The 126862-nt window shown below is 39.7% G+C and overlaps 2 protein-coding genes and 3 non-coding genes across 5 annotated transcripts; all 5 read left to right on the top strand.

Annotated features, from left to right (window-relative positions):
- The first annotated feature begins 962 nt into the window (after positions 1–962).
- On the top strand, positions 963–82938 carry SPG7 (SPG7 matrix AAA peptidase subunit, paraplegin). The gene is made up of 17 exons (XM_072636588.1): positions 963–1192; positions 7502–7604; positions 10122–10211; positions 31483–31724; positions 41108–41247; positions 43897–43999; positions 44706–44831; positions 45690–45852; positions 46319–46492; positions 57676–57800; positions 59100–59202; positions 61591–61701; positions 69940–70055; positions 72585–72741; positions 73866–74032; positions 76899–76976; positions 81969–82938. Exons 1-17 carry the CDS (start codon positions 1013–1015, stop codon positions 82182–82184), a joined length of 2394 nt encoding a protein of 797 aa, XP_072492689.1. The 5' UTR covers positions 963–1012; the 3' UTR covers positions 82185–82938.
- A 12274-nt stretch (positions 82939–95212) lies between these two features.
- Positions 95213–101134, top strand: RPL13 (ribosomal protein L13). Its single transcript, XM_072636604.1, has 6 exons — positions 95213–95356; positions 97487–97604; positions 98172–98313; positions 98544–98717; positions 100189–100245; positions 100938–101134. The coding sequence occupies exons 2-6, from the start codon at positions 97501–97503 to the stop codon at positions 101094–101096; spliced, it is 636 nt and encodes a 211-aa protein (XP_072492705.1). The 5' UTR covers positions 95213–95356; positions 97487–97500; the 3' UTR covers positions 101097–101134.
- On the top strand, positions 97933–98019 carry LOC140521850 (small nucleolar RNA MBII-202). The gene has a single exon (XR_011973130.1). It is a non-coding gene; the product is annotated as a small nucleolar RNA MBII-202 (small nucleolar RNA).
- On the top strand, positions 98389–98476 carry LOC140521852 (small nucleolar RNA MBII-202). The gene has a single exon (XR_011973132.1). It is a non-coding gene; the product is annotated as a small nucleolar RNA MBII-202 (small nucleolar RNA).
- On the top strand, positions 99282–99369 carry LOC140521851 (small nucleolar RNA MBII-202). Its single transcript, XR_011973131.1, has one exon. It is a non-coding gene; the product is annotated as a small nucleolar RNA MBII-202 (small nucleolar RNA).
- Positions 101135–126862: the final 25728 nt, after the last annotated feature.

A 126862-nucleotide genomic window follows, 5' to 3' on the forward strand; every position in this document is an offset into this window, starting at 1 on the left:
GAAAGTACTATGGAATCTGAAAGTAGATCAAAGCATACTATTTTCATTTTTTTTTTTTTGTGATTTTTCCCCTTTTGTTCTGTTTCTTCTTTCACATGATTAATGTGGAAATCTATTTACACGACTGCACATGTACAACCTATATCAGATTTCGTGCCATCTTGGGTAGGGAAGATGAGAGAGAAAAAAAATTTGAAAGTCAAAAATCTTATTGAAAAATGAATGTTGAAAACTTAAATAAAGAAGCAAAACCAATACATTCCTGTGGCTCCCTATTATCTCAAGAATCAAATGTAGGATCCTGGTAGGCTTTTTAATCCCTTCATAACCTGACCTCCTCCTACCTTTCCAGTCTTGTTACATACCTCCCCTCTCCCCCCATGCTCCCTTCACTGCACAGTTCAGTGACTCTGACCTCCGGGCTATTCCTACAACAGGGCATCTCCAGCCTCCAGACATTTTCTCTGGCTGTGCCCCCCGCCTTCATCTCCTGCTTGCTTGCTCCAAGTTCCATCTTTTACTGGGAATCTTTCCTGATTCTCCCTTAACGTCCTCCTTCTGCAATGACCTCCAATTTTTGCAGTTTGTACCTCCGTGTGTCTATCGTCGTTTCCCCATCTCTCGGCGAGCTCCTTAAGGGCAGGGACGGTTGCCCCCTTCTCTTTGCAAGCCCAGCACCTGGCACATAGTAGGTGCTTTGTAAATGCTGCTGGATTCGACTTGGCTTTTATTCTGGGGACAAATGCACAGTGTACTTGGAAGTGGGGACAACCCTTGGGAACGATCAGTGCAGGTCAGGATAGAGCTGGTGGGGGTGAAGGCAGGAGGGGGTCTGGACGGCCCCAGGGGTGGGGGTGGGGTGGAGGACGAAGGGTGACAGGTGGCGCATGCGCACGAGCTCCCTGTGCGTCTGCTCCCCGGATTCTCCGCAAACATCGCCCAGACCCCTTCGCGCCTGCCTCGTTCTGGTCAGAGAGGCGTCCTGTGCGCAGGCGCCGCTCTCGGAGGGATCATGGCGGCGGCGCTGCTGCTGCTCCTTTCGCTCCGCCGCCGGCCGGGCCGATGGCGGCTCCAGGCCGCGGGATCCACCTGGAGGCTCGGGCCGGTGGCCGCCGCTGTCGCCGGGCTCGGGGAGAGGCAGTTGTGCTGCGCCCCGAGGGGTCCTGCGGGGCCCGGCGGCCGAGTCCTGCAGGTAACTTCCTGGGCCTGGCCCGTGAGCTCCGCCCGCGGGGGGAGGGGAGGTGGTGGAGGAGCGGGCCCCGCCCCCAGCCCCGGCCTCTCCCCCGATCCTAGCCGGCCCTCCCGAGCTGGGACCTCCGTCCCACCCCCTCAAACTAGCCTCGGTCTTCCCTGAGTTTGGGCCCTGTCTCCAGGCTCCACAAACACGGCCTGGTCCGGCGCTTCCTAGGCGCCGGGCCCTGCCCTCAGGGAGCTCCCATTTTAGTGGGGGAGACGGCGCGCCCCAGGCCGGGTACGATACCGACGTAGGCCGAGTGCGGGAGGGCGGGAGAGGCCTCCCGCAGGGGCGGGGCCGGGAGGCCCGAGGAGGGCAGGGCCTTCCGGGAGTCCAGCTCACCCATTTTACTTTTGGGGAAACTGAGACCCAGAGAGTAGCACGTGGTCCAGCTTCACGCCCAGGGCTCTTTTCCCTTCCACTTTCTCCCTGTGCGGTCTGAGGCCTATGGACCCTTTATTTCCACCCTTAACGTTGATGAAAGCCTCAGAGGCTTTCGGAGGTTTCATTTGTTCATCCCATTTACGAACGCGCTCTGGTTCTGATTGTCATCATTCCAGTGAAATGTTTTCATCACTGTCTGTTGGACCGTGGCTCACCTGTCATATTCTCCATTCATCACTCCCATCAGTAGCATCCCGGGTCACTGAATAGGAGGGTGCATTTATCTCTGTTTGCATCAGAAACAGGAAAGACTTGTTCTGGTTGGCCCTAGAGTGCAGAAATAGAATGTGTAGAAGTTGAAAAAAAGGTTTAACCTGTTCATAAGGAGAAGTCTCTTGAGTAAATAGAATGGTCCAAAAGTGAGATGAATTGTCTTAAGAAGCAAAAATAATAATACGGTTCATCTCTGCTTAGCCTTTTTTTTTTATCGTCATGGACCCTTTTGGCAGTGTGATGAAGTCTATAACTCCTTTCCAGAATAATGATTTTAAATGCATAAAATAAAATATGTGTATATACATATATATGTATATAGAATTACAAAGGGGAAGGGAACAAACATTTGTGATGTGCTTACTATTTATCAATGACTTATTAAAGCACTTTACAGATATCTCATTTACTCTTCACAGCCACCCTCGAACATAGCTGCTTTTATTATCCCTGCTTTACAGTTGAGAAAACTGAGGTAGTCAGCAGTTAAGTGACTTGCACATGGTCACATAGCTAGTAAGGCAGGCAGGATTTGAACTGGACTCCAGGCCCAGCTCTCTATCCACTGCACCACCTTAGCTGTCTTTTCCCAATTATGTGGAAATACAGTTATCAATATTTTTAAAAATGCATGACCCTCAGACTAAAAATTCCTGCTTTAGTGCTTTAAAGTTTGTGAAATACTTTTTTCCCCCAAATGTATTTGTTTGTTTTCAGTTTTCAACAATCACTTCTATAAGTTCCAAATTTTCTCCCCCTCCCTGCTGCCTCCTTCCCCAATATGGCATGCAGTCTTATTTATATGTAAATTATTAAATTATATTATAAAATATAAAATATAGAGCCCACTCTTAGATGAGCTCTACATATACATTCCTGTTAAACACATTTTCACATTAGTCATGTTACATAGAAGAATTAAAATGAGTGGGAGAAACCATGAGAAAAACAAAATATAGCAAAACAGAAAATAGTCTGCTTCATTCTGTGTTCCGACTCCATAGTTCTTTCTCTGGATGTGAATGGCATTTTGCATCATGAGTCCTTTGGAATGGTTTTAGGTCCTTGCATGACTGTGAAGGGCTAAGTCTATCAAAAACAGTCCTCGAACGCTGTGACTGTTACTGTGTACAATGTTCTGCTGGTTCTGTTCATTTCACTTAGTGTCAGTTCCTGTAAGTCTTTCCAGATTTTACTGATGAAATACGTTTTGTGCATGATTTCATTTGAGCCTGTTCCTGGCCCTGGAAGGTAGATGGTGAATACTCTGCCTAGGTCTTAGCTTGGAGACTGAATAATGACTTTGGGGATGTTGTAGAGAGAATTCCTGTTTAGGTACAGGTTTGATCTGGATGAAGTTCAGAAAGTCATGAAACCCCCTTATGGTCCTCACTTTATTGTTCTATAAATTGAGGGGGTTGGACTAAATGACCTTTTGTGGTTGTTCAGTCCGTTCTGTCATGTCTGACTCTTACGATCTCATTTGGAGTTTTCTTGCCAAAGGTACTGGAGGTTTCCCATTTCCTTCCCCAGCCCATTTGAGAGAGGAAGAAATCAAGGCAGAGAGGGTTAAGTGATTTGCCACAGCTAGTAAGTTTCTGAGACCAGATTTGATTCAGGAAGATGAGTCTTCATCTTGCTGTGCTCCGGGCACAGCACTCTATCCACTGCCCCACCTCGGTGCTCCACTAAATGACCTAAAGATCTTCTCAGATCTTCTCTCACTCTAATTACTTGAAACATTTCATTTATGGCTGTGAGGCTATGAAATATTAACTGAATTCCCACTGTGTATGTGTTGCATGTGCTGTATAAGCTGCATCCCCTTTCCCTGATTGGTCTCTTCTTCCCAATACCTCACAGGAAGTGCTCAGGCCAGCCTAAGCCAGCCAAATCTTTTCGAGGCTCTATTCCTAGTTCTTCCATTCCTTTTCAGCTCCCTTTTATGTGTTGTCTTCCACCGTTAGAACTGGAAGTCCCATGAGGTCACAGACTGTCTTTCTTCCTGCTTGTATTTGTATTCTCAGAGCTTTTACAATGCTTGGCACACAGTAAGTGTTTAATAAATGATCCTCGACCAACTAGTTAGAGGCTGTGCCTAGGAGGAGCTCAGCCACTGAATGCTCTCTGGGGACCATTTGTCCTCATCTCCCCATGAAGTTTTTAATCTGCCACCTTTCTCTTATCCTCTCCCTTCCTCTACTTTTATATCTTTCATTGTGACTGGAATCAGATCACTTTTGTCATTGAAAAGGGTGACCACAACTCCTTTTCCTGGCACCTAGATGGTACAGTACAAGGAATGCCGAGCCTAGGGTTAGGAAGTTCTAAGTTCAAATGTAGCTTCAGACACGTTACTTCTGTGTGTCTCTGGGCAAGTCATTTAACCTCTGTTTCAGTTTACTCAGCTGTAAAAAGTGGGTAATAATAGCACTTACCTTACAGGTTGTAGTGAGGCTCAAAGGAGATAATATTTGTAAAGTGCTTAGCACAATGTCTAACACATAGTAGGTACTTAATAAATCCTTCCTTCCCACTCTTCTGTTAGTTTAGTTTTCCTCATTGAAATGTAAAGTTTGGTCTCTCTCTTTTTAAAGGTTTTTCTTGATGTCTTTTTTCACATCACTGTAATTTTCCCCAGTATCCTTTACTCTCCTCTACCCAAAGATCCATCCCATATAACAAAGCAATTTTTTTAAGATTAAAAAAAAAGAAAAATCAGCCTAACTGATCAACAAATAGAAAATGTCTGAAAATTTGAGCAATGTGCAATACTTGTGGATCTCTGTCCTCAAAAAAGGTGTGACTGGAAGTTTTATTTCTTCTTTGAAGTTATGCTTATTCTTTATTTTGCAAAATTCACTTGTTTTTTCTTAATTCTTTCCATTTGTATTGCTGTAGTCTCTGTGTATACTGTTTTCTTGACTCTGCTTAGTTCACTCTGTATCAGTTCATAGAGATCTTTCCAGGCTTCTCTGTAGGGGCAGGTAGGTGGCCCAGTGAATAGAGTACTGGGCCTGGAGTCAGGAGGACCTGAGCTCAAATCACACTTACCAGCTGTGTGACTCTGGGTAAATCACTTAACCCTCTTTAGCTTAGTTTCCTCATCTGTAAAATGCGCTGGAGATGGGAATGGCAAACAACGTCAGTATCTTCCAAGAAAACCCTAAATGGGGTCAGGAAGAGTTGGATAAGACTGAAAAAATGACACAGTAAATAACAAGGCTTCTCTGTAGTCATCATCCACATCCTTTCTTACAGCATGATAATATTCTATTATATTCATGTGCTACAATTGGTTTAGCAGTTCCCCATTTGATGGACAGTGACTTGGTTTTCAGTTCTTTGTTACCAAAAGTACTGCTGTAGACATTTGATGTATTGGGGGACTTTCTTATTAGTGGTCTCCTGAAGATATACACCCACTGATGGAATCTTTGAGTCAAAGTATATGGACATTTTCATCACTTTCCAGAAGAGCTGTCCTTTCCAGAATTGTCCTGATTTGTAACAGCTACACTACAATGCAATAGAGTATTTCCCTTGCCACAGCACCACCTATATTTGTAAAATATGTGGTGTTACCTCTAAGTTTTTTTTTTATTTGCTCTTATTATTAGTGATTTGGAACATTATGATGTGGTTGTTAATCCTTTTGCATTTCTTTTGAGAACTGTTTGTTTATATACTTTGACCATTTATCCTTTGGGAAATGCCTGAGACTTGTCTCTTAATTAGATCCTAGAGACTTTCACCCTTTTTTTTTTAAGACTCTGAAGGGTCTGTCTAGCTTTGTATTTGACTTCGCAGTCCTTGGCACATTTTTTTTTTTTTTGGCACAGAACCCTTAATAAATGTTTTTCATTCATAGGTTTTTTTTTAAAATTATTGATATCTTTTGTTTTTATATTGCCTAAATTTTCTGTGTTCATCCTTCTCCTCCCAGAGGGCCATCCAATGTAATAGATATTTTTTAAATAAAAAAAATTTAGCAAAACTGATTAATACATTTTTAAAAATTCAGTAAAAATGATTAGCATATAAAAACAAAACAAAACATGGCAGTACATACAGTGTTTTACACCTGTGGACTTCCCCCATCTTAGCAAAAGAGAAGGGAAGCTTTCTTTTTCTTCCTTTTCTTCAGGATCAACCTTGTTTTTATAATTTTGCTACATTCATTTTTGATTGTTTTGTGGTGGTTGGTCTTGCCATTAATATTGTTGTGGTTGTGCTTATTATTTTCTTGACTCTGTTTACTTCTCTTTTCATTAGTTCTTGCAGGTCTTTCTATACTCCTCTTTTTTTTTGTCATGTTCATTGTTTCTCCTTGTTATGTAGTTGTGTCCTCTTTATGAGCCCGTGGACCATGTGTGTGTGTATGCGTGTGTGTGTGTATATATCTGTATATGAAGCATTTTAAGACTGTAACACTTTGTTTGGGAAAAGAGAGAGAGAGAGAGAGAGAGAGAGAGTGTGTGTGTGTGTGTGTGTGTGTGTGTGTGTGTGTGTGTGCGTGTGTGTGTGTGTGTGTTGTCTCCTCCAGTAGAATGTAGACTTTTTGAGGACAGGGCCTGTTTCATTTTTTTATCTCCTATTCCTAGGATAGTGCTAGGCACAAAGGATGAACACAACAGTAGCACTTAATATGTGGTCACTAATTGATTCTTTGTGTCTACATACTGAAGATTTTTTCCAGACTTGCTCAAATCACTTTTATGCTGCTTAGTTTCACATATGGCTCACCCCTAGGTTTTTGGAGGTTTTTTTTGAGTTTTCTGTAGTTGACCTCATGTCATATATCTACAGCTCTTTTAAAATAGGTAGACTTTCTGTAGGCAGGAAGTAGGAATTCTTAGGTGGTAGGAGGAAACAGGCTTAGCTAGGTGTCAAAGTGGATAGAGTGCAAAGTCTCAGGAAAAGCTGAGTTCAAATGTGACCTCAGACACATACTAGCTAGGTGACCCTGGGCAAGTCACTTAACCTTGTTTGCTTTAGTTTCTTCATTTGTAAAATGGAAGTAATGATTCTTGCCTGCCTGTTTACCACATAACATCATTGTGATGATTAAGTGAGATGCCATTGAAAGTGTTTTGTAAACTAAAGCTTTATGTAACTGATTATTTCTTAATTGTAATATAGAAGTGATGCTGTTACTCTAGAAAAGCTTGTCACATCCACAAGCCAGTTTTTATGTCCTTGATCATTTCACTGGGGAAGGGTTAAGCATTAAAGAGCAATTAGTATATCAGTTTGTATTTAATGAACAGACACTGCTAACCAAGAGAACAAATAAATATGGGATAATATTTCTTTGGCACAACCAGGTAGTGCAGAGAATAGAATGGTGGGCTTGGAGTCAGAAAGACTCATTTTCCCGAGTTCAAAAATGACCTCAAATACTTCTAGCTGTATTACCCTAGGCAAGTCTCTTAACTCTGTTGGTCCCAGTTTTCTCATCTGTAAAATGAAGGAGAAATGGCAAACCACTCCGAATCTCTTCCAAGAAAACCCTAAATGGGGTCACACAGAGTCAGACACAACCGAAATGACTGGACAGTGACAACAACACTGTATTACTTTGATCCCTGATACTGTTTTTTCTTTCAGAGTTTACTGTTGAGGACATTGTCCCCTACCTTTCAAGGAATCAGAGGATTGTTGTTGAAACAACATCTAATTCAGAATCCAGTCATACTCTGGAAACTTTTAGGTATGAACCTTTTGTGTGAACCTTTTGACATGCAGCTGCCATTATAGCAGTAGCAGCAGCACGCCATATGTTCTCTGTTCTATGAGGGCGGTGTTAAACTGAGGCTTTAACCCAGAGGCAACCAGCCAGTTCAAGTATCTGAGCTGTTTCAAATCGTTTTCCTAGCTCTTAAGTCCTTTCTGACTTGTACAGTGTTTGCCTTTCAACATATGTATGAGGGAGCCAAAGCAAGGCATAATGGTCCCACCTTTTCCCCTAAAGAGCTTTGTAACCTTGTGTAAGTTATTTGACCTTGGGTCTCAGTTTTCACAGCTATAAAATGGAAGGCTTTAAGAGCACTTACAGCTCTAAAATGCCATTATTCTAAATTAGAAATAGCTGATAATGTTACCAGTTTGATATTGGCAAAAAAGTTTAACTATCTCTTCATTTGGTGATAAGAGTCATTGTGACATGGTGGATACAGAGTTGGCCTCCAAATCAGGAAGACCAGGGTTCAGGTCCATCCTTTGACACATGCTAGCCATGTGGCCCTAGGCAAGTGTCAGCCTCCACTGATACAGATTCTTCCCCTGGGAGTTGCCTATGCCAGTGAAATCACCAGTCTATTTCTTAAATGTGACTGGATAGTACAGTGGATAGAGCTTTGTGCCTGGAGTCAGGAAGCCCTGAATTCAAATCCAGTGTTAGACACTTCCTTGCTATATGATCCTGGGCAAGTCATTTAATCTCTCTGCCTCAGTTTTCCTAACTGTAAAAATGGGGGTAATACGTATTTCCTAGGATTTTCATGAGAATTAAGTGAGATATTTGTAAAGTTCTTAATACAGTGTCTGGCATATAGTAAGTGCTTAATAAATGCTTATTTCTTTCCTTTTGTCCTATCCCTCGTCATTTGGCCACCAAGAATAATTTTGACTTCTGCTCTAGGATTGTCTTATTCTTTGCATTCCTAGTGCTTAACAAAGTAGTAATGTTTGTTGAATTTCTTCCATCAGTGAAATTCATATTTTATTAGAATATGCTAGAATGAATTAAGGAAGGACAACATATTTAAGGTTTGAATGATATTTTTCTTTTTTTCTTGATGAGGAGTTGCTTGTATTTCTATGTAATATTTTTCATGTGGCAAGAAGTGATAGTGTACTACTTGAAAAATAAATAAATATTGAGTTTTAAAACTTTTTATTGTAAATTTCAACTAAAATAAACCTTCAGATGTATAAACAAGAATAAAAAGATTGTTCCCAAAGCTGTATGAATTTGTTTTTCCATGTTGTGTTTGGCCTTCTGTCAGCTGTTGAAGGAAGTGGCTCTGGTGCAGATCTGCAATGTTGCTGTGAATGTTTTAAATTCAGAATGGAACTGAAAATAAACTACAAAGAATTTAGTGCTTAAAATAGAGCGGTATTGCCCTTTAGTGAGTCACTTTACTACTTGGCTGACCTCCTACCTAATGCTTTCTTTTAGTCCTTGGTTAAAGAACCTTTAGCATAGATACTGTATACCTCTTGTTCTGCTTGTTTTTATTGTGGAAAAGCAGAAAAAGATTGAAAAATGTAGAATCCTAATTACCAGCAAGCAGCCTGCTATCCATATGTGATAATGGAGAGTGTGTTTGCATGCCAATTGATTTTGAGTCAGTAGCTTGCACATGTGAATTCTGTGTGGCTTCTCCTTTTAAAATGTACTTATGAGTGAGAAACAGAGGAAAGTGGCAAAGATCTTCATGACTTCAAAATAATCTTTTTAGTACATGACAGTGACTCTCCAACAAGGTTCATTTGTAGTTCTATCAGCATTCCTTTAAAGAAAGTGACAGTTGAGGCCACTGCATTGAAATGTGTGTATTTATAAAAATTTGCTAAGGGCTGTTCTTTTGTCCAAAGGTCTTGGACAAATAGGCCTTTAGCGTAGAAGGTGCTATCTTTCTGGCATATCCTAATGATAGTGACAAGAACGTTACTGGACATTAGCTCATTCAAAAAAGCTACTTGTTTGTGAATTCCTAAGAGATAGGATGTCAGGGTAGATAGAGCAGCAAAATTGGAGCCCAAAAGCCCTGAGTTAAAAGTCCTTCCTCTGAAATATATTGGTTATGTATTTATTGCTGAGTCTATTAACCTCTCAGTTAGGTTCCCTTGCGAATCTCTAGGACTGAAAGTTACAAATGAGTTTCCAATATACATTTCCACCTTAAATAGCAGATCTGGACAAAAGGAAATTATTTTCCACATTAATGATCCATTTAAAGAGCTTTAATCATCTCCTGCAACAATTTCCCAACACATTTCCATGATCACTGAATATGGATTGCTCTACCTTGGTTGTTTTAAACAGAGTCATGGGGAAAATTATTTTTAAATCATTCATCACATAAGTCACACTTGTTCATTTTATCCAGTGAATGGGTAAAATTTTTCATATTCTCTATTTTGCTTCATTTCATCACATAGTGAGCTTTTTTTCTTTGTAGTTTCATACCTTGACACTAAATACTGCATATATTCCTTGTAGGTGGTACTTCTTATTTTAGTACCTCCAGGATGAAGCAAAAGAATAAGGAAAAAGAAAAATCCACAGGGAAAATACCAGAAGATGATGAAGGTAGGTCTGAGATTTTGAAATAATTATTACATATGGTGTTCAGAAATTACTTGACTTTTCTTAGTACAGATGCACCAGTTGTGTGTAAAGCCAGCCTTACAAAGAGTGGGGCTCATGAGATGTCACATTTCTGTGTATTGTTTAGGTTTTGATTGGCATTTCAATCCATTTGGTCTTTTCCAACTTCATGTTAATCTTTAATTTATGGAATACTACATTTTTTATGAACTATGTTTATAAAATTTATTTCATTTCTTTTTTAATAGTAAATAAATATCTCTGACTCTATCCTTCTTATAAAGTTACTTCATTTATCTATTTTTCAGATCCCTTTTGTTTCCTCAGTGGACACATAGCTTTATGTATTGGATGTAATTATAGTTTTGGCTCTACACGCACCTAGATGTCCTCCCACATTTGGCATCTGTCTCCATCCTTCTTCCAGTGTTTGGAGTGGTGGGGTGGTGGGGAGAAGTGAATGAGGATGATTTAGCCACAAGTGCCCAGTTTGGCATTGGTCTGATGACTACTGATGCCTTCACCCTGGGAGTTATTCCAAGAGGCTGAGGTAATGGAGAGAGAACAGTAGGTAAAGGTACTCTCTCTTTGGACCACTAAAAACAGTGGGATGGATTTCATTCAAGGCTGATTTTAGCTGCCACCTCTTGTGGAGCCTTCCTTGTCCCATGTTCCAGTGGTTATTGCTCTCTCCTTGTTCAAATTACTTTCTATTTTCTTATCTGTGTCACATGTTTTTCCTTTTCTCTCTATCCATGTTCCCTTTGGCGCACTCCCTCTTCCCTCCACACCCCCATGTACCTTGAGGTCAGGAATTATTTATATTTTTGTTTATATCTGTCTAATCCTACCATGTAATTTGCACAGTGCCTCACATATAGTTTTTTGAATTAAACTGAAAAAATTCAAGCACTACCTGCATTCTGTAGCTGCAAGAGGAACTCAAGAGATATATCCTTGACTTACCCTCCAACTTGGTACCTTTTTGGAAAGGCCATGTCAATTAGCATGCTTTAATCGACTTTTTCTGAGGTCTCCAAATAAGAGAAAAAGCCAGTTTGAAACATTACTTGTCATGCACCTATGTGATAGGAATATTTGTGTCAATGTGTCTGTTAGGAATCATAAGTGTTCATGAAGTTCAGGTATTTGAACCTGTTTAGAGTAGATATTCTGCTGTGCCAAGAGTCAGAGCTATTTGGAATCTCCAGGAGTCTAGAGCATTCAGTGGTCTTGGAAGAAGTAACTGTTTAAGCTCAGTTGTCTCTACCTCTGGGATCATTTCCCAAAGCTCAGAAATCTTCAGAGCTGATATTGTTATTGTGGTGTGGGTTAGCAGCCCCTCCTCACTATCTTCTCTCTGCCATACCCTTATCACCTTGAGTCATCAGTGACAGACCTCGAGAACTCTGAAATTTCCATTCCCCAATTCTCCTAACACCCAAGAAAGAATGGGTTAGGTACAAAAGTGAATGATTAGTTTATTTGATTAAAATATTTCATTCCATAATCTAATGAAAGTCTTTAGAACTTAGGTACAACGAGAGAAACAAAAGCAGGCTGGTTTCATTGATTAATATATTGCCTCTATCTTAAATATGGAGTTTAAACTATGGAGACATACTCCAGTGCTTCTTGTATCTAGATCTCAGCTGCTTATGTCTAGATAAAGCATAGCTTGCTGAGGCTTGTAATGTTCTTAAATAACATCTTCATATTAAATTTAAGAAGCTATTTAGATACAAGCTAAAAGAAACATTTATTAAGAATTTAGTCTGTGCGAAGCACTGGGGATACTTACATAAGTAAGCAAGAAAGTTCCTGCTCTCAGTGAGTTTCCTTTCGCATGTGCTAAGTAAGAGGATACCTAAAGCAAGACAGGGCAAGGGCATTTCTCTGGTGGAATGATGTGGAGATAGCAGTGGCCTCGCCTCCTCCATACTGTAAGTATTAACTACTATTAGAAAAAATATTTCTAAAAGGTAGTTCACTGTTCTCTTTAAAAACTACTGAATCACAATGTGTAAACAGGTTTCAGCAGCTTTTTTCTGTGTGGTCTGGAGTAGAGTTTGACCTAAATATTTCTCTTTACTATCTCTCTGACTTTGGTGGTTTTGGCAGTGGTTACAGGTCCTCCAGCTAGTTGACTTTTTTGTGTAATTTGATTTTGTGAGTTGTACTTTCCTGGAGCAGAGTTGGAAATTCCAGGTTTTAAGTTCGACTTCTAAGCCTCTGTTGTAGCTAGCAAAACCCATAATTGCTTTTTTTAAGATTCCCAGTTTTTATTCTGAATTTAACAGACATAATAAAATTGACATTTCCATATATAGAATATAAAAATATTGTGTATGAAAATGTAGACCTCTATAGTTACTTGCTTTTTCTTTTACAGATAGTATGATAAATGCAACATGTAACTTTCAGAGCTGTGCTGATTATCTATGAATTTTTCTGGCCTTCCTTCTGCTTTCTTGTGCTCATTTTAGAAAAGTTTCGTGATTCTCTTTTTCTCTCTTCTGTTCCTCTCTGCCTCTGCCTGTCCCTCCTTCCCTTCCCTTCTCCTTCCTTGTCTTCCTTTTTCTCCTGATTGTCTTTAGTTTACTCTTCATCATTCCAGGTTTCTGTGAAACTGTCTTTGTCATTTCTTGTGGCAGAATACTTTTACTATTTTTGCTTTTAAGTATTTTTGTACTTTTAGAACCTTTTCCTCTTTTTTTGAACTCTTTGGGATATAGACCTTCTAGTAATATCATTGAGGCAAAGGTTAGAGATGGTTTAGTAACTTTTTTTAGGAACAATTCTAAATTGCTATCTACCAACAGCACATTAGTGAGCCTCTTTTCCCACATCCCTGCCTCATTTAACATTTTCGTTTTTTGTCATCTTTTGCCAATGTTCTTTTAATTTGCATTTCTTCCAGTTATTAATGATTTGGACAATTTCAAAATATGATTGTTGATAGCTTGAATTTCTGCTGCCTATTCATATCCGTTAACCATTTATCTGTTGGGGAATGGCTTTTGTTCTTATAAATTTTAATCAGTTCCTTATATATCTTGGATATGAGACCTTTATCGTAGAAACTTGCTACAAAGACTTTTTTTCTCTAGCTGTTTTTCACTAATTTAAGCTGCATTGGTTTGTATGAAACTTTTTCAGTTTTGTCCACTCTGTTCCTTTTTTCGTCATCAAATAAATCCATCTTTAAGATATTTAAGTTGCTTAAGATAATTGCTTTCTTGCTCTCTAGTTTGTTTATGATGTGACTTTTAATATCCAAATTATGTATCCATTTATGCTGTTATATACCTGATTTCTGTCTAATTTTTTTCCTAGCAATTTTTGTCAAATAGTGAATATTTTACTTAGTAGCTGGGGTCTTTGGGTTTACTGAACATTATACTACTATATTTATTTGCTTCTGATCTTGTTTACCTAATCGGTTCCTCAGATAAATTTCCCTTTTGATCAGTATCAAATAATGTGATATTTACTGCTTTGTAATATTGTTTGAGATCTAGTATTAGTAACTCATCCTTCCCTCCCATTTCTTTCCATGATTTCACTTGAGATTCTTTACCTTTTGTTTCTTAGATAAAATTTGTTATTACTTTTTCTACCTCTAAAATAATCCCATGGTAGCTTGAATGGTAGGGCACTGAATGGCTAAATTAATTTAAGTAGTACTGATTGTCATTTTTATTACATTGTCTCATCCTGTCCATGAGCAATTAATATTTCTCTAATTACACAAGTCTGTATTTATATAAAAAGTGCTTTGTAATTATATTGATATAGTTCTATGTATGTTTTGCTAAATAGACTCCCAAATAATTTTTGAAATCTTGAGTTATATTGAATGAAATATCTCTTTCTTTCTGCTGGATTTTATTGATAAAATGCAGAAATACTGATGGGTTATAGGGATCTGTTTTATATCCTGAAATCTTGCTGAAGTCATTTCAATTAATTTTTTTAATGGCCTCTTTTGGGTTATTTAGATGGACTATATCAAGCACAAAAAGCAAAAGTTTCCTTTTTGCCTATGCTTATTTCTCTGATTCCTTTTTTTTGTCTTTTTGCTATAGGTAGCATTTCTAGCACCACATTAAATAAGTTATATGACAATCAACATTTCTCTGTTATGTACACTGTTTACTTTTAGTTTTAGATTGATACTACTTATATTAAGGAAAGATCCATTTATTCCTATGTGTTTTAGCGTTTTTAACAAAAATGATTTGTTTGACTTTGTCAAAAACTTTTTCAGAATCTTTATAATCATGTCTTGAAATTATTTTGTTATTAGTATAATAATAGTAATATGTCTATTATACCTATTATTTTCCTTATGTTGAACCAACTCTGTATTTCTAGTGTAAGTCCAACACAGTCATAGTGCATAATCTTTTAGAGATGTTGTTATAACATCTTTGCTAATATTTTAAATATTTTGCATACTTGTTCATTAGGGAATTAGTCTATAGCGTACTTTCTCTGCTTTCTCTCCCTGGTTTAAGTGTAAAGACCATAATTATATTATAGAAAGAGTTTGTTCCCTTCTTTTCCTCTTTTTCCTTAAAGTTTGTATAATAATGAAATTAGTTGTTATTTGAATGTTTGATAGAATTCACTTGAAAATCTGTCTGGTCCTAGAATTTTTGCATTGGGAAGTTTATTTAGAACTTGTTTCATCTCTTTTTCTGAGATAGTGGTGTTTAAAATCCTTTTTCTTGCTCTGCTAGGTATTTTATATTTTTGTAAATATTCATCTACTTCAATCAGTATCTGTTTACTGAGCACTCACTATGTACCATGCACTGTACTTCATCTCAGTTATCAGTTTTGGTGGCATATTATTGGGTAAACTGAGCCAAAGTAATAAAAATGACAATTCTACCTAAATTAATCTCTTTATTCAGTACCGTACCAATCAGACTATCAAAAAATTATTTTATAGAGCTAGAAAAAATAACAACAATTCATCTGAAAGAACAAAAGCTTAAGGATATCAAAGGAATTGAAAGAAGATGATCTAGCTGTATGAGATCTCAAACTGCATTATAAATTGGTAATTATCAAAACAATCTGATATCAGCTAAGAAATAGAGTGATGGATCAGTGGAATAAATTAGGTACAAATTACATTATATATAGTAAATGACCATAGTAATCTAGCATATGATAAACCCAAAGATCCAAGCTTTTGGAACAAAACCTCATTATTTGACAAAAACTTTTGGGAAAAATGGAAAACAATATGGCAAAAACTAGGTATAGACCAACATCTCAGACCATAATACTAAGTTAAGGTCAGAATGAGTACGTGATTTATACATAAAAGGTGACACCATAATCAAATTAAGACCATAAAATAGTTTTATATGCCAGATTTGTGAATAAAGGAAGAATTTAGGACCCAAGAAGACATAGAGAGCATTACAAATTGTAAAAGAGATAATTTTGATTAAGTAAAATTAAAAAGTTTTTCCAACAAGTATCTGTGGTAAAGGCCTCATTTCTTAAATATATAGAGAACTGAGGCAAATTTATAAAAAGAAGTCATTCTCTAATTGATAAATGGTCATATGAAAAAATGCTCTAGATCACTATTGATTAGAGAAATGCAAATTAGAACAACTCTGAGGTACTACCTCACACTTATTAGAGTGGGTAATATGATAAAAAAGGAAAATGTTGGATGTTGGAGGGGATGTGGGAAAACTGAGACACTAATGCGTTGTTGATGGAGTTGTGAACTGACCCAGCCGTTTTGGAGAGCAATTTGGAACTGTGCCTAAAAAGCAATAAAAATGTATATACCCTTTGATCCAGCGATATCGCTGTTAGGTCTATATCCCAAAGATATTCAAAAAAAGAGAAAAGGATCTATTTCTGTAAAAGAATTTATAGCAGCTCTTTTTGTGGTGGCTGAGAATTGAAATAGAGGGAATGCCCATCAATTTGGGGAATAGCTAAACAAGCTCTGGTATATGATGTAATGGAATATTATTATTATTATGCTGTAAGAAATGACAAGAAGGATGATTTCAGAAAAACCTGGAAAGACTTACATGAACTGATGCAAAGTGAAGTGAGCAGAACCAGGAGAATACTGTACAGAGTAACAGCAATATGTGAGATGATGAGTTGTGAATGACTTAGTTATTCTCAGCAATACAGTGATCCAAGACAATACCAAAGAACTAATGATGAAGCATACTATCTGCCTCCAGAAAAAGAGCTGATGTTGATTGAATGCAGACTGAAGCATGCTATTTTCATTTTCTTTTTTTTTTATTCAAGTCTTCTTGTACAAAATGACTAATATGGAAGTGTTTTTACATAATTGCACATGTATAACTTGTACCTGCTTATCACCTCAGAGGGATGAGGGGAGGAAGGGAGACATAGAATGTGGAACTCAAAACTTTAAATTTTTGTTGTTATTGTTGAGGCAGTCAGAGTTAAGTGACTTGCCCAGGGTCATACAGCTAGTAAGTATCAAGTGTTTGAGGTTGGATTTGAACTCAGGTTCTGCTGACTCTAGGGCCAGTGCTATATTCACTGTACCATCTAGCTGCCTCTATAAACAAAAATGTTTTAAAAAAATAAAGTTCTTTTCATATATGTGTACAATATTAAAATCCATATTAATTCCAGCTTCTTAGATGTTAATTTTTGTGGCTTTATATGTAGAAGTTTAAGAATCAGTTCTTTAATTCCAAGAATTTTAGTTCTCACAATTTCATGGAAATGATCTTGTGAATTATTTCCTTGTCAAGTTTTTTGCAAAGTGATTTTTGGCTATAGCAGTCCAGGAAGATCATATATTAAACTTTTATCAATTAGCAAGCATTTATTTATTTATTTAGAGTCTACAAAAAACCAGCTCATATATACTTTGCATTTTCTTACACTTTTTCAGTCTTTTGATTTTATTTTGATGTTCCTCGTCGTCTTATGGATTCATTGCTTTCTGTTTGGCCCAGTCTAATTTTCAAGCAGCTCAATTCTTTGTTTCAAACTAATTTTCAAGCAGCTCTATTGAGCTAAACCCTATTGGGATTTACTACCATCTCTTTTAAGCTATTAATTCTCTTTGCCTTTTTTTCCTTCCCAATTGTTGGCTTTAACATTACTTTTAAATCTTTCATTTCATTTTTTTTCAAGTACTTTTGGCAGTCTTTATGGCCAGGAGATCTGAGATCTCCTTAGGCTTCTTTTTGAGTTGCTTTACTCGTTTGAGTTTATAATTTGTCATATTTCTTTATTTTGTTTAGCATTTTCTTTTGTTTGCCTGTATCTCCAGCCTGAGGTTTTGGATTTTGGCATTGTTCTTGAGTCGGGCTTAGCTCCTTCTTGTATTCTGTTCAGGAAGAACCTACTTGGTCCTAGAAGTGACTAAAATCAGGACTCACCCTTATGTAGGAATTCCTGAATTTGAACTCTTATCTCCTGGTGGCTCAACTTAGACATTGGCCTTGCCTCCTTCTTTGACTTTGTCCTTGGATAGTTCTAAACTTGGAATTTTCTTTTCCTTCCTGTGAACCTGATCAGCTCCAACAAGATGTTATTGATTGTGCTGATAGCAGGTTTTGGGTTCGGAACTGGTTGGAGAAACCTATATAAGCTATTTTGCTTTGGTTTGCTTTATCATTGTTCTTTCTGGCGCACTTGTGGAACTTTACCTATGTGTTTGTTGGGGATCTGTGTGCTCGTCTAGGTCCTAAAGTGCCACCATCTTCCCAGAATTCCCCATAATTAGTTTTACAGATGGTTTTGTTTAGATGAATGACAGGTCCCTGGTCTGATATTCTGCTCTCACATATGTTTAGTAACATATACTAAAAAGTAATAAGGCAAAAGAATGAAGGAGGCATTTGCAAATCTGTAATTAAAGTAGGAAGGAAAATTTATTTTTGCCTGAAATAAAATTTTTGAGCCTAAGGGGCGGAGGGTAAGATTTGGGTAAGTGGAAAAGAGTGATCAGAGGAATAACTCTGGGATAGTTAAAATTTTATCTGTCAACATCTTCTGTTTTTACATCATCTTATTTCCAAATTTACACCATCTTCATTTCTCTGCCTGCCTGGTAAGCCATCCCTTTCAGTAAAACATTTTGAAAGAAATGAAAAAAAGCAATTCAGCAAAACTAACCAGCACATTAATCATGTCTGACATTATATGCACTCTCACACACACACAGTCCTCCACATTTGCAAAAGAAAGGGAAAAGAGGTATATTTCCTCAACTCCTTTCTATGTCTTAGATTGGTCATGATAATAATACAGTGTTTATTTTATTTTTATTTTTTCCAGTTGCGTTATTTTGGTCACTGTGTATATTGTTTTCTTGGTTCAGTCTACTTTACTCTTCATCAGTTTGTATAAGTCTTCCTATGTTCTCTGAATTTCTTTATATTTTTGCTTTTTGGGATGCGGTGACATTTCATTACTCTAATGTACCACAGTTTGTTTAGCCATTCCCCAATCACTGGGCATCTACTTTGTTTCCGGTTCTTTACTATGACAAAACAGTACTGCTGTCAATATTTTGGTGTTTATGAGGCCTGTTTTTTCCTTCCATTTGTGACCTCTTTATATGCCTTATTGAGTTCCTTGGTACAAGGTGTATTGACATTTTGGTCACTTTGGTATAACTTGAAATTAATTTCTGGAATAGTTGGACCAATGTACAACTTCATTAATAGTATATTAACGTGCTTATAGTACATTATAGCACCAATATAGACCATTTTCATAATTTTTAATTTTGACCAGTTCTTTGGTTATGTGGTGAAAGTTGAGAATTGTTTTGATTTGCATTTCTCTTTCCATTAATATTTTGTACCCTCGATCTCATGTATTTTGTGATTCAGTGACATTGGATCATTCCTGGACACTGGATACTTGATGTTCTTCCCATAAGTCATTCCATCTCTAGACTCTGGTATTTTTACTGGCTTTCCTCATGCCTAGAATTCTTTCCCTTCTCTCTATCTCCTGGCTTCCTAGGATTATTACAAGTCCCAGCTAAAATGCCATCTTCTACAAGAAACCTTTCCTTTTCTTTCTTCATTATCTGTGACTTATCTTGGTAGAGTTGGTTTTATTGTGGTTCCAAAACAATAAGAAATATGATTTGAACTTGCATGAAATACTTTATGCCAGCAGCTTAATTTTAATATAGCTATGTCTTTTTGAATTAAATCTGTCTTTTGTTCAAAAAACAATTTTGTGAGACTTTACTTGCCTTCATTGCATGTAAATATTTGTTTTAAAAAACTCATCTTCAGGATTCAGTTTATGTACCAATAACCTTTGCAAAGACATTCTACAAAGAATTTAGTGCAGGTCCTCATTACCTCATGCTTAGACTGTTGCATTAGCTTGTTGTTTATTTCCCTGCCTCACATTTCTCCCCTCTCTAGTTCATCCTCCAGTCAGCTGCCAAATTCACCTTCTTTGAAGTACAGATCTGACCATGTCATTCCTCCATTCAGTAAACTCAAGTGACTCCATGATCAAATGTGAAAAACTCTGGTGTTGAGAGCCCTCACAACTTGGCCCCTTCCTCCTTCCCAGTTATCTCTTACTGCCTACCTCCCCCAAAGACTGTGCAGTCTGGGGTCCTGGGCCTCCAGACTATTTCTCCCATACTGCACTTTGTCTCTTCAGACTCAGTCCCTCATGCTTGGAATTCTTTCTCTGCTCATCTCCATCTCTTGGCTTCCTTCAGGCCACAGATAAAATTTGGTATTCTGTGAGAATCCTTTCTTGACCCCCCCCTGCCTTTAATTCTAGTGTCTTCTCTTTATTATGTCCAATTGATCTCTCCATTGTTGTTTTTCGTGTTGTCTTCCCCATTATATTGGGAGCTCTGTTAGAGCAGGGACTATTTTTGGTATCCTTAGTGCTTAGCATTGTGCTTTGTACCTAGTAGATGGTTAACAAACATGTGTTGACTGACAATCCATTCAATTTAATAAACATTTATTAATAACCTACTAAGTGCCAGGAATTTTAATGTTTAGTAACTTCAGCACATCATTGGGAAAAGAGTAAAACAGCGGAAACTGATTCATGAAAAGAAGAAACCTCATGTCTTTATGCAGCATTACACAATTATGTAGAAGCCTCCTGCTCTGTATACATACATACCCACATATATGTATACATTTATATATATGTATATATATATATCTAATGTATCATAAACACTTTATTAAATAAGAGAGAAGGACTTGGGAATGGAAATCAACATATGATACCACAAGAGATGAAATTGTTACATCTTACTAGATAGCAAATAATTTATTACTGATAGAGTTATTTCTAAATCAGTGGTCAATATATGGTCGGATTGTGCTTATTAGAAAAAAGATAAAGAATGACCCCTGTTCCTTTTCTATCACTTGGGTGCTTTCTCTCACTCTCTTCCTTCATCTCTGCCTCACATGATTAAGTAACCTCACTCCTTACCAAGGCCAATCCCTCTACTTGTTCAAACAATCTTATTCCTTCCCATCTCCTCCAACAGATTATCCCTTGTTGTCATCCCTACTCCTTTATTTTCAGTCTCTCCCTCTTTACTGACTCATTTCTTACTGCCTACAAACATGCCCGTTTCTCTACCATCTTGAAAAAAAATCCTCGCTTGCTCTTTCTGTCCCCATTATTACACTGTCATACTAAATCTCTTCTTCCCTTTGTAACTAAGTTCCTCAAAAAGACATTTACAGTAGGAACCTCCATGTATTCTCCTCTCACTCTATTCTTAATCCTTTATAATCCAACTTTTGACTTTATCATTCCATCAAAACTTCTCTTTCCAAAGTTACTAACAGTCTCTTTGTTGCCAAATCCAAAAGCTTTTTCACAATCCTCATTCTTCTTGATCTTTCTGCAGTCTTTGATACTTTTAATTACTCTCCACTCTTTTCTCCTTGATACTCTTTTCTCTAGATTTTCAGGATAACTCTTCTCTCCTGGTTCCTCTCTTACCTGTATTCCTTTGCACCTCTGCCAGATCACACCCTCTAATTATAAGTGTCCCTTAGGATTTTGTCCTGGGCCTTATTCTCTTCCCTCGTTAAACTGTTTCACTTGGGGAATCTCATCACTTCCCATGGATTTAATTACCGTCTCTATGCTGATGATTCTCAAATTTACCTATCCTGTCCTAATCTTTCTGGAGACGTCCAGTCTTGTATCTTCAACTACCTTTCAGATATTCTGTATGTTGAGTAAGCATCTTAATTTCTTTTTGTATCCCTAGTACTTAACATAGTGCATGGCACATAGAAGGTGCTTGCTATATGCTCTTTTTGAGTGATTGATAGGTTACAGTCAAAATAGTTCCTATAGTACCTATTTAAACAAGCTTTTCCTGCAAAAATATTGATCATGAATAACAGATATGGTTACAATCACCATTTCCTCTTGAATTTTATCTGATGTAAAGCAATTGCTTCAAGAAAGACAAAAGAACCTAGATACTGCTTGTGCCAACTAACATTTACCAGAGAGAGGTTAGAAAAAATAATGCTAGTTTAGTATATAAGCTCATTTGTAAAATGTTGTAGAGTAAAAGGTTGGATATGAATGGCGTCAGTTCTTAAAACAACGAAAAACAGAGGAGGGAAAGCCAAGTTTGCAGAAAGATTAATATAGGACCAACTAAACTAGATCATTGTAAAAGCAGTTCAGGCTAAAATTGTGAGAAGAATAATAAACAGATGAAAAAATGGAAAAGATTTGTAAAAATTTCCATAACAAAGTTTTCTCCATCAGTGACAATGCTGCCATCACATTTGGGTTATGAAATTACAGTCTCAGTGGGTAAAAATGGAACAAAAGAAGACAAAAACAGAAAGAGGAGCTAAACTGGACCATTGTTTACTAAGTAGGGTCCCTCTCCCATTTCCACATGGATGAGGTTAATTTTTTTTCTTTAAAGGGTGATAAAACTGTCACCTGGAATTGATTGCCCTAGGAGCCTAGGACCTTAGCTTTGTCATATTATTGTGGTTTCATGGTCACCCAGAGGCATAAAAAGGCCAGTCATGTGGAGTCAGAGCCCTTCAGATCTGACAGATGTCCCAAGCATGTGTTACTAGACCTTTCCCTGACCATTCTCTTTCCATATGGAAGGGAGTTGTGGCCATGGGTGGGGAGAGGAGGAAAAGTGCAAGAGATGCTATGGAGTCAGACTCAGGAAGAGGGGATATGTTGCAGGATAAAGCAGTATGGTTCCAATGACAGTTGTGGTGACTGCAAGGATGGTGATGTCCTTGACTGAAATTAGACAGTCAGGAAGGCAAATAGATTTGGGGATAAGAGAATGAGTTCTGTTTTGGAAATGGGTTGAGATGTCCAGCAGGTGAGTGATGGAACTTCAAAGATGGAGCTTCTGGAGATGGAGATTCCAGAATTGCTTTCCGTGGATCCAAGACAGTTCTGAGGGACACATGAACAATGCTGTCCATTTTCAGAGAAAGAGCTCATGGAATCTGAATGCTGATTGAAGGATACTTTTTCTTTACTTTTTTTTTTTCTTCGTTTGTTTTTTGTCTGTTTTCTTTCACATGACTAACATGGAAATATGTTTTGCACGATTGCACACATATAGCCTATATCAAATTGCTTGCTTTCTCAGTGGTGGGTGGGGAAGGAAGGACAGGAGGGAAAGATTTTGGAACTAACATTTTTTTTTAAAAGGAATGTTAAAAATTGTTTTTACATGTAATTGGGGGAAAATAAAATATTAAAAAAAGTTAAAGAAGTGATCATGGAGTCATGAGAGTGGATGAGAGCAGCACAAGTGAATGTAGCATAAGGAAAAGCCCTGCCAGGATTAAGCAGTGGCAGAGAGCAATGAGAGTTGTTCTTGCATTGATATGATGCCTTAAGGTATCTGTAAAGCACTTATCAAACCTTGAAGCCCTGTATGTTTTAGGTAAAGAAAAACTTTCTAAATATAGGGCAAAAAAAGATCACCATGGATCTGAATTCAAGATCATTCTTGAATCAAGCTCTCTCTTTCTTCCCTACATTCATTTGGCTAAATTTTCTGTTTTTCCTTTGAAATTCATCTTACATTCACTGCTTACTATATTTCTGTTGTTTCTTTGGATCAGACCTGTAGTGTCATTGTTTTAGGTTACTGCCAGTGAGGAAACTTTGCTCTGCCAATGCTGGTCAGCACCTCCTCTGTAGTTTAAAGCCTTTGAAGGCTGCCTGCTATACCAAGAACATAATTGAATTGCCCAGGGTCACACAGCCAGGATGTGGAAGGCAGAGAACTTCAGCCAGGGTTTGACTCGGGTTCTGCTCTCTGTCCATTGCCATATACTTTCTTTATCGTTCTCATCATAGTAAAGTTTAGCTTCCCTCATCCACTTTTAAAGCTATCCATATTCTGGCCCCTTACATAAAAATTCCCCATTTATGTTTGTTGAGCACTTTACAAAGTGCTTTCCTAAACAGCGCTTCCCTAAACACCTATTCACTCATATTCTGTTTGGGCCAATTTTAGACAGGACTTTTCACTGGCCAGTGTTTGGCTCTGCCTCTATGCCTTTACTTCGGTTGTTTCCATTGCGAGGAATTGGCATCTCTTTCGCTGTACATTAAAGGTTCTTTGTCTTTTTCATGTCATAAGCCACTTTGGCAGTCTGATGAATCATATGGATCCCTTTTTATGATAAAGCTTTATTTAAAAGTACACAGAATATGTAGGATTTCAAAGAAAAGCAATCATATCGCTATTTCTACCTATGTATTTGTAAACAAGTTCATGAACTCCAGGTTAATAAAGAACCCTTGCTCTATAGAGTCCCCAAACCTATGCATCTTTTAAGGCCTACATCAAGTCATTCTTTCTGTTTAAATTTTCCCCGACTTTTTCTAGCTTCTTTGATCCCCTTTCCTTTAGATTCCTGTTGAACTTACATAGTCTGTACCATGGTGTTTAGTTTTTCATTACAGATTGTCTTTCGTTGTTCACTATTATTGAGTATTGGGTCAGCTACGTGGTGCAGTGGATAGAGCACCAGTGCAGGAGTCAGGAGGACCTGAGTTCAAATCTCACCGCAGACACTTGACACTCACTAGCTGTGTGACCTTGGGCAAGTCACTTAACCCCAATTGCCTCCTCCTGGGACATCTCCAGTCATCCTGATGAAAATCTGGTCACTGGAGTCAGATGGCTCTGGAGGAGAAGTGAGGCTGGTGACCTGCACAGCTCTCCCTCACTCAAAACAAAGTCAAGTGCAAGTCATGTCATTATTTCTCTGATGACATAGTCTTTGGCAACGAAGGACGAACGCGCGCGCACACACACGCACACACACCTACCCCGTTATTGAGTATATAATTTCTTTCCAATTAGGCTTCCTCAGGGCAATGTGTCAGACAGACTTCTCTATTCTCTATTCCCCTATCACACCTAGCACAGTTTTGAGTACATAGTAGATGGGTGGTGATGGGTAAAGAAAAATAGTACCTCAGTTATGATAATATTCTCCAATAAGTGATAGAAAGTAAGGGGATACTAAGCTGTGTTAATATGATGAATTGTCATATTTTAGAATGTCTAGTTCATGTTGATAGGACAGGACTTGGGTTTTATTGGAGAGATCCCAGGAGAGATGTGAGAGAGTCAGTACTCTTATACATACAAAACAAAGCTATATTACTTGTATTTGTAGCTAAACCATGTCTTTCTAAAAGTTAGGCTTAAACTGGAAAGCAGATGGAATTTTTAGACGGTGCTTTGTGCTTGAAGAGCAGAGAATTTTATTTTATTTTATTTTATTATTTTTTTTTGAAAAGTTAAAAATTCCTTAATTTTTTATTCCTGGTACCACTACCACAATTTACAGGGCAATATACCTGATGTAATGAAAAGAAAAAGAAAAGACAAAGCTACAACAGATAAAAGACCTCAGGAATGTACATCTAATTGACACTACATTGCATTAATCAATAGCTGCACTTTTTGCCAACTGTGGCTATCACAGTCCTGAACAAGAAGGGTTCCCTGTTTAAGCTGCAGTAACTTTTCTGACTATGGATCATCGTTCCTTCTGTGGCAGATTTTTACAGTTCCTCTAATGCATTTGGGACGACTGTTTCAAAGTAACCTGCAGCTTTCCTGACAACTCCTCGCTCGCTCTCCTGCTAAGAACTGTAGCCCTCTTCTGTTGAGTTTTTAGAACCTTAGACCAGAGAATTTTAGCAAGATAGTTGGATCAGGTACCTTTTCTGCATAGGGTATTAAAGGCAGACTAATGAGAAATAATTGTGTTGTTATCTTTGGCCCACGTTTCTATTCATAAATTTGATCTCTGGTCCAAATAAATAAAATGTTCAGCAACATGAATTAAATTGTTTCTGATGCTTTGTTCTTATATATTGAGAATCATAATAACTATCTGGAGAAAAAGAATCTCCGTTTTTATCTTTACCAAGAATTACTTTATCAACTCTTGGAAACTTTTTTTAAAGCATCCATCTCTCTAACAATGGATTCTCTGTGTCTTGAAAACAGTCTCTTGAATTAGAAAATTAAATTGAATTTAAGTATCAGAGATGATTTCTAATGCTGAATCTATAGAAAGTATTTATTTACATGAAGTTGTAACTTAGAAGAATTTGAAATGAAGTTCAAAAATATCCTTCTATTTTCCAACTGCAGTTGTGCTCATTTGGTTTTCTCCCCGAAGCTGAAACAAAAATTATAACCATTATTTAAAGGGACGTTACTTTATCCTGTCACTCCTGTTATAGGCTCCTCCTTTCTGCCCCTTGCCTGGTCTGTTACTTTCAGGCATCACCTCCACTAACCCGTGAGGGAGGACTACCTCTTTGCCTTCCCCCTGCCTGTGGTTTTCAGGGACAGTTCATCAGGCTGTGAATATCCTTCCTGGTCTGGGCCTAAGCTCTTTTTATTTTGGGTGTGTTTTGTCTCTTTTTGTATGCTGGTCTACTTGTTTCTGTGTGAGGAAGCTGTATGTGCCTACTCTTGTGTATGAGTGTAATTTAGTATGTCCAGAGAAACACTGGGAGATGGGAGATATAGACAAAGAGAAGAAAGAGCAGGACTATCTTGAGTTATTAAGTGTTAAAAGGCCTCAGGTTATAAAGAGAGGTGGGATTTGTTCTGACTAAACCTTGGGAAAGTTCTTGGATGTAATTCTCAGAGCTCAGTCAAACTCATGATGGTTGTGGAAACCCATTTCTGCAGCAGATTCTACAGCTAGACTTTGTCTTTTTCCCTTATGAGAATATACTGCCTCTGGCCTCACCCCTGGGAGTGGACAGGTTTTTTTTTTTCCTTGTTAGTCCCCATCTCACCCTCCTCTTTGTTTGCTCTTTTGCTTGACTTTCCTTTCCTTCAGAAAGGCACTGCTTGGTCTGTGAAGCTTTCCCTGAGCCAGCCTTCTTTGGACAGCTCCTAGCATTTTTTTTCATCTTTTTTGGGCATCTATCATTTTAACTTAGAGTCATTTGTGTACCTGATTTATCCCCCTCCCAGATCTTAATCTCCATCTAGATCTGACTTTGTTTTTATATAATTTGATAGAGTGCCTTTTACCTGGTGAGTGCTGCATTTTTGTTTAGTCCATGGAGTTGTTCCCTGTCATGGATCATGCCTACCAGAGGTCTGATCCTCTCCAACCCCTCTTTTGCTCCTGTCCAAATCATACCATTCTTTGAGGCCTTGCTCAATCTAATCTACTATGTGAAGTCTTATTTAATAATTTTAGCCCACACTGATCTTGTCTTTTAGAACTTCAAAATCTCAGAGTTGCAGAGCATTTTGGAATCTTCTCTATGTAATAACTCAAGTGAATATCTAATAATGGGAAACCCATTACTTAAAAAAAAAATTTAATTGATTTTTGCATTCTTGTATCACCAAAATTCTCCCCTTTATCTCTCCCACTACCAGCCCCCAATTTCCCAGGGAGCCATCCCATATAACAAGAAATTTTTCTATTACTTTTTGAAGTAGCCTATTTTACTTTGGTACAACTCTTATCATTAGGGATTTTTCCTAATGTTGCTGTTTTTTGTTGTTGTTGTTTCATTGTTTCAGTTGTATCTGACTCTCTGTGACCCCATTTGGGGTTTTCTTGTCAAAGGTACTGGAGTGGTTTGCCATTTCCTTCTCCAGCTCATTATCACAAAGCTAGTAAGTGTCCGAGACCAGATTTGAACTTAGGAAGATGAGTCTTTCTGACTTCAGGGGCTCTATTCACTGTGCCACCTAGCTGACCCAATTTTTCCCTATATGTAACCTAAGTCTGATTCTTTAACTTTTACCCATTATTGTTAGTTACACCCTTGAAGGCTGAGCAGAACTAGTCTAATCTCTTCTCTGCATGATGGCTCTTCAAATACTTGAGTAAAGCTGTCATGTCCCATCTGTGTTTTCTTCTGTCCATGCTAAATTAGCCCTCATCTTTATAGTCATGAGATGTCATCTATACAGATCACTATGAGCTGGAGGAGTCAAGGAGTATTCAGTGGAGGCAGTGGGACTAGTGATGAGAGTTCTGTGCACTTGTGTAGCACTTAGAATGAGTGCAGAATATGTTAGTGCTTAGTTTATAGGCTGTTACTCATTGTTTCATGTATAAAAAAATTTCCCGACTAGATTGTCAGTACTTTCTCAAATCATCATCCCCTTTTCTGGTAACCTATTCTCCCTTCCCAATCTCAGTGAATTGGTAATTAAGTTCAATTTTACCCTCTTCTTTATTCTCAGATTTCTTTTTCCTCCAGTCTTCTTTGCTCCTCATGCCTTGTCAACCTCCCAACTCTATATTATTTCCATCATCTATCTCCTTTTATTCTACTAAGTTCTGCTAAATAGAGTTTGATGAAGTCACAAAACTATTCTGATTGATTTTACTACTACGTTATCTAATCTTAGCTGGACCCTTATTGTTGCAAGGCAATTGTTCTATTCTTCTTTAGTCTGTTCTCTGTCCCACTCACCACAGAAGCTGTTCTCCACTTTCTTTTCTCTTCTCAGGCCTCCCATAGCCAGTCCTCATCTACCTTTTACTTGACTGAAAAAATGGAGGCCATTTGCCTCAAGCTTCCTCTTTTCCTTTTTACAACTCTTAATCACCCGAAATTCTCCCTCAGTATCTCTTCTTTCATCTCCATCTTTGATGGAGATGACTCTTGTCATGGCCAAACCCACTGCATGCACCCTTGATCCCATTCTCTTCCCTTGGATTGTTCCGCTATATTATACCTTAACTCTATCTTCAGTCTCACCTCCCCTAATGCTTCCTTCCTTGCTATCTACAAACATCTCTGTTTACCATATCCTTAAAAGTATTTGAGTAGAGTCTACTATCCTTGCTATTCGTCATCATATCTCTCCTCTTCCACCAAACGACTGGAAAGTCATCTGTATTCAGTACCTCCCCTAGATTCCCAACTAAATTGTCACTACCCTAGTTTTTCTTCTCTCACTTTCCTCTAAACTAGAGGTGTCAAACTGGAGTCCTCTTGCCCAAAGGGATTGCAGGAACCTAGTTAAAAGGTAATTGGGAAACGTTTAACAAAATAAATAAAAATGCCATACAACATAGTTAATGTTAATTTGTGGCTTTCTAAGCCAATAGTGGCCAGCAGGGATATTTTTCTTTTGTTTACAGCACTTCTTTAAACCTTCTGCTTTCTCACTTCCAGTCTCAATCAAGTGAAATGACTTTCTCCAGAGTTATCTTTTAATTGCCAGATCAGCTGGCCAGCGGCATTTAACACTATTGAGCATCTTCCCTTGCATAACCTCTTTTTGTTTCCTGTAACTGCTCTCAGTGCACTTCTCTGACTCATCAGACACCACAGACTTAGTTATTATCTTAATGCCCCCCAAACCACTGGCCCTACTTTAAGGACCACCCCTCCATCCCCACCAAGATCAAGTGCCACTGATGGGACAGGCAAACCAGCCTAACTGAAGAAGAGATGAGAGGCAGCTTGTGCCCTCACTTCCTTTCATACTCTGATGGAGATATGGAAATAGCTTAGGATTTTGAGCCCGCAAACTCTGGAAATATGTTTCAACTCTTCCCCTCTCCCCTCCCCCAGTCATTCTTTACTTGGCTCGGTTCCAGGTTGACTCTTGCAGCTAGCATTGCGGTTGATCTTTGTGGAGCAGTTGCCTGCTACCACTACCAACCTCTGATTTAACTGTAGCTCCCTGGCAGCTGAGCCCAAGACCTCTGGGAATAGCCACACCCCTCAAATCATCCTGGACACCATTGCCAAAATACAGGGAATCAGAATCAGCCTTTGTGGGGATGGAATCTGGCAGCTTCTTGTACTGGCACTGTGAGCAACCACAGCTACTGAAGACCTGGAAAACAAGGCTCTTGCCTCCAAAGGTCTTGGCACTGTCAAATGGTTTAACATCAGAAAAACTAATAAGTTTTTTTTTTTCAGTGGAATTTACATTGAGGAAGATTCATTACTATGTGCTTTGCACTGCACTCTAAGGACCAAAGAACCTTTCAGTCTAACTTGCCTCTGAAACCTCCATTGGGTTGTCTCCCTCTGCTGGGAGGTGAGCTCCCTGAGATCAGGGACCCTCTTATGTTTATATTTGTATCCCCACTTAGCACAATGCTGTGCATCTAGGAAGCACTTACTATAAATGTTCATTCATGATTCCCAGATCTACATCTCCAGGCCTTGTCTTAAAGAGAGCTCCTCATATCCCACACTGCCTTTTAGACCTTTTGAACTCAATATCCCATAGGTATCTTAAACTCAGTTTATCTACAACAGAACTCATGTTTTCCCCCAAACCTTCCTTTCTTCAGATTTTCTAATTACTGTCAAGGGTATTGCCATCCTTCCTGTCACGCATGTTTCTAATCTTCTTATCTTCTAGTGCTCACCCCATATATTCATTTAGTTGCCAGATTTGGTCATTTTTACCACCACAACATTTCTCATGTACATCTCCTCTCTACTCAAAGGCACTACCCTAGTTCAGGCTTTTGTCACCTCTGTCTGGATCCTTGCTAAAGTTTTCTAATTGTTTTGTCAGTCAGTTAACATTTCTTAAGCATTTACTATGTGCCAGGCACTGGTCTAATACAAAAAGGTGGCAAAAGACAGTCTCGCTGTCAAGGAGCTCATAATTTAGTAGATCTCCCTGCCTCCAGTCTTTCCTCTCCAATTCATTCTCCACATAGCTGCCATTTTCCTAAATCTGGACGTGTTACACCTTTTTTTCCCCACCCTCCTCTACCCCACCAAGTTAACTTCAGGAACAAATTCAAAATCCTCTTTTTGGTATTTTAAGCCCTTCCCAATTTGGCCCCTTTCATTCTAGTCTTTTAATACACAATTGTCCTTCATGCATTCTGTGGTCCAGCTACACTGGCCTCTTGGTGCTTCTTACACTGACTGCACCTCCTTTTTCTTTGCTGTTACACTGGCTGTCTCCCTTGCTTAGAATACTCTCCCTTGCTTCTTCCTCTTCAAATCCCCAGCTCCCTGCAAGACTCAGCCCAGATGCCACCTACTGCATGAAACCTTTCCAGGTCCTCCTAGTCACTAGAGCCTTCCCTTGTCTTCTCAGAAGATGTCTGGCATATACTATTTATGTATACGCTGTCTTTCCCATTAGAACGCAAGTTCCTTGAAGGCAAGTACTATTTTTGCTCTTTGTACCCCCAACGCTTACTTAGCACACCAGATCATAACATTGTAAGCTTTTAATAAATGCTTACTGTTTATAAGCTTATAATTGAGGGCTTTTCTAGCTCAATCCCCTCATTTTACAGATGAGGAAAATAAAGCCCAGAGAAAGGAATTACTTCCCCCAAGGTTCCACACCTGTTACTAAGTAGCAGATCTGGCACCTGAAACCAGCTTCTAACTCCTAGTTTAGTACTCTTGATGTTTATGTAACGACTGCATTTGGGACAGTGGACAGGGATTCTTTTATAGACTGTCTAATGTGATCTTAGACACCAGCAGGAACAAGTCATGTGATTGGCATTTGCCTCAGGGAAACTGGTTGGAAAACTGGCAAAAAAGCAAAAGTCTCATACAACACATACAGCCTTCCTTGGGTTGGACATTTTTGAGAAAAGAATACACAAAAAGGAATTTATTTTAATTACTTTCTAAATATTAACATGATCTTATCTTGTGTTTCTTATGTATTTGTTTTAAATCTTTTCTATTGGTTTCCCCCTTCATTAAGAGGAAAAGAAACGGAAAGAACGGGAAGATCAGATGTATCGTGAACGTTTACGGACCTTATTTGTCATTGCTGTTATCATGAGCCTGCTGAACTCTCTAAACATTAGTGTGGCTAGCATTTCCTGGAGCGACTTTGTGAATGAGATGCTGGCAAAGGGGGAAGTGCAGCGGGTCCAGGTGGTGCCAGAGAGCGATGTAGTGGAAATCTATCTGCACCCAGGAGCTGTTGTATTTGGCCGACCTGTAAGTAAATCCACCAACTTACAAATGAATTATAGGTGAATCTCACCTTTCACCTTATTCAGGATTTTAGTGTGAATCAGATTTTTGTTTTATCATATGGGAGCTGGTATTTAAAGAAACCTTAAAAGTATATCCTTTTGTAATGTAGATCCCAGCAGCCTAAGTTGTTTATTTTGTAAAATGCCATTTGGGAGTTTCCTTAAAAGAGGCGTGATTGTATTTTAAAATAATTGTGAATCCTGATCATTTGAGAAGTGTTTAGTGCCTAGAGAATCAGGGAAACTTGATTTAGGGTTTGACATATACTGCCTTTGACATGTACTAATAACTTTGTGACTGTTTGTGAGTCACTTAGCATGTTAGTACCCTGAGCCACAAGATTGTAAGTTACTGAGGAGCTGCAGATCTATATTGGTGAAGGGTGTTTTCCACACCCATTTCCCACATAGGTGCTCAGCATTGTATTGCCCTGAGCTATGATACAAGAGGTAGTGAAGGGTGTGGCTTTCAAGGATCCTAAAATGAAACATATGAAATAATACAAGCGATCTATTTAAGTCCTAATTTATATTGTGCAGATCCTGAATGTGGTTGGGGAACACTGGGAAATTTAATTGTCTGTCGGAGAAGGCTTTCTTTAAGAGAGAGACCTTGAGTTGAACCTTGAAGGGTGAGTAGGTTTTATGTAGTTGGGGAAAGGAAAGAACACTCCAAGCAATGGGAACTGTGTAATAAACCTATGAAGGTAGGTTTATTTTTGAGATAGAGAGGAGCCCAGTGTGAATCGGCAATAAGATTGGATAGGTAGAGTACACCTAGCCTTCTCAGGACTTTGACAGCCAAACCAATGCGTTTAAATTTCGTATTGCCAACATAAGGGGCCTTGGAAGGTTTTCAAGCAGGAAAGTGACCTGATGAAAATAGTATTTAAAGGAAGTGAATTAACCAAAAATTGGCAGAATGAATTGGAGGGTCAAACACTTGGGAGGTCAAATGTAGGAGGTCACTTATAGTAATCCACATATGCTGAGGATTTGGAGTAGGGAGCTGTGTAAATATGTAGGAAGAGTTAAATACAATATGTTTCATAAGATAAATGAGCAAGTCTTGACTGTTCGTGGTGAAGGATGAGTTAAAGATAACCAAGCTTGGGTGACTAGATGCATGTTGATGTCATTGTCAGGGATAAGAGTAGAGAAGAGGAGTTAATTTTAAGACACATTTAGGAAATGTATGGTATAGACAGATTCAGAACTAGTTCATTTGAGAGAACAGGACTACTGCTGAGTATAAATCAGGGAATTTTCAACATAAACATTGATTAACTATCTACTGTGTGTCAACTGTGAATAAACATAAAGGGAGAAGAGCAGAGGGTAAAGGAACCTGATTCTTGGGAATTGAATTAAGATAGTAGCTAGAAAAGGCAGTAGGGTCAAGTGTGAATTTTTCCAGGGTATGGGAGGCCTGTGTGTACGTTTGACTAGAAGAAAGAACCAGTGGAGAGACAGACTGAACATATAAAAGGTGATGGAAATATAGGAGCCAGCAATGTGGCTTAGTAGGCAGTTAGATGGGTTGGTTTTAGAGAGCAAGAGAGATACCTGAAGATATCTAAATCATAAGATAAAAATAGTAATAGCTCATATTTATCATTACTATATCATTGCCAAGCATATTGTGTTAATATCAGATCAAAGCTTCCAACATACATATTATAAAGATCAGTAGCCCCTGGATTTTCAGATATGCCACGGAATGAGGGTGGATCTTCTAATCATCTCCCCCTTGTTTCTTCCTTTCCTGTTTTGTACATGAACTTAAGTTTGGATACTCTAAAACATGTTAGTTTGGGTTTAAATCCTGATCTACCACTTACCATCTATTTGTCCTTAAAGTAGTTTCTTAGGAACATAGATTTAGAGCTGGAAGGGACCTTATAGGTCACATATTCCAGCCCATCTTGTCTTATTCATGAAGATACCGAATCCTAGAGAGGTTAAGTGACTATTGGCTGAAGGTCAGATTAAGTGTTAAGTGTCAAATCCAGGATTCGAACTAAGGTCCACTGTCTCTAAATCTAGTGGTCTTTCCATTGCCTCCCTGAATTTACTTCTGTGAATTTCTGTTTCCTCCTGTGTAAAATGAGGTAGTTGGAATAGATTACTTCTGAAGGCCTTTCCAGTTCTAAATTTACGTTGCTTTATGAATAACCTTTGAAGAATATGGGCCTTCTGCTACATTATTCCCTCTTTTCCTAGGCAAGCCAACAATAGTTACAGAATGACCTGAGTGTCATAGTGTATCTCAATAAATGGATTTTGCTTAGTTGAATTACTGAATTTTAAAAGTTGCTGTGGCCAAAGAATTCATTATCAGTCTTCTGACAATGGATCTTTCTGTTATTAGTTAGGCATATCCTTAGAAAACAGACTTGATCTATTGCAGGGACCATACTTAAAACATTTCCATCCTAACAGAACCTGCTATAACTTGTGCTTCACTACTGTAGTCCTTGAGAACCCAGGGTCACTTCCAAGCATTGATGAGTCACTGTTGGAGGAAGCATTCAGATCAATGAGATCACAGAGCCATTTGAGTATTTGAGAACTATCTCTTCAGGGCATGCTTCAGAATTGACACCTACCTTCATTCCCATTCCCCAAAGGTATTTTTCTCTGCGCATTCATTTAGCATTAGACAAAAATAGAGATACCACCATTTTGCTGTCTTATTTCCTGACTCCCTGTTTGCAGAGCTTGAATTTTTTAAATTAAAAAAAGTATTCTTTATCCTTGAATGGTTTTGGCTGTGGACTTTTAAGGTTTTTGTTCCATATCAACAGATAATGAATGCCTGGGTCATCTCTGGCTTGTCATTGTTGTTCCTGAATTGTGACTCTCAGCACTGAACACAGTAAAGTAGATATAGTCTGATGAGGGTAGTGTACAGAAGGACTCAAATCACCTGGTTCTGGAGACTTTTTCTCTCAAGATGTTGCTGAAGATTCTGTTTGCTTTTTTGGCTGCCACATCATTCTGTGAATGCTCGTTGAGCTTTCAGTCCAGGAGCATTAAGCTGATGATAAGTGCTGCAGGAATTTAGAGGAAGGAGAGATGACTTGAGTGGTTAGGGAGCTCTTGCCCTGTGAATGGAATTGTTTGAATGACAGTCTTTGCTTTGGGTCCTTGACAGAATTATAGCACGGAAATTATTTCTGGATAAATCAGTGATGCTGTTTTATACCAAGAAGCTTTAACATTGCTATAATGGTGGGAATATCTCTTTATCTCTGTGTCTTGGATCATTCTTTGGGTCTCACTAAAATTATGTAGTAGTAATATTTATAGGGTATAGCACTTAGCACTGTGCTATTTATGTGTCATTAAATATGTAATGATTTATTGATTTGTTTGATTGCAGTATCTGCCTGCCTGCTTATCTGTCTATCTCCACTAAATGAAGAGACATTGCTGCCAGAGTGACAGCTATTGACTGATGTTTTTCAGAGTCGAAAAAGAAGTCTCATTGCACAGTGAAGAGAAAGATTCCTTTTTTAAAAATTTAAATAGTATTTTATTCTTTCCAATTACATGTAAAGACAGTTTTCAGCATTCACTTTTATAGGATTTTGATTTCCAGATTTTTTCTCCCTCTTTCCCTCCTTCTCCTCCTCCCCATGACAACAAATAATCTGATCTGGGTTATACATGTACAGTCATTTTAAAACATATTTCTATATTAGTCATGTTGTGAAAGAAGAATCAGAATTAGAGGGAAAAACTATGAGAAGGAAAAAGCAAAAAACAAAAAAAGTGAAAATGTATGCTTCAATTTGCATTCAGATTCCATAGTTCTTTCTCTGGATGTGGATAGAATTTCCATCATGAGTCTTTTGGGATTGTCTTGGATAATTGTATTGCTGAGAAGAGCGGTCTATAATAGCTGATCATCACACAGTGTTGCTGTTACTGTATACTATGTTGTTCTGATTCTGCTCCCCTCACTCACCATCAGTTCATCCAAGTCTTTCCAGCTTTTTCTGAAATCATCCTGCTCATCATTTCTTATAGTGCAGTAGTATTCCGTTACATTCATATACCACAACTTGTTCAGCCATTCCCCAATAGATGGGCACAACCTTCATTTCCAGTTCTTTGCCCCCACAGAAAGGGCTGATATAAATATTTTTGTACAAGTAGGCCCCTTTTCCTTTTTTATTATCACTTTGGGATATAGGCCTAGTAATGATACTGCTGGGTCAAAGGGTATGCACAGTTTCTTTGTCTTTTGGACATAGTTCCAAATTGCTCTCCAGAATGGTAGGTTCATTTCACAACTCTACCGACAATGCATTAGTGTCTCAGTTTTCCTACAGAAGATGAAGATTATTAAAGTGTGTGCAGAATCATGATATTGCAAGCAGATAATTTGATTCAAAAAAGTGCATGATTGATTAGGGAATTGTCACTGGTATCAGTTGAAATATCTTGAAAATGGTTTATGTCTCCTTGTTAAGGTTTCATTTGCCTTGGATTGTTAAAGGTGTATTTTTTTTTTCACGATAAGAGTAGTTCTTGTTTGACTTACTGCCATTCTGATACATGTAAATAAAAATGAATGATTCCCTTTGATTTTGATCAAATAGATAACTTTGTGGACTCATTTGAGAATTGTTGGCCTGGTATTAACCCACCCTCAAACAGCTAATCCATTTCAAATTATATGGATTTTGTTTGTTTGTTTTGGGGATTTTTTTCGAGGCAATAGGAGTTAAGTGACTTGCCCATTGTCACACAGCTAGTGTCAACTGTCTGAGGCAGGATTTGAACTCAGGTCCTCATGCCTGCAGACCCTTTATTCTATCTACTGCACCACCTAGCGCCTCTCAAATTATATATTAATTAAGATATTCACTTACTGAGATGAGGGTAGTGGTAGAGGAGAATTAATCACTCCTGGATGCTTTTGGGAAGCCTCTGATTAGCCAAAATAATAATTTTGTAATAAGAAATATCCTTCTTTTCTCTCTCTCAGCAGAGTTGACTGAATTTTTATGAAAATTAGATTGCAGTATGAATCTGTGTAAAGAACACACATTGGAAGCATGAACTTTAAATGACCTCTGGGTGGAAAAATCCTAGAATGTTATTGCCTGTACTGTTGTTAATATCATTCTGTGGAAATCAAGATAGATTTTGTCATGTAGTTCTCAGATTTTGTGGGCCTTCCTATTGATCTTTTTTGTACTTCCCCTAAATCGAACAAAGGGGTAAGTTATATGCTTACGTTTTGATGTCTAAGTTTTTAACATTATAGTAACAACCCACACTACAGCAGGGTGGTTGCTTTTTTTTTTCTTTTTGAGACTAGAACTTCCTGTCTTACTAGGCTTTAAGTATGGTAGCCACTAACTTGGTCAGTCCCAATATTGATCACCAAGTTAGCTTTAACTTACTCCACTTTTCTGACCTGAACCTCCTTAGGCAGCCTGGTGTCCCTCTTCTCCCAGGCACCTTTGTGCTGGACTTTATGGATAGCTGATGAGCTTTAGCCCTACTGTAGCTCAGAACTACTAAACTGGAGAGATCCACTAACCTTAGCCTTCCTTGATGGCTAGCGATTATCAGGGGATGGGGGACATACTAGATATAGTTGTTCATTTTGATATGGTATAAGTAAAACACAATTTAAAAATTCATACATATATTTTCCCTAAATGTGAATATGCATACGTATGTACGCATGCATGCATGTATGTATAGCCACAATTAAGGGATATGTGACAAGTACTGAAATTTTCCTTAATTGACTTTCATTCAAGCCCTCATCACCATTCAGATTACTGGAGTAAACTGATTTTTCTCTCTGCCTCCAATTTTTCTGTTTTCCAGTCCTCCTTTTATACTACTGCACTATGGATATTTCCGAAGCACAGATATGACCAGATCATTTAGGTAGATGCTCAAGGAGCTCCAGTGGCTCCCTCTTGGGTGTAGGATGAAATAAAAATTCCTGCCTAACATTTAAAGCCATTTATAATCTGGCTTCAGCCATCCTTTCTAGGCTGATTATTGCTCCCCCCCATTAATTATTCCCCTCAAGCACTTTCTCATCCCTCCCTAACTGTCTTACACATTTGCTCCTTGTACCTTACATTCCTTCTCCTGTTTCCATCCTTTTCACCGATTGCTCCCATGTTCAAAGTGCTCTTCTTTCCATCTTGAGATCTCTGCCTCCCTTGAATTCAAGTTCAATTGCCACCTTCAAAACAGGCCTTTCCTGTGGTGGCCAAGAATTGGAAATTGAGATGTCTATGAATTAGGAAATGACTGAACAAGTTATGAAATATTATTGTGCTATAAGAAATAAGGAGCAGGATGATTTCAGAAAAACCTGAAAGACATACATGAACTGATGCAGAGTGAAGTGAGCAGAACCAAGAGAACATTGTAATATTATATTGAACAATTGTGAATTAGCTTTTATCAGCAATATGTGATGATCTAAGATTATCCCAAAGGACTCACAATGAAACATGCTATTTGCTTCCAAAGAATTGGTGGCATCAGAATACAGACTGAAGCATACTATTTTTCACTTTCTTTTTTTGGGGGGGATTTGAGTTTTTTTCCATAAAATGACTAATATGGAAATATGTTTTACATGGTTGCACAAGTATAATCTATATCAGATTGCTTACTGTCTCAGAGAGGGGGGAGGGAAGGTAGGAAAGGATAGAATTTGGAACTCAAAAATTAAAACAAAACTTGAATATTAAAAGTTTTTTATATGTAATTGGGGAAAAGACTGTAGAAAGGTAAAAACACCCACATAACACAACACAAAACAGGCCTTTCCTAACCCTCAGTCATTAGTTTTTCCTCTACAACATTGTCTTTTATTTATTTTTCATTTATTGTTATGTGTACTTGTCTTCTTCAGGGACTTTTTCATTTTTGAGCATCTAACTGGCATATAGGCAGTACTGTAGCTCCTGGCATGTTGGTGTTCAATAAATGCTTGTTGAATTAATGAATGAATGATTATATCATAGTTGATGGGCACAGAAATGAGGTTAAGGTCCCCTAGAGGTGAGAATATGCAGAACATTCAGAACTTGGTGGTTTATATTGGATTCCTATGTATTTTTATTGGCTTGTCTTGATTTTATAAATAGTTTAAAAGTGAGGAAAGCAGGTGAACAATTTTGCAGGTGAACATGCTGCACCATCATCGTAGCTGTATCATGTCAACTAATTGTGTCTGTTTTGGGCCCTTGTCATTTTCCTCTCTATATCTCCTCTCTACTTCTGATCTTATCAGCTTCCATAGGGCCATATATCATCTTTATGCAGATTACTTGCAGTTATATTTATCTAGCTTTAGTCTCCTAGATTTACATATTCAAATCTTCACTGAGCACCATTCTGGCATCACCAACGTTTCAAATTGGGACTTTTCTGGCTCCCTGCATTTGCTAGTACCATTTTCTCAGAGGTTACTCCATATTTTTCTTGTATTTTGTGATATACATAGGTTTCCCAAATTCAAATATCCCAAACAGAATTCATTATCAAGCTCTCCGCTACTCAGCTTCTGCATTATTGTCTAGGGTGGCACTAATATTCTAGTCACACAGGTTCATAATCTTGGTGTCATCAGTGACTCCTTTCTCTTGCTCATCCCATGTATCCCATAAATCGCAATTGGTTGCTATATTTTTATTGCTGCCTTTATAATATCTTCGTGTGCCTCCCCTTCTTTCTGCTCACACAACTACCATTCTATTTCAGTCTTGCATCCCTTTTCTTCTGGATTGTTACACTAGCCTTCCAGTTAGTGTTCCATCCCAAGTTCACACTTTCCTAAAACATAGGTTCAGTTATGTCACAATGACTTCCAGTAGCTCCCTAATGCCTCCATAGTAAAATATAAAGTTCTTTCTCTGGAACCACACAATCCTGCCCTTTCCTGCCTTTCTAATCTTTTTTATATTCTGCCCATGCACCCTGCGATACAACTTCAGTGACCTACTTGCTGTTCTTTGAACATGTTCCATCTTCCCTTGCAATACCTGTCTGTTCATAATTCCTGGAAGGCTCTTCCTCTTACCCTGCAAACCTTAGAATTTCTGATTCCTTTAAGGCTACTCATGTGCCATGTGCTCTGCTAGGGCTGTCCTAGTCCCCATCACTTGATAGTACCATTTTCTCTGAGGTTACTCCATATTTTTCTTGTATTCTGTCACACGCACACGCACATGCACACACGTACGCACACGTCGTCTTCCCATTAAGATGTTAGCTCTTTGAAGGCAGGAACTATTTTTGCTTTTCCTTTGCATTCCTAATACATAGCACAACACCTGGCACATAGTAAACATTTAATAAATTATTTTTGATTGACTAAGTGAGGTACAATATAAGATTGGATGTGATAGGGAGAAAGTGTCCTAGGTAAATTTTCCTTGGGAGCGAACATATAGATGTCTACAAATAATTGAATAGTAAAAATTTTATGAAGAGTGAAAAAAGAATAGAATTTAGAATGATGGAAATAATACAATAGAACCTCCATTGATGGGAATCCTAAGGGGAATGGAGATATTTTGGTTAATTAGATTTTGAAGGCCAAACAGAAATTCCTTTTTCACAGTCACAGGTGGAATTCATAGTACTAGAAGGAACAGAATTTCCAGTCACAGAACTGGAAGTAACTTTAAAACCTTCTAGAAACAAAGGCCCAGTTAGATGAATTCACCCAAAGTCACAAAGGTAGCAAATGACAGAATTGATGTGGGAACTTAAGTTGGACTCCCAAGTCCAGTACTCATTCTGCTTTGCCATGTTACTTCTCTTATTGTTGCAGTTTTTTCTGAAATGTGTTAGTTTACTTAATACCTCAATAATTAGAGTTTTTATTCAAGCTCGAGACCTCATTTTGCTGTGTAAAGTTGTGGATGATACAGAAAATAGGTAGTGTTTGTATTAATCTCAGGATATGAAGTTAAAAAAAAAAACTTCTCCTTAATTTAGTTTATTTTCCTTTAATCTGCCTTTCTCCTTACAGGGGAATCTATATGTTGGGTTAGTGAGAGGGGGAAGGAGGATATCCATCTGATAGAGCTTTTTTGCCAGTTGGATTTTTGTTGTAGTTGATTCAAGGAATCAGTGAATCTTTTGAGACTGAAATAATAAAAAGATCTGTGACACTCCAGATAAGCTTGATGGTATTGGCATATTGTTCCTTGACTATTCAGGTGATGGAATAAACACTGTGAATAGATTTATATGATTCTTGACAGTCCACTGCTTTGTTGTCAAGTCTCTTGGGTTTGGGGTTCGTTCACATCACTGGCCTTCTCTGCTTTGTGTCCCCAGCGGTTCACCTTGATGTATCGGATGCAGGTTGCAAATATTGACAAGTTTGAAGAGAAGCTGCGAGCGGCTGAAGATGAACTGAACATTGAAGGCAGAGACAGGATTCCAGTGTCCTACAAACGGACAGGCTTCTTTGGAAAGTATGATTGTGGCCTCAGTGTTTCTCATGACTCCTCTAAGTAGGTCAGGTTCATTTCTACCAAGTCATGATAATGTGAGGGAGCAAAAAACCCCCAAAGAGCTTTGAAACTAACTAAAAGTGGTGATCTCAAAGGTATTTATTTAACAGTGTAGTTCCTTGTGGGAACAGTAATTAAATGTACTCAAGAAATACTTAGAATTTAGAAAGGAGGGAATCTATAACTTGGCTTGAAATATTTCAGTATTTTCCAGTTTTTAATGACTTCTTTATTTATCCATTAAATTTGTGAAGTTGCCAGTTTCCAACTAAGTGGAGAATGAAAAGTGTGGAAATGAAGGTCAAATGAAAACTGTATTGTGTTGTCAGCAGAAGAGCTATAGATGGTGAGTTGGGTGGAGTTGTTAGTCTTGCAACCTGAGGATTTCAGTCATAGAGGTAGATGGAATTGGAGGAAGTAAATTTAGTCAAGTGAATGTAGACTTTGCTCATCAAAACAGTAATAGGATTTTAGGGTCATAGATTTAGAGGTACAAGGGATATATCATCCAGCTCTTTTATTGTACAGATGAGGAAACTGAGGTTTAGAGGGTCCAAAAGATTTGCCCAGAATCACATGTGTACTAAGTAACAGATTTGGGATTTGATCTCTGGTTCTCTGACTTGTAGCTCAGACATAGAGTAGATTTGATGTTGATTTACAGCCCTGTGAGATCAATTTAATGATAGGATACAGCGTCAGGGGACTTGAATCTTCTTGTCCCTTTTATATAACTCTTAACTTGAAAGCTAGTAGTCTTTCATTGAAAACAAAATACCAAAGGTTTGGTAAAAGTTTTGGTTTTACCATAGGAATATTCTGGGCAAAAAGAAAGAACAAGGAGAAAATGAACTTGTAGGGTATGAGTGGCTAGGTATCAGTGCTTGTTATGGGCCATGCACCAGGAACACAAGGAGAAAAATCAAAGAGGCCTTCCTCTCAAAGAAGAAGGGAGAAGGAAACAAACATTTCTTAGTTGTTTACCAATTGCAGGCTAAGTGTTGGGGATACAAATGCAAGCACAAAGACAGTTCTGCCCTCAAGAAGGGTACTTTTTATTAGAGAAAGAAAACAAAAAAAGGAGCTGAAAAGGTAGAGGATATGGAGAGCAGGGCTTTAAGTCAGGAATAGGGCCAAAAGGGATGAAATGAGTGGAGACAATACATGTAGGAGAGTTCAGCTGATGGAAAGAGCTGATGGTTTTTAGGGTACAGTCTCAGAACCAGTGGCAGGGCTAAAGAGTCTTCAGTATATACTGTTGGGAAAGAGAGATCCTGATGGGGTGGGTGGGGTTTGGGCTGAAGAACATCCCTTGTTGGTTCATCGGTATGTAAAAGGTCTATCAGATTTTCCCCACCATATGCTGATATCCCAGTTACTTTTGGCATAGTTTTTTGTTGTTGTTGCAGTGTTTTACATTTCTTTTTTAAGTGGACAGCTTATTTTTCAAAATAAAATTTATTGAGCCAATTTATTGAACTAACATATTTGTCATTGGTGATCTCTACAGCTCTATTACCTGCTAAATTCTTGAAGGAAGAGTTGCTTTGTTACAAAAAAACTCTTTTCCACCTTTGGTATATAGCAAATGATTTTACTCTGTTATCCACGTAATTCTTTTCTGTTTTTCAGTATGTAGAACTTGAAAAGTAGACATTTCTGTAATGTAAGTTTACTCCCCTCATCACTTGATGAGAAGAAATAAAAATGGGATTGCCTCATTTGAAATATACCAGACCTTTCTGAATTAGACAACCAGAAATGCTTTTTATTGAGTAATACCATGGCAGCATGTCCTGAGCCATGGGAGACAAAAATGAAAAAGCCAAAAACACCACTTTGGAAGGAGTTATGTCACCTCCTATTTCAAAATGCTGTGGGTTATTAGTAGAGGTTCTTCACATGAGGACCTTGTGTGGCCAAATTTAGTCTAGCTAGGATCTTAATCAGTCTCTGACTTCTTTCCTTCCTTAGTGGCACAAAAAAAGTCCTTCACCTCCCATGATATGAAAGAGTGGAAATTTGCCTAGTGTTGAGATTCAGTTCTTCAGTTTTTCAGTTCATCTTACTCAAGGTCTTTTGGTCCCATATGGGACTTCATGTAGACCATGTTTCTGTAAGAAACTTAAGGATTTCTGGCTGTATGACAGTGTGAAAAAGATGGATGAGATTGCTGCTATTCTCATTATCCTTTTCTAAGTGAACACTTGATCCTGGGTCTTGGATCATTTCTGCACAATGTCTGGGGTGCCTTATGTGAACTGATAGTTAGTTTAAATGATTGGATGAATTTATGGAATGTGAAGTTAGAATTTTGTTTGTAGCATAAGCTGCTTTAGGGGATGCATTCACTAAGTTGAAGCCTTGTATGATACATTTCAAAATTTTGCTTATGTGCAAAAACATGAGTAAAAAAAAAACTTATCTAAGAGACTAATCAATATGAATTGGACAGGGAAGACTTAAATTCATGACATTTTTTCTGTAAAGCCTCAGATAATTTTTTCACTTTTCAGAGTTTCAAAGAGCTGTTCACTATTTGTAGATCTATTACATTGTTTCATTTGTAATGGTTTAAAACCTGTAACTTGTCTTTTTTGTTATTTTCAGTGCACTTTATGCCCTGGGAATGACAGCTGTGGGTGTGGCCATATTATGGTGCATTTTCCGCCTTGCTGGGATGACAGGAAGGGAAGGGGGATTCAGTGCTTTTGTAAGTTATGTAAATCATATTCATTTATATTTACAATCTCAAAACTTGTCTCCGTTTCTTCTTTCCCGGATATTACAATATAAACAAAAAATGAAAATGAATTGGTGGCCAAGATCATGTTCCATCATTTCTTCAATACTTCTGATTCTGATAGGGTGACTGGAGGTTAAATAATAAATAGTTTTAACTCAGGCTATGTGAACAGAATCTAAATCTTTATCAAATGATTAATTTAAATGCATTCATATAGATTGAAGTGTAGTTTGGTTTGGTAATAAGAGTGGAGGAGGCCCTATAAGCTGAGCATGTGAGATAATTCACAAGTCATTTATTCACACTGGCAGTCATAAGTAACAACTTTTCAAATAATGTAGGAAGAGCCTAAAAATTGCTGTTAAATGCTACCAGCCAACCACATTTCTTAATAGCCACTTGTATTAAACAATGATGTTTTTCCTTGCGTCATTGAAGGAAACTTGCTTTCTTTTCATAATGTCTCTGCCTTTAATGAATTCTGCTCCTTGTTATAGGGCACTGTGGACAGAGACAATACTGATATGGGAAAGAAATCTGTCTTTGTGCATGTAAGAGGTGAACAGAAGGATGGATAGACCAAAGTACTGGTGCTGATAGACTGATTCTTTTCTCCTCTCTATAGGTTGTATTCTTTCAGTATTGCTTTTTTTTTGTTTATTTTCTAACACAGAACCAACTGAAAATGGCTCGCTTCACTGTTGTGGATGGAAAGCTTGGGAAAGGGATCAGTTTCAAAGATGTAGCAGGAATGCATGAAGCCAAATTAGAAGTCAAGGAGTTTGTGGATTATCTAAAGGTGAGAAACAAAAATTCTGGGGCAGAAAGGTAGCTGAAAGTATGGAGGAAGGCTTGAGATCTTTCTTGAGGTCTTTTGATTAATCATTTCAATCAGCTCTTGAGTTTTTTATATCCTAGGTAAGCAAGAAGGAAAGGCATTCTAGTTTTCCTAGAAGAAAACATTATGTCAGTGTCATTTTTGTGCATTATCTTAAGAACTGGAATTCCGCTTCAAAAAAATCTAGAGCACCTGTATTGTGTATTGATTGATAACCTACATAACATGTAGTTAATTTGATATTATCTGTCTTTTTCCTCTGTTCATAGAGACACACTGAGTACTTTCTGAATATGCAGACATATCTACTCACCAGCTAGGAAAGCAAACTAAATCTGCCTGAAACATTTTAGGCCCTTGATGATCTGGCCAGTGAACATACTAATTATTATCCTAATTGGGAAGTTGATTCCTTGGAATGATTGAACATTTTTCCTAGTTTGAATTTACAGCCATCAGGTCATGTGTAAGGAAATAAATTTTTCCCTGGAGAAAAATGAAATAATGTTCCTCCCTTCCTTTGCAAAGATGGGAGATGGTGGTTGTGAAACATTGAATACATTATTAGGCCTGGTCTGTGTTTTGTTTTGCTGAACTCCTCCCCACCCCCCTTTTTCCTTTTTGTACAAGGCATAACTTGCTGGGTGGGGGGTAAGAGAAGGGATATATTTAGAAATGAAAGTGATGTAAAAACGAAAGGGGTCAGTAAAAAAGAAAAAAAAGAAAGTAAGTTATTTGAACCTCTTAGAGCTATTTCCTCTTAAAACCTCTTTGAAACCCCAAATGACTATGCTCATGTAACATGTGCTCTACCTCTAGAGTCCAGAGCGCTTCCTCCAGCTTGGTGCCAAAGTACCAAAAGGTGCTTTATTACTTGGACCCCCAGGTTGTGGAAAGACATTGTTGGCCAAGGCAGTAGCTACGGAAGCCCAAGTGCCATTCCTGGCAATGGCTGGCTCAGAGTTTGTGGAAGTGATAGGAGGTGAGTCATCAGCAAAGTATTTATAAATTGTGGGGCGAGAGTGTAATAGCTTTTGAGTACCCCAGTTGGTGAAAGAAAAATTTAACCATTTTCTGAATTCCTCCTGCTTTGTGTGTCTTACTTCTTCATGTTCAAAATTAATGGAGAGTTGGGAAAGAAATAGAGAAAGAAAATTGAGATACTGTAGCGTTAAATTTATTAGTCATTTTTAGATAATCATGTCATTAAAGTGAAGAGTTTTCACTTAAAGCTAAGAGGTCTGCAACTTTGTATTATGGTTTGGAATGGCTTCCACTATGAAGATATGTCTGTGTCTGTCTATGTATAATGGCATCCTGTTAGGTTTTGAAAATTGTTATCATAAGTGTGCCTACTCTCTGGTAGGAAAAGATGATTACTTTACCAACTCGTTAGTATTATTTCCTAATCTTTTCCAATTTCTTATCCATTTTTCTTTTCTTCTCAGGTCTTGGAGCTGCTCGAGTCCGAAGCCTGTTTAGAGAAGCCCAAAACCGGGCCCCGTGTATTGTGTACATTGATGAAATTGATGCTGTGGGCAAGAAACGATCTACTACTATGTCTGGCTTCTCCAACACTGAGGAAGAGCAGACTTTAAACCAGCTTTTGGTTGAAATGGATGGTTAGTATGCTGCTGACCATATGTCCAACCTTCCAGTTTGTCTGAAAGATGGTCTCTGCTGTCTATATAGGTAAAATTGTTTCGTTTTGAATCCAACAATGTCACTACCACCCTTCTCAAGGGTGGAATGCCCACACGATGCTCCAGTGGAGTGTGGGAAAAAAATGCCAGAGCTGAGGAGAGCAGCCCAGCTGATCACCATACTTGCAACCACCAGCTGCCTTTGCTGTTGTCCTTCCCCCAGCTGCATTCTGTGTGGCAGCCACCACCTGCCTTTGCAGTAATCCTCCCTAGTCAGATGGGCTGGTAGCGAGGTGAGCAGGCTGGGCCCACCCAGTCCTAACCCCTTTACCGTCTATACCCAGTGTCATTGGGGCTGGATAGTCATTTTTGGCTTGACTTCTTCCCTTCCCCTAATTCAGCAGGAGCAATGTACATGAGTCAGGGTTCCTTTTTCCTCCCTGCCTCCCCTTCGCTCTAGGAGAGTATGGGAAACAGAGGAGGAATAGAAACCAAGTCTTTGAGGGAGAGGAGGAGGCATAGCCATGGTGGGAGCAAGTGGTAGGTAGCGAGAGGCAGTAGAAGTGGCTGCAGCCAGAAGGCTAGAGGTGTATGTAAGCAAGCACAGCGCCCTCTCAGATCAATCAACAAGTATTGTTCTAGGATCGAGAAATACAAGAATCATAAATGAAACAACCACTACTTGCAAGGACCTTACATTCTCAGATTCACCAAGATTCCTCCCCAACCCCACCAGACTCCCTCAGCCCTCCAAAAGAAAAATATTGAATGCTTGGAAGCAAATGAAGAAGGCTATCAATCACCAAGAAACCAAAGTCCAAGCAGTTTTGTATCTGACTTGCGACCATCCCTTTCTCCCCATCTGGAACAGCCTCCTTCAGACCTGAGACCTGTCCTCTAGAGACCATTTCCCTCCCTACCCCCAACAGCATCAGGTAAGATAGAAATTTACTGTCCAGATTTCACTGAAAAGCTTTGCATAATTATAATTGTAGGAAGAGATTTTAAAAATGAATATCATGTGTCTTCCATTTTGATTTGCCTGTCTTTGTTAGCTTTTACAGAATCATAAAATCTGAGCTTTGGAAAGGACCTCATCAACCATTAAGTCCAACCTATTCATGAAAGGGACACCCACTCTTAACATACCTAATAGCTGGTCATTTAACTTCTGCTTAAAGGCCTCCAAGGAGACAGAAGCCACCATCCCTCTAGGCAGATCATTCCACTTTTGGACCAGTCTAGTTTTTAGAAAGTTTCCCCCTATATCAAGGCTAAATTTTAAATTTCTCTTTGAAACTTTCACTTACTGTTGCTTATTCTGCCATCTGTAGCCAAACAGAAAAATTTAATCCCTCCTCCATATGATAGCACTTCAAATACATTAAAGATAATTATCATCTCTCCCCTCTTCCCCCAAGTCATCTCTTCTCTGACCTAAATATGCCCAGTTCCTTGAACTGATCCTTATAAATAAAATGGACTGACTTAGTTGCCTTCCTTTGGATACTCTCTGGCTTGTCAATATTCTTTATAAACCATGTTGCCCAGAATTGAACACCACTCTGAAGTCTGATAAGGACAGAATACATCGGGACTATTATTTCCTTTTTCTTTGGTGCTGATACCAAGTATTGAAATAAACCAAATTTAGAAACAGACCTTTGTGAATAGTTGTATCACAAAGTATAAAAGCACAGTTGTAAAAAATAATACATATTTAATCATATTGCCCTCACTAAAATTATTTGGGCAAAAAAGGACCAAAAATGGTTTTGTTCTATTAATAAAAAAGAAATATATTTTTTAAATATATTTTTAAAGAAATATATTATTTTGAAGTATTTATTTTATTTTTACTCTTTTTTAGTTTCCTTTTTTGTGGATGTTTTATAATATACATGTATATTAATATAATATAATTTACAAACCAGCATGCGTATATTGGGAGTGCCTGTTCAAATATTTTTATGGTGTACATGATCAATAAAGGTTGTATGTCTCTGTTTTACAGGTAGGCTCTCATTTAGTAGGAGCTTTTTTTTTTTTAAATACTACCCTTCATATTTGTAATTGTTGCTGTCAATATACGACAGGAGTCAGCTATGTTCCCACAAGATCTAAAAGACCTTCTTTTAAGTAATGAGTTGATTAGCAAATTGTTTCCTAATAATTCCTTCATTATTCATTGACATATAGTGATAAAAATGAATATTGATACAACTTAAATCTTGAGTTTCACTTGATATTAGATAAATATTCCTCCTCAGGCCACAAGATTACTTCCTTTCTTTTAGATATGATAGAGAGTAATGCATGTATAAGTCCAGATCTCCCAAGATCTCTCAGTGGTTGCTAGGATGAGCAAATGACTAAGAACACTTTGTTTTTTAATCTAATGATTTTGTCTTCCTTTGGGACTCTTAGCCCATCAAAAGGGGATATGATTTTTACAACAAATAGAAGCATCAGCACTATCTTTCATTTTGCCAGACTCAACAAATAGTATTTTTGATTTGCTGACCACAACCATTAGTTAAACAAACCAACCACGATCAAGATGGCTGTACAAACATCATCTCCAGATTTATTCATTTTTAATAAACAGGCGTTTCATGAATTCAAGACGTGCTTAATGACACAAAGTAGACGGCTCTACAGTAAATGGAAGTTTTGCTGCATAATTCATGTACCATTTAGTAGAGGACAGCAGGGTTGTCTTTTTATAGGTGATACATTTAAAGGTTGAAAAGGATTTCTGGAGTGACTGTAGATTTAGTGCTTTTTTCTTGTTTATTGAGATGTCTCAATGTAGAGAGTTTACTTACATTTTACCAGTGTTGGACAAACTCTCATGCTCTTCTTGTGAACAAGACAAAGACATGGATTTGATGGTAGTACAGTTAAGTGGCTGCACAGCTCAACCGAAAGAATAGTCATTAATGGATTGGTTAATATCATTTTGGATGGGATTTTTGGTGGAATATCCCAGAGAATTTATGATTGCTTCTGTTCTGAATTTTTCATAAGTGAACATGATGAAATTTTAGATAGCATATTTAGTTAACATTTTTATGTGACACAAAGCTAGGAGAGATAGCTAACACGTTGGATGACAAAGTTAGAATTCAAAAACATTTAAATAGGCTAGCATGATGGGTTTAATCTTTTCAGAAATTTGTGATTTCATCATTCACAGTTTGGCAAGTGTCTTTACTAATCAAAATCATAACCTGTCTATACTTAGCAAATACTTTTCCTGGGAAAGTCACCTCAGAGACATAGAAGGGAAGTATCAGTATTTGAACCCATCTCTTCCTGAAGACAAACCTGGTACTCTACCCACTATATTATGTTGTCTCTACTGGATTGAATCTAATAGGATGAAATATAATAACAGATTAATGGTTTAAAATGTTTTTCCAATTAAAAACCTATTTTTTCCCTCCCCGTTGGAAAAAAAGGAAAAACAAAATGTTTGTAACATAATCAGGCAAGCAGATTTCCGTAGTGGCTTTGACTATAAAAGCCTATGTCTCATTCTGCACTGAGTCTATCACCTGTCTCATGAGCCGGGTAACAAGCTTCCTTATTCTCAGTCCTCTGGAATCGTGATTGAAGTTAGTCTTTCAAAGTTACTTGATGTTACTGTAACCGTCATTGTATGAATTGTTCTCTTGGTTCTATTCACTTTGCTCTGCATCCCTTCATACAAGTCTCAAGTTTCTTGGAAATTTATGAGATTCATGTAACAATCCCACACTTAGTTTTTTAAAAAATTCCCTTCAACGAGGACAAGATGGTGGAGATCTTGATAGATCTACAAACGATCTGGCAGTTTTAGTGCATCCCAAGCTCACTCTGGTTCTTTAGTGTGTTAACATTGGCCTGCAAGATTAGTACAGTCTTCAGCTGCATTGAGGTGCCTTGTATCCAGAATGAGGAACGTATAGCACCCCTGTATTTTTGCTTTGTCAGACTACATCTGCAATATTCTGTTCTATTCTGGGTACCTTTGGTTGGGAAGGACATCGATAAGCTGGAGAACCTCTGGAGGAGGTCAGCATGGATAGTGAAGGGCTGGGATATGTTGTGCAAGGAATTTGCCACTAGTTAGCCTGAAGAAGAAAAAAATAGGTGGGGGAAATGGTAGCTGTCTTCCAGCATGATTTCTTTTGTGTGGCCCCAGAACGAGGAAAACTGAATGGGTAAAAGTTGGGGAGAGGTCAATTTAGGTTGACCATGTCAAAACGTGCCAGTAGTTATACCAGAAGTGAATTGGGCTGCCTTGGTAGGAGGCAGATTGTGCCTCGGAAAGCTTCTGCCAACAGGAATGTTGGGCTACAGACCTCTTTCCTTCCAGCTCTTCCACTTTGATTTTCTCCATATCAAGACACTTGTCTAGCTGCTGTTTTTCCATTTTGCATATCCATTTTTAACCTTAACTTTTTTACTTCAGCAAGTGTAAAGATCTCACCTGAGATGGCAAATGGAAGGGGACAGTGTCTTCTTCCACTGTCCTTTATTCCTTTGAACTTCTTTGAGATAGCTGACACTTAGCTATTTTATCTTTTCCCCTTGACTTTGGGCAAAACTCTTTTCCCTTTCTGAGCTTTAGTTTCCTACTTAATAAAATGAGATGGTTGGACTATGTTCCTTTCAACTTTGAATCCTGAGATCCTCTGATTTTTTTCAAAATATTTTTGTTGTCATCTTCTACATATACAGAGTTTATATCATCCAAGCCTTATGGAGTAAAGTGTAGCATGGATAATTGAAAATGTGTATGGCACAGTACAGGTATTGCACTCAGTTTCTTTGGAAAGATGCATCTCACTAAACCAAATGTTAATATTATTAAATATTAACATGATAATTTCTTCTGTTGCTCCCAAAAATCAGCTTTCTCAACCATTTCTCATTACTTTGGCCTACCAGTTAATCCATAAATATTTATTGAAGAGATTCTATTTATATGGTCAGTAGTTTAATAATCAAGTTCTATTATATAAGAAGCCAGTGTCTTGCTTCATGAATAGTCAGATTTCAAAGAGCTGAATATAGGATGATAAATAGATGATAAATGATGGTAAACAGAAAATGATAAATGATAAATAGAAAAGTCCATATAGTTCCAAAGAACTAAGAAGCATCCTTAAACTGAGAGAGAGCTCCTCATATGGATCTCCACCAAGAAGTATCAACATAAAATACTCTCTTTCCTTGTCTTTCAGCTATTGGGAAATCCACACATTACCTGCACCACACCAGGTAGTTATCTTAGAATTCCCACTCCGCAGCTTTCTCCCAGACTCCCTTTTATTTCTCTTTTTCCTCCCTGTGTTAAATTTAAATGTAATTATTAATATTTATCAAATACCAATAACTTGTTTGGTATTATGATTGAAATAACAATGTGAATTGTACTTTCTGTAACTTTTTAATAAGGCTTCATTTCTAAAAAATGCTTTAAGGTTTACAAAACATCTCATCTGCATTTCTCTTTGAACCTCACAACAACATTTAGATGAAGCAGGGCAGATATTGTTATCCTCATTTTACAAATAAGGATGTTGAGGGCCAGTGAGATTAAGTGATTTGATCAAATTTCCAAGACAAGCAAATTATACATCCGTGATTTGAACACAGATCTTCTGTCTCACAGTCTTTTCCTTTCTTGTATACAAGTGCTTACTTATGGCTCTTCTCTGGGGGGTTGGGCACTGTGAGCAGGGGAAAAGGGATGAAGGAGGTCCCATTTGTTAGCCTCATAGGAAAAGCTCAGTGAAGACTTTAATCCTGGAATGATAAAGTTATGATAAACTTCAGAGGGTAAATCTGGAACGTAAGCAATTGCTCATAGCAAACTTGACTGGACATTTAATAATAAAGAAGAATTAGATGCTAATAAATTGGAACAGTATATTCATTTCTGCTTTCAGGAAATTTGCATTTTTTCAGGCATATCTTCCTATTATCTACGTAAAAGGGTAAATATTTGAAACATAGGAGTTGTATTGAAATTAATTTGGCACCAAGAGCATAATTGACCTAGCTTGTCAAAGGTTGCACTAGACCTTTGAGGTCTCCTCCAGCTTGGAGAGGCTGTGTCACAGGCCTGGCTGGCCATTCACAAGCCTATGGCCTTTTAATATTGTATTGTCTGAACAAACAGAGAATACTTATTTTACTATTTTGCCTTTCCCTTATTTGTCTTATCCTCTTATTGACCGTCTCCAAAAGGTGAATTGACCAAATTAGGTCCTTGGGCTAAGGCAGAGGTTGGGTTTTAGCTGCTTCTGTGGTAACATTGTGAGCCCTGGACAGCTCTAATTTTACCTATCCTAGTTTACTTCAAATGTAGCTCCCTAAAACATGAAGGAAATTATTCATTTGGCCTTTTTGTTTGTTTTTCCTGTAAGGCTGGGTAGTAATACACCTCCCTCCACACAGATTACTTTTAGTGCTTCAGAAGACAGATTCCCTTTGGGACAGAGTTCAGCCGAACAAGAATTGTCCATATTGTTGATGGAAACTTGGGTCACTTTTTTAGGGGGAAGAATACAAAAGACAAAAATAAGATAGCTCCTGCCCTGAAGGAATTGTCATTTTTTTCTGAGAAGAAATTTACATAAATAATTATATACAAAATTACATTTGATTGCATCTTATTGGACATAAGAAATGAGAAAGAGTGGACAGTCAAGGATGACACCAAGATTATAAATCTGGCTACCTGGAAAAATGGTGGTACCCATGACAAGAATAGTGAAGTTCTAAGTAAGAGTGGTTCGGGGGAGAGTAATGGTGAATTCAGTTTTGTACACATTGAATAGAGGGAGGAGAAGGAACACTGTACTGGGACTTGGATGTAAAAACTTGACTCATGAACCCCAGATGTCTGAACGAGGGGCTATTCATCCCCTTTTCTGGGTCTTCTCAGTTCTGCAAGATGACAATATTGGATTAGACCTCTACAATTCCTTTCAACTTTTAATTTATGAAGATGCAAAGATACTACTCCTGTGATAGAGAAAAAGAATAATGGAACAGATGTGGCCTTGAGTTTCACTTAGGGGAAATTCTTAGAAGGACCAGTATAAGTTTTTTACAAAGAAATCTCTCCCAGAGTAATAAATGAATCTAGACCAGCCTTGCCAAATTAGCATTAGCTCTCCAGTCTAAGTGTCAGAAAGTTCAGGGTTAAAGGCATCATTTATGTTGTGTGAGTAAAAGTTAATATAAATTGAAAATGCACCCCACAGGGATGGTACCATGGTACTGTTTGCTAAGCTCATGTCAAGTTCACCATGTCTTTGATACAGGGCTTCTTGGCAGAACTGGTGAAAGTGCTGTTAAATATTTGGAAGCAGGCTGACTGTTTTTAAAGATCTGTCAGCAAGTCTGTTTCTTCCATGGTCAGATCTGCTGGATATGGACATAAACAAGGATGCTTGCAGATTGGGGATTTGTCAACTTTGACATGGAATTCCAAGAATAGTTGTACCACATGACCTTGGTCTGTTTGGAAACTTAAATAACATTCCAGGTTCTTAAGTAAAATGAGAAAATCCTTGTGCATAAAAATCAGGCTTAGTTTGTTTTCCTTCTCCATTACAGTGGAGAAGGCAAAATTGTTCCATTTTTGTTACTCAGCTAGGCAGTTTCTTATTTTAAAAATCCCTTTCTGTACCTTCTTAACCCTGTAATTAAAATTTGGGGATTTTGTTGTTGTGATGGTGTTTTTAACTGAAGTAGGTTTCTTAGCTCTGGTACTTATTTACATACATCTGTCTCTCATAAGTGATTTCTACGTTGGTCACCATTTACCCAGGCATAATCTGTAGGCATTTCCGTAGCCGCTACCATAACTGCTTGCTCTTTTGCACTTCAGTAATAGAGAAGTCTGCATTATATCCTCTGTGCTTTTTTTCAAAGATTTGTAATTTTACTACAAGTTTTTGAAACGTAGTCTCAGGTGTTAGTCTCCATTCCTTCAAAGTGACAAATGAGTGTGTCAGAATGATTTCACATTATGCAAACTTTTCTGGCTCACCCCTAGAGGTGTGTAATGTTCCAGGGTCTGAATTGGATGAGGAAAAAATCTGCTCCTGGTTGCTATTTGGAGGTGCCTCTGTAACAGAGGTGAGAATTTCTCTGACTGACGTAAAGCCCAGTGCTTAACTCAGTTATTCATTTCCAGCTCAACCCTTGAGCTTAGGTCAGGGAAAGTAGCTCTAGACTAGGATCTGATTTGCTCTAATATTTAAACAGCCATCCCTGGCATTACCTTTGTTTTTCAGAGGGACTCAGAGTAGGTTCATATTTCTAATAGCCTCTGTCAATTATGGTGGTTCATTTGAGAGAGAGCTGGGTAGACTAGGCCTTACTCAAACCCAGGCCAAAAATAGCCTCTGAAATGTTCCCTACATCTCTTGGGAAACTTTCAACATGACTGCATTTCTCCACGTATGACTTGTGGAATATGAAAGAAAAGGGGAAAAACCTAGAAAACATGGCATTAGGAATACACATGTAGTGCAGGTTAAACTCCCAGCAGCAGTTTTGCTTTGAAGGAGAGGTCACACATTAAAGGATCTTCCTCCCACTTTGTGCAACATTGAAAACATTCCTCTCACAATGAAGAGAGTCAGCAAGCATTTTTTAATTGATGACTATGCTAGGCCCTGTGCTCGATTGAATCTGGTTTGCTTTAATACCTAAAAATTCAGCCCTGGCATTTGAGAATGTATAGACAAATAAAAAGACAGTCCTGTTCTCAACATAACAAGCTTATGTTATAATGCCATAAAGCAGCACATGAAAGGGAATGGAAAACTGGGGTGTGGGAAGTGGAAGTACTGCAGGGGATTGAGGTAGATGGGGTGAATGTTGGCAAAATCCTGGTAATAAAGTATGCATTGGTCTAGGCCCTCCCTGGAAGAACTCACTATTGGGAGAAAGCGACTTCAGTGGGAGAAGGCTTCAGTGATTTTATAAGTCTTTTTTGAAATTATTTATTCCTCACTCATATAACTTTGGAAGTTTTCTGTATATTTTTACTGTTCTGCCTTAAGCATGATATATAATTGCATGGCTTTGTTGTTCCCAAAGCATCTTCACATACGTTCTCATTTGATCTTCTTAATTATCCAGGGAGACAAGTAGAACATGTATCATTATCCCCATATTACAGATAATAAAACTGAGGCTCACTGAAGTTATATGGCTTGCCCAAGAATCACACAACTAATAATTGGAGGAAACAGAATTATAATTGTGGTCTTCCAGCTGTGAGGTCAGTGTTCTTTCTCCTGTGGCCATGTTTTCCTTTGTACCAACTGTGACTTTATTTTCAAAGTCTTGGCTACTTATTGAAATGATATATTTTAAAAATTCTGTGCTCACTGGTTTGACCTCTTTAGAGGAGAAGCATTTCAGAAACCTAAGATAAATACTGGCCTAGCTTCCTGAGGGAAAATGATGGAATCTTCATTCCCAGAGGTATGTTAAAGTAGACTAGATTCCTAGCTGTCTGATAGTTATAGGCCCCACCTAGAGGACAGGGAAATGAACTGATAGGAATCTCTCAGGGTTCTCCCATCGCTGTTATCTTTTGATTTCCTGGATCAGTGTTTCACTCAAATTGACATTCTGCCTTAGGAGTGGAACATGGTGGCTGAAGTAAGAGATATGTATACCCTGTCTGGGGCTTCTGTTTTTGTTTATTTAAGTCATACTTATTTTAATTAAGATACGGCTTTTTGATCAGAGCTACAAGCATTTATTTTTGTACCATTAAGATGATAATGTACTGAGCACTTTGTAATCTTTCAGTATAAATAAAGCCTTTTAAGTCTCTTGTGACTGACATCCTTCTCCTTTGTCCTTGGGTGTCGGACCAAACAGTACTGAGGTTTCATCTCTTGGAATAGATTATTTAGAATTCGGGAGGGATTGTGATCCAAGATGGAAGCACTTTTGGGAATAAGCCACCCTATTCTATTGCTTATGTCGAGGCACAGCCACTCTCAGAGGATGATCAGCCCCTCTTCGTGAGAATCTCTTGTTTCTGCAGTGCTAGTGCTTGGAATCTGCAGGCCTGTGACTCATCCGACATGAGCACGTGAACCAGCTAGAGCTCTGAGCTTGGAAGGCAGCTATAGACCTTGCAGCTTCCAGTTTGGCTGCTAGTGAGAAAGCAGAATTGAGTTTTGTTGACATCCATCTGTTGAGTGGCAGAAATATGCTTGAAGATAGCTGGGTTTGTTTGTTTAATTACCTCTGTAATGTGAGCTTCTTTCTCTCTGGTGCAGTAGTGGCCTGATAGGTAATTTTAAAGCTTGATTTTTTTTTTTTTTTGAAGCATCAGCTGAGCTTAAAGTCTAAAAAGACAGGATTTTTTCTTTTTTTAGCATTTTAGGTAGTACTCAGTGATTTTTCCATGAACTCCCTTTCAGCAGTTCTTTTTTAAGAAACCCTGTGCCTGAAAAACCATTACTATCAGACGAAATGTAATAAAATATTGCAGATGTTGCAAATAAAAAGTCACTTTAGGCAACAGAAAACCATCGAACCAGGATAGAGGAAAATACTCCATAGATCCTTAGGTTCAACAGTGCAGTAAAACTAGCTTTCTCTTGTTGAGCATTTACAGGCAACTTAAATCCCTCCACGGAGTGATGTCTAGGACTTAGAGCAGGACCCAGTGAAGTGGTTTCCTGGCTTAGATTTGTGGTTACGCTTCTGACACAATGTTACCTTAGGTGATTCTCTCCAGCTTTCTGTGGGTGAAAATGGGTGAATTCTTGTTTGTCAGAATTGTTTTGGATGAAGGGTATTAGGGATCATGTACTAGTAGTGTTTATGGAGCTCTGTTTAGGAAGCTCGCTGAGTGTATCATTCTCTCTCCATTAGACCTCTCTAGAAAATAACTGCCTAGCTCTGTAGAGCAGCAGTTCAGCTTCAGCAGAAAACAAACCTTTATACACTGCTTTACACTCATTTTAAGAAAAAAAATCGTTTTCTCTTTTTTATTTCTTGTTACCAGGGATGGCTTTCTAGATAGGGGAGGAAGGAAATATATATTTTTAAATAATGATGATATAAAAACAAAAGGTAACAACAATTTAAAATAATTTCTCTTCTGCTCTTATCTTCAGGAATGGGAACTACAGATCATGTCATAGTGTTGGCTTCTACCAATCGCGCTGATATTTTGGATAATGCGTTGATGAGACCAGGGAGACTTGACCGACATATTTTTATTGATCTCCCTACATTACAGGTAAGAAACACAAGTTAGATTTCATCAGGCTAATTTGCAAGGCCTTTTAGAGTGAATGGCTACATTCTTAAGCTTGTGAAAATTAAAGCCCTCCTGTGTGCCAAAGGCCCTTATCAATTAATGGAAGGGGGCAATGAGGAATATTAAGTAGCCGGAAGAGAGGGATCACTTGGCTGGTTCCTTGTTCCCAGGGCCGAGAGGGTCGGGTTGTCCTTTTGTGATGGAAATAGTCGTTGAGTGAAGCTTTTTGGCCTCCTCTCCCATGAAATGAAGAGCTGCCTAAACTTGCTCCACAGCTAGCGCTGCCCCCACAGGGATGGCCCTTGTTTAGAACATTCCTCCAGTGCAGATGGAGCGAGTGAATTTCCTTTACTCTTATCTGTCCAGACTTTATTTGGCTGGCTGCTTTCTCTTTGGTTTTGCAACTTGTTTTTGTTCGTCCACTGTTGTTTTTCCTCTTTCTCCCTGAGCATCTGGGGTTGAATTTGCTTGCCTGGATTGAGTTTTATAGCAAATTCTCTGAAATCAAATCCAGAGAGGAAAAGTAAAAGAATCCCATTCTTCTCGCATGGCATCTCTTCCTTCCATCTGCAGCTTTGTAGACATCCTCAGAGTTTTCATTTTAAATACCTTAAATGCCTGATACTATCTGGCACTGAAAGCCTGAACTGTGCAGCTGCCCCTGAAGGAGGAAGGGAAAAAAGCCCTGGCAACTGAGCTCTGAGTGTTTTAATCAGGACCTCCTGGACCAGCTGAGTCATTCACTCCTTGGCTGCTTGCCACCCCTCCTCCACCTCCCAGCTTAAGGTTGGACATAGCCTCAGCTGGTAGAAGAGGGTCTTTGTAGCAGCACTTCCAGGAACAGGAACTCAAGTCTGGTGTGGTGATTTGGTCCTGTGGGAGCAAAAGGAAGAGTCGGAGGGGTGGTGGGGACCAAGGGAGGGCCCCTTGAGCAGAATCAAAGTTAGAGGTGGTTAATGTCACACTTAGAGATAAGCTTGGGAAAGCAAGCTAGTGACTCATGGTAAACCCCCACGTATCGGGGCCGTATTTGGAAGCAGAGCTGTGACCAAGCCTCTGTTTGGCGGGGAAGGTGGGTGAATCTTCTGAGAGTAGAGGTGCACTTCCCTCTTGTGGCCCTTCCTGGGGGTGGCCCAAGCCACTGCCGTTCCTTAGACATGTGGCTTCCACATTGGCTGCTGTACATGTATCCCACAGGCACCTCCCCCAACCCAACTCTCTGGTCTGTTTGTGCCTCCCCTCCCCTAAATATTGGTCTCTCCTTTTGTGTTATGACAGGAAAGAAGAGAAATATTTGAACAGCATCTGAAGAGTCTGAAGCTGACCCAGACTGGTAGTTTTTATTCCCAGCGTCTGGCAGAGCTCACACCTGGGTTTAGTGGTATGGGAGTTCATTTGTCTTTTGGAATGTTTTGTGTCTCTGGTGCGGTACTTGGATCTTTTTTTTTTTATTTTAAAGTTACATGAATCTCTTTTAATGCTACTTTATATATCCCTAGAGTAGAGTCCCTTCCCTTTTAGTTCTGTTGTTGCCTTTCACCCCTACCACTAAACGTTTCCATTAATAAACAGACTAGCTGCCTGTCCCACATCTGTGATCCTCACCTCTGTATGTATTTTCTTATTAGCTCTTGAGGACTGGGATTGTTCAGTGTAATGCATCAGAATTTGACTGCCTTTACTCCTGTTATTATTTATGTTATTATAGCTGTTGTTTCTCTTTTGGTTCTGCTTGTGTCACTCTGTATCACTTTGTACAAGTCTTCCCATATTTCTTTAAATTATTCATTCCTTTCTTACAGTATAGTGGTTTTTCATTGCATTTTTCTATCAGCTTGTTTAGCCATGCTACAATGGATGAGCACCCCCTTAGTTTCCACTTATCTGTTACCTTGGTGTCATTATGAATCTTTAGTTATACAGAGGACTTTCTTTAGGCATATGCCCATAGTGAGATTGCTAAGTTAAAGTATGAAGTTTAGTGAATTTTCTCAAAGATTTCTCCTTATAGCTGTATTGAATTTATTTGTCGTCTCTCTTAAGGCCAGTGGAGATGGACAATTCAGTTTTACCTCAGGCAGGTGTCAGGATTATTTGAGGTTCTTTCAGCTTCGTAGGTATCTACTATTTTGTAGTAAATGTAGAACTGTGCATCGTTGTGTGTTTCTGTACATAGAAGGAAACAATTCAGAGAAGGCCTCAGTTGAGAATAAGTTTTGCATTGTAGGGCAGGTGAAAGATAAGTTAAGTCAATAAGCTATAAATAAATAACAGCCATTTTCCCAGCCAAGGGAAAAATGAACAGAGTAGTATTTCACTATGTATTTAGACCACCCACTTAGGGTAGATCAAATCCTGAATAAGGAACTTAGTGTCTGCAGCAGTATTCCTATCCCTGAGCTACTCTACTGTGGTGTTCTCTCTAGGGCTTTGCAGGGTCTGTTTGCACATATAAGACTTGGAATTTCCTTCCTTGGTTTCTTGCTTTATCAGGCCTTAAGGTACACTGGCTCTACTTTTTATTTTGGAACCTTTACCCACAAATTCAAGCCATATGTTCACATTGCTCTGTGGAAAGACGTTGGTTTTGCAATTCTAGTAATATCCCAACCCATTCTGCCAGTCACAAAAGTGCCCACTCCAAATTTCTCTTTCTGAATCCAGATTTTATCTTCTGTCCTAGTGATTCATTACAATTTACTCATTCCTTTTATATCTGACCCCTGGGTTTTCATTGAGAGTTTCCTTCTATACTAGTTTTAATTTAGTAGACATAAACATTGTCACTGAAGGTTTTTTTCTTAGTTTATTTGCGAGGAGTCTAAAAGCTCTAAATTTTATAGGCTGATATTGCCAGCCTCATAACATTTATTTAATCAGTATATATACCCTGTCTCTTTGGTTCTTTATCCAATTAACAGATTTATTATTATTATTATTTTTTAATTTAACTTTTAACATTCATTTTCACAAAATTTTGGGTTACAAATTTTCTCCCCTTTTATCCCCTCCCCCCCCAAACACCAAGCATTCTAATTGCCCCTGTGACCAATCTGCTCTCTCTTCTATCATCCCTCTCTGCCCTTGTCTCCGTCTTCTCTTTTGTCCTGTAGGGCCAGATAGTTTATTATTTTTTTTTTAGCAAATATTATAGAAGAGTGAAGACAACATAGTCCTTGCCCACAAGGAATTTTGTATAATAGAATAAGCTAACTAAGATAGGTACGTAAACAATGATGGTATAAAGGATGATGTCATTGTTAGTGACATAACGAGATACAAACGAAGTGCTACTTTAGACTTTCAGAGGAGGAAGAGATCTTATGTGATATTCCATAGAATCTTATCTGTCAATGCCTTTTATTTCTTAACCAACAATTTTATGTAATAGCTAGCATTTATGAGGTACTTTACTTCTCATAACAACCTTGCAAGGTAGGTGCTATTAATTATCTACATTTTACAGATGGATAAACTGAAGCAGAGTAATTAGAAGACTTTCCTAGGGAACCTACAACTAGTAAAGTCTGAGGGCAGATTTGAACTCAGGTCTTTTGACTCTAACTCGAGCGCTACCACTGTATCTCTATGAAATGATGTTATATCCAAGCAGTGTACAAATTATTCCGAGTATAGCTTCTGTTGAGGAAGCCTCAGGATTTGTCATTCCTGATCCCTATGTTTTACCACATAAATATTGTAATGGAATTCTCTACATTTCTTCTAGTTTATTACTAAACATATTAAATGTCAAACTTTTTACCAATAGGAGCTGACATTGCAAATATATGTAACGAGGCTGCCCTGCATGCTGCAAGAGAAGGACACAAATCAATTGATACGTTTAATTTTGAATATGCTGTAGAGCGAGTAATTGCAGGTACAGAGACTCTTTTCTTCTGTAAAATTGTTTCTTTTCCATTCTTAACAGTGATTGTGTATTTTCTCTTATCAGGTAATAAAAATAAAAATAGTATACAATATTTATTGAAATACTCATTGAATAAATGAACCTGTAAAATGGGAGGTCAGTTAAATAAAAATATTTCATTGCCCCTCCTAGACATATAGAAATTGAAATCAGCTCATTTTAGGCTTGGACTTTATATGGTTTGAGAAGAAAAGGGAAGTTAGGGAACAAGGTAAGATAAATAAAACAACTTTAATTTCTCTGAAGTCAAGTGACAAACATTTATTAAGTACATTTTTTAGTGCCAAGAACTATGACAGTCCTTGGCTTCTGACCTGTCAGGGACACATCCACATGTAAATATATATGAAAGAAATACAAGATAATTTAGTTGGGGGAGAGGCACTGGCCCCTGGGAGAGTTAGGAAAGGCTTTCTTCTGTGGAAGATGCCACTTGAGATGAACTTGAAAAGAAAGGATGCACTCTGAAAGGTCAAAGAGAGAAGGGAGTCATGTATAGAGACAGCCTGTGCAAAGGCACTAAGAGGTGAAGAAGGCCATTTGGCCAGATGGCAGAGTGCATGAAAGGGAGTTGGACAAATTGCAAAGGAAGGCTGATGCCCTATCATGAAGGGCTTTAAATATCAAACAGAAGAGTTTCTATTTTATTCTTGATGGAAATGGGGAGCATATTGAGTAGAGTAGTGACATAACCTTACGTGTGATTTAGCAATATCACTTTGGCAGCTGTGTGGAGAATGGATTGGCAAAAGGAGAGACCTGAGAAAGAGAGAAGAATTAGGAGGCTATTTCAGTAGCTCACAGGACAAGTGATGAAAGCCTGATCTAGTTGGACTGCCATGTGAGTGTAGGGAAATGTAGAGATGCAAAAGATAGCTGTTGGAATATATGGGGTGACAGAAGAATGAAGAGTCAGAGTTGACTACAGTTGTATAAATATGAGTGTTTGAAAGAATAGTGGTAGTGCCCTTGACAGAAATAGGGAAGTTCAGAAGAGGGGAGGGGTATAGGGAATAGATGATGAGTTTGGTTTTGGGTTGAATTAGAAATTCCTGTAGGATATGTGGTTTGAAAAATTCAGTAAGCAGTTGGTGATGTGGAACTAGAATTCAGGAGAGAGGCTAGTGATGCTCATGGACATTTGGGGATCATTTCCATAGAGTAGCTCATTGAACCCATGGGAGCTAATGAGATCACCAAAAACGAATTGTTGGAAGAGAAATGAATGAGGCCCAAGACAGAGCATTGGGGTATATCCACAGTTTAAGGGACTAGACATGAATGAAAACCCAGCAGAGGAGCCTGAGAAGAACTGGCTAGACTATAGGAGGAGAAGGAAGTTTGTAGTGTCCTCCAAACCAAGAAAGGAGAGAGTAACCAGGAGGAGAGAGTGATCAACAGTGTCAGATGCTGCATAGAGGTCACTAATGATGAGGGTTGAGAAAGGCCATAAGATGTGTCAGTTCAGAAATTGTTGGTGACTCTAGAGAGAGCAGTTTCATTTGCATGATGAGCCAGATTAAAGGGGGTTAAGAAATAAGTGAGAGGAGAGTAAATGTAAGCAACAAATGTTAATAGCTTTTTTTAGTAACTAGGCTGAGAAAAGAAGAAGAGCTATGAAAGATTGCTTTAGGGGATTTAGTGTCAAGTGAGGGGTTTTTAAGGATGGAGGAGACCAGGGGGTGTTTATAGACAGCAGTGAATGTACTGGTATCACTTGGAGTGAGTGTAGGGGCAACATGCTAGAAATGACCAGAGAGGGTGAGAAGGGTATAAGGGGGTATAAGTCATCTTTAGCTGGTAAGCCCCTAAGCCCCAGGAATAGCAGTGTCCCCATCCTCCCCAGAATACCAGAATGTTAGGTCCTTGAGAGCAGGGACCACCTTACTCTGTGTATCCTCAGCACTTAGCAAAGTGTTCTGCTTAATTAAAAAAAGACTTTTCATTTGTTCAGAGTCTGGAATAAAGGATAGGATAGGGAGTAGGATGTAGTGCATGATTTCGAGTAGAGGGGAAGAAGAGAGAGCTCACAGCAATCGGCCTTCCTTTTCTTAGTAGATTATGAGAATGAGGTCTTCTGTTAGGAGGAGTATGTGCAAAAGAGAACAACTAGGATAGGGAGGGAACTGGTGTCTAGTGTGAAGAGAAATTGAAGGAACTGGAAGTGGTTAGCCTCAGAAGCCAAACTACATTAATAAAAGTGTAGTGTCCAGAACAAGGGAGGCATTATTTCCATTCTGTTCTCCAGTGGTTAAACTGCACTTTTGAATAAGATGTTCATTTCTGGTTGTTACGTTTTCAGATGGTCATTGTTAATCTGGAATGCATACAGACTAGAGGAACCAGGATGGGGAGGGAATTCAAAACCATGCCATATGAAGATTGATTGAAGGAAGTATAGATCTGGGAGAGACTGATTATTCCCTTCCAATATTTGAGCAACTTTAATGTGTTAGAGAAATTACTCTTATCACATGGGATTTCCAAAGACTTATAAGGACTGATGGATTAGATTGCAAACATTGTAAAGAAAAAGGTTCTAACCATTAGAGTTGTCAGAAAATGGAAATGGATGTTTCGTGATATAATAGGTAACTTTATCACTAGATATTTTTAAAAAGATGCTGCTTTAAGTTAGTTTTCATGCATCTGAATTTGACTAATAATTTCACAGGACCCTTCTGACACTAAGAGTTCATCAATCTGTGAATTCTTCACAATGTATCTTTATTATCTTAGTTAAAGTATTGTGAATGCATATGTCATAACTGAAAAAGTAAGTAATAAGAGACATTCTAAAACATTATTTTTGGATTCTCTGCCATTTGGATTATTTGCTGCCATCAGTTGCCTATTACTCATATCTGAGATTGGCCTCTCAAATACAACCAGTCTGATATAGAATTGATTATTTCTTCTTCTCTTTCTACCCCTCTCTTATCCCAACCTATTCCTTTGTAAATTTCCCTATTTCTGTTGTGGGTACCACTGTCTTCCTAGCTACCCAGGTTAGTAAGCTTCTAATCATCCTTTAATCTTCCCTTCTTATAACCCCCATATCTAGTTTTTTCTGATCTCATTGACTCTTTCTCTATAGCATCTTTGACATTTGTCCCCTTCTTTCCATCCACATGGTCACTGCCCTAGTTCAAGGCCCTCATTTCCTCCCATTTACTTTTATTACTCGTACAGTAACAGCATTACTCTTTTTCCTGATTGTTCATCCTGTTTTCAGGCTTTCCATTCTCCAGTCTGTCTCCACATCACGGTCAAAATAATATTCCTAAAGCCTGACCACGTGTTTGCCTTCTTCAAAAACCTGCATTGGTTAGCCACAAACTCCTCAGCTGGTATTTTAAAGCCCATCCCAGACTGACTGTCAGCCTACCTTTACAGCCTTGTTTCAGGCCATTCCTTCATGAACTCTTTGACCAATCAGAAAGTATTTATTGAATGCTTACTATGTGATGAGCACTGTACAAGGCACTAGAGATTCAAAAACAAAAAAGGAACAGTCCTATCCTCAAAGAGTTTACATCCTAATAGAGGAAATAGCATATATAGATATGTATAACAACACAGATAACTGCTTGTCCTCTTCCCTAACTTACTAAAGGTTTCCTCTTAGCTCTGAACCTATGAATGAACAGACCAGGTGCAGTCTGGTGGGTGGTCTCTCTAAGCAAATGATACTTTCTGATTGGGCTGGACAGATGGCATGGTTAGCTTAAAACAATAATCCTGACAATCATTAGATCTATTGGGATATCCATCTCTTGATCCCTCTTCAGTCACCTACACTCAAAGGAGGAACACAATGTAGAAGCAGCAGCCTCAAGTTCACCTAAGTCAGTACATGTGTTGGCTTCCATGTGAGAACAGTTCACAGGAAAGACAGAAAGGAAGCTGTTTCTCTTTTTAGTTGGTACAGTGCACCACCCCTGTCCTACCATCATAGGTTAAGAGGCTTCATTTTTGAACCAGATGTTTGCCTGGAAGTTGCCAGGAGATCTCCATGCACACTCAGACAGTGGGAAGGCTCACTGTAGATCTATCTACAAATGAGCTTCATGGACTACATTCCAATTCAGCCCTGTCACATACAAAACACACAGTGCACATGGAAGTTAACTATGAGGAAAAGGGACCAGAAAAGACTTCATTCAGAAGGTAGTTTGCGTCAAGTCTCAAAGGAAACCAGAGATTGATTCTACGGGATGAGAAAAGAGTGTGGGGAACAGCCAGTGGGGGTTAGCCAGTGCAAAAGCCTGGACACAGGAAACAGAGTGTCATCATGCAAAACACGAAGGCCTGAAAGCAGTGATGAGTAAGGTGGGAGCAGGGGCTGTTTGTTGTCTTGATTTGTATTCCCAGAGCTAAAAGCAGAGTAAATGCTTAATAACTCACAGTCCGAAGATTGCTAATGTAAAATGCCAAAACAGAGGTAATGGGGAACTTGCGGAGTTTATTGAGTAGGGGGGAGGTGATAAGAGTCAGACTTAGACTTTAGGAAAATCAGTGTAAGGCTCTGTGAAGGATAGATTAGAATAGGAAAAGATAGGAGACCAGCTAGGCAGTGTTGTAACATTATATGTGAGAGATGATGAAGGCCTGAACCAGGATGGTGGTTGTGAGAACAGAATGTATGTGAGAGGCGTTGTAGTGATAGAAATTACAAGATTTTGCAATGATTGGGTATATGGGACGAGTGAGGAGATGAGATTAATGCTGGAGTTGTGAGCCTGAGTGATTAGGAGGATGATGGTATCCTAAGTAACAGGGAAGTTCAGAAGAGGGGTGGGTTTGGGGGAAATATAATGAATTCTCTTTTGGGCATATTGACTTTGAGATGTCTAAAGAATATCCAGGTTAAGATGTCCAGTAGGGAGTTGACAATGTAGAAATCAAATGTGTACAGTCAGGAATACATTAACGAGGTCTAAAGTATAGAGGTGATAATTGAAAACTCATGGAAGCTAATGAGGTCACTGAGAAAGTGTGTGTAGAGGTCAAGGTTAGATAATAATTAAGTTTTTTGGAACCCAATTATGGTTGTACAGCTTGTACCTAGTTGAGCAACATGAGTAGGGGCAGAGAAGGTGGATGGTGGGAGTCATTTAGGGTTTGAATAGACATGAACAGCAAACAGTAGAACAAATAAAAAAGCAAGAAATTTGATATTAGAAGAGAAGCCGGCAAAATAAGTGCCAGATTGCCCTCTCCCCCACCCCACCCCCAGCCATGAATGATTTTCATATTTTTAAAATAACATTTTATTGTATTTAAACAGAAGGACTAGATTTGGCCCTAATTTGTCAACCTTGAAATAAACTCTTCTTTTCACCGCTGCCTCTCAAAACCATTAATGTTCTTCAAGGTTTAGATCAGGTAGCCTTATAGCCTGCCCTGCTTCTCCCCAATTGCTAGGATTCTGTCCTTCCTGAAACTACCTTTTATTTTACTTATTTGTGTATGACATCATACCTTTGCAAGCCCCTTGAAGGCAGAGATTGTTTCCTCTGTTCTTTGTATCCTCATTGACTTAACACATAGGAGGCACTTAATAAATATTTAATTGTTTTTGGACTAGCCATTGGGGTGTTTCTTTCCATTAAGGGAATCAGTAGTCATCTATAGACTAAAACACAGGATAGTTATTTGTAAGTCAGTAGAAAGTATTCAACTTCTTTAACGAAGTAAATTCAAATAAGAACAACAGTAAGGTTTTGGGGTTAGTACCTTAAGGAAATATCTCTTAATACTGTCATCTCCTCTTTAAAAAATCTGTACAGATTGTCAAGATGGAGTTTTTAAATTGTTACCTCTCTCTCTTATTGTTAACTTGTAATCTTCTGACTGCAGAGGTAGATCTAATTCATATTGAGAATGCTAATTTACTTTTGTTGCTGTTGTTAATTTTGGGACTTGCTTTGCTCCGAGGAGTCACCTTCAGTCAAAGAAGGGACATTCAGCCAAGGCTTATGTTAAATATCCCTATAGAACTTTCATCTTGTAGAAAATCCACGTTAAGAAACATCTCTTCAAAATTCCTATTTGACTTGATTTTAATTTTTAACAAAGGACATAGCAGTAAACGCAATTCGACTGGGAAATCAAACAGAATTTATGAAAAAAGATGGAAAAGTTCTTGTTAACAGTAGGAAGGGGTTTGTTTGACCTAAGGTGAATTTTTTTTAAAGTATAGTTGACGGAGGTCCCACCTCATTCTGGGTGACCTGCTTTCCTATTCCCCTTCTTCCAGATATGAGCTTCATGACCTTGGCACCCCTCCCTTAATCTTTCAGTGCCAAAGATTTCCCTACCATGACAGTTACTGACCTGCATCAGTAGTGGAAGGTTTTCCCCTTTTCTCTGCCAGTGAAATCCCTAATTCCAAACAAAAACTAAACCAAACAAAGAAGATGAACCTCTGGTGCCTTATAATGAAGACTCTGTGAGGCCTCCCAAAGTACAGGACTGACGTCTGACTGCTGATGCTGTGCTTTCCTGAAAGGAGAAAGGGGGACAGCAGAAGGTGATGATGGCTGCTTTATTTAGAAGACAGTTTTGTTTTTTTCCTGTGCATCCAGAGGAACAAAATGATCAAAGTTGAGAACTAGGTTTACCATATTAGTTCAAAATAACATTAATGCTACCTTAAATCTGTATCATGTTTGATGGGTTTTTTTTAAATTTATAAATTAATTAATTTATTTTTAGTTTTCAACATTAACTTACGTAAGATTTTGAATTCCAAATTTTCTCCCCATCTCTCCCCTCTCCCTATTCCCAGATGGTGTATAATTTGATAGAGACTTTATATCTACATTCATATTAAACCTATTTTCACGTTAGTCATATTGTTACAAAGAACTGGAGCCAATGGGAGAAACCACAAGATAGAACAAACTAAAAATAAAGAGAGAAAGAACAAATGACACACTTCGATCTGCATTCAGACTCTGTAGTTCTTTTTCTGCAAATGGAGAGTATTTTCTCTTTTTTATAATTCATGCTTCACAGTTTTCAAAATGCTTTTGCATTTGTTATCATATTTGGTATAATAGTTTATAAGGTAACTGGAGTGACAAGTAGTATTCCACTGTTTTTGGATGAAGAAATTAAGGTCATGCAGTTACCTGCCCAAAGTCATACACAGGGCCAAGAAGTAGCGTCTCTATTTTCTGATTCTTCGCCCATGCTCTTTTCTTCTACATCCATGCACTTAAGTTGGAGGAGCTTCTGAGACATTTCCCCCTCTATTTTAAAAACTCTTATAATTGAATTTTTTTTCCACAAACGTTGTTTTTGTGTTATAGGCCCAGAGCAAACTTTTTCATGATGGAAGTTCATAAATCATCACATACTTATGTGCTACGTATAATTAAATCTAATCTGAAACTGTGACCCATATTTGAAAAGAAGTGTGCTTTCCATCTGTTACTTCCAAATGCCAAGTTATATTATAATGCTATAAATTCTTTCAAACCCAACCCTAATGGGCACTTCTTAAAATATCCAATAGAGATATGTAAGCAGTGTGATAATCAACTATTCTGAACTTAAATCTCATCTGCTTTCACTCTGGATATCTTAAAGGAGATTTTAAAATGTATTTGAAAAATATCATGTTCTTCTCTGGGAAGTTGTTGAGCCTCTTAGGCAGTATGATGTAATGAATGGAAGGAGAGCAGGTCTTGCAGCCCAAGGGGCTAGGTTTTTGTGCAGGCCTGCACCTGGGGCCAACCTGGGGACCTGGGACAAATCACTTCATGTCTGTCAACCACAGACTCTGTATGGGTAAAAAGAAGGAATTAGGACTTAATGATCCCTACAATCCTTACCATTATGTAAGTTCTAGATCTGTTCCTCAAAATGTATCATTGGCAAAGGAAGCCTTTTGATAACATATTAAATAATGTAAAAGTTAGAATAAGAAAATGTTTCTAACTACAGTCTTGCCCTATTTTGTCTTTTTTTTAAGTGGGCAGAAGTTGTGGATGATTAGTCTGGAAGGGCAAGACATGGCCAGAGAAATTGAATAATGGGTACTTCACTTGTTAGATTACACATGGCAGAAATAGTAGGGCTTATGAGCAAGGATGGTGCCTGGCAGATTTTGCCTAGGGATTTATTGCTAGGACTTCTACTTTTGCATGACATCTAAAATCTTTCGTGCTTCCCTAGGTACTGCCAAAAAAAGCAAGATTCTGTCCAAGGAAGAGCTGAGGATTGTGGCATTTCACGAGTCAGGCCATGCTTTGGTTGGCTGGCTTCTGGAGCACACCGAGGCAGTGATGAAGGTAAAGCTTCTGATGGCTCAAAACTTGTCCTCTCTTGGGTGTGAAACACCCACCCACCATCCTTGATACCTGGGCTCTCATTTATCTTCCTCTCTCAGCTGATTAGTGTCCACTTCTCAACACCCAACCCAACCCGCACCCCAGTGTAAAATAGAAATGCCTGTTTGGCATTTCAGACTTTTCACAGTGCAGCTCCAACCTATATTTCCAGGCTGGTTACCTGTGTGTGTCTCTCTCTTTTCTCTCTCTGTCTCTGTCTCTGTCTCTCTCTCCCAAACCTTCACCCCAGTTCTAGGCAAATTGACCTTCTTACTCTGTGCCCTCAGCCCAGCATTCCACATCCAATCTCTTGGCCTTTGAACAGGGCTGCCTCAAGGCTGAATTGCTCTTCACGTCTCCCACTTGGAACCCCTAGATCCCTTCAAGGCTCTACCCAAATTCTGTGTCCTTCAACAGGATGTAACTGATTCCACCACTTTTTATTCAGCTCTTCCCAGTCCCCCCTCCCAGTTACTTTTTATTTACTGAATGTGTTATCAGCTCCCAATAAACCCTTTAAGGATAGAGACTCACTTTTTTCTATTTGTATGCCCAGTGCCTCGCATGGTACCTGGCATGTAGTAAGTGCTTAATAATTATTTGTTGATTGTTTGAAAAAAATTATATCATGGTGGATGGAAAGCTAGACTTAGAATCAAGAAGATTTGGATTCTAACCCTTAGGATCTGTGTGATCACTCAACCTCCCGCAGCCTCAGTTTATTCCTTTCTAAACTTGAGGTGAGAGTTCTGTAGTACATAACCTTCTAGCCCCCTTGTGAGGCTCAAGCATGAGAATATATATAAAATACTTTACAGACTTTCCAGGACTGTAGAAATGTTTATCTTGTATATATGTTAGAGTCCCAACCTCAGAAGCAAGAGTGCTTGGCTTCAAGTTCCACATTTCACACAAACAGGCTCTGTGACCCTGGCCAAGTCATTGAACCCCTTGGTGCTCCTGACAATGCTCTTGAGACTCAGTTGGAGAACAACTCCCAACCAGCAGTGGTAGAGGGCACTTTCTCATCAGGAATTCCCTACACCAATGAAATTACAGGTGTACTCCAAAATAAATGTTTATATTGGTGATCATTGTTACATGGCAGCATCTACAACATTGTGTGTATATGTACTCCAAGAAAACCACACATTGCCACAGGGGGTCAAGGGATGGACTAGGAGAGAAAACTGCAACTGTTGAGATTCTTACATCTGGAAAGACTAAGAAAGGTGATGGTGGAACTCAGTGAACTGATGACAGGTATGGATAGGAGGAATCTATACTTAGCCATCAAATTCTGAAGTACTACAGCTAGCATGGAGAGGAGTGTACAGGACTACCATTTATAATCATCTGACATGATTTTCAGTTGGCTCAGAGTCTAATCTTCTGTTAGGGACAGATATGTATTGTTTCCAGGAAGGTACAGGGTCATTCATTTCCTCTTGCATTTAAAAGATGTTCCAATTTGTAGGATGATTTAAGAAAATAATCTAATCAGGGGTACTTGTGATCTCATAGGCTCTGTTCTGCTTGTTTATTTTTAGTGAATTATCCTGGAGTTAAGGGAAGAATGGATTAATATAGGATCTGTGTTATAAATGTTGCCTTATTACAAAGTATTGTCTCCAGATTGGTTAGTAACTGACATTGTTGTGACATTTTCTTTGGCACTTTGCATGCTTCCAAATACCCTCAGCCCCAAAACTACTGTTACAGTGACTATAAACTAAAAGTCCCTTTTTACTTCTGCGAACTGTGCTACTTCAATATTAGAATTCTAGTCATGTTGTTAACATTAGTTTGGGGTGTATGTTTTATTTTTATTTTTTTTTGTGGAAATATCTTTTTAATGGGAGACAGATTTTTAGAAGTTATAAAGGATAGATAAGCTAGAATTATTAAAAAATAGAGCCATAAACATTTCACTTAAGCCCCCTTGTTTTTTTAACCATATCTTCTCTATTATAGCCCATTCCTTTTTTTATTTTTTTAAACAGTATTTTATTTTTTTTCCAATTACACGTAAAGAAAATTTTTAACATTTCACTTTTGTAAGATTTTGAGTTCCAAACTTTTTTCTCCCTCCCTTTCTTCCCTCCTCCACTCCCCCAGATATCAAATCTGACACTGGTTATACATGTACTATCATATTAAACATACTTCCACATTAGTCATAATGTGAAAGAAGAATCAGAACAAAAGGGAAAAACCAAGAGAAAGAAAAAACAACAACAATAAAAAAGGTGAAACTAGTATACTTTGGTCTGCATTCAGACTCCATAGTTCTTTCTCTGGATATGGATAGCATTTTCCATCTTGAATCTTTTGGAATTGTCTTAAAGATATATGTTTTAACTTCTTTGCAAGCCTGAGATTTAAAATGGCATCCGTGTTGCATTGCTTCCTCTCAGATTGGTTCTTTTGTTTTTTTTTAAAGTCTCCATTCTGTTTGTGAAATTTGAGGTCCATCTTGACATTTTGCAGGTCTCCATAGCACCACGGACAAATGCTGCCCTAGGATTTTCTCAGATCCTCCCCAAAGACCAATATCTCTTTACTAAGGAGCAGCTATTTGAGCGGATGTGCATGGCTTTGGGAGGCCGAGTGTCTGAAGCCATTTCTTTTAATAAGGTTACTTCAGGTGAGAAGCTAACTCTTAGGTGAATCAGTGAAGAATTTCTTAGCATTATGTATACTACAATAATATCCTTTTGCAGAAGCAACTTCAAAGCCAGATTGTCTTTTTTTTAGAGTCAGTGACCATGAATAGGGTCACAAAATTTGAAATAAATGAGACTATTTCCTGGAATATCCCATTAATGTGCTCAAAAGAGATTTAATCAAAAGAGATATGGAGCTAGGAAAATCATTTTTCAAAACTCTTTAAAGTTAAGGTGTATTTATTTTTGTTCTCTACATATTCTGTATATGTAATTAATTTTGGTATTTGAGAATTCTGGATTCACATATTTCAATAAAATCAGTTCCACATAACCAAATAACCGTCTACAATGGAGATTGCATCTATTCCCTGAGAGTATGAGAGAGGCCTAACAGGTTATTCATGACCAGTTGGTTCAGATGGAGCCTGCGTGAGCCTCATCATTAGTACCTTATTTGGAGAAGAGTAGATGAGGAGAACCCCAATAAAAATTTTAGGTAGACATTTTTAGTCTAGTTAAATTAATATGTATTTAAATACTCAAAATCCAGATTGCTTTAGTATTGTTTGAGCGCATTTAATGAATGCTTTTTGGAGCCTTAGAATACAAACCCAAACAAGTATGGCTTCAGCTATGAAATATTCACCTGGTTTAAATTCATGGTGACTTATTGCCAGTATGTGGAAATTTGAGGTGTTAGGTACTGGCTTTTAATCTGAATTCACAAAACACCATTAAATTGAATCTTTTTTTTTTTTTAACAAATATTGTGAATCTAATGAAACTGGTGGGGGAGTTATTGCTCATTTATCTAATGCTTCATTTTAATAACATTAGGATATTAAGAGCTACGTTTTCCTGTTATTTATAGAATAGTATTAAGTATCAAAATAGTTGGTTTGTTTTTAATGGGGAAGTAAGATGACCAGGAAAAAGTGCCATTTGACTCTTGACTTATGTCCTATTATCTGTCACTATAATCTTTTATCACATCTTAAATTTTGTTGTCAGACTCATATTTGTGTTCAGAATGAAGCCTTAAGAAACTCATTAAATTGACCAACATAAGAAACTTTTATTTCTTTTGATTCTGATTATTTAGGGGCACAGGATGATCTAAGGAAAGTCACTAAAATAGCCTATTCCATGGTGAAGCAGTTTGGGATGGTGCCTAGCATTGGCCCTGTTTCCTTCCCTGAGCAGCAGGAGAGTACATCAGGCATAGGACGGCGACCCTTTAGCCAAGGGCTTCAACAAATGATGGATCATGTAAGTATACAAAGGTGACTAACTGCCAAGATCAGAGATATTTAATTACTAAAGTTGAATGTGCAAATTCCCTATCAGAGGAATCCCAAGTTGATGGGTGAGGGGGGGTGAGCCCCAAATTATGGTGTCCTTGTCCTTGTCAATATGAGCAACTTCCTTAGTTCCAAAGACCATATTGACTTGGAAAGCAGAGAGGGAAGTATGTAAGAGCTCACCACTTCATAAGACTTTGATAGCTTTTCAGGGTTTCTCTCCATTAAATGTTACCTACCATTCCTAGTTCACATCTTAATGTTTCACTGGTCTTTGAACAAATTGGTTGTCATTGCTTAAGAGCTTAGTACGCTAAATTCTAACCCTCTGCCTGGTATGACTGTCCATCCTTAGAAGATGTCCTTTTGGTATTTGTTTCTTGTTTTACTTTAAAATATGTGGGAAATAATCATTTTGCTCTCTTTTGTTATTTAAGTGGGCAGATGAATATTTGGTATAAAACACATCAGCACCATGCCTCCTTTCTTGCTCCTTTGTCACAGCTACCCATACCCAAACTCAAGACATCAAAGAATTGTTTATGGAAAGAGACTGTAGGGTTTTATACAACCAGAGTAGCCTATGCTGTAGATACAAATTCTGAGCATCAAGGTAGCAGAAAATAACTGTTCAGTAGAACTGATAACCATTGAGGTAATCCAGTACCTAGCAAGACAGTGTCAGTCTCTCAGGATAAAATGAAATGAATCATATGTGAAAAATGCTGAGATGGTTGATTTATCTATTCCTTTATTTATATTGTGTGTTTTTTCTACATGAGAAAGATTTGCCAAATAGAGTATGTTGAACTTTAAGATTTGTGAGATCCTTGTGATATTAAATGCAACAGGCAGTGACACTTTGACTAAAATACCTCTGCATGTCAAGCGTCTGCTGAGCGTTCTCTTAGCCAAGGTCATTTCCTCAGAGATATTAAAACCTGCCTTTTTCCATACTCTAGCCCTTCCTTCAAAGGGCATCCCACAGAATAATTAATCCTTGATCATTTTCTCTTTGTGATAGTACAAGGAGGATGGCTATAGTGTAGACATTTGCCTAGAGTCTCTGTGTAATTTTAAAGAAAAATGTTATGAACCATCCAGCCTGCACCCCTGTTCCTCCAAAAAAATCCAGCTGAAGAAACTCAGAACCTCGAACTCATTCCAAATAGAGTTAATAATGAAAACATCTCCTCAACACTTGACAAGACATTAGTTCAGTGTCATATACCTCTTTGTTGTGTGGTTTTTACCTTGCTGCTTTCCAGATTGAGGACCAACATCAATTCCTAAAGATCGAGTACTGTCCATCCTCCTAAAATATAGCTTTCCCATGGTGCTGTCCAGGCTGATGTATTTTCTGTGAGATTACAGAAAGTGTTTCTCTTTCCTCCTCCCTAGCCAACACTGGGAAGTAAAACACTTATTTTTCTTTTTCTTTTTTTTTCCCTGAAATAATTTTTATTTTTTATTTTTATTTATTTTTAATTTTTTTTTTTAATGTTTAACAATCACTGCCATACAATTGAGATTTTATCCCCCTCACACCTACCCCCCACTACCCCCCTCCCTCCCCACGACTGCATACAATTCTGTATAGGTTCTACATATACTTTCCTATTGAGTACATTTTCACTATAGTCATGCTATGTAGTCAGACTAAAATAAATGAAAGAAATCGTATAACAATTCAGAACATGATACACAAACACATACACATACACAAACATGATCTGCTACATTCTGTGAATGACTTCCATATTTCTCTCTCTGAGTGTGGAAGGCATTTTGCCTTAGAAAACCACCATTGGGATTTTTTTTTTTTTAAGAAGTTCTTGTGTTATTACGAAATTCCAAGTCTACCAGAAAAAACTCTCACACACTGTGGTCGTTGCTGTGCACAAAGTTCTCCTGGTTCTGCTCCTTTCACTCAGCATCAGGTCATATAAGTTCTTCCAGGCCTCTCTGAAGTCTTCTTGTTCATCATTTCTTATGGCACAGTAGTACTCCATTACATTCATATACCATAATTTATTCAGCCATTCCCCAATTGATGGACATCCCCTTGACTTCCAGTTTTTGGCAACTACAAAGAGTGCTGCTATAAATATTTTTGTACATGTGGGACCCTTTCCCATTTTTATGATGTCTTGGGGATACAGTCCTAGTAGCGATATTGCTGGGTCAAAGGGTATGCACATTTTTGTAGCCCTTTGGTCATAGTTCCAAATTGCTCTCCAGAATGGTTGGATGTGCTCGCAGCTCCACCAACAATGAATTAACACTTATTTTTCTAAGAGTTCTCCAGCACCAGGAGCCAGTTTGTGCTGCTGTGCATTTTGCCTGGGCCTTGTTATTTTTTAATGTGTTGCCAGGTTTAAAGTTATCTTTGGGTCAGGGAGCTAGGAAGATGGGATACCATGACCTAGAGAAATAGTGGGGAAACAAAGGGAAGGAACCCTGAGTCCTAATAGGGAGTGAACAACCTTTTACATTAAAGTGCATGGAGCAGAGAGAATTGAGCGGCCTCCTGCTTGGCTCTGTTTATGAAAGGAGGCTGTGAATGAGGCACCTGTATCCAGGCACCACCATGGGAGAGTCCGGGAGGGAACTACTTATTCTGGGCTTCATAGGAGAGATTTTGCTCATAGAATACAGCTTGGTGTGGGATCTTAAGAATTCACTTAATCTAATCTGATTGTTTTACTGATTAGGAAACTGTACCCCGGAAAATGAAAGTGAATTGCCCAAATCAAAGTATTTTTTAAAGAAAAGAAACTGGAATTAGGATTGTAGTTGTCCATAGTAACTTCTCATAGGCATTTTTCCTATAGGAAGCAAAACTGCTGGTGGCTAAAGCATACAGGCACACAGAGAAAGTACTGCAGGAAAACCAAGCTAAGTTGCATTTGGTAAGTGTCACATTGGTATTTTGTGCTCTCCCTCTGGGTCTAGGCCAGTTAGAGCCAGGGGTAAGGAAGGGGGAAAGTGCCTGTGGCCCGTTGAGCTTGGGGTTCTCCCTCTGCGCTAAGTGGTACTTTCTGCTTCTTCTCTTCAGCTCCCTTCCTCTTTCAGCTGCTCTGCTCTTCTTTTCTCCTTCTGATCTTAGTAGTACCCACAAGTATTGTTTGGCTATCCTGGTAGCATTTAGAGCTAAGGAAATTACTTGTTACTGGATCAGAGCCAGTGGATAAAGAGGCCGCTTTTCCTATGTTAACCCTGTGTTATCTTTACAAAGGGGAAGAACTCTATTCAATCTCAAGCTCTACTCCTAAGCCTAACCCACATGAAGATCCCAAAAATTATGGTAGGAGAATATAGGGTTCAGTACAAACTTGTCGCCATAATGTTCATCCTTTGTGTGGCTGACTTTGTAAGGCAGGTCCAGAGAGAAGGCAGCAACTGTATTCTGATTTTAAAAACAAAAGCAGAAAAAACCTGTGAGGTTTGTGGCATTTAGCTAGTGCATTTGTTTGTCTCTGAGGCCTCCTGGTGACCCCTCCCATCCCTCAGGTCATCACATGTCGCATTATATAACTTGATCTGCCCAGAGGTGGTGCTGCTAGGTAACTAAGTAAACAGACATTCACACGCCTGTCTGGGGCTGATGGGCCTGCATGGGAGGGACAGAAGCCAAGCCAAGTTAGAATCCGCACTTGCTGAAGCCTCGCTAAGCAGTGAGAAGTCCGAGAAGAGAAGTGAACTCCGGCTTTTTCTCTTTACTTCCTGTCATTGGAATAGGCTCCTGAAGAGAACATTTTAGTGTCCAGAGTATCTTGGATGGGCATATGATAGAATCCTAGAGTGCAAACTGGCCATCTAGTCCAGCCCCTCCTTTTACAGGTGAGGAAACAGGTCTGGGAGCATCAGGTGACTTTGCCAAGGTCGCTGCAGCGTGTAAGGCTCAGAGGAGGGGTTTAAACCCAAGTCCTCTGGCTTCAGAGTGCCCCGAAAGCAGAATGGGTTATTTGGGGAGGTCATGGGTCCCCCCATTTCGATTCTAAAGGGAAAGCCTGGATGAGCCTCTGCTTCAGCACAGGGTGATTCTTTCTAAGTGTGGGTGGTACCAGGTGGCCCTGGAGATCCCTTCCACATATGAAATGCTGTGATTACAAGCCTAGGACCTCCCTGCTTCATTCACTAGGACACTTTGGGAGCCACTGATTGTTAGATACTTCAGAGTTAGTAAAAACTGTGCTGGGGGCTACCTAAAACACAGGCCCTGCCTTCATGCAGCTTAGCCTTGTAGAAGAGAGGACACCTTCACGACATGGGTGGCAAGGCCCAGTAGCAAAGGCAGTGGATTTGATCAGCTTCACAAAGGAGATGCATAGGAAATGGTCTCTAATGGAGAAGTTTGTTCATCCTTTGTTGCCAAAGAAGACCATGCCATCAGAGAAACAATGGCATGACTTGCACTTGACTTTGTTCTGAGTGAGGGAGGGCTGTGCAGGTTACCAGCCTCACTTCTCTTCCAGAGCCATCTGAATGCAGGGACCAGATATTCATCAGGATGACTGGAGATGACCCAGGATGAGGCAGTTGGGGTTAAGTGACTTGCCTAAGGTTACACAGCTAGTGAATGTGAAGTGTCTGAGGTGAGATTTGAACTCAGGTCCTCCTGACTCCTGCACTGGTGCTGTATCCACTGCACCACCTAGCTATGCAATGGAGAAGTAGGAATTCAGCAAGTGAAGGGCATTCCCAGCGTTGGACTGTACACAAACACAAAGCAGCAAAGTACAGAGTATTCAGGGGACAGAAATGAATCTGTTGACCTGGAGGATAGAATTCAAGGAGAGCCCTAGGAGCTCATGATAGAAAATCAGGATGGCATCAGATCGAGGAGGCCCTTGAATATTACACATTACAATGGACTTTGAATTGACTTGTTAGGTAAGGGGGAGTCCCTGAAGATCTTTAGAATTCTGAGAGTAGTGTAAGAGTGAAATTGGAAGAGCAGAGATTAGATATGTGCAAAGACCCAGTGGGAAGTTCTCAGAATATTCCGTTCTGAGAAGGGAGGCTGGTTATCACCACCTGTGCTCCAGGAGTGACGGTAAAAATAAAAGGGACAGGCCAGGTGCCAAAGATTTGTTGTGGCAGATTTGCTCATATATAAGAGGTCAGGGAGGATACCAAGCTTTCAGTCATAGGTTGACTGGGCAGGTAGGTACCCTTGACTGAAAGGGAGATTTAGAAAAAAGGTAATGCAGTTAAGGACATGCTGAGTTTGAAGTGCCAAAGTGACATCCATGTGGAAATGATTTGTCAGCATTGGAGAAGTTTGGATAAAAGTATCGATTTGGCAGTCATCTGGGTAGAAGTAGGAGGGTCTGAGTTTGTGTGACTGAATCTTAAGAGATATCCACAGCTTTCTTCTCAAGACAGTAGCGAGGTTTTTCCATTCTCTGCTCCCTTGGCAGTGAGGATACACAGGCTTCAGTTCCATGCTAGCTAGGAGGCTATAGGAGATATGGATGATTTCCCAGAAGCCACTTTGATTTTTAGTAATTCCCCATATTGGCATCTCTCAATTGTTGTAAGACTCATGACATCTTCCAGGGGAGGCAGGCTGTTGAATGAATGAATAAATGAAAAAACATTTGTTAAGTACTTAACTATGTGTGCGCTATGCTGAGTCTGGGGATACAAAAATAGAAAAAGCAAAGCTGGCCCTATCCTTAGTGAACTTGCCTTCTAACAGAGGAAAGCAGTACATATTGGTCAGTTCTGGCCAGAGAAGGGTGTTCTGATCTAAGAAGTCAGAGGGTGGTGAGTGGAGTCATAGTGGAATTGATTGGCATGTCCTTTCCAGTAATTGTTGTGTTGGTTTGATTACTGCACCCACAGCTAGAAATAACAGATGGAGGATGGGTGGTAGGGTGGCGAAGGGGTAGATCAGAGGAGCAGAGAATCGTGTTCAGATCCTGTCTGTGTTAAGATAATTTGTGATCTTAGGCAAGTTCCTTCAGGTGGCCTCAAGTTCCTCATGCATAAAATATAAAATGTAGGGATTAGACTAGATGCCTTTTGCCTTTCTTTGCATCTCCAGAGCTTAGCACAATGACTAGGTAATAGTCCTTGCCTAGTGAGTGTTTACTGACTGACTAAAATTTTACCCTTCAAACTCTTAAGTCTATGAGCCTGTGTTCTGTGAGTTTTTTCTCTGTGATAAAGCTCCTAGCTGGAAAAGCACTCCAAATGACATCTCTTCTTTTTGATTGCTCTTTACTTTTCTTGTGAGTTTTAAGTTTATTCCTATGAAAACCCTTTAAAATAGCTCTGCCAGGTCACAACTATTGATTCTCTTCCTGAGCATTGCAGAATTATAAGTGAAATGACAGTTCCCTTTCCTCATTCTTGTCTCCTTTGAGAATCCTCAGTGGGTACTCCCAGCTCCTTAGCTTTCTCCCATTACTGAAAGTGAAGCTATAAGGAATATGCTTTCTGAGAATGGATTGAAAATAGACACACATTGTGACAACAGCAGGAGCTAGGAAAGCTGTGGAACAAGGAGATTAAAGTCTGACAAACCACCTGACTCCCATACTCTGTTCTTTAGAACCACCCTAGAGTACTTAGAGTTTATCTGTTGCTTGAGCTGTGGCCCAGTCTTTTGAGCTTGGCAGCACACAGACAAGCCACTGTTTAGTGACTTTTCTGCACCTGATAACTCCCTAAACAAAGGGCCTCCAGTGGTCTGCAGAGCGGAGATTGGTTGAGTAGATGTTGGAAATCTCATCATCAGAGAGTTGCAGTGGATAATCCCTGCTGGCCCCAACCCCTACTTCTTAGCCTTGGCTTCCACTATTTTTCTTCATATGTGATATATTTTAACCAAACTTCATTACATGAGGTCATTGAAGCCCAGATTTTCCCACCTCTGTTCCTTGCTCATATTGCTTCTTTCGCTCTTATCTCCATCTGTTGAAATCCTGCCATTTGGGTCCCATCACAAATACCTCCTTTTCCATATGGAAATAGTCTCTTTCTGTTCTGTGTTCCCTTAGCACTTTGTTTATTCTTCCTATAGCAGATATCACATTTTACCTTTACTTATAGTTATTTGTCTTTTATTTTGCCCTTTATGTTCCTTGAAGGCAAGCACCATGTTTTGTTTATTGTTGAGTACCCCATGGTGTCCAGCTTTGTGCTTTATAGCTAATAAGTACTCAGTGAATATTTGTCAGATTTAAGATTTAGCTAACCAGAACCAGAAACAAGGAATGTGTAATTCTGGTGGCATTCTTTGTATTTGGGTTCAGGAACAATAGAGCTAGTCCTGTTAACTTTGCTTTGTGGTTGCCTCCATGTCTTATTTTAAACCTCTACACACTTGAAATTTATAGCACGTTGTAAGTCAGAGATGACTTTTCCCATTGTATTTCTACTTATTGTGGGACATTTCAATCATCCCCTGATGTACTGTTCCCCAGCTCCACTGAGGGTTTTTTAAAAATAGATAGATATAGATATTTATATGTGTGTATGTGTATATATGTATACGTGTGCATGTGTGTGTATGTGTGTGTACCCCCATCCACCTGCCAGTAAAACCTTTGCTGCCAGAAAATGATAAATAAAGTTAGGGACGTGGAGCATCATTCTCAAGATGTATCCCTCTTCTGTCTCCCAGCCTGCATTCTCGTCACTGCTTCCATGGGAAAATGATTTGTCCTAGAGCTTGATATATACTACTCATAGAAATACCCTTTTGAGCTTCATTTCCTGAATCCTGGGAAGGCTGAGAGAGGTTTTACTCTGAAGTTTGTTAGCCTGCATGGATGTTCTGTTGAATGGTTTGCTCTTTCATTCATTGATATTCTGATCTCAAAAGGCTCTTGTCTCTATCTTGGAGCCTGCTCTCAGTGCTCATACACTGCTATATTTGTTCTTTCTAGTTGGCTAATGCCTTGTTGGAGAAGGAAGTGATAAACTATGAGGACATTGAAGCCTTGATCGGTCCACCTCCCCATGGGCCTAAAAAAATGATCGCTCCACAGAAGTGGATCGATGCGGAGAGAGAGAGACAAGGCACGGAGGAGGAAGAGCTGCCCCAGTCACGGCAGCCCCGAGAGGAGGACTTGGACGAGGAAGAGCCATCCCAACAAAAATAGTCTGACCTCCTCTCTCAGAGGGTTAGAAAAGGAGTCAGCGTTTCCTCCAGAAACCAGGCAACAAACATCCCATTCAGTTGACCTACTATAGGTTTCATTTAAACTAGGATTTCTAGTTCTTGTGTCCAGACATCACCCTGAAACCCATAACAGCACACAGATTACACTGGGCAGCCTCCCCAGGTGCAGGTCTGAGCTACATTCATTCATTAACCATTAGTAAGTCCTTTTGCAGAGAATTTGGGATTTTTATATCTTTTCCCCTACGGGGACACTCTCCATCACATATCGATAGGTGTTGCATATTACCTAGCGTTGAGAGGTTTATAAACACTGTTACTGAGAACATATAGCAGTGCCGACCCGCTGTCCATGAAGGACAATAGTCACATTTCTTAAGAATCCCATGTCTGCCTGACATTTGATGTTTGACCTTTTCCCGGGTTCCTCTGACTTTATCAGAATAAATAGTGAAATGCTCAACGAAGGAGTCTCCAGATACACTGATCTGGTAATTATTCCATCTCTTAGCTGTGAGCCCTCTCATTGTGTCATTGGGGAAATGAGCTTATAACATGGGAAATGAAGGAAAGTGAATTTATGGGATTAAAATATCTAATGATGCTATTTAACTGGATATCATATTACAGAGATATTCTTAATGCTTTATTTTCAAAGTATTTATGACACCTTGCTTTTTACCACCTGAGTGAACTGTTGTAATGTTCGATTAATAAATTTTGCAAGACATCCACATCTGTACTACTTAACTAGGCCTCATTGAGGAGAGTGGTTGGGTTTTTGTGTCTGTTTAATTTTTTCAATATAGTTTGTAGATTCTGATGTTAGAATAGCTTAAGGGAAAAGCCTATTTTGTAGGAGCCATGGATTGGCTGAATTTTTAATCTCTCATTCAGTGTATCCATCATTCAGTCTGGAAGAGCCTGTTCTCATCCTTGATCGATAGAGATGCATTTTGGTTTACTTCTTCCCTTGTACATGAAGGAAAACTACTGTATAAGAATATATCTCTGATATATTCAATCCTGTTTTTCCCATCCCTCAGTTTTCTCTGCAGAAAACCATTGGGAGGCATGGATTTAGGGGTATTGCCATGAAGGAATAACATTTAATATATTAAATTGCTCTTCTCAGAATCAGTGTACAAGAAGAAATGTCCTATTTGTGTTAGGTATGTGAACCCAGGCAGCTGTAAAAAATACCTGTAGGGAATGAATTATAGGATGGCAATTTTGTTATTCCTGAGAGGGCCCTGAAACAGATTTTTCATATTGCTAAAGTGATATTTACCAAGGACTGCTTTATGCACAAATGGCACTCTGCTAGTCCCTAGGACTTTGTGGTAGATTTCCGTAGCCCAGCAGAAACTTCGACTAATAGGATACAAGCTTAGGATAGCTTAGGCACACAATTGATTTTGGAATGCGTATCTTCATTCAGGTGACCATCCAGAAAAGCCTACAAAGGGACCCAGTTTAATTCATACTATGATTAAATCCCCAAGTGAATTGTTCTATTGAGTCTTAACAGATCATCGAGTCTGTAGGAGTACAGGAAATGAAATAAATCAAATTCTTTTTTTAGCATTTTAAAGGTGGCAATCTGGTGGGGTGGAAATAGTGGTACACTTAGAAGAGACCATCTGCAAGTGGGGTGACCTTGTACATATCATTTTTTGGAACCTTGATTTTCTCATCTGTATACAGGGATATTTCATAGGGTAGTGGTGAGGACTAAATGAGATTACAAATACATATGTCTTTGTAAACCTTGAAGTGTGATCTAATTAGTATCGTGTTGTATTAGAAATCAGTTTCCAAGAAGTAACACCTGTTGTGTAATAATTATAAATACCTGTAATGAATGAATTGTAGGATGGCAATTGTGCATCGTGGAGATGGTACAGATAGAATTCCAAAAGTCCTAGAATTAATTTGCTCCCCTGGAAATCCTCCAGATTGCTAGTCCAGAGCAGACTTCCCAAGGCAATACCATGCTGGAAATAGTCTCCTGGCTTAGCTTTGGAATCTGTCCAGAGTCTAGGGGCACTACCTAGCTGAAAGAAAGTTAGCTGTTGGTGGACATGACCTGGTCATACGATGAAGCCTCTGGCTCACGTGATTCCTGGCATCTGTGCAAACACTTTATTATTTCCTGCCAGGCTCGGGTCTATTTTAGAATCTTTTTTTCCCATGTTCTTAGAATCTTGCAGGACAGTGCCTCGGAGTATTTTATTCATTGCTAGACCATAATTCACTGCTTTTTGAGAAGGAAATCTAGTTAGATTACTAGGCAAGTTTTGAGGGAGGTATTCTGTACTGGCTGAAATGTCATGGAGATGAAATTCCAGAGAGAGTGTCAGAAAATCTGTAGAATCTTCTTAGAGTGGAATTGATGAGATAGACACACATCTGTCCTGGAATAGGAAAGTGTAAAAAGGATTTATTTTAGCAAGGCATTCAAGGTAAAATTTATAGTTAATTTCTTTGGTCTTTCATCACAGAAATTTAATTCACATATGATTTCTGGAACCAGTTTATTGTGTGGACAAAAGTACCTCTTCCTGGACTGAAAGAGACCTACTTGGTGCCATATAGCTGCTGTTTCTACCAATATAGACAAGTACACATTTTATTTGATTGTTGAAAAGAATGGTTTGTATCCAAGTCCAGGAGTTGCACATTTTAGGCTTAAGTATCTCTGACATAATTTTCTTCTGCTTTTTGCCAACTTGTTGAAGTTTTACAGTTATATGATTTTTTAAAATATAACTATTTGGCAGCAGTTTTGAAGATCCTGGACTTTGCAAAATGCTACATAGGACAAGAAGCTTGTTGCCAATTACTTCAATATATGATCTTGATAACTGTTGAGTAAAAAAGTGAATAGGGTCCCTCATGAAATCCAGTTCAATGACAGTTATTAGTTATTTACTCAGCAAGGCACTGGGGAAATATTGAAAGGTAAAATGAAAAATTCCTTCCCCAGAAAAGCCAGATTCTTTTGGAGGGAGGAAACATGGATTATAACATGTACACAAATGTGCCTTTCATGGAGAGGGGTGGTAAAGATGTAAGAATGGAGGGAAGAAAGGCAGGGTAGTGGGCAATTCCTGGTATCATCTAAAAATTTGGAGTGGAGTATTCTAAACACATGTATGGACTGGATATCACACTCACTTCTCTGGTACTAATCCAAGCCAACAAACATTTTTCTTTTTGTAAATTAGAAAAAATGTATTTTCACTTGCTCCCAACTCCCTCCTCTTCCCCAAACACATTGAGAAAAGAATAGAAGGAAAACACAATTTTTATACTAAGAAACATAACCAAGCAAAGCAGATTTCTCCATTGTCCGTGTCCAGAACAAGGTATGTCTCACTCTACCCCTGGAGTGCATTATTTGAATCTCAGGAGGTAGGTTGTATGCTTCATTGATCCTTTGGAACTATTCATTGCTTTGATCAATTCTTTAAGACTTTTAAAATTTGGTTTTTTTACATATTTTTGTATAAATTGTTCTCATTCTGCTCATTTTACATTTCATCAGTTTATACACGTCTTCCAAGGTTTCACTGAAACAGTCCCTTAAATCAGTTTAATCAGTAAACATTTATTAAGTCCCCACTATGATAAGCCCTGAGGTTACAATAAGAAGCAAAAGGCAGTCCCTGTCCTGAAGGAGCTGACAGTCTAACGGGAAAGACATACAAACAAATATATACAGTGTAATCTATATACAAGATAAATAAATGAAGGAAGAAAGGCAGGAGGAGTTAGGAAAGGTTTCCTGTAGAAGGTGAAATTTTAGTTGGGGCTTAAAAGGGATCTGGAGCAGAGGAGGTCTAGCATTCCGAAAATGGGGGACAACCAAAGAAAATGCTCAGAGAGGTGAAGTGTTTTGTTATGGAATAGCCTGGAGACAATAGGGTATAATAAGATTGGAAGGGAAGGAGAGGACTTGGTTATAAAGGGCTTTGAATGCCCTAAGGAAGGGCTTTGATCCTGGGGGTGATAGGGAGCCACTGGAGTTTATTGAGCAAGAAGTAGGGGTGTCATATGATTGGAGTGGGGAGAGACTTGAGGCAGGCAGACGACCCCCCACCCATCACCCCGCCTCAGTCCAGGTAAGGTGATGAGGTCCTGTACTAGAGTCAGAGAAGAGAAGGATGTTTCAAAGGTGAAATCAACAGGCCTTGGTGACTACTTGCTTATGGGGATGGGGGTGGGGGAGGTGAGTAAGGAGTCCAGTATGACTTCTAGGTTGTCTGAGGGACTGGATGGATGGGGTTAACTCTGTACAGTAATAGGAAAGGTGGGTCCAGGGAGGATCTAGTGAAGATAATGAGTTGTGTTTTGGACATACTGAATTTAAGATGTCTACTGGACATCCAATTTGAGATGTCTGAAAGACAGGCGTGATTGGAGGTCAGTAGAGAATTTGATGCAGGATAGGTCGATTTGTTAGTCATCGGTTTAGAGAGAGAATTAAATCCATGGAAGCCATTGAGATCACCAAATGAAGAGGAATATAAAGGGAGTAGACTATGAAAAGGGCCAGGACAGAAGAACCATGAGGGACATCTACAGTTAAGAGGGTGAGATCTGGGGGAGGATCCAGCAAAGGAGACTGAGGAGTGGTCAGATTGGTAGGAGGAAAGCCTAGAGAGCAGACTGTGACAAGGAAGAGAGAAACGCTCAGTAGTGTCAAAGGCTGATGAATGGTTAAGCGAAATGAAAACTGAGAAAAGGCTCTTGGATTTGGCAACTAAGAATATTGATTAGAAAGTAGGTTTGGTAAAATGATGTAATTGGAACCTCAGGTTATAAGGGGTTAAGAGAGAGGAGAAAAAGTGGAGGCACTTTATAGCCCCAAAAGGCAGAAGAGATACGGATGATAGGGGTAGAAGGATTAAGTGAGAAATATTTTCAGGATGGGGGAAACAAGGGCATGTTTGTAGGCAGTGGGAAATGAGCCTGTGGAGGGAGTGAAAATAAGTGATAGAGTGTGGAAGGCAAAGGGAGTGCATCTGTTGGAGGAGAGAGGTAGAGTGAGATCACTTGAATAATTAGAGGGGTTAGCCTTGGTGAGGAGTAAGGCCATTTTATCACATCAGATGGAGGTGAAGAAGAGTGGTGGACGGGACATGAGTGATAGGAGATAAAGAGGAAAGAAGAGGGAGCTCACCGAGAATGGCCTCTATTTTCTCATAGCGCAATGATAGAACCTTCATAAGCTGTGATTTGTTGAGCCATTTCCAACTGAAGGCCCTCATCCCCTTTCCAGTTTTCTGATATTACAAAAGGGGTCCAACAAGCATTTTTCTAGTTCATACAAGGAATTGCACTAGGTACTGGAATACAGACAGAAAACAGCCCCTGCCTCTCCTAGAAGCAATGTAACATGAAAATATGCTTGATAATTTGAAGAAAGAACAACTTAGGGGACCCAGAAAATCTTGTTGGAGGTCGACCATGAATTCCTCTTGATGAATAAGAGGGATTCTAAGGAGCAGAAATGAGGATAAGTAGTCCAGGTATGACCTACACCTGAGGGACTGCCTGTGCAAAGGGTGTAGAGGCAAGAGGTGGTTGCCAAGTATAGAGAACAGCGAGTCATTCGGTTTGGCTAGTGTCCAGTGGGTGAATATGAAATGAGCCTGGAAAAGTCTCCTGGAGTCAGCTAGTGAATGATTTGACATGCCAGGCAGGGGCCTTCGGAAAACTGTTGAAGGTTGTCATGAGTAATGACCTGCCTGGGTCCAATGGACAGGGCACCTCTGTGGAGAATGGATACGAGAGAGGCTGTTAGGATAGCACAGGACGGGGACTCATTACTGAACTCCAAAAGAACTTGATGGTTTTCAGCAGAAACAACACGATACCTGTATGCCACAGTTTGAAGGCTTCAGTGGCTCCAGGCTTCCTCTTTGATGAAATACCAACTCCTTAGTGTAACTTTCATTTTTGTTTTGTAGTCATCCTTTACAAATTCCACATTCTAGCCAAGCTGGACCACCTCGTTGAGGCCTTGGCCACATCCCTGCATTGTCAGAGATGATCCCCGCGCCCCCCATCCAATCCTCCTCCTCTCTCAATTCTCCCCCTCCCTTCATCTCTACCAGTTTAAATCCTCTTCCTTCTAGACCCAGTCCAGGCACCACCTCGAGGAAATCTTTCCCCGCTAAAAGTGCCCTCTCCCTCCTCAAGTTTGGTCACAATCTCTTCTTTGTGTTTATGGGTCACTGTGTTGCATACTTACTCTTAATACCAACTACATTGCCAGAGTACAGATTATAATTGGCCTAAAGGAAGGCACTTTCTTCTCTTAACCTTTGTATCCCAATGTCTTGCACAAAGTAGATGCTTTGAAAATGTTTGTTCAATGGAATAGAATTGATTTGCCTGCCTTTGAAAAGACCAAAGGCTGGGGTTACTTGAAACTAAAATACGCTGGGCATACAACAATAAGCAATTGCCAGCCATTGATAGTAAAGTACGCAAAAAGCTGGCAACTCTAATAAAGGGCTTTGGCCCAGGAAGGTGGGATTAGGTTGTCGTCTTGTGTCAGTATGCACAGCATTGGTAAAGTTGTGTTTTCTTTGTCCTCAAATTATCATACCTTTGCTCATTTTTCTAAAGAAGGGACCTTTACTGAATTTTCTTTTTTTTATGATAAATTTTAGCAAAGCACATCAAAAAAGTATAGTCCAGTTAAGCAAAATGACAAGTCAGCAAAGTCAACATTTACAGTGTACGTGGGACAGTGCTTGGGACATAAAGAAAGGCAGAAGACAGGTCTTGTTCTCCAGAAGGCTTAAAAACAAATATACAGGGGTAGCTAGGTGGCAAAGTGAACAGAACACTGGCCCTGGAGTCAGGAGGACCTGAGTTCAAATGTGAGCCTCAGACACTTAACACTATCTGTGTGACCTTGGGCAAGTCACTTAACCCCAATTTCCTTGCCTTCCCCCACCAAAAAACCTGAATATACAGAAAAGTATTTGTGAATTGATCTTCCTTTGACCTGACATGCTTACTTTTGCTTAGAAGATTAAAGGAATGTATGTGTTACAACTTCTTGAAAAGTCTATAAATAAATTGATCACCTTGATCCTTTGAAGATTTATTGTGACTTCAGCCCTATAAAAATACATTCAGAGGATATGTGTCTTAACTGAGGGCCTTGGGGTACAAATGAGGCCGTGGTGTATCATTTGTACTGCTGAGTGGCATGATATTTTCAAAACTAAACATTTTTCAAGCAACATGAGCGATCATTTAAAGATTCTTCTTCAGAAGTGGTATCAAGATGACTGTACATGTATAACTGGCTCATTAGGAATTAAGATGTTGGGCACGGGCTTATTTGGGGTCAAAATGAGAGGTGTCAAGAATGTGAGACATTTTAACTTAAAAAAAAATTATACCACACTTTTCCCTTTAAAGAAGATTGTAAGTATCAGGAAAGTGCTGAATGTTCCACGGTTAAGTGTAAAAGAACCAAGAAGGATTACAAGCAGGTATTTGGAAGTGGTTTCTAAATTTAAGAAAGGAGTTCCTAAGTTTTATCTAGTAATAATTCACCAAATTATTTGTAGCAAACCGAAGCCCATAGCCAAAAATATGCAGTGGGCAGTAATTTTTTTGTATCATTTCTGTGTTATCATTAGCATAGGGAATGTCTTCTGTGTAAACATACTTTGCCAAGGCAAAAAGGGACTGAGTGGTCTTATGGGTCAGAGATGGTCTTCCAGACTTTGATGCCAGTTTGATATGCATTCTCTATAACATACTCCCAGCTTCTTTTCTTTTAGGCCTTAAATTGGTAAAGGGCCGAGTGCTTGGTGCCTGCTCAAGGCAGTACAGATATGGCAATGAAATAAAACCAACTCTGCCCTCAAATCAAAACACTTTAATTCAACCTGTCCTGGGCTTTTGCTTTGTGTGATGTACCAGAATGATAGCTCATCTTTGTGTAAGCATTTTCCTTAGGTTATCTCTCAGTCCCATTCTGCATTGGCAGAATATATTTACTGAGAAGATGTTCCCATATGTTATTCATAGCATCCTGGTGAGGTGAGTACTGTCTCTGATTTACAGAGGGGAGAACTGGGGCTGAGGACTGTGAATTCAGAGTGGCTTGCCCAGGGATACACAGCTAGCTATTTGTCTGAGACAAACTTCAGACTCTACAGCCAACACTCAATCTCCTACGCCACCTAGCTGCCTCTGTAGTTGGCTCAAGTCAGCTCAGCTTTGCCAAAAACTGTGGGAAGCATTGGGGATGTAAATAAAGACAAAGGCTTGAAGGAAGCCAAGGGACAGAGATGTGGTGGGAGAGCATTCCAGGTATGGAGGACCGACAAGGGAGAATGCTCAGTCAGGTGATGGAGTGTCTTGTGTGAGGAAAGACAAGGAGACCATTGTCACTGGGTGGCAAAGTACATAGAGGAGCATCAGGTGTAAAAAGACTGGAGAGGTGTGGAGGGGAGGGAAGAGGCAGGTTAGGAAGGCCTTTCAAAGCCAAACAGGACTTTATATTTGATCCCGGAGGTCGTGGAGAGCCCTGGAGTTTATTGAATAGGAGAGCTGACAAGGTCAGACTTGAATTTCCTAACTATCGATTTGACAGGAACAAAAATGAAAGTCTCTGCCCTCAAGCTACTTGCGTTCTCCTGGGAATGTGCACATCCTTTGTATGTGCTCCACCCCCCACTTGGGGGCTTTCTGTGATTTCCCAAAGGACAGCCCTGGGCTGTATGCTGCATGTGTCTGGGAGTGCTTGCAGTCAGCCATGTTCTCCAGGTGTTTCTGAAGAATCTCTGGAACTAGCTCAGTAAGTCTTAGCTCAGAGTCAGGCCTTACTTGAGTATAATCTTATAGAGTTGAGATGTACACAATGAATATGGGCCAGGGTGGAATCAGTATGAAGAAAAGATTTAAACAGAGTATTAGGAGAATATTGAGAATCAGTCACTTTACCCAGTACCCAGAGAGGGAAGGGGTTTGAAGGAGATGGATTCTGAACTGAACTTTGAGGGGAAGAATTTCACCTGGGAAGATAATTAAGATTGGAGATGAGAGAGGAGGGGACAGTGTGATATGACCCAAGGCACAGGGATAGGTGAAGGATGGACATGATGAGGATATAGGAGTGGCTTGGTTTGGCTAGATGTAGCAAAGAGGAAAGTTGAGATAACCTTGAAAAAGTAGGTTGGAGCCTGATTGTGTGAGGCTGTAAGTGTCAGGAAAAGAAGTATATATTTTACTTATTAGGCAGTGGGGGATTCCTTGAAGGTTTTTGTTTAGAGAAAGTATGAGAAGGGACAGACTGAAAGAATAGGAAGCCATTACAATAATTCCAGTGTGTGATTTACAAATGCAAGCCTCCTATTAGATTAAGACCTCCAGGACAGATACTAATAGCTCATTTTTTTTGCATTTCCCTGAATGTTTTGGGGTGGCAATTCTTTTTTTTTCTTTCATATTCATATTAGTCATGCTGTGAAAGAAAACAATTAAAAAAACTCAAGAAAAATGAAATTTTAAAAAGTGATTCAATGCGTATTGAGACACCATCAGATTTTTCTCTGGAGATGGATAGCATTTTTCATTGTAAGTCTGTCAGAGTTGTCTTGGATCATTGAGTTGCCTTGGGGTAGCTATTAACCTGGTATCAATGAACTTTGTGTTTTGTGCGTGTGTATGTGTGTATACACACATATATGTATACACCTATATATACATATACACACATATATTCATTTCTTTTGTGATTTCGTGTATTTTATGCTTTTAAAAACATTTTGCAGTGTGACAGAACCTAAGTCTAGACCAACATTTCACATTGTATTCCAAAATAAGGTCAAAATGGGCACATTATTTACACTTAAAGGGTGATACCATAAACAGATTAGGAGAGCATGGAACAATTTACCTGTCAGATTTATGAATAAGGGAAGGATTTGGGACCAAACAAGACATAGAAGCATTATTAAATGTAAAATGGATAATTTTTATCATATAAAAATTAAAAAGCTTTTGCACAAATGAAACCAAAATTATAAAGAAGAAAACTGGGAAAATTTTTTTGCAGCAGGTATCTCTGATAAAGGCCTTATTTCTATAGAGAACTGAGTCAAATTTATAAGAATACAAGTCATTCCCCAATTGATAAATATTTGGTCAAAGGATATGAACTGGCAGTTTTCAGACAAAGAAATCAAAGCTAACTATAGTCATGAAAAAATGCTCTAAATTACTACTGATTAGAGAAATGCAAATTAAAACCACTCTTAAGCTATTAGATTGGCTAATATGACAGAAAAGGAAAATGATAAATGTTGGAGGGGATGTATGAAAACTGGGACACTAATGTACTGTTGGTGGAGTTGTGAACTGATTTAACCATGTTGGAGAGCAGCAGTTGAAACCATGAAAGAAGATATCTAATCATCTCATTGACTAAGGTGAAGTATGTAGAAAAAAATGAGGGAGAAAGACAGTCTTGGAGGGTGTCCACATTTAAGAAGAAGAAAGGAGAATGAGGCAACATTTTCAGCAGAGTGCTCAAAGAGCTAGAAGAAGAATTATGAGTACAGTGTTCTGGAAGCCAGAGGAGGAGAGAATATTAAGAAAGGGGTGGGGGATGGGGAGGATTTGAGCAGTGCCAGATTCAGAGAGGTCAAGGGCAATGACTAAAAAAGCCATTGAATTTTATAATAAGGAAATCATTAGAGACCTAAAAAAGTTTTATTATAGGATCATAGATCTACTTAGGGCACTACCCTCCCCCCAGTCTAAACCTTGGCTCCTCACTTCCATCTCTTATGAACTGATTGCTAAATATGCTGTATTATCTTCCCTCCACTGACACCCCAGTGCAGGCCACATCCTCTCACACCTAAACTACTACAATAGCCTACTGTTTGGTTTCCTTGCCACAAATCTCTGCCTGCTCTAGTCCATTCTCCACTTATCCATCAAAATAATCCCCCCAAAAGCATTGATCTGAACATGTTATACAAATATACCCCATTCAGTCAAATCCAGTGGCTCTTTTTTCCTTCCCGGATCAAATATAAAATTCACCTTTTGGCCTTTAAAGGCCTTCATAACCTGCCTCCCCCTCCTTTCTAGTCTTCTTACACCTTTACTCCCTTCCAAGTATCCTTTGATCCAGGGACACCAGCCTGCTTTTTGGGCCTCACACAAGAGGCTTTATCTGCTTCCAGGCATTTTCCTTGGCTATCCCCCCAGGCCTGGAATGCTCTCCTTCCTCATCTTTGACTCCTGGCTTCTCTGAATTCCCTCAAAGACTGCTAACATCTTACCTTCTAAAAGAAGTTTTTGTTGAGTACCCTTTAATGCTAGCACCATTCCTCTGTGGTTATCTTCAATGTACTCTGTATATATCTTTTAAAAATTAATTAATTTTAGTTTTCATCATTCACTCATAAGATTTTGAGTTGCAAATTTTTTCTCTCTCCCTTCCCAAGACAACAAGCAATCTGATATAGGCTGCTTGTCTGTTCATAATTATTTTCATGTCTCCCCCATTAAACTGTGAACTTCTTTTTCTTTGTATCCTCATCAGTTAGCACAGGGTCCTCCATTCATAAAAACCTCTTTGATTTGAGTGGACTTAGGACCTCTAGCTCATTTAATCCTTCCCCTTTCAGACCACCAGCAGGTTATTGCTATAGAGGAAGGGTGAGGTGAGCTGGTACCTGCATTGAGATGGCAAGACCAGAGGAGAGAAGGGCATGTTGGAGAGAAGTAAGGAGAAAATGTTGGACCCTGGCCACAGATTGGGTATGGTGGGTGTGGGGGTGTGGGGGGGGGTGTGGGGGGGAGGTGAAAGGGTGAGAGAAGAGAGGACTTAAAAATGAGCCTTTGTGACTGGCATGGTGGATACCCTCTACAGCAAGAAGGCGACAGTGATAAGGAAGAGGGGGGCATTTTGGGGGAAAGAATGAGCTCAGTTCTGGACCTGTAGTGCAACATTCAGTTTGAGGTTTGTAAGATAGATAAAATACAGTTCACAGGAGGGCTGCTAGGGCAGGTTCACTCTTGATCTGGTCAGACGGGGAAGACACTAAAAAAGGGTTCATAATCAGCTTTATTCTAGTCTAGTTTTCTGGGAAGGGGGTTGCTGATCAGGGGAGCACAAGTCCTCCAGCATTTCCTAGTCACCCTGTATCTCACTGGGCAGCTGCGGTAGATGCTGATGTAATCTATCATTATATAATTCTGCACAAGGGTGGTAGAGATGCTTTGAACCATAATTGTGGGAACAAGAGATTGTTATGGCTATGGATCCTGGGACACTGAACTCTAAGAAGTAGTTACAAAAATTCACATTATGCCACTAAAACCCACCTAACATAGGAGGTTTATAAGGGGCAGTTGGTGGTCAGCAGAGCTTGGCTTTGTGTGAGTGGACTCAAGGCTCCTCCTCCTAGGGATGCTAACTAGATGCAGGGGAGCTGATGAGGTCACCAGCGCAGGCTGGACGAACGCAGGGAAGTGCCAAACGCAGCTAATCCACCTTGTGCGCCCCTCTGTCTACAGTCACCACTACTGCCCCCCCAGAGTTCACCCTGGGGGGTCCCCAGTCAGCAGAGCTGGTTTCCCATTGGATCCGTAGCTGACAGGTGAGAAAGGAGTGGGTGAGAGCGTCAAGAACACGAAATTAGCAGGAGTGAAATTGATCACTGCCACAAAGGAAACCAAGTCTCCTGCCTTGGTACAGAGTTCTTTTCACTGGTTTGTTATAGTTTTTTAATCCAGAAAAGGACACATTTCAAATAAAGGAGAATTTGTGGTTTTTCGCATCTGCAAGGTACAATCAACAGGAAATAACGCTAACCAAATTACTTCGGTGACTTCAAGTTTTATTGCTGCGATCGGTCGTGGAGAAAAATGAAGTCATGTACCTTTAAGGTTGGCGCCATCTTGGTGAAGGGAAAAATTAGTTTATCCCGTAGGCTGCTGAACCCCTTTGCCCCTGTTGCGCGTTTCCGCCTCCACTGAAAGCTCCGATTGGCTGGAAAGCGTCGGGGTCTCTGATAGGCTGAAATCATCGCTATCCCAGCGTGCTTCGGGACGTCGCTTTCCTTTCCGATCGGCTGAGGTGCCCGTGAGGAGGTAAGGGGAATACGTGGCCGAAGCCATCCGCTGCCATCCGTCCCCGGGTTGGGTCATCTGGACCCCTTCTCGACCTGGACGGCAGCGGTGGGCCTGGATCTGGGCAGTGAGGCCCACAGCCGAGGTCGAGAGCCCTGCCATGGGTCTTTTGCTTCCCCTCCGGACTCGCGGCGCCGGGCCTCCCGAGGCCTCGGCCTGGCCTAGCCCCAGGCTGGCGGGAACGTGGCTTCCCCGCGGGAGACCTAGGCGGTCGCCAGGGAAGGAACCAGGTCGGCGGCAGGTCTTGTAGCACGTTGTCCCGAGGCGAGGGTGGCGGGAGGCGCCGCGTCAGGTGAGCCCGATTTCGGGCTCCGCGACCTCCCAGAAGCAGGCCGCGGCTTCTGCAGCTCTGTGGGCGGCGCCAAGATTCTCGGGCCCTGGGACTTAGCAGAGGTTTTTGGGCGCTGATGAAGGGGAAGGCTGGGAAGGGCCCGGCCCGGTCCCGTAGGCCCCCACCCCCACCCCGCTGCTTGGGGAGATCGGGCGAGGCGTGGGTCCGAGCTCGGGAGGGGCTCGGCAGGACGCTGCGAAGGGCGGGGAGCGCATGGAGCGGGCCGGGCGGGCCGGACCGGGGCCTTCCAGCCTCGTTGGACGTTGTTCCCAGCATTGGGCTGAACTAACGTTAAGTTGTCCCTACGTCGCACCGTGCGGTACATCCCTAAAGGCCATCCCTCCTTCGCCCAGATGAACAAATACGGAGTAATTTGGGGAAGGGGAAGGAGACGTTGCAGAGCATTCCAGCCGTGGGGCCTTGTGGGGCCTTGTGGGGCCCTGTGGGGCCTGTGGGGCCCTGTGGGCTGGAGGAACTTGTGTGTGATTCTAGAAGCAGCAGGGAGCCCTGGAGCTTCGTGTAGAACGGAAGGACCACGTTAGATCCCTGCTTCGGGAACGCTTATCTTTACGCTAGTAGACTGGATGGAGGCCCAGGGTGCCCCTTGTCCACTGCAGACCCTTAATGATTTTGTTCTCATTCCTGAAGGTAGTGGGGTAGAGCACCGAACTTGATATGAGTTGATCAGATTCTGCGTTATGTTTATTGGCTTTGTGACCCTGAGCAAGTCACTTAAGGCCCCAGCTTTAATTTCCTCATCTGTCACAGAGATAGCCCAGTTCAGGAATCATGGCAGTTCGAGAAACTGGGGGAGTGAGATAAGGAGCGGAAAAGATATGTGTGTGTGGTGGCAGAACAGTTGATGGATTGTGGGCTAAGGGGAAGGGGAAACAGATAAAATCCAAAGATACGGATAAAACATAGGATCTGTGCACCGTCTTCAGTTTTATGGCAACTACTTTCTCCTAGTTTTTCTACTTGTTTTAGTGCCCCCCTCAGCTTCTAGTTTCACTTAGCTTCATGCAGATAATCCCGAATCTTTTCTTGGGCTCCAATCTTTCTCCAACTGCTTTCTGCACATGCCAGTAATACTAATACTAACTTCTTTTTAGCTTTCATATTATACCCAGGACCTCAGCTACTTGTAATTACTCACTTTTGCAACTCCATATTCTATTCATGATTTTTCCTTCATATCTAAGTTCAAAGTTTTAAAATTCTTGCAACTATCCCATCTTTCCACCATTATGCCAGACACCTTAGTTCAGGTCTTAAACCTTTCTCATTATCTTCCTAAAAATGGAGATAATAGCCCCTACCTTACAGGCTACAGGCTTGCTGTGACGATTCAGAAGAATGTATTTAAAACACTTAGCTGTAAACATGGAAGTGCTATCTAAATGTAAATTGTAACTTTTCTTTTTTGCTTTTCTTAAAGAATAAAAATGTTCCTAGCTTCTTCTTGGTATCCTCCCCCTATATTATTTCAGGTTGTCCAGGTCTTTATTCCTAGGGCTGCTTTATTTTTGTACCTTGTAGGTACAGCAGTCTCTTCTCTCCCAAAATAAGATCTTGAGATCAGACTGTAGCATCTAACACATCAGCTTGTACAAAGGTACCTAGGAAGTATTTACTGAATTGAGCATTAAAGCAGATTATAGAGTATATCATGAAATTGGGTAAGTGCAGCATAGAGTAGCCATGAAACTGCTGACTAGGTTTATATGTTTATAATGTGCGGTGTTATTGCTTGTCTGCAGGGCCCTAAGCAGCCATGGCGCCCAGCCGAAATGGCATGATTCTGAAGCCCCATTTCCACAAAGACTGGCAAAGACGAGTTGCTACATGGTTTAACCAGCCAGCCAGGAAGATCAGAAGGTAAGTAATATGAGAGATTTTAGTTGGTTCGTTGCTTTTCTGTTTGAAGTCACCTCCTAGTCCTTGGTTTCCTCATCTGAAATAAGAGTTTTAGACAAAGTCTCAGTGCTCTGATTCTGGTTCAGAAGGGCAGAACTTAAGCCACCTCCTTTACCTCTGTCCCTGGTAAAAGTGGGGACCATGTCTCTTGGTCTTCTAGTCATATTTAATTTTTATGGTGGCATTTTTATTCTGGTTGAATTGGGCTATAGTTTGTATTTTGAATGAAATTAACTGAGAGTGGACCAGAGGTTAGATGTCTTAGAAGAAATTTGATCTCACAGTCAAATGATGACATTTTCTCCGGAATCTCTGTACTGCCTCTGATGAAAGTACATTTGAACCCTTTTCCATCTGATGACTGTTGTGATCCCTTTTATTAAGACAGAGGAGTTACAGGCCTTTGATAGCATTTAATGTTTGGTGTGTCCAAAATGTCTAGAAGACATCTCTTTATTGTTGTTGCCTTATCCCTGGGCTGATCCTCAAGCAGGGGTAGGAAAATAATTCCTGTGTCTCATTGAATAGGCGAAAGGCTCGTCAAGCAAAAGCCCGCCGAATTGCTCCTCGCCCTGCATCCGGTCCTATCCGGCCCATCGTGAGGTGCCCTACTGTCCGATACCACACCAAAGTACGTGCTGGTAGAGGATTCAGCTTGGAAGAGCTTCGGGTAAGTTAAATGGAAACCTTATGTTTTAACTAGACCCCGCATAGTACTTGTTTCTGCCTTGGTTGCACAGTCAAATGATGACATAGTCTCCGGAATCTCTGTACTGCCTCTGATGAATGTGTATTTGAACCCTTTTCCATCTGATGACTGTTACAGCCTGGTCTCTTTCTGTAGGATGTAGGAGTTACGGGGTGTAAGCAGCACTTAATAGTTATCTTTATGGGGTCTAGGTGGCTGGTATCCATAAAAAAGTGGCACGAACCATTGGTATCTCCGTGGACCCTCGTCGCCGAAATAAGTCTACAGAGTCTCTCCAGGCAAATGTACAGCGGCTGAAAGAATATCGTTCCAAACTGATACTCTTCCCAAGGAAACCATCTGCACCCAAGAAGGGAGATAGCTCAGTAAGTATAGTACATGGAATAGATGGCATGGGACCTTTATGTGTAGAGGACTGATAGTCAACTCATTTTATTTACTTCAATTTTGCTAGTAGGCATTTATTTATTAAACACCTACTGTGTGCTAACCACCATACTAACAGGGTTACATGAAAGGCAAAAAATAGTCCCTGCTTTCAAGGAACTCATAGTCTAATGGAGTAGACAGTGAGAAAACCATACAGACAAGCTACATGCAGGATAGATTGGAAATAATCAGCAGAGGAAAGGCACTGATGTAGAGTAGGGTTGACCAGCAAAGACTTCTTATGGAAGGTGGCTGAGACTTCTGGGTAGAGAAGGAAAGAGGTAGAGAAAGGGGGAGGAGGGAAGAATTCCTGGCATGGAGGAGAACAAGTAAAAATGACTTAGAGGGCAGGGAATTTCCGGACTTGTGAGGAACAACAGGAGGCCAATGTAACTCAGTCTTAAGCTTCATGGGATGGGGGATGCTGGAGTTGATTGGAGGGAGGTAAGGCAACTAATTGGTAGCCGGAATGAGGATGGGAGGGCCTTTGCACAGTCAAATGATGACATAGTCTCCGGAATCTCTGTACTGCCTCTGATGAATGTACATTTGAACCCTTTTCCTTCTGATGACTGTTACAGCCTGGTCCCTTTCTGTAGGATGTAGAAGTCACAGGGTGTGAGCAGCACTTAATATTTATCTTTTTGGGGTATAGGTGACATCTTGGGATGGTTAAAAATCAAAGTAGAATCAATAAGACTTGGCAACAAGAGATTGGATATGGAGGAGTGAGAGGGAGGTGCCATGATGACACCTGAGTTTGCAACTTAAATAATTGGGAGGATGGTTGTCCCCTCTACAGAAATAGAAATTTAATCTTCTAAAATTATTCATTCTGATGAACAGTAAAACAAGTTCATGTAAGTTTCTCTCCTATTTTACTCGACACTGATAATAACACTGATGGATCTTTTCCTTCAAAAAACATCTGTAGAATACCATCGCATAAATGTTAACACAAAAATTCATTGGATGTAAAAAGTATAGAGCACTCTACAAAAACTTTCTAAGATGTTTGAGGGTACCTGTGTTGATATTAGTAAACATTTGAATTTAGGAGTATATTCTCCTTCCCCTGCCTCAGATAGAAAGGACAAACACTAAAGCACCAACTGAGTGAATGTTAGTTTACTATTTGAGGTTATGGAGGTCTACAACAGTTTGTAAAATTGTGTCTCTCATTTTTGAATAAGACCTAGAATTCTGCTTAATGGTAATGTATTTTAATCTTTATCCTTAACCAACATGCATTACTATTTGCATGTGACAAGGTCTCTCAAATTTTTCCCCTTCCTTCCATATCTAAACAAAGACAGTAGTCACAGAAACTCCTTGGTCTGTGTATATTTGAGATAGTGTCACTAATTGTTGTAGGCAAAACACTGAAAATGTATTCTCTTGTTACAGGCTGAAGAACTCAAGTTGGCAACCCAGCTTACAGGACCAGTTATGCCTATCAGAAATGTAAGTGAACTAATTCATGAGCAGAGGGGGATCCCTGCCCACATGACTCTTACTGGGATTTCTTCTGAGGAGATGGAAGAGGGAAAGACTGGACTTGTCCTATCTCTGGGGGGTGGGATGGGGGAGGGTGGGCACCTTGGAGAAAGGTCTTTGGAAGTTTAACCTTGAATGCTTAGGAAGGAGAAATCTGAGTTATTTCCCTTGGGTCCAATTGAATTACTTTTCCCAACCCTGGAGTTGGCCCTACATCGTGTTGCATCTGTGATGCAGCTTTAATGTAGTGGACTGGAGGGAGGTAGAATAAACACAGAAGGTATAATTGAAAATTTTCTCTGGTTGGAAGGAATTATTTATACCAGGATGTAAGTGTCTCTATAAGATAATGGAATGTATGTTTTTGTATTTTTTTTTTTTTTGGCCAGTCTCAAATAGCATTTTACTAGCCTGATGTTAGTAACTCTTCTGTAGGTACCTTGGGGCTTTCCTCAAACTTGTTCTAGATTCTTTTGTTGTTCGGTCAGCTTCTCCAAGTTGACAGAGATGACTCTTTTGATAAAATTATTAGTAACAATTCAAATCCAAGAGTACCCAGTAAGGTCTGCTGCTGGGGACAGGCCGACTGTCAGGTTGTAGGGGAACCTAGATGGAAATAATGTCCTGTGAGATAAGGAGAGGTCTTTCTGCTCCTTCAGGTCTACAAGAAAGAGAAAGCTCGTGTCATTACTGAAGACGAGAAGAATTTCAAGGCATTCGCTAGTCTTCGAATGGCCCGGGCCAATGCCCGTCTCTTTGGAATCCGGGCAAAACGAGCCAAGGAGGCTGCAGAGCAAGATGTTGAGAAGAAAAAGTAAAGAGCCTCTGAGAACTTTGAATAAAATAATACAAAATAGCTGTGTGACGTTGTCTTGGGTCACCGGTACAGAGCTGGAGAGGGATTAAAAAGCCATTCTGTCTGGGGGAGGAGGCCTGGGAGCAGATGGTTCTCCTTGTTCTGAACAGGTGTGGTTGTCCCTCAGGAGCACGAAAATACTGCTGACATAGGCTTTGGGTTGTGGAGATAAAACACCTGGGCCTCGCTCTCTTCCTTAAAATGGCTTTCAGTTCATTGTCTAGCTGTTGTTTCCATTGAGAACCTTAAGTGCCTTGGTGGAGAAATCCCATCTCCAATGTTGTCCGTTCATTTGGTGATTGGGTACTTTGGTTTTACCATACGATTTTATCTTAAAAATCATCCACTCAATGAGGCTTCTGTTACCTAAGCCTAAGAAAAGGGAGGAAGATTTGAGGTCTTTCCCTTTCTCTCCAGACCTCTGTTATAGTACTTTTAGTAGGCCACCTCTGTCACTTGATGCCTTGAAGCCTTCCTAACTCTGCTCTGTTTCCACTACTATGCCAATAGCCTTGACATGACAGCCTTCCAGGGTTAACTTCTTTGATGGTAGAGCTCATTGCTGGACATACTTTCCTCACCCACATTAAGTAATCAACTACTTGCATTCCACTTTGATCACCCCCCAACCAGACCCATGATTCTTCAGGACTCTGAGGCCAGTGTTCTATCCATGGCCAAACAGCTGTCCTTAGGAACACAACAGTTTTTCTGACATCATGCTATAGGTGCTACTTTCCTCTTGTGAGGTGAGGTTTCCTCTAAATGTTCTCCATGGTCTTTAATTCAGTTGCCTTATTAATTTTTACATTTTACATGGATGTTGACATGCACTTTGGGAAGAAGTTACACTTATTTCGTTTTGCATAGCTAATGTTTCACTGAATCCTCACTGATTATATTGTACAGTATGATATACTGGTCTGCCAAGAATTTTCAGCTATTATGCAGTTGATGAGAGCTCAGTTCAGTTCTAAGAAATAGTACTATGATGGCGTATACTGAAACTTTATTTTTGACTGACTTTCTTGGGATCTATCCCTGTCACTGCTGTTGCCATATTCTAGTCTTATTTTTTTTTTGTTGTAATTGCAAATTGATCTTCAGAAAAATTGAACCAGTTGGGATTCGCTACGCATGTGTTTAATGTACCAACCTTCCCATGTCTCCAAATATTGACTGGTTTTTTTTGCCAGTTTGCAGGCTATGTATGAACCCCCTTCCTTTATGTTTCTCTTAACCAATGAGTTTGTGTACCCATTACACTTCAGTATTTTTTCATTACCACCATAGCAGTTCTTGTGATAGGCTTATAAAACTTCATTGATGCCTTGTAACTCATGCAAATGACAGTGATCCACAAAAAAATGCAATATCTTGTTCAATTTTTTATTATGCCATATTTTAGAAACATTTCAAAGTGTTAAGGGCCTTGAAATGGTAACAGGAATATTTGGCCCTGAAGCCCCTTGCTTTGTGAGAAGAAATGCATCTGCCCACTAGATGGGGCTAGTGCGAGCTCTTTGTAACAATCTTGGTGAAGATTATACTGGCAGAAATGGGAGGTGGGGAAGAGATTGCCTTGAAGTCAGCCTCGCCCATTTTCCCCATTTAATACCTGCTATGTACCAGGCACTGAGCAAAGTTATGAATAGAGTTGCTGTTCTCAAGGACCCAACGATCTAACGGGGGAAGATTTACAAAAGGAAACTGAAAAGTCATGGGGCTTGGTTTGGAGGAGGCAGGAGAGGGAAGATAAGGTCCTGAGAAGTTCAGCTGGTTTGGGTGGCTAAGTGGTCCACCAGGCAGAGGGTGCCCACTAGGCATGTCAGTTTAGGCAACAATGGGGGACCTGGGTCCAAAGGGGTACAACCTGATAGGAAATGTCCCCAAGGCACAGACACATTCCCTCTATTATCTATTTGGTTCCCTGCTGACATTGAAAAATCAGCACTTCACCATCCCCTTTTAAAAAGTGCCCACTTTAGGAAGTGCTGAGGTTATGGGATCTGCTGTCCAGGAGCTTACTTCTATTTCTTCAGGGCCTACAGATAAAGACCAAAGTCATGATGGAGTCCAAGGGGGATTGGCCTGTCTAAGAAGTGGTGGCCCTGACCCTAAACAAGCATTCACGAAGTCCATGTAGGCTGTGGTGGACACATCCAGGCTAAATGCTGGAGACCCAAATCCCAAAATGTCCCATGTTGGGAGGAAAGCTGAAGTTTTGGTTTAAGCTTGATGTTAATAGATGTGCTAGACTGAACACTAGCACTGGTGACCAGCCTTTTTTACTATTTAATATGGAGCTTCTTTGGGACCCCCCCCCCCCCCAAATATGTGGGGTTGTGGGCATGCTGCCGCACCTGCCTATGCCATCAGACAGTCTTGTTTCTTTGCTGAGCTGTATTTTTCTTTTTCGTTTTTAGCCATTCAAAGCATAGCCAATTAAACACCTTCTATGTGCCAGGCACTGTGCTAAGTGAGAGGGATACAAAAAGATCAATCTAGCTTACTGGGGAGGAGAAGGAGGGATGCATGAAGATGTCAAAACAAAAGATAGCAACAAAAAAGATTTTTTAAAAATCTTTGCAATCTTGGATAAATGGTAACTCAGCAGGGAGGGTCTCTCAGCTTCCTCATCTGGAAAAATTCACTCCCTGCCCTAAGTCTTTGTGATGCCATGATTATATTCTGATTGAGGCTGCCAAAAAATAAAGTTGCTTTTAGTTTACGAATGTATGCTACCAAAGAAAAGGTTGGAAGGATAGGGTGGAGAAGAGGCATTTCCATATATAAAGGCAAGACATTTAAAGTATGCCTACAAGGTAGTAATTCTGCAGATGGCTAAGGGGGACTCTGGAAATTGCTGATATTAAAGGCAAGATTTGCCTCAATATTGAATAGACTGAAACAATATTAGAAATTGTCAGAAAAGATCAATGCAATCAATGTGCAAATGAACCAGATTTGGCTTTTAAAGACCACATGCTGATATCATCCGATTACAGTATTGCACCAGAGTTTTGCTCAGGACTTTTCCCTTAACAGGGGCTCTGTTGGCTTGGTGATAAGGAATGTTCTGCGAGCAGTCTTGTTGACTAATGGTGGGCTGTGTGCTATGATGCCAAGAGCACTAATCCAAAAGTCAGTAAAGGCAAAAGAAGTCTGCTCTCAAGGAGTTCACAGTCTATGTGACTAAATAGGGTAGTCAGAAATACAATACTGGAGGTGGGAAGATAAATTGGAACTGGTAAATAAGTCCTGTAGGAGCATGAAGGACACTCACAAACATCCCAACTCATTGCAAACTCCTTAAACTCCCAAATGACTTGAAAACTGATTTTTGACATAATTTCTTTATCTATCCACCCATCCATCATCCATCCATCCATCCATCCATCCATCCATCCATCCATCCATCCATCCATCCATCCATCCACCTGTACTCAATGCCTGGAGGAAATGCACTCCTTCCTTATGCCTGATTCACTGACTCCTTTTCCTTCAAGAGAAAATTCCCTCTAATCCCTGCTCCCTCTGACTGCTAGTACCCTTCCCCGCAAACTACTCTGCATGTATTCTCTTCATATTTATCCTTCCTATGCCCACATGTCTGGTCATCTTCCCCATTACAACATAAGCTTTTCTGATTCCTTTTTTGGTACTTGCATTCCCAGGGCCTAGAACAGAATATGGCACATAGTAGGTGCTTAATAAATGTTTAAGAACTGATTTGTTGATTGACATAAGTGCCTCAGAGAACTGCAAAGCAAAATGCCATGAGGAGTGAAGGGGAAATTCATTACTAACTCAGGAAAGCTTCCTGGGAATGTAGAATTTAAGCCCCCCTACTCTAAAGGAGGGATAGGAAATCAGCAGGAGGAAAGAAGGCATTCCAGGTATAGGGAATGGTGTGAACAAATAAACAGAAGCAGCAAAATCAAGGGAGAAAGTTTTTTCTTTTCTTTTTTTTAATCTGGATTTCATTTTACTGAGTGTGGAACATTTCCAGGGCCAAAATTGCCTCCACAGAGTTTTCTGAGACACTGAGAGGCTAAATAATTTTTTCAAGGTCACCCAGCCAATATGTGTCAGATCCAGGCTTTCCTCATCCAAGGCTAATGCTCTGTCCAGTGGAATGCACTCTTTATATTTTATATGTACACAATTACTTGCATGTTGTTTCCTCCCTTTGAATAAAAACTCCTTGATGGCAAGAGTCGCTGACCCCCCTCTACTCTGACAGTCATCTCTACCTCCCCACTGCAAACCTGGCCTCCACCCCTGTGTCTCTCATTTCTGATAGTTAAGATTTGCTTCATCTGGCTGGAGCCCAGATTCCATACCACTTTCTTTTTTTTTTTTTAAGACTTTATTTTGGTCATTTATTTATCCATTCATTCATTTATTTTTAAATTTAATATTTTCTCTACCCCAATTACTTGTAAAAACTATTTTTAACATTCGTTTTTAAAAATTTTCAAGTTCCAAATTCTCTACTTCCCTCCTTCCCTCTTCTCTTCATTGATAAACATGTATAGATCATACATGTGCAGTCACAAAACATTTCTACATTTATCTTTGACGTTTATGTTTTTAAATTTTGAATTCCAAATTCTCTCCCACTCCTCTACCCATTGAAAGGACAAGCAGTATATCAGTTATACCTGTGAAGTCACACAAAACATTTCCATATTAGTCATGTTGAAAAACAAACAAGCAAGCAAAAGGGAGTAAAGTAAAAAAAAACGTTTCAACGAGCACTCAGAGTTCCATCAGTTCTCTCTCTGGAGGTGGATAGTGTCTTGGATCATTGTATTCATCAGAGTAGCCAAGTCTTTCACAGCTGATCATCATTACAATATTTCTGTTAATATGTACAATGTTCTCCTGGTTCTGCTCAATTCATTTTGTATCAGTTCATATAACGCTCCCAGGTTTTTCTGAAACCATCTTGCTTGCATCATTTCTGAGAGCACAAAAGTATCCTATCACAATTGTATACCACAACTTGTTCAGCAGTTCCCCAGTTGATTTCCCCTTCTTTCCAACTCCGATTTATTTGCTGTCTTGCCCCATGTAAACTTTTCTAGGGTAGGAATTGTCTTACTTGCTTTATGGTATTTGCTTTTAATTTAAATTTTCAAATGAAGACCCTTCTTCTGTCCTTTCCACCTCACCTCCTGTGTTAAGGAAGCAAGAAAAATAAAATATATACACGAACATTTGTAGTTAAGCAAAGCAAGTTTCTGCATTGGCCATGTCCAAAAATCTCATAGCTCGATCTTTCCTCAGAGCTCTCTATCAGGAGATGTTACCTCTTTTCATCATGAATCTTCTGGAACTGTGCTTGGTCAATGTGATGATCAAAGTTCCTAAGTGTTTTGAATTTGATTTTCTTGTTATAGAAATGGTTCTCCTGCTCACTTCCTTCTGCATCAGTTCATACAAGTCTTCCTAGGTTTCTATGAAACTGTCCTCTTCATTTCTTGCAACACTGCCATATTTCATCACATTCATATGGCATAACTTGTTCAGGCATTCTTCAATTGATGGGCATCCTTTCAGTTTCCAATTCTTTGCCACCACAAAAAGAGCTGCTGTAAATATTTTTGTCCCTTTGGATCCTTTTCCTCTTTCTTTGATCTGTTTGGAGTGTAGACCTAGTAGCAGTTGTGTTCTTCATCCTTCATTTTCGAAGAGGACCATGACATCAGAGAAATGATGACATGACTTGTATTTGACTTTGTTGTGAGTGAGAGAGGGCTGTACGGGTCACCAGCCTCACTTCTCCTCCAGAGCCATCTGGATCCAGTGACTAGCAGTATTGCTGGGTCAAAGGGTATACATGGTTTAATAGCTTTTGGGGGCATAGTTCCAAATTGGTTTTCTGGTATTTGTAATCTCTAGCTCTTAACATGATTCCTAGCACTATTAATCATGTAATAAGTATCCTATCGATCTTTATCTTTCTTTGTAGCTCCATATTTAGCGTAGTGCCTGGCACATGGTAAATACTTAATAAATGTTTGTCGACTTCCTGGCTGCCTGTTGTAGAGAGTACAGAAAGGATTAATGTGAGAAAGGTTGCCTCTTATCTCATCCTTGGTTGGATTGTAGTGTCAAATTATGTCTAATATTAGTATCAGGTTAACAGATCATCAAAGGCATATTTTTGGCATCAGACAGCATGAAATGGTAAATGGCATTGTCTCATTTTAATCATCTACAAATGAATTAGGGCTGGGGAGAAGCAAATCACTTGTTAGGTAAAGGTTTGGCACAGACAAGGGCAGCAGAAAGTGGATGAGGAAAATAAGAAAAGCAAGGGGAGAAGGGGTGAAGAGGGGGAAAGCAACAGCCTTGAAAACCCAAATCCATTAACCCAGGAAATTCATACAATCTCTTGAGCTGCATAAATGCTTGAAAGTGGATTTAATTTGTATGTGGTGGAGTGGGTTGTTCTGGAAGTCCATCTTCTCTGTGATCCATCTTGTTGCCAAGCAACATTAAAATTGCCAGCTCTGCTCTGGAACATGGCAGGCAGGGCTACCTCTGCAGGACTCTAGATTTTCGTTGGTGGATTCACCCTGAAACAAATGAGAGAGACTTCTCAGAGGAGCTGTTCATGTTCAGGTCAGTCCCCTGTCCCACCTTTTAGATATCATGTGGAACAATGGGATTCCTCAGTTCTGCCCTTCCTTTCCCTGTAAAGGAAAGGTGATCATAAACTCAGAGCTGAGTGGGCATCTGATGCTGGCACTCCATTTTAAAGAGGATGGCCCAAGGAGCAGATGTGACTTGTCCAATATTACACTAGAGTGAGGGGGTCACTCTAAAAGGAAGGGGACATTCAGGTCACAGGGTCATAATGGAAATGGAAAAGGATAAGGGGGAATCCTAGGTACCCACAGGATGGTTACAGTATCACCAAGGGAAAGGGAGGTAGGACCACTAGAAATTAGAAGATAGGAGGATGGGAGTCATTTTTCACTTAACTAGGCAAAGGGGCAGCTGGGGGGGTGAGGCTCCATAATGTACAGAGTGCTAGGTCTACAATCAGGAAGACTCATTGTCCTGGGTTCAAATCCAGCCTCAGACACTAGTTGTGTCACCCCGGGCAAGTCACTTCACCCTGTTTACCTCAGTTTCCTCTTCTGTAAAATGAGCTGGAGAAAGAAAATGGCAAATCACTTCAGTATCTTTGCCAAGAAAACTCCAAATGGGGTCACAAAGAGTTGGATATGAAATGGGTATGAAAAATGGAGCGGCATCAACAAAACTAGGCAAGACCATGGGAAGGGGGATAGCAGGAGTTAATTGAGAGCTTTATTAGATTTAGTTGGGGTTTTTAGGACTATCAGATTTAGAGTTAGAAGAAACACCAGTCAGTCAATAATCAATAAGTGCCTACTATGCCCCAGTAAATTGGGGATACAAAGAAAGACAAAAGAGTCCCACAGTCTAACGACAGACAACTATTCGCTAACAAGCTATATACAGGATAGACTGGAGATGATTAACAGAGAGAAGAAGGATGATGCAGAAGGTGAGACTTTAGCTGAGGCTTGAAGGAAGCCAAGGAAGTCAAACAGCTGGAGATGAGGAAGGAGGGGATTCTGGGGATGGGGATAGTCAGTGACGATGTCAAATGATGGAGTGTTAGGTGAGAGGAGCTGATGTTGCGAGTGAGAGAGGACATGAGGGAGAGGTTGCCAAGGTAGGAAGGACCCATATTATAAAAGGCTTGGAAAGCAAGCAGAGGATTGTTATATTTGATCCTGGAGGTAATTAAGATCATCAGAGATCATTTAGTTCAGAACTTCTTCATCTTTTTTTGTGTCACTGATAATTCCTTTGGCAGCCTAATGAACCTCTGCTCAGAATCACATTTTTCAGTGCATAAAATAAAATACATTGGGTTACAAAGGAAACAAATGATATTGGCATGCAATTTTTAAGATATTTTAGAAAACAGCAAAAAGTTCACAAACCCTGGGTTAAGAATCCCTGATTCTAGTTCACAGCCTCATACTACAGATGATGAAAATAAAGACCAGAAAGGTTAGACTTGTCCAAGGAAGCAGATGTAGTAGTAAGTGGCACAGCTAGAATTTTAAGCTGGGTCTTCTAGACTCCAGATCTAGTTTTTAAAAATTAGCATTTCTTGAGGATCTGCTATTTGTAAGGAGGGCCACTAAGTCGTGCCTTAGTGCGCAGAATATCCTGACCTGGAGAGTCAGGAAGATAAATGAGTCTTCCTGAGTTCAAATCCGACCTCGGATATTTTCTAGCTATGTGATCCTGGGCAAGTCACTTCACTTTGTTTGCCTCAGTTTCCTCATGTGTAAAATGAGCTGGAGAAGAAAATGGCAGACCAATCCAGTATCTTTACCAAAAAGCAAAAGAAAACAAACAAAGAAAATAAAGAAACAAACCCCAAATGGAGTCATGAAGGTTGAAAAAGACTGAACAGCAATAATTTGTAAAGCCCTGCCAGGGCCTGGAACTTCAGAGATAACAAGGACAGATCCTTAAAGCAAAAAGGTCTTCTGTGAAGAGTGTTCTGTGAAAGATTGATGCTTTGGTTTAAAGTCTTGCTCTGAAAAAGACTTGTGAATGATATATAGTGGGAATATTTAGAGTCAAGAAGGCCTAGCCTAGGTTCTAATCTGGGCTCTGTCACTAACATCAAAGAAAAAATATTAATACTCTTGTCTGCAGCTTCTGGCTCATGTCTGACAGATACAATTTTGTTCAATTTAATATGAATCTAATAATAGCTAACACTTCTATAACACTTACTATGAGCTAGGTACCATGCTGAATGCTTTACAATTATTTTCTCATATGGTCCTCACAACAACTATGGGAGGTAGGTGCTATTATTGTTTACAGATGGGGAAACTGAGGCAGACAGGGAGTTTAAGTGACTTGGCCAAGATCACACAACTAGTTGGTGTCTGAGGCTGGATTTGAACTTAGGTCTTCCTGACTCCAGGCCTGGTGCTCTAAACACTGTGCCACCAATATCCATACATTTCTAGTATGAAAAAAGAGATGTTCAAACCAGCATGGTCTCCAATGCCCTCTGACATGATTCTGTACCCTAAGATGACGTTGCCTGAACTAGTCCCCTTCCTGGTGGAGTAAGCAAATGGACCTCCTCCCTTTATCAATATTTTAAATTCTTCCTCAATGGAAAATGGTTGAGATCTAAAAAGGGATGAGCAAAGAGGATGGGACCTTCAGCTGGGCCAATAATTCAATCTCTTCATGGGTGGGGAAGGCAATAATGTAAAAAATACAGGAATTACTCTCTGTTAAGAAGTTGGGTATCAACCTTAAGTACCAGTTAGGTGGTGCAGTGGATAGAGTGCCAGAACAGGCCTGGAATCAGAAAGACATGAGTTAAAATCCAGCCTCAGACACTTAATATCTGTGTAACCCTGGGCGAGTCACATTACCCTGTCTCAGTTTCCTCACTTGTAAAATGAACTGAAGAAGGAAATGGTAAACTACTCCAGTATTATTGCCCAGAAAATCCCAAATGGGGTCGCAAAGAGTCAGACATGACTGGACAACAACAGTTCATTTCCCTAAGAAATGTCTTTTCATCTTGATCTATCATTCAATTTTCTTTTTCTTTTTTTTCTGTCAGTAACTATAAATCTTTTTTTTTTTTTGGAGGAGGGAGGGTGGCAGATAGGACAGCTCAGGAGACAAATGGCCCCTTATCTACATAAGTAGCCCCAAGTTTGGTGAATTCTCTCCTCTTCCTACTTCTTTTTGTTCCATCTCCTTGGGGGATCAACAGCCTCAAGGTCAAGTTGTCTTGCTAGGATGACAGTCCCAGTGGTTCAGTCAGAAGCCACCTTAGTGAGAGAACATGCTGTCCCTGAGACATTCAAAATCTTTTCAGAGAACCCAGAGGCATTTGGGGCCAGATCTGAGTGATGCCTATCACCCACTTTTCTAAGATGCTTTTGCAAGGATTTGGGAAAGGGCTTTTTAGTCTAGAAAAATATTATTTCATAGTATTTCTAGTTGTACTAAAAATAAGTTTTAAATATGCTTTTGTACTTGATACCTACGTGAGGACTGTAGTCTGAAAAACCTTTGTTTTTTTTCTGATCTAGACTTTCTTTGTCCAATAGGATACTGTGTGTTCAGTCATGCCCCCTTCTTCTCCCTAGTGCCTTCTTTTCTCTGCTCTGCCCTTTCTCTGGAAGATCCCATATATGGAAACTTCTATATTGGGAGTTTTAAATTTCCCAGATGAACTAGAACCATCTAATTTTGTAGCTGATTGATATTTCCCAGCCTGTGATATCGAGGTAGGTGGGAGAATCAATCAGATCCACTTAATAGGACCTTTCCCTTCTCTGTAAGGTACCTGATCAGTTCTACTGGGGAACTGTCATGAGATACGGATGTAGGCATGGAATCAGAGTGTCTGTGTGAGCAGGTCTAAGGATGTGCCACCATATTCTGGGTTAAGTGCTACATTGGCTTTCCTCTTGAGGGCACACTTGTCCTGTGCTCTATTATGCTTAAGGATGCAGGCTAGCTCAGAGAGAGCTTGATGGAACTATGTCTCAGATCCTGCTAGCAGTATTTCTCCATTGTAGACTTCCTCTTCCTTCCTTGATCCACAGACCATGTTGTCCAATGCCCTCTGCTACATCTCTGAGTCTATCTAAAGATGTTCATCTCAACCCTGGTTGTGAGAAAGTTGGTAGCCTGCCAGTTTGCTAGTTCTGCCTCCAATTGATGTCATGTAAGGGGTGTGTGTGTGTGTGTGTGTGTGTGTGTGTGTGTGTGTGTGTGTGTGCATGTGCGTGCGCGCATGCCAATGGGATTCCCTTCCCTTTCATTTCCTTCTGTTACCTTAAGTGTCTCTAGTTAAGTCACATGGTCTTCTCTTCTGGCCTTTTCCTCAAACATGCCAAATAAAAGGGTCTATTGTGTTCATATGATCATTGGTTTAGAGATAGACAGCTTCTCAGAGGGCCTTGAGTACCACCCTGTTACTTTACTGAGGCCCAGACTAGTAAAGGGATTTGCCCAGGCTCACGCAGATAGGAAGAGGCTGAGGGGGATTGTAGCCCAGCCTTTCCAGGCCCCAAATCCACTGCTTTGTCTAACTCATTGGCTTGTCAAATTATTCTGAGAAGTCTCACCAGTCCCAGCAAAGACCTTGATGGTAATCTCAGTGAAGTCATTCTAAGCTCTGGACTTCAGTTTCCTCATCTGTAAATGAGGGGGTTAATGAGACCAGCTGATTGGTCCCAAGAGTTTGTAACCCTCATCTTTATGCAGATGATTCCCAGATGTACATAGCCAGTCTTAGTTAGTCACCTGAGCTACAGTTCTTCCTTACCCATTGCCTATTGGCCATCTCAAATTCAGCATGTCCCAAACCTCTCCCCTCTTATGAATTTCCCTGTTACTGATCAGGGCACTCTCATTCTCTCAGGCATCCAGGCTCATAATGGTTGTGTGTCATATTTGACTCCTCGTTCATACATCCCACACATCCAATCAATCCCACCTTTATTACAGTTCTCATATGTGACAGGTAGGGTGGCACAGTGGATAGAGCGTTAAATGTAGAAGAGAGAAGGACTCAGTTCAAATCCTATCTAAGACCCGTGTCAGCTATGTGATCTTGGGTAAGTCATTCAGCCCAACTTTCCTCATCTGTAAAATGGGGATAATAGTAGCTCCTGCCTCACAGAGTTGTTGTGAGGAACTTAATATATGGAAAATACTTTGCAAACATTAAAGATCTATATAATGCTAGCTATTTATCATAGCTATAATTATAACATTTTTGTTTTTATAATTATTGTAATATATTCTACTCCCTCTCTCCATGCACATGATCATCACCCCAGCTGAAGCCCTCATCATTTCTCATCTTAAGATAGCTTTCAATCTAGTCTCCCTGTCTCAAATCTGTCCCCTCTCCAATCATCATTCATTCAGCTACTGAAGTAATTGTCTGACCACATCACCTAATCAATTCCAGTGGCTCCCTTTTTCTTCCAGAATAAAAAATAGACTATTCTTTTAGTTATTTAAGGCCCTTCTTAACCTGACCCCTTCCTTTTCAATCTTCTTATACTTTAATCCCTTTTATGGGACAGCGAGGTGGCACAGGGGATAGAGTGCCTGGTTTGGAATCAGGGGAAACCTGAGTTCAAATCAGGCCTCAGACACTTCCTAGCTGTGTGACCCTGGGCAAATCACTTCACCCTGTTTGCCTCAGTTTCCTCATCTGTAAAATGAGTTGGAGAAGGAAAAAGCAAACTACTCCAGTATCTCTGCCAAGAAAACCCCAAATGGGGCCCTAAAGAGTGAGACACGACTAATTGACCAAAAAATAACACATTCCACTATCTAACTTCATTGTCCAATTTGCTATTCCTTGTAAAGGGTATCCATCTCCTTCCTCTAGGTTTTTTCCTTGGCTGTTCCCAATGCCAGAAATGCTTCCCCTTTGCCTCCTGGTTTTCCTAGATTCTTTCAAGACTCAGCTTGAATCCTATTTCCCTTTTCCTCTATTTCCCTGCTTCCAGCCCCTAGTGTTTTCTGAAATTATTTGCTATATATTCTGTATATTTCATGTATATATACCCTTTGTTTTCATGTTAAGTCCTCCTTGAGAATATTAAATCTTTGAGGGCAAAGACTGTGTTTTTGCCTTTCTTTGTATCTCCAGGGTTTAGCACATATTAAGTGCTTAATAAATGGGTTTTTATTGATTGATCTAGGGCCCCTTTCAGCTCTATACCCTATGATTCTATGATTCAGCACACCAGGCTGCCTCCTAGCCTGTACCCAGACACTATGGCGGACACACAGATCTCAGAAGTGGTACCTTATCCTTTGAACTTGCCTTCCAGTCAGGTAGACAATCCCAACACCCATAACATCATTAAAGAACAGTAAGAGACAACATATGATTCAGCTTTTGATGCTTCTACTAAGATAATAAATACCGTAGGAGTGCTGAGAAGGGGATGAGAGGGGAGGGGGAAGTGGGTTGAGGGGGAGGAATGTGTGTGGGCTGGAGTTATCCTGAAAAGCTTCAAGTAGTAGACAAGGCTGCTGGGTGGGAATGGGAGTCTGAGATTGGTTGGCTTTGTCTGTAGTCAGGAAGACAGAGCATTTCACTCCCCACAGGCTAGATCTTTCTTCTGAAAAATGGCTTTGGAGAAGATGAGGGGTAGGGCTGTAGGGAAGAATGGGAAAAGGCTAAGTTATTGATCGAGAGGCCAAACAATGTAGGAAAATATCAACGTTGCTTGCACCATTAATCACTCCAAAAAAAAAAAATTTTCACAGCCCCCACATCTTCCAAATAAGAGAACTGGGATGGGTTGATCAAGTAAGGCATGGTGGCTGGGGTCATGGTGCCCATCAATACTTGCTTATCTGCTCAAAATGACTCACCTCATACCTTTTAACCTCTGTTTTTTTCATTTTTCTGATTATAATATACTCCCTCCCCCACTCCCAACATGCCCCTGAATCCCAGCAACTCCAGGATGTTATAAGCACTTGAGATTCTCAGAGAATAGACTTGGATTGGACATTTTTCAGTGCCCTAAATTTAACCAGCTAGATTTTCTTTTAAGTAGGAAAGCATCCTATTCAGCCTTTTGAATTGAAGGATTTGCCCTTTAATGAGGAATGTGGATTTTGTCACAAGGAAGGAACAGAATATCCTCTTCTTGGATGGCCTCCAGGGAAGCAAGATTTCTTTTTGGTACTTTGTGCTTAGCATGAAGCTAAGGCATAAATTGCAACATATAACAGATGAATGTGACCAGTTGGAGGCACCAAGGGATGGTCTTCAGCATGTTGGGTAGATCAGCTATGGGAAATATAAGGGAAAGCATGGAGGACAAGAACATGCACCAGGGTTTTAGAATATCTCTTGGCACATAGCAGGTGCTTAATAATTTCCTGTTGACTTGACTTGATCAGTGCAGCTAAAGGAAGAGGGGAAAGGGAATAAGCATTTACTAAGCACCTACTATATTTCTGTCACTGTGCTAGGTACTTTACAGATAAATATAATCTGGTTTGATCCTTAGAATAACCCTGTGAGATAAATGCTATTATGATTCTTATTTTACAGTTGAGGAAACTGAGGTAGACAGAAATTAAATGACTTGCCCAGAGTATTATATCTAGGAAATGTCTGAGGTTAGATTTGAACTCAGGTCTTCCTGACTCCAGGCCCAGTGTCCTTTACTTTGTGTCTCCTAGTTGTCAGATAGTCTCAAGGATGAAATCAAAGGTCCATTCAAGTATGATGGACCAGAACCATATAGTAGGAGAGCTTGAGGAATCTGAATGTTGGAAATGCTACTCCCACCTTTAATGAAATTTTAATTTCCAGTTACTAAACGTTAGAATGACCCCCAGAAAGCTGATAATCACAGGGTTATCGTAAGGAGTTTAATAATGCTTATTCTGGGATGTAACACTACTATGCTATAAGAAGTTATGAGTTGGTTGATTTTAGAAAAACATGGAAAGTCTTGCCCGAAATAATGAAAAGTGAAATGAGCAGAACCAAGAAAACACTGTATACAGTAACAGCAAGATTGTTGGAAGAACAGCTGTGAATGACCGAGTTATTCTTAGCGTCATAAATGTTCAAATCAATTACAAAGGACCTGTGAAGGAAGATGTCATCCACCTCCAGAGAAAGAACTGATGAATAGATATGTGCACAGTATGGTTTTACATATCTGTATATCTGTATGTATATGTATGTATATATGTATATATAATATGTATATGTATATATGTTTGTGTCAAATGGTACCTTCTCTGGGGGGAGTGGGAAGGGAGTGAGGGAAACAGTTTGTAACTTAAAATGTAGCCAAAAAATAAATTAAATTAAATTTAAAAAATAGGAACAGATGGAAGGAAAATAATTTTTTTTTCACACAGAAGGCATGTTCTCTGGTACTTAGTAATCGATTGACTTTGTGGGGGAAAAAAGCAAAAACATAGGAAAAGAAAATGAAAATGTATATTTAATGAATAAACATGTACCATTAAAAATGCTTATTCCCTTTCCTCCATTCTCCTACCTGCACCACTGCTTAAGCTAAGAGGCATTCATTAAGAGCCTATGTGCCTATGTGCCACTATACCTCTTTTGGAAGAAAGGTAGGGGACGAGTGGGGTAGAAAACTTGTATACATTATCTGATGTGATCCATGTTTCAGGTATTTTTCTTAAGCATTTGTCTTTTAGCTTAGAGGTGATAAAATTAGATTCTTACTTCAGAGTCAGGAGTTCCTAACTGATAGCCCCTTCCAGGGCATACAAGGTGCTTTTTACACACTTTCTTGTTGAACTTTCACAATAATCCTGTCAGGAAGGTAGTGTCAGTATGATTATCCCCATTTTGCAGGTGTGGAAATTGGTTCAAAGAGTAGTGTGAAGTGACTTTGCTCAAGGTCACACAGTTAACAAATGGCAGAGTCTGGATTTGAACTCAGGTCATCTAATTCCAAATCTAGCGCTCATTTTTCCTTTGTCACAAAGCTTTTGAGACATTCACCAGGGGAAACCTAGCTGGGCAGCTAGGCGGCTTGGTGGATGAGGGCTGGGCCCTGGAGTCAGGAGACTCATGTTCATGAGTTCAAATCTGGCCTCAGACACTTACTAGCTGTGGGACCCTGGGCAAGTCACTTCATTCTGTTCATCTCAGTTTCCTCATCTCTAAAATGGGCTGGAGAAGGTAATGGCAAACCCTTCCAGTGTCTCTGCCAAGAAAATCCCAAATGGGGTCATGGAGAGTCAGACACTACTGCAACAACCAAAGAACTGAAAACAAAGTGGGTGCCTATCAAGTGGGGGATTGAAGGAACAGATATGAATTGAAGAGAATGCTGCTGTACAACACAAAGTTTAGAATACAAGGAGTCCAGAGAAACCTGGAAGATTTGTATGAACTGATGCAGAGCGCAAGAAGTAGAACCAGTACAGTGTATACAATGACTGAAACAATGTTGATGAGAAAACGACAGGCTTTCCTATTTCTCTTTCATTGTTTCTCCTCTGTCTTCAGCTGCTCCCCTCCCTGCCTAATCCGTACAATATAAGTGGTTTGCTTTTTTCTTTGATCCTAATTCACTGTGATTTACTACCACTACCGAAAAACAATAAATACTCCGGAGTGGGGAAAGGAGGAAGGCAATGAAACATACCTCTCTCCTCTTGGCAGACAGGTGGGGGACTACTAGGACAGAAGACTGTAAACATTGTTTCCCATGAACTTTTTTTTTGGTGTTGTTTCTAAGGAAAATTCAATTGTAGTGGCTGGGGAAAGGGAAAGGATCATTCCAATGAAGTTTCTTAAGTGATAAACAAATGGTATCTAGGACTTTTTTTTTTTAATTAATAAGATCATAGAACAATGGAATAGTTAAACTACAGACTTGGTGTGATTGACAAAAATAAAAATTTCGAAGGAAAGATGGGCTTACAGAACTGATGAGGAAATGTTAGCAAAGAATTTTTAAAAAGATTATTTTCACTAAAGGAAGGGAGTTATTGGGAATTTTTCCTTATGCTAGAAAAGTTTAAGGTACATCTCTCCATTCAATACAAATTCGTTGACAGCCAGCTGTTAGGTATTGGAAAAGGGAGAAAGTGAGTCCTTATTGTCAAGGAAACTCCTTTCTAGTTGAGGAGACACATGGGAAGGATTTTATGGTATGGAGCATAAAATAATCTGTGTACATAAATGCTTTGTTGTTAATATTTCTGTGACTTCAGACAAGTTATTTAACTTTTCTTTGCTTTAGTTTTCCTCTCTTCAAAATTAGGATATTGAGCTAGATGAACTCCTAAGACCTTTCCAGATCTGTCCGTCTTTGGGATAATCAGTAGAATAGGGTTCATTAGGTATTAAGGTGGCAACCTGTGTCTTGGAGTCACACTTACTGCTATATGGAGTGTTCAGAGAGGACTAGCACGTCTTGTGTGTGGGTGTGCGGAACCCTTTTCAGGGTGGCTCATCCACCTTTGGTCTCTACCTTCACCCAACTCTCACCTGTGACTCCAAGAAACTATGGCATGCATGTTGGCCACACTCTGGTACATTGTCATGGCAGAGGAGCTAAACCAGGTTTCAAACCTATTGGTGAGTTGGGGGATGTCTACTCCAAATATGTGAAGACTTCCCCTGGCAGAATGGGCAGATGAGAACAATTTGTTCCAACATCCATGAAAGTGGCTGAAGCCGTCTCTTGTAAAGCGCTTAGAGTTTGGTTAGACATTGAAGATGTATGCATCCTGGGCCATCACCAGCCATCTTGACTTTTGTCCTACCACTGGACTCTGACGCTTCTGGACAAGAGAGTGAGGCTGATGACTTTGCTCAACTCTGCCTCAAATCCAATTCCCCACAAGTCAAGTCATCACCCAGTGAGTGGCAGCACTGGTCCTTTCAAAAACAAGGGATGAGCATTAACTGTGTGACCTTAGACAAATCATTTCATATGTTTGTTTTAGCTTCTTCCACAGTAAATGGGGATGATAATAGCACCTACCTCACCAGGTTATGAAGATCAAATGAGATCATATGCAAAACAATGGTTCTTAGGACCATGCCTAGCACAGGGTAGAAAGTTTGTTAGGGAGAGGCCATTTTGAATACAAGCTAGGGATATGTGGATTAGAGGGGGAAATTTAGGTGGGGGAAAAGAGCATACCCACACTATTCTTATTTAGACTTAGGAAGTCACGTGCAGGGGATGGCAAGACTGGGCTGATGGCTCCATGGTGCAAAGCAATGAGAGGTGAGGCTGGAAAGGCATGGGTGTGGGAGCTGTGGGTGTTCTAGTAGACATTAAAGCCACACAGGGAGGGTGTAACTGATGGGACTTTGTTACTGACAGTATCTTCCTGTGATTTAATGAAGAAGCTGCTTGGGGATGGGGAAAAAGCAAACACATTTCCAATTCAGATTGACACTACTCAAGACATTGGCATAACCCGTGTTTGTTTAATAATGGTGTGATTTATCACAGAGTCTGGGAGAGCTTGCTTGATTTCTAGAGTAAACTGAACGTCAAGAACTAGAGAGAAAAAAAAATGTTCCAGACAGGTTGCAGATGTTCTCAGATAAAATAATATTTCTTTGGGGGTAAGGAAAAAAAAACCTGTAGGTTTGCATCCAGGGTAAAAAAAAGAAGTGTCTAGCCAGATTTATTTGTGGAGCTATTCCCATTTTAAAAATTCTGTTTATAATTTTGTCTTTACAGCTTAGGTAGCATTTTCTCATATGATGACTTCCCAAATCATCACAACCCTCCTAGGAGGGAGGCCTGGGCATGGATAATTATCTCTATTTTACAGATGAAGAAACTGAGTCTCTGAGAGGTTAAGTGATTTGCCCAAGGGTAAGGGAAGAGAAGAGAAGGGAATAAATATTTATATAGTTTTTACTATGTGTCAGGCACTGTGCCAAGCCTTAGTAAATATTATACCATTTGATCGTCAGGAAAACCCTGGGAGTTAGGTGCTATTATTATCCCTACTTTATAGTTGAGGAAACTGAGGCAAATGAAGGTTAAGTGACTTGCCCAGGGTCACACAGCTCTTAAGAGTCTGAGGCTAATTTGAACTAAGGCTGTCCTGACTTCAGGCCTGGGGCTCTGTCCACCTGGTCACCTCAAGGTCACAATCTAGTTAGAGGTCAAGCTGGGACTTGAGCTCAGATTTTTCTGACTCCTGTTCAGTACTTTTCCCACAGTACATGGATCAGTTCAGATAAATCTTTCCATGTCTTTTTGAAATCATCCATTTCTTCATTTTTTACAGCACAATAATATTCCCTCACATTCATATGTCCTGATATTCAGTCATTTCTAAATTGTTGGAAATCCTTTTAGTTTCCAGGTTTTTACCAACATAAAAAAGAGCAGCTATAAATATTTTTATACATAAAGGATCTTTTCCTCTTTCTTTGATTGCTTTCAGGCATATGAATAGCAGTGGTTTAGGTGAGTCAAGGGCATAAACTATTTAAGTCATTTTTAGTGTGTGCATAATTCCAAAATGCTTGTATTCATTCACAGGTCCACCAACAGTGGATAACATTTAAATCTTTCTTAACTTAATTAAAAAAAAATAAACAAAATTTTACTTTTTCTTCCTCGCATCTCCTTGCCCTCTCCACCTTGAAAAAGAAAAAAAATCCTCGTAATAAATATGCATATTTAAGCAAAATAAATTCACACATTAGTTGTTTAAAAAAAAATCTGCACCTTAGAGGTTCATCATAATGGGACTCCATTTTTAAAAGGCAGAGTAGTTTAATAGCGTGAAGAATTAGAAACGTTTCTTGAGTGCAGGGACTGTTTCTTGCTTTTCTTTGTACCTTCCCAGGCTCAGCACTGAGCCTGGCACATAGTCAGCATTTAATAAATACTTCTGGACTGATTGACTGATTGACTGACTGACTGATCTGGGTTATATTTGTTGCACTTTTTAGACTTATTCCCTAATAATTAGAGTTTTTTAGAAATGGGATAAATTAAAATAATTAATTGGCTCATGATAACTTAAAAACAACTCTAAGAATGATTTTAACCTTCATCAAATTGGCTAAGATAGTAAAAGAAAACAAAATTCAAAGCTGGTGTGATGTGTGGTGTAGTGGAAAGAATACTGGTTCAAGAGTCACAGGATCTGGGTTCAAATCATACCTCTAGCACATGACCTAAGTGACCTGGGGTAAGTCAATCATCTTCCCTGGGTTTCAGTTTCTTCATGTGGAAAAGGAGAGGGTTGGCCTATATGGCTCTGAGGTCCCTTCCAACACTGAAGCTGTGTTCATGTGATGAAATCTGGCTCTGCTACTGATCTTAGATAAGTCACTTAATTTCTCTGGGCCTCAGTTTCCTCATCTGCAAAATCCTCGATGGTCTCTGAGATACCTTCCAGTTCTAGGGCTATGAACATGTGACCAGGCTGGAAGAAGATGCAAGGGTTTGTAACCAGTAGACCAGTCACTTAGCAGTGAACTCCAGCTATGGCAGCCCATGAAACAAAGAAAACCAATCCAATGGGCCTCAGTCCTTTACAGTTTCTTTTTCTCCCATTAGGGATAGGGGCAGTGACAGAACTGGGGGCAGAGTGTACTAGGGGTCACATAGCTTGGAGTCTCTCAATAAACATTATTGTTTATACTTGAAAAGTGAGATCCCTTTCCAGAGATTAATGAGAAGACATGCCACTGAAGGAACCATATTATACCAATGTGGACATTTCTCTTTATAAACGAAACTAGGAGAGAACAGGAAGTTACAGTTTAATGAAAAGAATCTGTTTTTAAAAATATTTGGATAACTATATTTCACTATTATTAGTTTCTTTTGTAATCCTATGTATTTCATTTTATGCATTAAAAATATGAATCTGAGAAGTGGGAAAAGGAAATAAGCACTTATTAAGCACCTACTATATACCAGCTTGGGAAGCTAGATGATGCAGTAGATAGAATGCTGGGCCTGAAGTTAGGAAGACTCATCCTCCTGAATTCAAACTTTATTAGCTGTGGGACCCTGGATATCTGACTACAAGAGGGAGGTCAAAAGTGTGTAGACTGTACAGAAGTCTCATGCCCACCTATCAGGGTGGAGATGACATTTGTACATAAAGCTCTATAGAAATGTTAGCTATTATCATGCTGAATTCTCTGCCAATGACAGTGGGCCACCATATTTTAATCCTAACATCCCAATCTCCAACATGCTACACGGGGAAATGGAAATAGCACCAGAAAGCAATAATGCAGCCTGAGAAAATTCTTTCGAAGACTCATGAAGTCACAGATCCAGAGAAGAATCCATCCAAATATCAAATTGGCATAAGGAAGCCATGATTTAGGTAGAGGTTGGACTAGATGGCATCTAAGATCTTTTCTAAATCTAAGATTCAACTGGTCTCCTCGACCTTCTTGGTCTCAGTTTTCTTATTGGTCATATGGAACTCATTGTACCTGTCATTCTATCCTCCGAGTGAAGCTGAGTGTCAAATGAGATTTTGGAAAAACATAAAAGCACTTCAGGGATTGTCATTTGAAAGAGAATAATTTCCAGGACTCTCATACATTAAAGACATTGAAAGAACCAGAGGATCCAGTCTTGACTGTAGAATCCTGGATCTGTCCATTATTACTTGCGTCATCTTGGTTAAACCATTTTGGGCCTCAGTTTCCTCATCTGTAAAATTAAAGGATTGGACAAATGGCCTCTAAGGCCCCTTGTAGCTCTAAATCTATGATCTTTCCAGATTGAATGTCTTCTTTTGTTGAGGTTCTGAAGGAAGTTGTTTAGAGTCCAAGTTTCTATCATGTCTCATCTTTGTATCTGAATGACCCTTGGGCAGACAGGACTTCAGTGGGGAAACATCAGTGTACACAAGTGGCCTCCCTTTCTGCCCCTCTCACACGCTATTAGCAGTCTCCAGGTGAGCAGGATTGTTTTTGTCTCTGTGCCAAGTGGGAGAACTGAGGCCAAGGGAATAAGTAGTTCAAGGGGAGGGGACAGAATCTTGGAAGTTGTCTTGAGTGCAAAAATATTAACTTCCTATCTGGGCTAGTGCAGAAATGGTAGGAGATCATGTCCTATAATCAAGGGTTTGAACTCTGGGTAAAGAAAGCCCTTTTGGCCATTCCTTCTCCCATGCCCATCCCTCCAGTGCCTCTGAATCTTTGATAACTGTTCTTCAAGGAGAGCCCTCCCCAACTCTAAGCAGCTATTTTTACTGTCTTTGGGTGACTTTCTTTACTAGGTGGAGGAGGAAAAAGGAAGAGGGACAGAAGACATATTTTAAATCAGCAAATGGAAGAAACTTCAGAGAGAATCTAGTCTAACCCCTTCATTTTATGAAGAAAGAAAGAAAGAAAGAAAGAAGGAAAGAAAGAAAGAAAGGAAGGAAGGAAGGAAGGAAGGAAGGAAGGAAGAAAAAAAGAAAGAAAGAAAGAAAGAGAAAAAGGGAGGAAGGAACAAAGGGAGGGAAGAAAAATATTTATTATATGCTTACTTATGCTGAGCACTGTGCTAAGAGCTAGAGCTGATAAGAAAGGGGAAAATCAGAGCTGGGAAGTAACTTACCCAAGGTCCCACAAATAGCAAACTGAAAGCTGGCATTTGAATCTTGGTCCTCTGACCCTGTCCACAACACCAGTGAGCCATCTGTGATGTGTCTTTTTCTGGTCTAGGGAAGCAGTTTGTCTTAGAAGGCTAAGGTGAAGAACGAGTTTCTCTGTGCCTTTCTCTTGAGCACCATAAATTCTAGGGAGGCAAATGTGTAGTAAATGGAAAGGAAAATGGTGGGCTTGTCTCTGTCAGATCTTCAGCTCCTGGGGGGAAGGTTCCAGGCCCTCCACAAGGCTTTTCGAATTCTCATGCGCTGAAGAGAAAATGACAACCAGACCTGGAGATGAAAATTTGAGTTCAAATCTAGGCTCAAACACTTATTATCCGTGTGACCTTGGGCAATTTCCTTAACTTGTCTGCCTTAGTTTCCTCATTTGTAAAATGGAGATAATAGCTTCATGTACCTCCCAGGGTTTTTGTGAGGCTCAAGGGAGACAATCTTTTTAAAGCACCTTTTAAGCCTTAAGGAACAATATAAATGCTAGTTTTTACTAATATTATAATTTTTATATCTTCACCAAGGGAGAATATTACATGTTTTGTGCTTCAGTGCTGGGCAATTCAATTAAACTCACCAAATATTAAACACTTGCTCTGTGTCAGGGAACGATGCCAGACACTAAGGATAGGGAACCAAAAATGAAGCAATCCTTCTCTTCCACGACTTTGTATTCTCATGGGAGGAAACAATCAGTACATTGGCAAGGAAGCACAAAATGTGTACAAGATAAATTTTGGGTGGGGGTTGGGGGAAGAATGAAAACTAGGAGTTATTAAAATTAAATAATTAAAACAAGAGAGGCCTCTTGTTGGGCTCCACACGGCAGAGATGAGGCCAGTCAGCCTGGCACAGGCAAGGGTACAAAGGCAGACTATCTCTGTCTTCTTTTCATCAAGAAATAGGAGGTCAGAGGGTGGTCAAGTCCACCTTGTCATTAGCTGCCTATTTGACTGTCTTGCTATGACAGACCCTCACAGATCACCTCATCTCTATGCCTCAGTTTCTTCATTTGTCAAATGGGGAACATAATACCCACCCATGTCTATTTCCCAGGTATGTTGGGAGGATCATATGGGATAATAAATATATATAGATAGGCCTGAAAGTGCTTTGAAAAGAATAAAGTGCTGGGATTACTTAAGGAGTGGCTACTAATGATCACTGAATAATAATGTCTTACTATTTGTAAAGTTGAGGATAATGAGTTGTGTTTAGGCCTTATGTGTGTTCTTTGCTTTGGATGGAAATTAGGAGGTGGAAGATGACAGAAGGTGGCTTGGTTTGGGTGACAGCCACCAACTGGGGCAGAGGGTCTTGCCAGGATGCTTGCTCTAGTGGGCCTCCGAGGAGGCCAAGGAGCTATTTGCACAGACCTGAATGCCCTTCCATCCTTTCTGTCTGTGGGAAGAAATACTTATTTATTCTCCTGGCTGGGGGTTTCCTAAACCCCTCAGAACCCACCTTATAGTCAGTCAATTGCTGCTTCTCCTGTCCTGTAGGCTGATGCAGATGATCCATGATTACTACATATCTAGCAGGAAATGCACAAATGAAACTATCATTCATTACAGCTTTTTAGGAACATCTAGGAGGACAGAGTACTGGGCCTGGAGAGAGGAGACCTGAATTCAAATCTTGCCTCATATAATTACTAGTCATGTGACCCTGGGCAAGAAAATACCTCTGCCTTGGTACTGTCAACTGTATTTATTTATAACATTAATTTTTTAAAATTTTGAATTCCAAATTCTCTCCCTTCTTCTATCCCTTCCCTCACCCACTGAGAAGGGAAGCAATAATCATACATGTGAAGTCCGGCAAAGACATACTTCCATTTCCTCAACTATAAAATGGAAATAATATTAACAATCCACCTCCATACCTTGTGGTGAGGACGAAGTTTCTTCTTGTTCAGAGATGTTGTGATCACCTGTTTGTTTATCCTGTGTGTCCATAGATACTTTCATACTGTCTCCCGCATTAGATTGTGAGTTCCACGGGTACAAAGTCGGTCCTTAATATTTGTTGACTGACTGACCTGATCTAGTCCTCTGCTTCCATGCCAACATCATTTTTTTTTTAAAAAACTTTTTTGGAGGGAATCGGGGTCAAATGATTTGCCCAGGGTCACACAGTCACTAAGAATCTGAGGTCAGATATGAACTCACATCCTTCTGACTCCAGGTCTGAGGCTCTATCCATTGCACCACCTACCTGCCCGCAATATCTCTCTTCAGCAACTGTCCTGCTCTTAAGGAATTGGTCCCTACCAACTCTAATTCTCCCATTCTGGGATCTCAAGGTAAGATTTCACCTCTTTCCCAGTAACTTTCTGAGTCCTCAATTGTCTATAATTTCAGAATCTCTCCTTTACATGAGGGGCAGGGGAGAGCAGTGCCACACAGCAGAAAGTGCTGGATTTGCAGTCAGAGAACCTGGGTTCAAATCTTGCCTTTGCCCTTTTCTATCAGAATGATTATGAGCAAGTCAAGTCAAAAATGCTTGTCGCTAGCCTAGTAAGAGAGAAATACTGAGCTGAGCACTTGGGATACAGAGAAAGCAACCCCCACTCTCATCCCCCCAGAACAGTCCTCTCAAGGGACTCCCAATCTAATGGAGACGACAGGCAAGCGATTATGTGCAAACAAAACAGAGACAAGAGAGAATCCCAGAGGGAAGGCACGGATATTGAAGAGGACCACAAAAGGCTTCTTGCAGAAGGTGGGACTTGGACGGAGATTTGAAGGAAGCCAGGAGGCCAGACATGATGAACAAGATACTTCTAGGCGTGGGAAACAGCCAGCGAAAATCTCTAATCAGTCAATCAATGTGTATTTATCAAGTCCCTTACATGTGCTAGGCATTAGGAATACAAGTATAATGAATGAAAAAATCTCTAATTGGGAGGAACTTAATCTCTCTGTACCTCAGTTTCCCCACTTGAAAAAATGAGGGGCTTGGGTAACATGGGTGTCAGAGATCTCTCCCAGTCCTGAATCTACAATCCTATTCTGCTGATGAACGTAGAGGACATACTGAAGCATATTTTTCCTCTTTTAAATTGTTTTGCTTTCCTTTTTTTGCAATATGGCTAATAGGGTCATATGTTTTGCATGACTTCACATGTGTGATTGATTTTATATTGCTTGCCTTCTCAATAAGGAGAGGATTTGGAACTCATAATTTTAAAAAATGAATGTAAAACATGTCTATTTTGAATCTTACTCAGATTCTCTGGATTGCAGTTTTAATTCTATCCTCAGGAAAGGACAGACAACTGCCGACCACCACCTTCCAAACAGAAGGATAAAAATCCTGTTCTGGTCCTCAAGACCCTTTCCTGAAGGCGGAAATGCAAATTCCTCTTGACCCCAGCTACTAACATTAGTTGGCCAGCACTTAGAGGCCTGCCTTGAATCTCTCCCATCAGAGAGTGTCAGTATTCTGAATTGGCTCCAAGGAAGAGATTTTGCATCTATCCCCAGCAAGCCATCCATCTTACAGTACCAGAGGGCATCT

This window comes from Notamacropus eugenii, chromosome 1 (genome assembly GCF_028372415.1).
Source record: "Notamacropus eugenii isolate mMacEug1 chromosome 1, mMacEug1.pri_v2, whole genome shotgun sequence".
Lineage (NCBI taxonomy): Eukaryota > Metazoa > Chordata > Mammalia > Diprotodontia > Macropodidae > Notamacropus > Notamacropus eugenii.

Bases quoted from the DNA above. Each gene is read 5' to 3' on its own strand.
- SPG7 (XM_072636588.1), top strand. From the start codon at position 1,013: ATGGCGGCGGCGCTGCTGCTGCTCCTTTCGCTCCGCCGCCGGCCGGGC. The intron at 1,193-7,501 runs GTAACTTCCTGG...TTTTTCTTTCAG, and splicing joins CCGGCGGCCGAGTCCTGCAG to AGTTTACTGTTGAGGACATT. The intron at 7,605-10,121 runs GTATGAACCTTT...TATTCCTTGTAG, and splicing joins CATACTCTGGAAACTTTTAG to GTGGTACTTCTTATTTTAGT.
- RPL13 (XM_072636604.1), top strand. From the start codon at position 97,501: ATGGCGCCCAGCCGAAATGGCATGATTCTGAAGCCCCATTTCCACAAA. The intron at 98,718-100,188 runs GTAAGTATAGTA...CTCTTGTTACAG, and splicing joins CCAAGAAGGGAGATAGCTCA to GCTGAAGAACTCAAGTTGGC. The intron at 100,246-100,937 runs GTAAGTGAACTA...CTGCTCCTTCAG, and splicing joins CAGTTATGCCTATCAGAAAT to GTCTACAAGAAAGAGAAAGC.